General features: G+C 44.0%; 3 protein-coding genes, 1 long non-coding RNA gene and 4 other non-coding genes across 11 annotated transcripts; 3 read left to right on the forward strand and 5 right to left on the reverse strand.

Annotated features, from left to right (window-relative positions):
* The first annotated feature begins 3,068 nt into the window (after positions 1–3,068).
* Positions 3,069–5,044, forward strand: cited4b (Cbp/p300-interacting transactivator, with Glu/Asp-rich carboxy-terminal domain, 4b). Its single transcript, XM_073028353.1, has 2 exons — positions 3,069–3,229; positions 3,509–5,044. The coding sequence occupies exon 2, from the start codon at positions 3,518–3,520 to the stop codon at positions 4,163–4,165; it is 648 nt and encodes a 215-aa protein (XP_072884454.1). The 5' UTR covers positions 3,069–3,229; positions 3,509–3,517; the 3' UTR covers positions 4,166–5,044.
* Positions 5,045–34,143: 29,099 nt separating this feature from the next.
* LOC140715872 (uncharacterized) lies at positions 34,144–40,201 on the reverse strand. 2 transcript variants are annotated; one of them, XR_012096199.1, is made up of 6 exons: positions 40,053–40,201; positions 39,506–39,630; positions 38,074–38,125; positions 37,230–37,281; positions 35,502–35,553; positions 34,144–34,297 (listed from the first exon to the last, which is right to left on the reverse strand). It is a non-coding gene; the product is annotated as an uncharacterized lncRNA (long non-coding RNA). The 2 variants fall into 2 exon arrangements; XR_012096200.1 differs by lacking the exon at positions 40,053–40,201 and adding an exon at positions 39,751–40,002.
* On the reverse strand, positions 35,353–35,425 carry LOC140716107 (small nucleolar RNA SNORD99). Its single transcript, XR_012096250.1, has one exon. It is a non-coding gene; the product is annotated as a small nucleolar RNA SNORD99 (small nucleolar RNA).
* Positions 37,083–37,155, reverse strand: LOC140716105 (small nucleolar RNA SNORD99). The gene has a single exon (XR_012096249.1). It is a non-coding gene; the product is annotated as a small nucleolar RNA SNORD99 (small nucleolar RNA).
* On the reverse strand, positions 37,857–37,990 carry LOC140716102 (small nucleolar RNA SNORA44). The gene has a single exon (XR_012096246.1). It is a non-coding gene; the product is annotated as a small nucleolar RNA SNORA44 (small nucleolar RNA).
* On the reverse strand, positions 39,792–39,936 carry LOC140716101 (small nucleolar RNA SNORA16B/SNORA16A family). The gene has a single exon (XR_012096245.1). It is a non-coding gene; the product is annotated as a small nucleolar RNA SNORA16B/SNORA16A family (small nucleolar RNA).
* Positions 40,202–40,303: 102 nt separating the features above from the next.
* Positions 40,304–87,129, forward strand: LOC140715871 (synapse-associated protein 1-like). Of its 3 annotated transcripts, XM_073028356.1 has the most exons (10): positions 40,522–40,660; positions 43,558–43,756; positions 45,842–45,960; positions 51,831–51,897; positions 58,392–58,465; positions 63,509–63,648; positions 71,188–71,333; positions 71,547–71,599; positions 76,756–76,906; positions 83,784–87,129. In XM_073028356.1, the coding sequence occupies exons 2-10, from the start codon at positions 43,675–43,677 to the stop codon at positions 83,912–83,914; spliced, it is 963 nt and encodes a 320-aa protein (XP_072884457.1). In that variant the 5' UTR covers positions 40,522–40,660; positions 43,558–43,674; the 3' UTR covers positions 83,915–87,129. The 3 variants fall into 3 exon arrangements, with proteins under 3 accessions (XP_072884455.1, XP_072884456.1, XP_072884457.1); XM_073028354.1 differs by lacking the exon at positions 43,558–43,756 and having other exon boundaries at positions 40,304–40,660; XM_073028355.1 differs by lacking the exon at positions 43,558–43,756 and having other exon boundaries at positions 40,309–40,660; positions 83,787–87,129.
* Positions 87,130–89,965: 2,836 nt separating this feature from the next.
* Positions 89,966–112,708, forward strand: LOC140715873 (ras-related protein Rab-39B-like). Its single transcript, XM_073028357.1, has 2 exons — positions 89,966–90,315; positions 110,144–112,708. The coding sequence occupies exons 1-2, from the start codon at positions 90,101–90,103 to the stop codon at positions 110,562–110,564; spliced, it is 636 nt and encodes a 211-aa protein (XP_072884458.1). The 5' UTR covers positions 89,966–90,100; the 3' UTR covers positions 110,565–112,708.
* The last annotated feature ends 4,557 nt before the right edge of the window (positions 112,709–117,265 follow it).

Raw genomic sequence — 117,265 nt, forward strand, 5'->3', positions numbered from 1 at the left:
AAAGGGTGGATACGGCCCAGTCCATCGCAGATAAAGCCCTCACCGCCACTGAGTATATGTTAGCATTCGTTTTGAGAGGACTGGAATGTGAAAGCAAGGATGTAATGCTGAGGCTTTGGAAAGCACTGGAGTACATTCAGTAGAGCTAACTTTGTTGTTCTTTTGTGTATAAATCTGTAGCACTGTTGCCGCTATCCAGCCAGCGGGGTCGCGGCTTCAGCGCTGGACTTCGAGTCGTGTGACCCCAAGTTCGAATCCGGCCGGCTCCTCGCACGCTTCCCATCCGCGCGGGGTTGAGCGTCGTGCTAGCAACCCGGCTTCGTAAAAAAAAACAAGACAAATGCTAAGGAAATGGCAAAAATAAATAAATGCCCAAGGAAGAACGAGAGTTGCACTCTCGTGTGTCCTACTGGGGTTATGCACCAATAGCGGCCTCTCCCCATCCAGTAACAGAAGAACACTGTGCTGTGGTCCTTTGTGGCCAAGATTCTTGATGATATGACGATAGGTGGAGGGGAAAGTGCTGCTGAGGAAGCAGGGAGCCGGCAGAAGGACCTGGGCAGATTGGGAGAATGGGCAAAGAAACGGCAGACGGAACACAGTGTCGGGAAGCGCGTGGCTGTGCACTTCGGCAGAAGGAATAAAGGGACAGATGATTTTCTAAATGGGGAGTGAGCTTAGAAATGGAAGGTGTAACAGGGCTCGGGAGTCCCTAACGGTTAACTTGCTGGGTGAGTCTCACTGTGAAACGGGGACACCTCTTTTTCCCGTATTAGGGAGAGAGAGAGAGAGAGCCTGTGGTATGTCGAATACCGGGTGAACGAGTAGTCTTTGGGGTCCTGCAAGTCTGTGTCTTTGCTGCATGCTTGAGTGCTCGGTGGGGGAGGAGGGGGTTGTCGCTTTGCTGCTGCTTGTGCGTGGGAGGGGGGAGCTGGGGAGGGGGCTTTGGGGTTCTAACATTTAACTGTCATTCATTCTTCGGGGCACTCCTCTGTTTTCGCGGGTGTTTGCGAAGAAAAAGAATTTCAGGATGTATATTGTATACGTTTCTCTGACATTAAATGTACCTGTTGAAACCTGCTGTGTCGGTGGTAAGGAAGGCAATGTTAGCTTTCATTTCGAGGGGTTTGGGATGCGATGTCCAGACTTTCAAAGGCACTGGTCAAACCTTAATCGGATTATTGCGAGTAATTTTGGGCCCCGAATCTAAGAAAGGATGTGCTAGCATTGGGGTCCAGAGGAGGTTTACAAGAATGAGCCCAGGAATGAAAGGATTAATGTTTGATGGTAACAACAACAACACACACAAAATGCTGGTGGAACGCAGCAGGCTAGGCAGCATCTATAGGGAGAAGTGATGTCGACGTTTCGGGCCGAGACCCTTCGTCAGGACTAACCGAAAGGAAAGATAGTAAGAGATTTGACAGTAGTGTCCTTGCAGGAGATTAGAAGAATGAAGGGGTTGGTGTGGGGGAAGTGGATCTCCTCAAAGGCCTAGCTAGTTGGAGAGGCAAGGACCAGAGGGCACAGCCTCGGAACGGAAGAATGTCCCTTGATAACAGAGTGAACAGTGAATTTCTTTACCCAGAGGGTGGCGAATCTGTGGAATTGGTTGCCTGTCAGCTTTGGGAGCCAAGTCACTGGGTATTTTTAAAGCAGAGGTTGATAGATTCTTGATTAGTCAGGGCATCATGGGGTTCGAGGCGAATGCGGTTCAGAAGGAAATTAAATGAGCCATGATAGAACGGCGAAGGAGACTCGATGGGCCAAATGGCCTGATTCTGCTCCCGTGTCTGTCGTCAGTGTTCAGGTGGTTTTAATTTCCTTTGTGTTTGCATTAGTAATGAGATGCACAAGGCAAATACAGGCAGCCTCAACCCTGCCTGCCCTCCGGGTGTGCGGGTGCGATCTGGAGAGCGCAAACACAAAGATCGGCGCAGAATTCAAAGGAGCAACTTCCCGCAGGATCCCCGGCGTGGGAAGTCTCCGCCCTCCCCACCCAACTCACTGTCGGAGGTGTGATCATCCAAATTTGCACCCAGAACAGACTCTCTCACCAACAAGATTCATCACTAACAACTATGATCACACAGTAAGTGGCAGACCGGACAGCTCCGAGAAGCTTTTGGACGTGTTCCCCGGGAGAAGCATCATCGTGCATTCTAGAATTTCCATTACTGTCTCCGGCCGAGAACCGGACCATGTGCTGGCCTGCTATTCCCTCACCTTGACCTTAAAAGATGTTTCTTAAAAAACAAAAACAACAGCTTTGCAACCTTGCGCCGAATGAACAACAATACGCCCATTCAACGATACGCACTCACAATGCCGCATCCCCTTTGTAACAGTTACAACACCTCTCCGCTTTTTAAAAAAAAACTTGCAATGCCAATAAGCGAACAAAAATAAACCATTGGCTTAATCCATTGATGGAACGAATTTTTTTTTAAAAAACTGCGCTTATAACTAACTCCTTTATATTTGGAGATTGGTCTGTGATTGGACGACAGAGAGTCCAGCCAAATAAGGAATAATATTAGTTGTCAAATTAAGTGCCGAGTGGGTTAAAGTTGCGCGGGGACCTTAAAAAGTTACTGTTTATTTCCCCCCCAAAAAAACATTGCAGTGCACATCGCTTTAAAAAGCGAAAGCGCAATTTTCAAACGGGTTGCCATAGTTTGCAAGTCTTTTTTAAAACCACAACACAACGCCTCGATTCCTCGTTCCCCGTCGCTCCAGTAATCTGCCTGGGGGGGGGGGAGGAGGGCGTGTTATTACCATCCTTGCATCCGCCACATTGGTGGGTGGGGGGAGATTGGGAGCGAAAATAGGGCTTTAGAACCTCGGCGTTTCCTGCGAAGAAACTCTCTCTCTCTCTCTCTCCCCTTCTGCAATCCAGGCATTGAAAGAATGCTCGAGCAATACGGTCGGGAAACTCGGGAGGGAAATGATTGGCCCGTGAAAAGGTAAACAGGAGGCTCATTAATACAAGGAGCAGCCAATGGCGGGCCTGCACAGGACGTTCGGCGTTGGGGTAACCCCGCCCCCCCGTCCTCTATATAATCTGCCGTTGACCCATTAACAGGAGGCGCGTTTCAGCTGAAGGATATCGCAGTGTGTCAACAATTACTGTAATGTGCGAGCACAGAGGCTGAATTTTCGGAGGAGATCGTAGTTTGCAGGACACGGTTTCTGTGTGCAGTCTCTTCTTTTCTTTAACCGAGCTAAGGTAGATATTTTTTTTTTTAAAAAAGAATTGTCCTTGTACTTTTGGACCATCCTGAGTCCCTTAATGTGAATGTTTAACTGCGATCAGACCGGACTTGATCGTTAGGGAAACTGTATTTTTTTAAAAAAAAATCTTTATGCCGATTGATTTAAAATTAAGGAGGGGACGGCCGGCAGAAACAGAAAAAAAAGTTGGGTGTTGCTTTCGGAGCGTCTTGTAATGTTGCAGCAATATGTGGTTAGATGCGGGGTGACAGTGTTGTTTTTCTTTTAATCGCAGCTGCGAGAAATGGCAGATCATATAATGATGTCGGTGAATCCCGGGCGATTTCCCGACGGCACGAACGGACTTCAGAACTATCGCATGGGTATCAACGGACTGCAGAACTCTCAGCATGCGCAGCCCGGGTTGAGGCGAGATCACCCGGGCGCCCAGCTCCTGCACTACGGCGGGGCCAGCGTGGATACAAGCGGAGGCATGAGGTCCCGTCCCGGGCTGGGGAATATGACCGGGCAAATGAACCATCACCCCATGTCTAACGTGATGTACAACGGCCAGCAGCAGCAGCAACAGCAGTTCCTGGAAAATCTGAGTCCACAGCAGTTAATGGCCACGGTACATCTGCAGAAACTGAACAACCAGTACCACGGCCATCCGCTGATTGGCGTGAATAATGGGATGGTTCAGAGTAGCCAACAGTTTCGGGGCGCCCTGAACCAGGGTCAACTGCCCGGCATCCAACACGCAGCGGCCCCTTCCCTCTCTTTGAACGTTATGGACACCGATCTGATCGACGAGGAGGTGTTGACGTCGCTTGTACTCGAGCTGGGCTTGGATCGTATTCAAGAACTGCCCGAGCTCTGGCTGGGACAGAACGAGTTCGATTTCATATCAGATTTTGTCCATAAACAGCAGCCGAGTACAGTGAGCTGCTGAGAGAGAGAGAGAGAGAGAGAGAGCGAGAGAGGGGGAGGAAGAGCCTGACACGCTCGGACGGCAACGATCGTTTTGGATCGCCGGTTACAAGCATCGGAAATAATTGCACTGTAAAGGGTCGACGACTCTTTTTTATTTGGAGAGTGTTGGGACTTTGGCTCCAAATGCCCAGCAGCGTTGCTGTTTTAAAGAGACATCTGCCCCCTTTTTGTGTGTGTGTGCGTGTGTGTGTGTGTTCATTCAAAATCCGCACGTTTCACGAAGGAAAAAAATCTGCATAAAAAAAATTCCCACGATTGTTTAAAGCGATTTTAAACTGATTCATTAAACAAAAAAAAAAGGTTATAATCACGTCGACTCAATTCAACCCACCTTCAATTTATTTTTTTAATGCTCTGGTTTAGTGGCGCATGAGTTACCTTTTCCCGGATAAGACTATGAGGGGCCTTGTTTCTTTCAGAGTAACAGCCATCCAGCTCGCAAAGATATTGGAGACACCAGTCATAACTTTCCTCATTGTTTCGACGTAAATTGGAAACTCTGACTGCAGCAACAGGGGTATTCAGTGTATTGTGTTTTTTTTCCAAAAAAAAACAAACTTTAAACCAAGTAGTTGCAGATTGGCACCTCCGGAGCTGTTAATGACTGATGCAGTCGTGTATAATTTTAACTATTACGAACAAGACCAATATAAAATAGAATTGTACGTTATGTTTGCTGGATTTTTTTTGCTTTGGGAGTGCTTACATTGTCTATTGCCGGTTGCTACCGCCACCTGCTGTTATGGATAGCAAATTGCAGCTCCTCATTGTTGATCGATGAAGCGAGACTTTTAAAGCAGAACGAAAAAAAATAATAAAGACGTTTCATTTAAAGTTACTCGAACTTTTATTTTTTTTTCTCTCTCTCCTGAATATTTGTCATACCGCTCTGGGTCATGACCGACCAGTTAATGTAGTATTTTGCATTAAATAAGAATCAGGTTTAATATCACCTGCCTATGTTGTGAAATTGAGAAATGTGTACTGGCCGAACTTTTAGGATATTTTTGGGAAGTGATTTTAAAATGTTACTCTGTGGGAGTCTACTTAATTCTGGATTTTTTTTTAACAAATTGGAGCAAGTTTTCTATTAGTAATAAGTGACAATTTGGAGATTACTTTGATTTGTAACTGGAATGCCTCTGCCCAGAACCCTCAATCCAGCTATATCAGGAGAAGAATAATATTTCAGAAGGCTTCCTGCAAAACGGTTTCACCCCAGCCTCTTTATATTGGCCATATGTCCGTTCTCTTCCAGTCCCGATGAAGCATCGACTATCCATTTCCTTCCACAGATGCTGCCTGACCCACTGAGTTCTTCCACTTCTGGTGCTCTGCTAGATTACTAAACTGTATGCTGCTGGCCACAGGTGTAAAGTTAGTGTATAACTGATTAGATTGCTGGTGATAGTGGCGGTACGCTAACAACCGTTTGATATTGTTCTGTATTATCTGTTGTGTGTAAATTCCCCCCCCCCCCCCAAAAAAAAAATCACTTTTATTAAATGTGATTTGCATATTGATTGAATGTGAAAGTATGCAGAAAGTACTCCTTGGTGCCACAGGTAGCGAGGCACTATTGCAGCTCAGGATGTCGGAGTTCAATTCCGGCACCTTCTGCACGTCCTGTCCTCCCTGTGAACGCGTGGGTTTCCTCTGGGAGCTCGAGTTTCCACCCACAGTCCGAGGTCTATCGGCCAGTCAGTTGGTCACTGTAAATTGTCCTGTGATTAGGCGAAGGTTAAATTGGTGGGTTGTTGGGCCTGTGTCTCTAATTGAGGAGTGTGGTGGTGGTGGTGGGGAGCAACTGCAGAAATTTTGGGAATGAAAACCAGATACCAGAATACTCTGCTTGTCATGCAGCATCTGCAAGGAAAACAGTTAATATTTCAGGTCAATGCTACTTTGTCAGATCAAGTTTTTTAAATTATGAATTGAAGGGGTGAATCAGAAGGATATTGCGGGGAGGCAACCAGCAGAGAATGCATGCCACTGTTGATGCTGCCTCAGGGGGTAAAGGTTGGTTAGTTGTAGTTGATGTGAAGACACTTGGAGGGTTGGGGGGGGGGGGGAATGAAGCAGGACACCAAACGCTCTATGGTTGCTGCTTGGGGGTGGGGGGGTGGAATTGGATCACTTACTGTCTGTGAAGAGAAGAAAAGCTAAGATAATAATTACTGGTAGATGGTCTTTCACAGTGACTAGCCAGGTTACGGGGGGAGAAAGCGGGCGGATGAGGTTGAGAGGTAATAATTCAGCCATGATGGGATAGCAGAGCAGACTTGATGGGCTGAATGGCCTTATCCGGCGTCTTGTGCTGTAAGCTGTTCCTCGAGTCTTGTCTGAACCTTTGAGCTCCTGTATCATTGTTGTACGGCGCAGAAGAGGCCTCCTGTCCCCTCGAGCTGTGCCGCCCAGCAGTCCCCTGATTTAACTTTGCATAATCACAGGACAATTAGCAATGATCAATTAACTTGCCAACTTATGTCTTTACCGTGCCACCCCAAAGCTTGGAAGGTACAATACTATGCAAAAGCCAATGGCACTTTTATGTAGCTAGAGTGTCTTAAGACTTTTGCATAGTACAGAGACGAGGGGTGTAGATAATGGACCGTCTGAAACTCCCCCCAGTCAGAAACGGTTAATAATTTTAAGGTGATTGGAGGAAAGTATAGGGGGAGGAATGTCAGAGGATGGTTTTTTAACCCAAAGTAGGTAGGAGTGTGGTGTGATGGTGGAGGCAGATGTATTAATATTTAAGAGATTCTTGCATATGGATATTAGAAAAATGGAGAGAGCCTTCAGGGAGGATAGGGTTAGATTGATCTTGGAATTGGTTAAAAGGTCAGCACAACATTGTGGGCTGAAGGGCCTGTACTGTCCTATGTTCTAAACTGGAAGGGTTGGTTGTCTGAAACTGCATTTGGAGAGCCCTGAGATTTGTACTAACAGTAACAGGATGCTGCCTGGTTTAGAGGGGACGTGCTATCACGAGAGGCTGGACAAACTGGGGTTGTTTCGTCTGGAGCACCGGAGCCTGAGGGGAGATCTGATCGATGTTTGCAACATCATGTGAGGCAAAGAGTGGGCAGAGAGTATCTGTTTCCCAGGGTTGAAATGCCTAATACTAGAGGGGATGCTTTGAAGGTGAGAGGGGGATGTCAGGGGTACGTTTTTCCTCAAGAGTGGTGGATGCCTGGTATGGTGGTAGAGGCAAATACATTAAGAGGCTTTTAACAGGTGTTTGGAAAGGCACATGGATGCGAGAGGTGGAGGGATATGGACAAGGTGTAAGTAGGAGGAACTAGTTTTTGATTCACTTTTTTTTTTAGCTGGTTCAGCACAGCATTGTGGGCCGAAGGGCCTGTTCCTGTGCTGTACTGTTCTGTGTGCTAGTGGCAGGACGTGAGCTGTTGTTCCCCTGACTTCGTACAGAGCCAGGAAGGAAAGCCAGAAGTTCAAGGTCGACCTTTGCCATCTGAGCAGAAGCACTCGGCAAGGACGGACACCCCGTGTGCAGCAAGAAGCAATCTGCAGCGTAGCCCAGCTTCTGCTGTTCCTTCCTGAACTTCATTGGGTTTCTCTGACACAGGTTAACGCTGACTGTATAGCACCTAAATGGAAATATTTGGATGGTGGTATGGAACGGGACAGCTCCCTTTCATAGCTGTGGCTCCCATTTGGTTGTATTCTTTTGGGTTTGCCCACTCACTGGGCGTTACGCTGCTGGCGCCTAGGGCAGCAATGAAGGTCCTCCATCTCTGGCGGTGTTCAGGGCTTCCTTCATCGTGTCAGTAGCTTCCTCTTGGTTTTCACTACCGTCAGCCATGCAAGCCCTGGGTGGAGACTCAGGAGTACAGTCACACTCGGTTGTAGAAGGATTCTTCTTTGCTGTTTCCATAACAACTTTCTTTTAGCAGTCAGGGTTGTTAGCCCTGAGATGACCTTGCCTAAACCTGGAGGTCTGGTGGACCACTCTTAGTCTGAACTCTACCCTTTGACCTGTTTGGCCTGGGTGACCCTACCAAGAGCCAAAGCGTAAAGCCCTGACTCCAGCCAATGTAGCTCACTGGGTCACTGAGGCAGGCAAGCCTCCAAACCCAATGAGAAGGTTGCAGTCCTCCCCGGAGTTGTTTAAGGTTTGTAGGGATAGTTTTGGGGACAGTGCAGGGACTTGGGGGGGCCAGTTTGAGTTTAGAGACAGGGTTGGGGGGGGGGGGGGGGGCTCGGTCAGTTGTGGAAGGGTCTGGGTCAGAGTGCTCCGCAGTGGAAGGTCAGCGATCCTGGGGTTCGGTTCGGCAGTCGCTGAGGAGACCAGAGATCTCCAGCCCTGTCCTGGTGGTTGCTTCTGTTGTTCTGCTACATTGGCACCGGAGTATCTGCTGATACTTACGGGCTGGCCCCAGCACAGCAGTAACCGTGCTGGCTGTTAACACAAATGACACATTTCACTGTATGTTGTGGTGTACATGTGACAAATAAATCTCAATCTGCTTGACAAACAAGATGAGTCACGAATAATAACAAGGACTTTGTCAGACTCCGAATCAGCTTTAATATCACCGGCAGCTGTTGTGAAATTTGTTGTTATGTGGCAAGAGTACATGGCAATACATAATAAAAACTGAATTATGGTAAGTAGTGTGCGTGTGTGTTTGTATATGTGCCTATATTAAATAGTTAAGTCTGGTAATAAGAAGAGAAAAATGTAGTGAGCTAGTGTTCATGGGTTCAATGTCCATTCAGATGGCAGAGGGGAAGAAGCTGTTCCTGAATCATTGAGTGTGTGCCTTCAGGCTTCTGTACCTCCTCTGATGGTAACAGTGAGAAGAGGGCATGTCCTGGTGAATGGGGGTCCTTACTGATGGGCACTACTTTTATGAGTCATCGCTTCTTGACGATGTCCATGACACTATGAGTCTGGTACCCATGTGATGGAGCTGACTAAGTTTACAACTCTCTGCTGCTTATTTTGATCCTGTGCAGTAGCACACCCCCCCCCCCCCCCCCGTACCAGATGGTGATGCAGCCAGTTAGGATGCTCTCCATGGTACATCTATAGAAATCTGTGAGTGTTTTTGGTGACGTACCAAATCTCCTCAAACTCCTAATGAAATATACCCACTGTTGTGCCTGTACAGTGTTGTGGTGTTCTAACGTTCTATGATTGACCAGGCGAGTAGGGATTCTAGTTATACATAGAGTATGTGAGACAATGTCCGTTCATGACAAAACTTCCGATTCTAATTTGTAATACTGTAATTAATAAAAATAACAGCACAGAAAGAAACAATAAGCGGATCAAGTGCACTTAAAGCCTTTCAGCATGTATTAAAAACATTTTCCGAGCTAGCAGGAAAAGTGTGCATTTCCTAACCTTGAATTTAACCTTGCATTCCAGGGAGTTCACAGACCATTTTACTTTTGTATCACGGTGCTCCTCCTTACAGCAGCAATTGAGAATGTTAATCCAAATGTGGAATGTGTTGGCTCTGAATGGTCTTTTTAAGAAAAAACTATTTCTTACCATTTTGGGTGTCGGTCTCCTTTTGACCTTGTGTGCCTTGATTCACAATGGTGAATGGTGAATTCACCGGTATGGGAATGCTAACGCCCGGGAAAGGAAAAGCCCACAAAGAAATTTGTCCATCGCAGGTAAAAACCCTCCCCACCACTGGGTGGCGCTACAAGGAGTTCTGCCGCAAGAAAGCAGCGCCCCCTCAGCAAGGACCTCCGCCATCCAGGCCATGCTCCCTTCATCGGGAAGGAGGTACAGGAGCCTTGGGCCCACGCTGCCAAGTTCAGGGACAATCGTTACCCTTCAAGCATCGGGCTCCCGAACTAGCGTGGATAGCTTCGCTCACCCCAACTCCGCACTGATTCCACCACCAATGGACTCGTTTTCAAGGACTCAAGTCCTCAGTTTTATTCACTGACTTATTATTCGCAAGGTGTTGTCTTTTGCACCCTCGGCCATCTTCACTTCTGCGTAGTTTTTTTTTTCACCGATTCTGCTGCGTCTCTTTGTCCTACTGTGAATGCCTGCAAGAAGACGAATCTCGGGGTCGTAAACGGTGTCGTGTACTTTAGTGTTAAATTTCCTTTGACTTTGGTTTCAAAAATGGAAGAGGCTCTCTTTGTTTCTGGTGCCCTCTGGCTTCTCTGTTGGAGAGAGCCCGTTTCATCAAAGCAGCGATTTTACGCTGTTGTCAGGATCACCTGGGTACCTCACCTAAAGCGAAGCACTGAAGTTTAAGAATGCTGGAAGCAGTCAAACACCTGAAGGCAGCTACCGTTCCTATGTGCATTTAAAAACCTGGAAAATACTTCGTGGCGGGTGCACTCAATATTTGAAAGGTTCAAAGTACGTCTGTGTTTCCAAATACTACTCTGAGATCCGTTTTTTTTTTGCAGGCCTTACAGGAAAATAAAGAAATAGACAATAGGTGCAGGAGTAGGCCATTCAGCCCTTTGAGCCAGCACTGCCATCATGGCTGATCATCCACAATCAGTACCCCGTTCCTGCCTTCTCGGCATATCCCTTGACTCCACTATCTTTAAGAGCTCGATCTAACTCTTTCTTGAAAGCAGTCAGAGAATCGGCCTCCACTGCCTTCTGAGGCAGAGCATTCCATAGATCCACCACTCTCTGGGGGAGAAAGTTTTTCCTGAACTCCGTTCCAAATGGCCTACCCCTTATTCTTAAACTGTGGCCTCTGGTTCTGGACTCCCCCAACATCGGGAACATGTTTCCTGCCTCTAGCGTGTCCAATCCCTTAATAATCCGATATGTTTCAATCAGATCCCCTTTCATCCTTCTAAATTCCAGTGTATACAAGCCCAGTCACTCCAATCTTTGAACATATGACAGTCCCACTATCCCGGGAATCAACCTCGTGAACCTACGCTGCACTCCCTCAATAGCAAGAACGTCCTTCCTCAAATACAATAGAATTAGTGAAAAAATATACATAAACAAAGACTGACAAGCAACCAGTGTGCAAAAGAAGACAATCTGTGCAAATTAAAAGTAATACTGAGAATGCGAGTGGTGACAAGAGTCCTTGAAAGTGAGTCTGCAGGTTGTAGAATCAGTTCAGGGTGGTGGTGAGTGAAGTTACCCACACTGGTTCGGGAGCCTGATGCTTGTAGGGTGATAACTGCTCCTGAACCTGATGTTGTGGGACCTAAGATTTCTGTACCTCCTTCCCGATGGTGGTAGTGAGAAGAGAGCATAGCTTGGTAGACGGGGGTCCTTAATGATGGATGCCACTTTCCTGTGGTAGTTCTTGTAAGTAAACCGTAAGATATAGGAGCAGAATTAGGCCATTTGACTTGTCCAGTCCGCTCCGCAAATGTGCTCAATGGTAGGAAAGGTTTTGCCTGTGATGAACCGGGCTGTGTCCAACCTATGGCATGAACATCGATTTCTCAAACTTCCGGTAATTGCCCCCCTACCCCCCCCACCACCATGCTTCACCATTCCCCAGTTGTTTCCCTCTCTCACCTTATCCCATTACCTGCCCATCAGGTGCTTCTCCCCCTTTTTTCCATGGTCTTCTACCCTCTCCTCTCAGATTCCCCCTTCTCCAGCCCTTTACCTCTTTCACCAATCAACTTCCCAGCTCTTAGCTTCACCCCTCCCCCTTCTCCTGGATTCACCTATCACCTGCCACTTTGTATTTCTTCCTCCCCTCCAAACCATCTTCCTACTGAATTCTGTTTATTATAAATTGCACATTGTCCAATTGTACATTTAGATGAAGATATTTACTCCTCGTGTACATGAAGGATGTGAGTGATAACGTCAATATAATTCAATCTCAGTCCTGACAAAGGGTCTTGGCCCAAAACGTCGACTGTTTGCTCTTCTACATAGATGCTGCGTTCCTCCAGCATTCTGTGTGTGTTACTTGGATTTCCAGCATCTGCAGATTTTCTCTCGTTTGCACCACTCTCTGGAGCCGATTCCTTCCCTGGACGTTGGCGTTTCCGTACCGGACCGTGACGCCAACAGTTCGGATACTGTGCACCTACACAGGTTTGTCGAAGTTTTAGACGACGCGTTGAACCTGCGCAAGCTTCTAAGAATGGAGAGATGCAGCCGTGCTTTGTTTGCGACGCCGCAGTCGCAAAATCAGTCTACTTCCTCAACAGAGAACGGCTTTTGGTGATGTGGCAAACCTACTGAAACTTCTCCAAGCGGAGGGGCTGTCGTGCTCTCGTAGGGAAGGCACCAGTGCGCTGGATCCTCTGCTATCAAGGTTCAAATTTCAAAGGAAGTGTTTCTTCAAGGTGTGCATATGTCACCATAGGCAACAGTGAAATCCATTTTCTCACAGGCAGTTCAAATTGAACAAAGAAATACAATAGAATCATTGAAAAACTACACGTAAACAAAGACTAAAACGCAACCAATGTGCAAAAGAAGACAAAATGTGCAAAGTTTTTAAAAGACGCAAACACACCCCTTCCAGGATGTCGCGAACACCTTGTAACTAATGAGGTGCTTTGAAAAGCGTAGCCACTATTGAACCTGCAGTCTGACTTACAGAAGCTGAATGTGGCAGCGTGCCACATGGCCACTGATTCATCGCAATCTTTTAATAGCAGCATGGTAGCTTAGCAATTGTTGCAACGCTTTACAGCACCAGCATTCAGAAGGTTGGGGGTTCAGTTCCTGCCGCTGCCTGTAAGGAGTCTGTGCTTGGTTTCATCCGTGTGCTCCCACATTCCAAAGACGTGTGGGTTGGAGTTAGAAGGCTCCTGGCCTGCTACGTTAGTGCTGGCCCTTGAACAAAACAGGATAACCGCACTCATCTATTGAGATGTTCCCACAAGCACTTTAAGCACTCTTTATCTCGTCATCTCACGCTCTCATTATTTATTGCTATTTATTTATCTTTGCATTTGCACAGTCTTCTGCAATCTGGTTGATCTTTCACTGATCCTGTTATAGTTACTATTCTGTAGTATTCTGCAGGAAAATTAATCTCAGGGTTGTATGTGGTGATATAGAAGTACTCGGGTGATAAACTTTACCTTGAACTTTGACTTTGGAAGAATGGTGACACTCGTGGGCTCCCTGTACATCATTGGACTGTGTTAGCCATTGGCGCTGACGTTTCGATATTTCAGTGCAAGTGACAAATAAGACTAATCTTTAATAGTCCGACTTTTTGCTCGTTGCATATTGTGTGCCCCCTCAATCTCAAGGCAATTTCATTATATGCGAAGCAACACACACAAAACGCTGGGGGAGCTCAGCTGGGTGGGGCGTCAGGCTGCATCTATGGAGAGGAATAAACAGTTGATCTTTTTGGGCCAAGACCCTCGCTTAGGTCTGGAGGGGAACGGGGAAGAGGCCACAATGAAAAGGATGGGGGGGGGGGGCAAGAGAGGTCAGCTGGAAGATGATAGGTGAAGCCAGGTGGGTGAGAAAGGTAAAGGGCTGGAGAGGAAGGAATCTGATAGGAGAGAAGTGGGGACCATAGGGGCAAGGGAAGGGGTAAGGCCCCGAGGAGGGGTTGAGAAGAGGTAAGAGGCCAGAGTGAGGAATTGAAGAGGGGTGGGAGGAATTTTTGGACCATTAGGTAATCTTAATGTTGCTTAAGTCAATTCCATAATGTTGCCTTATGAAAATTAAGGGAGGATGATGTTCATAATTAATGTATTTTCATGAAGCCTCACTGATGACTAACGTTACTTGGGTGCAACAGAATGAAATGGATGAGGGAATTAGTGCAGGTGGTGTTTCCCTCAATAATTTGACTCTGACTTGTTTTCTATGCAAATATGCTAGTAGTGAAAAATAACTCTGTACTTTAACCCTTTTAAGTCCTTGTGGGAAACATTTTATTTCATATTTCTCCCGCATCTCACAAACAGCTACACGAAACCACTGCCTTCCTGTTTTGACCTGCACCGACAGGAAATATGAGCAACCTTAACATGGGGCCAAGATAAACTATTTCTTCAAATCTTGAAATGGAGATCTGTGTTTGAAAAGAAAGCCCTACAGAATATTGGCAGATATATTGTTTTTCTTTCATAAGGCTGCTGAAAAGTTTCATTAAACTTCGAGGAAGGAGGACACAATGATATACATTAACAGGACAAAATCGTCTGAGAGAAATTCCCTGAAATTGCTTAAGTGCTGTGTTCTTTATTTCTTATCATTATAAGCCATGCTGTGTGACATCATCATTATGAGTCATTATGTTGTATGATGTGGGTGATCATGGTCTATTGATCATGATTGTTCTTGACAAATTTTTCTACAGAAGTGGTTTGCCATTACCTTCTTCTGGGCAGGGTCTTTACAAGATGGGTGACCCCGGCCGTTATCAATACTCTTCAGACATTGTCTGCCTGACGTCAGTGGTTGCGTAACCAGGTCTTGTGATTTGCACCAGCTGCTCCCATGGTTTCACATGACCCTGATGGGGGGGTTAGGAGGGAGGTTCACCTACGTGTTAGCAGAGGGAAGGAGCTTCGCTTTCCACTGGGTCCCTTCTCCTCTACCAAAGGAGCTGTGAGGTGCTCCTTCCCTCCAACACAAACACACACACAGAATGCTGGAGGAACTCAGCAGGCCAGACAGCATCTATGGAGATGAATAAACAGTTAACATTTCGAGCCGAGACCCTTCATCAGGACCAGGAATGAAGGGGGAAGACACCAGATTGAAAGTGGGGAGGAGGGGAAGGAGGACAAGCTGGAAGGTGATAGGTGAAGCCAGGTGGGTGGGAAAGGTCGAGGGCTGGAGAGGAAGGAATCTGATTGGAGAGGAGAGTGGGCTATAGGAGAAAGGGAAGAAGGAGGGGACCCAGGGGGAGGTGATAAATGGTAAAAGATCAGAGTGGGGAATAGAGGAGGTGGAGAAAGGAAATATTTTTACTGGAACGAGATATTGATGTTCATGTCATCAGGTTGGAGTCTACCCAGATGGAATATAAGGTGTTACTCCTCCATCCTGAGGGTGGCCTCATCTTGGAACAAGAGGAGTCCGTGGTACGACATGCCGGAACAGGAATGGGAATGGGAATTAAAACGTTCGGCCACCAGGATGTCCCACTGCGGCGGAGGGCGAAGCAGTCCCCCAATTTACCTCGGGTCTCATCAACATAGAGGAGGCCACATCGGGAGCACCCACACGCGATAGACGATCCCAGCGATTTGGCGAAGTCGGTAAGGATTTCGTAGGTTCTCCCTGTGACCACATCAGCTCCTCCAGGTGCCCTGGTTTCCTCCCAACTTCCGGAGGCGTGCAGGTTAGGGTCAGTGAGTCGTGGGTGTGCTACGTTGGCGCGGGGAGTGTGGAGACCCTTGCGGGATGCCCCCAGCACACCCTCAGACTAAGTCGGTTGTTGACGCAAACAACGCGATTCACTGTGTGCTTTGATGTTTTGATGTACGTGACAAATAAAACCAACCGACATAGATAATGGATTTGTTTACATGATATTCTTATTGCTGCTGGAGGAAGATTATATTGCTTTACAGCCCTTCTCCGTACTAACCAGAGCAATGCAACACAGAATGCTGGAGGAACTCAGCAGGTCAGGCAGCATCTATGGGGAAGAATAAGCAGTCGGCATTTCGGGCCGAGACCCTTCATCAGGACTGGAAAGGAAGGGGGAAGGGAGACGAGTGTGTTGTCCTGGTTTTCCAGCATCTGCACAATCTCTTGTGCTTATCAGTAATAAACATTTGTGAACGCTCCTGAATGGTGAAAATCTCCATGCAGTCATAGAGTAATAAATAAAAACATAACAGGGCAATATGTTTGCAATGAAAAACAATTGATGTGAAGTTTTAAGTCACAAGCTCTGAGCAGAAGTAGGGCAACAGCGCCTCTCTTGGGCAGAGAGTGTATCGCACCAAGGTAGAGCTGCAAACGAGAGAGAATCTGCAGATGCTGGAAATCCAAGCAACACACACAAAATGCTGGAGGAACTCAACAGGCCAGGCAGCATCTGTGGAAAAGAGTGCATTCAACGTTTCCTTCAGCAGGACTGGAAAGGCAGAATTAAAAAGTGGGGTGGAGTGCAAGGAGGACAAGCTGGAAGGTGATGGGTGAAGCCGGGTGGGTGGGAGAGGTCAAGGGCTGGAGAGGAAGGAAGCTGATAGGAGAGGAGAGTGGACCACAGGAGAAAAGGAAGAAGGAGGGACCCTAGGGCAAGATGAGAGGCCGGTGAAGAGAAGGGTTGAGAGGCCAGAGTGGGGAATAGAAGAAGAGAGGAGGAGGAGGGTGAAAGGTTACCAGAAGGAGAAATCAACGTGCATGCCACTAGGTTGGAGGCCAGGTTGAAGGCTGCCTAGATGGAAAATGAGGTGTTGCTCTTCCTCACCGAGAGTGGCATCATCATAGCAGAGGAGGCCACGGACTGAAATGTCAAAATAGGAATGGAGTGAGGAATTAAAATGGTTGGCCACAATTTTGAAGAACACTCTGATTGGAGCGGCTTTTCGATTCCTCTCCTGAAATCTCCAGCTGTGACCTGTTTCTCTCATCTTTCTCGAGCATTTGTAATATTTTCCTTTAAAAATTGCTGAGTTGTACAGATGACAAGTGAAGCATTCAATAATGACTCTGCGTCTGTCCCTACAGATGCTGCCCGACCTGCTGAGAATTGCCTTCAGTTTTACTAATAAGTGAGGCTCTTTATTATTGTTATAAAATAAGGTAGGTGGCCATAGGCAACTGTTAACATTCATTGATGTTGTCTAAAATTAATCTTAATAGTTACCACATAAAATAAGAACAGATGGGAGAAGAGGAATATGACATAACAAGCAGGTCCATCAACCTCACCAGGCTGATGCGCACATCTATACTAATGATATTTACTCTTCTATTCTTTGATGAACAAAATACCTTTCTAGATGCCTCTTAAAAGTTGTGAGAGTATCAGGCAGATTCCAATTGGTCACTCAGTAACTTTTGAAACCTTTTTAGACATGCGTATCATAACTAAAAGAGGGAGGGAAAAAGGAGACTGAAGCAATCTAGCTCTTCTGGCCAGTAGCTACCGGCAAGCACTGACAAGGGAAAATCTGCAGATGCTGGAAATCTGAGCAACTCTCACAAAATTCTGGAGGAACTCAGCAGGCCAGGCAGCATCTGTGGAAAAGAGTGCAGTCTTTCCAGCAAGCATTAACAATCAGTATTGTCTGGCTACTCTTTCAAATAGAGAAGGAGAGTGTGAGAAAGATGTGGAATGATGGAACAGCAGTGTGAAGAGATTTATTACGCTGACAGTTCATTATTGCAGACACTGTTTAATTGCTCGCTGTCGCAGGTAAAACATATTTTACACTTCATATTAGTGTCAGAGACAACTTTGTTAAACATCAAAGGTTGAACAGTTTATTTTGGCCATTCATTCATTTCTAATTTTTCTGTTAAATACACAATTTATGAATTGTATATTGTGAAAATTGTAAAAATGTGCAAATATTGGAAGTTTAAAGCAAAAACAAAAATTGCTGGAAACGCTCAGCATTTTTAAAGAGAAACAGAGCTGATGAATCGGATTGAAGACTTTTTGCCAGAATATGTAGATATACTCTGACAAAAGTCTTCAACCTGGAAGTTTAATTTTATTTCTTTTCCACTGAGTGCTGTCTGACCTGATGTGTGCCCACAGCATTTCTGACTTGCTTCTTGTTTCAGACTTCCAGCATCAGAAGTAGAGCGGCAGCGCCTCTCCTGGTCAGCGAGTGTATCACATCAAGAGAGTGTATCACATCAGAAATAGAGCAACAGCGCCTCTCCTGGGCAGAGAATATATCACACCTCACAGTGGATTTAAAATGGAAATTGCCCAGTAAAACTGAAAGTTAATCATTGCCGCATTATAAGACTTACTGTTTGCTGAGCAATTTATCTAATTTACTATGAAAGTAATTAAATGAATTAACTCTGATAGAGAGAGCAGGTCAACATAAATTCCTCTGATTCTTTTAAAAGCTATGTCATCTTAAAGCAGTCACAAATGTTATTCTATGTGCACGGTTATGTAAACTGGATTAATACTGTCACAAGTCATTCCTAAATCCGTTTCAGAGTACGGCCAATGCTCCTTGCTGTCTGAAGGCAGATCTTGGAGCTCCATGATGAAATGCTGGAGCAGACTCAATGGGCCAAGTGGCCCAGTTCTGTTCCTTTATCTTTTGGTCTTAACTCGTCACCTAATCAGCTTGAAGTAAATAAGTTAGAGGGTAAGTGCCCAATAGCACTTACATGCACAGTGATGAAATATTTCAGAATCAGAATCAGGTTTATTATCACCAGCATGTGACATGAAATTTGTTAACTTAGCAGCAGCAGTTCAATGCCACACATAATCTAGCAGAGAGAGAGAAAATAATAATAATAAATAAAATAAAACATAATAATAAACAAGTAAATCAATGACGCATATTGAATAGATTATTTTAAAATGTGCAAAAATAGAAATGCTGTGTATTAAAAAAAAGTAAGGTAGTGTCCAAAGCTTCAAAGTCCATTTAGGAATCGGATGGCAGAGGGGAAGAAGCTGTTCCTGAATCGTTGAGTGTGTGCCTTCAGGCTTCTGTACCTCCTACCTGATGGTAACAGTGAGAAAAGGGCATGCCCTGGGTGCTGGAGGTCCTTAATAATGGACGCTGCCTTTCTGAGACACCGCTCCCTAAAGATGTCCTGGATACTTTGTGGGCAAGTACCCAAGATAGAGCTGACTAGATTTACAACCTTCTGCAGCTTCTTTCGGTCCTGTGCAGTAGCCCCTCCATACCAGATAGTGATGCAGCCTGCATCACTGACTTTTGAGAGGTTGGTGATGAAACGTATCAACTCCTGCCTGAGAAGTGACCTGGATCCACTCCAATTTGCCTGTCGGAGCAACAGGTCCACAGCAGACACCATCTCAACCCAGGAACACCTGGACAGCAAAAATCAGGATGCTCTTTATCGACTACAGCTCAGCAGTCAGTAACATCAACCCCTCAAAACAAATCAATAAGCTCCAAGACCTGGGCCTCAAAACCACCTTGTGCAATTGGATCCTGGATTTCCTCACTTGCAGACCCCAGTCAGTTCGGATTGGCAACAGCATCCCCTCCACAATCTCCCTCAGCACAGGAGCACCACAAAGCTGTGTGCTTATCCCCCTGCTCTACTCGTTTCACACCTATGACTGCGTGGCTAAGCACAGCTCCATTGCTATACTCCAGTTTGCTGACAACACCAGTGTCGTGGGCCAAAACAATGTGGTGAGAGGAATCAGTATGCAGGAGGGAGATTGAAAATCTGGCGGAGACGTGCCACAACGACAATGTCAACAAGACTAAGGAGCTGATTACTGACTTCAGGGGGAGCAAACCAGGGTCCTCGTCGGGGGAACAGAGGTGGAGAGGGGCAGCAAACTTAAATTCCTTGGTATTATTATTTCAGAGGATCTGTTCTGGGCTCGGCATGTAAGTGCACTTATGAAGAAAGCACAGCAGCAGCTCGACTTCCTTAGAAGTTTATGAAGTTTCAGCATGACATTTAAAACTATGACAAACTTCTGTAGATGTGTGGTGGAGAGTGTATTGACTGGTTGCATCTCATCCTGGTATGGAAACATCGACATCCTTGAATGGAAATCCCAGCAAAAACCATTATAGTCCATCATAGATTTTTTTAAAAATCCTCACCATTATTGAGAAGGTCTACACAGAGTACTGTTGAAGAAAAAAAGCATCTACCATCAAAGGCATCCCACCACCCAGGGCATCCTCTCTTCTCACTGCTGCCATCAGGAAGAAGGTACAGGAGCCTCAGGACTCACATCAGCAGGTTCAGGAACAGTTATTACCCCTCAACCATCAGGTTCTTGAACCAAAGGGGTAACTTCACTCACCCCATCACTGAAGTGTTCCCACAACTCATAGGCTCACTTTCGAAGATCCTCCATCTCATATTCTTGATATGTATTGCTTATTTATTTATCATTCATTCTCTTTTGTACTTGCTCAGTTTGTTGTCTTTTGCACGTTGATCGTTTGTCCATCCTGTTGGGTGCGGTCTTTCATTAATTCTATTATGTTTCTTGTATTTACTGTGCATGCCTGCAAGAAAACAAATCTCAGAGTTTTATATGGTGGCATATACACCACTGTGCAAAAGTCTTAGGCACCCTAACTGTATCTGTTTGCTTAATAGTTGCACAGTACTGTAGTGTTTTTATATATTGCACTGTACTGATGCTGCAAAGACACATTTCATGACCTCTGCGAGTGATGATAAAGCTGATTCTGATATGGGTCTCTATTGTGGGCTGAGAGTGGGAACGGGGCAGGAAGAGGGGAATTGTGGTTGGGAGAGGGGAGGGAGCAGGAAGCACCAGGGAGACACTCTGTGATAATCAATAAACCAATTGTTTGGGATCAAATGACCTTGCCCAGTATCTCAGGGCTGGGTGTGTCTGCACGCACACCACACCACCCCCCACCCCCCAGCCTCCAGCACTCCTTCTCTGCCAGCTGTCCCACACCCATCCCACCCTCACCATTCCCAACATCCTTTGATCCCAGCACATTTATCAACTCATTCTCTGCTTCATGTTGACAAATACAGTACCGTGCAAAAGTCTTAGGCACTCTAGATTAAAAAAATAGATACGTATGAGCCCAAGAGTCTTACACAGTACTATATATAGTTTGGTAATAAGTTTTGGTTGTACTTTGAAACAGTGCTTGTAAAGGAAGCCGTTACTCCTCACTGCTTTTGTTTTTTTAGATTTAGTCTGTTATAGTTTTAGCCACACACTACCATCATCTACTGTGTTTTTGAACCGGGTGTAAACTCCAAACAGGATACAGGTGGATATAAATTTTATAGATGCATCATTCTGAGAGTACAGAGTGTTGTCAATACAAAAGTCCTTCAAAGAACTATTGTGCTTAGCAAAATAACACAAAGCACTTTCTCACTCTAGAATTTGCATGTGTGATTTTCCTGGTGTCTACTGGAATTTTACAAAGATCTTGTGACTGGTCTTGTGTTCCTACACAAAGTGGAAAGCATGGTTTGCAAGGGGAGGGAAATAACTGGTCACGAACTGCAGTTTTTTCCGCTATGTTTCATAACCTAAATGCCCTTGAGACTCAGAATCTGAATCAAATCTGTTATCACTGATTCATTATTAATAGCAATTGTTAATTAAAATGAAAAATTCTAGCTATGTAAAATCCTTCAAAAGGTAGTGGATTCAGCCCAGTACATCACGGGTAAAACCCTCCCAACCAACTGAGCAAATCTACATGTGACATTGCCATAGGAAACCACATCCATCCTCAGAGATCCCCACCACCCAGGCCATGCTCTTTGCTCACTGCTGCCATCAGGTAGAAGGTACAGGAGCCTCAGGACTCACACCACCAGGTTCAAGAACAGTTACTACCCCTCAACCATCCAGCTCTTGAACGAGGTGGGATAACTACACTCATTTGAGGACTCTGTTATATTGTTATTCCATGCTCGTTGTTTACTGCTGTTTCTGCATCTGCACAGCTTATAGTTCCTGATGATCGCAGTTTACAGTTACGGCTCCATAGCTTTGCTGAGTATGCCCACAGAAAAAGAATCTCAGTGTTGTACGTGGTGACATGTATGCACTCTGGTAATACATTTTATTTTGAACTTTGGGAATTCATGGTATTTGTTTTTATATTTTATTTTGGAGACGCAGCGCGGACCGGCACTTCTGAGGCGCACTGCCCAACAATCACCTGCTTAACCCTAGACTAATCACTGAACAATTTACAATGACCGATTAACCTGCCAACCAGTAAGTCTCTGGGCACCATCATGGGTACTAGCCTCTATAGCGTCCAGGGCATCTTCAAGGACCGATGCCTCAAAGAGGTTGCATCCATCATGAAGGAGCCCCATCACACAGGACATGTCTTGTTCTCATTGCCACCATCAGGGAGAAGGTTCAGTAGCCTGAAGGCACAGAGTCATTGATTCAGAAACAGCTTCCTCCCCTCTTCCATCAGTCTCTGAGCCCTTGAACACTACCTCATGACTTTTTTTGCACTACTTATTTAATTTAACTTTTTAATATGCATTATATGTACTTCTTACAGTAAATTACAGTTTTTAATATTTCTATTACAATGTACTACTGCATAACATAACCACAAATTTCATGACGTGTGCCGGTGATATTAGATCTGATTCTGATTCTGAAACCGGATCACCCGGAGGTGTTACGAACCCCGTAACTGGGTGTCTTACCAGCAAAGATAGGAGTAGCCGTTGGAGTCTGGTGATACTATTTTTAACAGTATTTATTAGTAAAAATACATGAAAATAATATCAATGCAAATATACAGATAATATACGTCATCAATACTAAGCCTAAAAGTGCGGGTATAATAATAATCAATAAGAAATAAGCTCTATCATTGTCTAGGGGATAATGAATTGTCTGATGGGAATATACAGTTCAGTTCAGTTCATACAGGCTGCAGCCGTTGTTGATCGCTGTGTTGCAATTGTTGGAGGGAGAGAGAGAAAGAGAAAAACTTCCCGACTTTCCTTGTTCCGATCTTGATCCGTATCCGTCCTTTAGCTAGACCGTTCCGTGGAGGACTCGCCACCCAGGCAAGGATGGACACACACATAAGCCCCCCACCGGTCTCGTACATTTCTCCTGGTGTGTCTGAGGGGTGTTCCCCAGACCCGACTTTTATCCTCACTCACGGGGTCTCAGATGTCAATCAGGTTGGGATGATGCAATCCCTCAACCAGACCACTCTGGCTGTCCCCTGAGGGGTTTCAATGAATAGTACAGTACTCAATACACAATTCCTTCTCCAAGAGACAATAGCAGTAATCAGAGGTTCCGTTCCGCTTTTGTTAGGAGACATTCCACCTTGTTGTGTATTCTGCGTTGTCTATAACAACTGCCTTTGCTGTGATCCTGCGTCTCTCTCTCTCATTACTGACATGATGTGTATCTCTCTCATTTCCTGGGTATCAGACCCGAAATAATAGCGATTTTGCGATTCTCAAAAAGGTGGGAGCGACTTTGCACCCCTCGGCCCATCAGAGTTGCTCCACATTCGTAACAGAGGATACACACGCGTTCACGGGGAGGGCGTGCAAACTCCCTACAGAGGCCGCGGGAATTGAACCCCAAACTCTGACGGTACAAGCTAAAACAGCATTGCTACCGCAGCACTCTGTTATTACTTGTTATCAGAACTCACTCCAGAATGCGGCAGGAAACCAAGGCAGACGCGGGAAGGACGGACAAACTCCTTACGGAGTACCTCAGAACTGAACTCCGAGCTCCGCTGTCCCAAGCTGTGGAAGTGTCGCGTTAACTACTGCGCGATCATGGAGTTGACTCCTTCTGCGGAAGCACAGACGTAACTATGACTGACAAAAATAATTAACGGTGCAAAGGAAAGGAATCGTGTAGTAGAGTTCATGGATCGGGGAACGTTCAGAAATTTGATGGTGGAGGGGGGAGAAGTTGCTTCTGAGCTAATTAGTGTTGATCTGTGACACTGTACTATCAAGAACCTATCAATCTCTGCTTTAAATGTACCCGATGACTTAGCCTCCACAACTGTCTGTAGGAATGAATTGCGCAGGTACACCACCTCTGACTAAAGGAATTCCTCCTCACCTCTGCTTTAAAGAGACGACCTTCTATTCTGAGGCAGTGCCCTCTGGTCCGAGACAATCCCACTGTTGGAAACACCTTCTCCGCATCCACCCTACCTAGGGCTAGAGAGAGACTGTTGAACGGTTGGATGGACAATAGTTTTTGAGGGACTCTAGATCATGGTATCTTGGGGGGGGCTTTGCTGTTGCTTGCATGGTGGGTGGGTGGGGTTGATGTTTTGGCTGAGGCAGGTGGAGGAAGGGGAGGGGGGCTTTGGGGTTTTAATGCTTTCCTGTCATTCATTCTGTTTCGTGGATGTCTGCAGAGGATAAGAATAGATAGATAGATAGATAGATAGATACTTTATTCATCCCCATGGGGAAAATTCAACTTTTTTCCAATGTCCCATACACTTGTTGTAGCATAACTAATTACATACAATACTTAACTCAGTAAAAAAATATTATATGCGTCTAAATCACTATCTCAAAAAGCATTAATAATAGCTTTTAAAAATATTAGGTTGTATATTGTATATATTCTCTGATATTAAATAGAACGATTGAATCATTGAAATCCTGGTGAAGGGTCTCCCTCTAAAATGTTGAGTATTTCTCTTTCTCCATAGATGCTGCCTGACCTGCTGTGCTCCTCCAGCACCCAGAGGAAACGCACGTACACATGGGAAGAACGCGCAAACTCGCTCACTGAGGACACTGGAATTGAACTCCGATACTCTGAGCAGTAATGGCATCGCGCTAACCACTCCACTACCATGGCTGCAGATCTCCAGCATCTGCAGAATCTCTTGTTTTAAAAAGCGAGGAGATGACTTTGTGCTACAATATGTACATAAAGCGATTTGGTTGGCATAAACTTCTTGTCCCGGGAAAACCGTTGAACAAAGGCGTGAACCTGACGATTGTTGGCAGAAATTTAGATGGTGACAAGAGGGCGTACAGGAGCGTGACATATCAGCTAGTTGAGTGGTGTCACAGCAACAACCTTGCGTTCAACGTCAGTAAGACCAAAGAACTGATGGTGGACTTCAGAAAGGGTGAGATGAGGGACCACATACCAGTCCTCATAGGGGGATCAGAAGTGGAAAGAGTGAGCAATTCCAAGTTCTCGGGTGTCAAAATCTCTGAGGATCTAACCTGGACCCAATATGTTGATGCAGCAACAAAGAAGGCACGACAGGAGCTATATTTCATTAGGAGTTTGAGAAGATTAGTTATTGCACAAAAGACACTCGTAAATTTCCACAGGTGTACCGTGGAGAGCATTCTAACTGGCTGCATCACCGTCTGGTAAAGGGGAGGGGCGCTATTGCACAGGATTGAAATCAACTGGGGCGAGTGGTAAAATTAGTCAGCTATATCATGGCCACTGGGCTTCATAGTGTCCACATCATCTTCAAGGAGCAATGCCTCAAAAAGGCGGCATCCATCATTAAAGACCTCCACCACCCAGGTCAAGCCCTCTTCTCGTTGCTACCATCAGGGAGGAGGTACAGGAGCCTTGACGACACACATTCAACGATTCAGGAACAGCATCTTCCCCTCCGCCATCTGATTTCTGAATGGACTTTGAACCAATTAACACTACTTCGCTACTTTTTATTTATTCCTATTTTTGCACTACTTATTTAACATATATATATTTAATGTAATTCACAGTGTTTTTCTCTATTATCATGTATCATTTACATAACATTTACATTGTATTAGGTATTATAAGTAATCTAGAGATGATTTAAAGTATACAGGAGGCGGTGCGCAGGTTATATGCAAATACTATGCCATTTTATATAAGGGATTTGAGCATCCACATTTTTGGGTATCTGTGGGAGGTCCCGGAACCAATCCCTCGCGGATAAGGAGGGCTGACTGTATTGCATTGTACTGCTGCCGCAAAGACAACAAATTTCATGACATATTCTGGTGATACTAAACCTGATTCTGATTTGAACGTCAACTTTCAACAAACACGGGTGCCCTCTATTGACTATTCAGGGTAAACGTCCCCAGACAAAACAAACTTTCCCTTCAGATTCCTGGAACAGACTGACACATGCCGGGTAAAATATTTAATTCTCCGGCTTAGTCTTCAACAGTGAGTTCCACTGCAGAGCCATTATCAGATTCAGGTTTAATATCAATGGCATATATTGTCAAGTTTGTTGTTATGCAGCAGCAGTACAATGCAATACATAATAATAACAACAGTAAAATACAGTAAATACACACAATACCTATAAAAAGTATTCACCAGCTTGGAAGTTTTCATGTTTTATTGTTTTACACCATTGAATCACAGTGACTTTGATACTAATCAACAGAAAAAGACTCTTTCGTGTCAAAGTAAAAAACAGGTCTCTACAAAGTCCTGACGAAGGGTCTCGGCCCGAAACGTCGACAGCGCTTCTCCCTATAGATGCTGCCTGGCCTGCTGTGTTCCACCAGCATTTTGAGTGTGTTGTTTGAATTTCCAGCATCTGCAGATTTCCTTGTGTTAGCTCTCTACAAAGTGATCTAAATTAATTACAAATATAAAGCACAAAAATAATTTATTGCATAAGCATTCACCCTCTTCAAATCAGTATTTAGCAGATGCACCTTTGGCAGCAATTACAGCCTCGAGTCTGTGTGGATAGGTCTCCATCAGCTTTGCACATCTGGACACTGCAATGTTTTCCTATTCCTCTTAACAAAACTGCCCAAGCTCTGTCAGATTGCATGGGAATCATGAGTGAACAGCCCTTCTCAAATCCAGCCACAAATTCTCAATTGGATTGAGGTCTGGACTCTGACTACCCACTCCAGGGCATTAAATTTGTTGTTTATAAGCCATTCCTGTGTAGCTTTGGCTTTATGCTTGGGGTCATTGTCTTGCTGGAAAACAAATCTTCTCCAAGTTACAGTTCTCTTGCAGACTGCACCAGGTTTTCTTCCAGGATTTCCCTGTATTTTGCTGCATTCATTTTACCCTCTACCTTCACAAGCCTTCCAGGGCCTGCTGCAGTGAAGCATCCCCACAGCGTGATGCAGCCACCACCATGCTTCACGGTAGGGGTGGTGTGTTTTTGATGATATGTGGTGTTGGCTTATGCCAAACATAGCATTCAGTCTGATGGCCAAGAAGCTCAATTTTAGTTTCATCAGACCATAGAACCTTCTTCCAGCTGACTTCAGAGTCTCCCACATGCCTTCTGGCAAACTCTAGCCAAGCTTACATGTGAGTTCTTTCAACAGTGTCTTTCTCTTTGCCACTCTACCATCTCGGCCACTGAAGCTTGTGACTCCTCCAGAGCTGTCATCGGTCTCCTGGAGGCCTCCTTTCTTCCACAGTCACGCTGTTTTTGAGGACACCCTGCTCTAAGCAGATTTATAACTGTGCCATATTCTTTCCATTTCTTGATGATTGACTCAACTGTATTCAGTAACTTAGAAACTTCTTTTTCCTGTGTCCATCTCCTGACTTGTGCTTTTCAACAGCCTTTTTGTGGAGTTGGTTGGAGTGTTCTTTTGTCTTCGTGGTGTAGTTTTGGCCAGGATACTGACTCACCAGCAGTTGGACCTTCCAGATCCAGGTGTATTTTTACTACAATCAATTGAAACACCTTGATAGCACACAGGTCTCCAAAAACAGATCTCCATTTAACTAATTATGTGACTTCTAAAATCAATTGGCTGCACCAGTGATGATTTAGTGTGTCATATTAAAGGAGGTGAACACATTTTATAGGGGGGGGGGGGGGGGGGGGTGTGTGTGTGTGTGTGTGTGTGTGTGTGTGTGTGTGTGTGTGTGTGTGTGTGTGTGTGTGTGTGTGTGTGTGTGTGTGTATACATACATACACTGTACATATATACAGTGCCTATAAAAAGTATTCACCCCCTTTAATATATGTATGTCTGTCTAGGTATCATATTCAATGCAGACGTTGGTGACCATGGTTTTCCATACAGATGTATCCCTCGTGCTTTGGATGACTTCCATGTCCTCGATGTGTAGCCACTTAGCTCGGCTTTATGTACTTAAGCCGAGGTCTTCCTCTAGGTTTGCTCCCCTCGATCTTTCCAGAGAGTGTGAGTTTTTCTCGTTCATCTTTCTGCATGATGTGTCCTAGGAATCTGAATTGTCTTTCTCTTATTGTTGGTATGAGTGATCTAACAGCTTGGGCTCTTCTGAGAACTTCTTCATTTGATGTGTGTGTGGTCCATGGTATTTTTAACATTCTCCTGTAGAACCATAATTCAGCTGCTTCTCGTCTCTTTTCCATTGCTGGGGAAATGGTCCAGCATTCACTTCGACAAGTCAGGATAGAGTAAATGTGGCACTGCAGTATTCTGTTTTTAGTGTACATGCTCATCTTTCTGTCTGTTAATATGGTCTTCATTTTCTGGAAAGCTTCTTTCGCCATTGCTGTTCTATATTTGATATCTGTGTCACACCTGTCATCACTTGTTATTTTGGCTGCCAAGATATCTGAATTTGTTGACTTGTTTGATGTCTGTATTTCCGATCTTCATCACACATTGTGGGATGTTTATCTTTCTGGAGGTGACCATGCTTTCTGTCTTCTTGGCGTTGATTGAGAGGCCTCTGCGATTACTTTCTGCTGCCACTATAGTGAGTAGTTCTTGAAGTTTTGTTTCTGAGTCAGCTAGTAGTACAATGTCATCAGCATATCTGATGTTATTTATATTATTGCCTCCAATTGTGAGTCCTTTGACGTCTTTGATACTTCTCAAGATGTTTTCACTATACAGGTTGAATAAGTCGGGTGAAAAGACACAACCCTGCCTGACTCCTCTCAGGATATTCACATACTCACTCAATAGACAATAGACAATAGACAATAGGTGCAGAAGTAGACCATTCGGCCCTTCGAGCCTGCACCGCCATTCTGAGATCATGGCTGATCATCTACTATCAATACCACTCATTCTCCTTCTATTCTGATGGACGCTGTCTGGTCCCAGTATAAGTTTCTTGAGAAACGTTTATCTTTCCCATCTATGTCAAGATCTTGAAGCATTTCCGGGAGATCTTGGTCAAAAGCTTTTGTATAGTCGATGAAACCTAGGTAGATGTCTTTTTGTACCTGGATGGCTCATTCACAGATCCGTAGCATGAAAATTGCATTTCTGGTCCCAGTGTTTTCCACAAAGACGCATTGTTCTTTACTGATTTCTGGTTTTATACAGACTCCTGCTCTCATCATGATTACTCTGAGAAGAATTTTTGCCACGTGAACTCATGAACGTCAGGACTCGCACCACCAGGTTTAGGAACAATTACAACTCTGCTCCTGGGTATGAGGATAAATTACATCCAGCTGTGGAGCATTTGCTTTGGGTAATGAGGTGACCATTAGGTCACCCTTAGGCAAGGTGTGGCACCTGTTAGCCTCCCTACTTGGGTTACAGTGAAGCCACGGAACGGAGGTGGTGGATGAAGCAGAAGGAAAGTTGTGGGTAACGCAGTCGATGGTTCCTGCTTTTCGGGCGCTGAGCAGAAGATCCTTTTAATAGGACAATGGACAGGGTCACCCATCTTGTAAAGACACTGCATCGGAAGCAAGCAAGGGGAAGCTATTTCTTGTATTTCATCCCTAGTACAACCATGGTTAATACACACACAGATGTAAAAGACAACAGCGTAAATGGGGGCCCACTACCAAATTGTGCGGACACCTCGCCCGGTAAAGGATATCACGTAAACAAACGGGTGAGCCCGGATCGTCAAACCACTGCTGCCTGAGGCTGCAAATTGCTATTTGGAATGTATGAACCCTGCACCAAACTAGTAAGCTAGAAAACATAAAAATATATATAAATTAAATAAGTAGCGAGGTAATGTTCATGGGTTTAATGTCCATTTAGAAATCAGATAGCAGAGGGGAAGAAGCTGTTCCGGAATTGTTGAGTGTGTGCTTTCAGGCTCCTGCGCTACCCCTGATGGTGACAATGAGAACGGGGCATGACCTGGGTGATGGGGCTCCTTAGTGATAAAAGATTCCAGCAAACAAATAAAGCTGAACTTCAGAGGATGACCCATTCTCATCAAGATGGATGGATTAATAGATGTCGAAGAGCCATGTTGTTTATTCTTACTTTACTATGCAAAACTTTGACAAACTTCTATAGACGTGTGGTAGCCTGGTATGGAAACACCAATGCTTTTGAATGGAAAATCCAACAAATGGTAGTGGTTTCAGCCCAGTACAGCCCTCCCAACCATTGAGCACATCTACATGAAACACTGTCATAGGAAAGCGGCATCCATCATCCGAGATCCCCACCACCCAGGCTGCTGCCGTCAGTTAGAGGATTCAAGTGCATCAGGACTCACACCACCAGGTTTAAGAACAATTACAACTCTGCAGCCATCAGTGGATGACAGGGGATAACTATACTCACTTGCCCATCCATTGAGATGTTCCCACAGCCACTGATCTCAATCAGGGGCTCTTTATCCCATTATCTCATGTTCTTATTATTTATTGCTATTTATTTATACTTGCATTTGCACAGTTTGTTGTCTCCTGCACTCTGGTTGATCTTATAGTTACTATTCTATAGATTTGCTGAGTATGCCAGCAGGAAAATGAGTCTCAGGATTGTATGTACTTTGATAATAAGATTTACTTTGAACTTTGATCAGCTCATAAATGTTACAATACCGTACAATAATTATATTGTCCAGACAGCTGTGAATAAAGAGCAACACAAAGTGCTGGAGGAACTCAATGTCTTTGGCAGCATCTCTGGATGGAGACGGACACAGCTGTGAAAAAAGTCCATACACCTTCAGAATGGTTTATTGCTCCTGCAGATGTTCTGTACTTCAGAAAGATGAAAAGTAAGATCTCACGGTTGCTCTAGTTTTTTTTAAAACGTTTTCCATTCAGCCCAACACAGTAGTGTAATGGTTAGCACAATGGTTTGCTGTACCAACGACCGGGGTTCAATTCCCGTCACTGCCTGTAAGGAGTTTGTACGTCTCCCCGTGACTACGTGGGTTTCCTCAGGGTGCTCTGGTTTCCTCCCATGTTCTAAAGATCTACCAGTTAGTAGGTTAATAGGTCATTATAAATTGACCTATTGTAAACTAGGCTGGGGCCTAATCTAGGCAGCATGACTCGTATCTCAATAAATAAATACGATAATGTGGTTCTATTTACTTGCATTGTCTTCACTATTAATATTAAATACTCCCTACACAATAGGTAACTCCTGCAAATTGGTTAATTATTCTCCCATGTGCTTAAGTACATTTGGGGTGGTGGGGTGAAGGTGTAAGGCACTCATTCCCTCCACTAGCCTGCAAATGAGACCCTTCTTTGGGACATGTTTACTCTTTTCCATAGATGCTGTCTGGCCTGCTGAGTTCCTCCAGCATTTTGCATGCGCTGCAGAAGATATTGAAGACTGAAAGCAAGTACCACTAAGCTCGAGGATAAATTCTACCCCGCTGATATAATGCAAAAGGACAAAAGGTCAAGCAGTATCTGTGGGGGTAAAGGAATGGTTAGTCTTAAAGCAGGATCACAACCATGCTTTGGCCTCCACAGATGTTTCACCAGCAGCTTAAAATTTGATTTTTAAGAGCAGTCTTCAAAACGTCGAACAGCTCAAAAGTATATTTTATTATCAAAGTGCATATACAACCCTGAGATTCATTTTCCTGTGGAAAATATATAGAATAGCAACTGTAACAGCATCAATGAAAGATCAACCGAAGTACAGAAAACAAACTGTGCAAATACAAATATAAATGAACAGCAATAAATAAGAACATGAGATGAGATCATTGGTTGTGGGAACATCTCAATGGGTGGGCAACTAAATAGAGTTATCCAGCTTTGTCCTGATGGCTGCAGGATTCTGTTCTTGAACCTGGTGGTGCAAGTCCTGAGGCTCTTGTGACTTCTCCCTGATGGCAGCAACAAGGAAGGTCTGGGTGGTGGATGGTGCTTTCCTACAAGCTTCGTGTAGACGTGCTGGGAGGCCTTTACCAGTGATGTACCAGGATGAATCCACTACCCTTTGTAGGCTTCTCCAGTCAAGGGCATTGGGGTTACTACAGCAGGTCATGAAGCAGCCAGTCATACTCTCCATCATGCATCGATAGTTTTGTGTCATACCGAAGCTTTGAAACTTCGCAAAGCGGCGCTGCCGTGCTTCCATTCCAGAGGCTTGCAATTTCCCCTCAAGAACATAAGATTGGCCATCAAGCCTAACCCAGCATTAAATATAAACATGGCTGACCTCAATTTCTTCCCTGTCCCATTTCTTCAAATGGCAATGTAACATATTTCACTCACTTCTAGTAATTCAGCTTCCATCATTTCCAGGACAGAGAATTCCAGACTCTCGGTAAAAACCCTGGGCCAGTGTCCCCTTTGGCTCTATTAGGCTAGTTTGATGGTGCAAAACGGTAAACACTATTGGTGTAGAATCAAGTGAATTCAATGACAAAAATACCCCAGAAGTACCAGCTGGTGCTCCATAAGCAACAGCATATCCGCCCTTTGGTTGTCAAACAATTTTTATTAATAGAAAGCTGCAGGCTTCAGGTCTGTAGATTAACCTTTGTTCTGAATTTTGTTGCTTGCTTTTATTGTTTGCATGGCTTCCGCCTCCCAAACTCTACACATTGGGTGTTGCATTTTTTTAAATGAAGTTCTTTTCTGGGTGCCTATAAGCATACAGACCTTAAGGTTGTACAGATACATTAATGTACTGTGAACTGCTCAACCTGTGACTGCAAGAAACTACATTCTCCAATCCCTGGATGGTGTCTATACTAGAGTAGTCAGAGGCTTTTCCCCAGGGCTCAAATAGCTTGAACAGGAGGGCACAGGTTTAGGGTGCTTGGAAGTAGGTACAGAGATGTTGGGTAAGTGTTTTTTTTAAAGTAAGGCAGAGTGGTGATTGCATGATATGGGCTGCCAGCAACAGTGGTTGAGGCAGATATAATAGGGTCTTTTAAGAGCCTGCACTGGTATATAGAGCTTAGAAAAAGAGGGCTATGGGTAACCCTAGGTAATTTTAGTTAAGTACAGTTCAGCACAGCTTTGTGATCCAAAGGGCCTGTATTGTGCTGTAGATTGTTCATCTCTGCCTGAGTAATCAAAGACTGCTGCCAATCCCAATACCTCTTCTGCTCCCCAAAGATACAAATACTTTGTCACCAATTGATACTCCAGCGTACAATCATCACAGTGATATTTGTTTCTGTGCTTCACACTCAAGTACAAATTGAAATAAAAATTTGAATTACAAATCATAATTAGAAACTGTTCCTAAATCTGGCTGTATGTATCTTCATGCTCCTGAACCTTCTCCGGGAGGGAAGTGGGACAAAAAGTGTTTTGGCTGGGTAGGGCAGAAGATACAAAAGCCTGAAAGCATACAGTGGGCTGAGACCCTTTTGGTTTAATTGGGTGGCCTTATCTCAGAAATGTATTTTGCATTGTTAGCTTCCTTTGCACAGCAGGTTGGAGATGAAGATGCGTGGCATCCATCCCTCCACTAGCCAGCAGGTCACTCTTGGGCAAGATGTTCAATACACTCATCCCCCCTCAGATCAGGGTTGTGTGAAGCCATGGGAGGAAATGAATGGTGCAATGAGGAGCTGGTGCAGATCACAACTGCTTTATTTGACCACTGCAATCTCTGAATATTGATAAAGGCCAAGGTTACCCATCTTGTAGACACTGCCTAGAAGAAATATTTGCCAAGAATGATCGTGATATGGAAAGACTATGACCACCTGCATGTAACAATGAGCTACCTTAATACACTTATAATGAAAATTCTGTATTGATTGCACACAGAACACTCTGTAACACACACAATGCTGGCAGAACTCAGGTAAAGCAGCTCCCTTTCTTCTGGTATCTTCCCCTTCCCATGGACGCTGCCTGACTTGCTGAGTTCCTCCAGCATTGTGCGTGGCTTTGGATTTCCAGCACCTGCAGAATCTCATGCTTGTTGACTTTCTCACTGTACCTCAATGCATGTAACAGTAACCAATATACCAACTTGATCAAAATTCTTTCACACTTCTGTAACAAGTTCCAGTTTTTTTAAAAAAATACTCACTGGTATAAGTATTAAGTTCTTATTCAAAGTTTCAAAAAAAAAACAACAATAATTTCTACTGCCATGGTCTCAGCCTTTTAATGAGCTTGCTATACTGCTCTGGAAGCCAAGAGAATTAATGCAAGATTGTTACACGGTTCCAGTAGAACAGATTCTGAATTCCAAACAAGTTCAGTTTGCAATATTTATTAGCACATCACTCTTCAACAGATGTATCAATTGCAAAGCAAAAATTCAGGAAATTCAGCCACCATCCAGTCAGTGCTGCAGGTCAAAAGCAAGTTTCAAGTGTGAACACACTCCATCCTGGGAATTGCTGCGTACCTATAGAACCAAGAAAAACATGAACTGTGAATGCAAGGCCACCATTCAGACGCAGTTTGCCTTTCTCTCAGATTCAATTTGACTTTAAAATTCCTTCTGCAGAGGGCAGGAATGCTTAATACAGAACAAATGGCAACTGGGGATGACAGAACACAGGCACTGTCACTAACCACAGTTATAGGGTGAAGATGGGCAGGTGAGGACTTTTATCCTGTCCTTGGGGCATAAGAGACTAAGGAGTGACTTTAGAGGTTTATAAAGTCAGAATGCATTCATTGCCCTAACCACCCCAAGGAAAAGGGAACCAAAGACTAATGGATTTCAAATAAAGGGTGAGGGGAAAGATTTTAAACAGAGGGACAAAAGGGCAGTATGAATGTTAGTGTTAGCAACACATGCTCAATCATACCACTGTAAGGGGTGCTGGGGTCACCTATTGTCCCGTGCTCTCTACATTAGAGAGCCGTCGGGCCAGACTTTAGAGTACCTCTGCTCCATCCCATCAAGAGCAGAAATGGCCAAATATTTTGATTCTGATTCCCATTCCCATTCTGACATGTTGGCCCATGGCTCTCTTGTATGCCACTACGAAGCCATCCTCAGCGTACAGGAGCAACACCTTGTATTCCATTTGGGTAGCCCTAAACCTGATGACATTAACATCAATTTTTCCTCATTGAAATGTTTTCTCTCCCACCCCATTCCTGACTTTCTGCCTTACTTCTCACCTCGAGTTCCCTCCTCCTTCCCTTTCACCGATGGTCCACTCTCTTCTCCAGCCTTTTACCTTTCCCACACACCCAGCTTCAGCCATTATCATCTAGCTATCCTTCTGGGGTCCAGACTCCACCTTTAATAGTATTAGTCCATGGTTGTAAAAAGGTTGGGAACCTCTGCTCAAACCTTTCCCATCCCCATACCTACTGACTTGAACGACTTCATCTGGCAGGTTAGAGGAATGCAGACCAAATGGGACTAGGTCAGTTGGACAACAAATTGGGTGAAAGGGCCTGTGCCTACCCTGTAACCGTTATGAGCAGATCACACTGCATCTCTGCTGATCTCAGTCCCATATCCGCAGCTCTCATCCAGCAGTCCAGAATACATGGATTTTCATCAGTGATCAGCCACCCTCTTTTCTACAATATGGAACAAACTACTACAGACATCGAGTTATATCATTGAAACTCTGAAATGTCCTCACCATTGAAGACTTGCACCCAACATCTGGTCATCTCTTCCTTAGATTCAAATACCTATAAAAAAAGGTAGAGTTAGTTGTAAACACATGGCAACTAGTGTGGAACAACCACTCCTCAGGATTGGGAAAGACTGCTGAAAGTTGTAAACACAGCCAGTTCCGTCATTTGCACTAGCCTCCCCAGCACTGAAGACACCTTCAAAAGACCAAGTCTCAAAAAGGCAGGCTCTCAGGGTTGATAATAAATGTAAACTTTGAATCACGTGGATCCCCAAACACCCTCTTTTCATTATTACCATCAAGGTGGTGGTATAGGAGCCTTAAGCAGCACACTTAATAATTCAGGCAACGCTCCAGCATCTGCAGATTTTCTCTTGTTTCTCAATGTTTCAGGGATAGTTTCTTCCCCTCCGCCACCAGATTTTCAGAATGGATGATTAACCCATGCACAGTACCTATCTTTTGCATTGGATATTTAATATTTCTTATAGTAATTTATAGTTTTATGATGTATTGCACTGTACTGCTGCCACAGAACAAATTTCATGACATGATATTAAACCTGATTCACTGTTGCTCAGTCACGGACAAGAAATACCAACTAGCAGCTATGCCCAATGGACAAGGAGTTTTCTAAACATGCAGGTGACGGGGTTGAGGTATGTCTACACCAAATGATGTGCAGGATGCTCCTTCCCTTCGCTGGCCTGCAGGTCACCCTTGGGCAAGGTGTAGCACCTGCTTAGCACCCCCCCCAAAAGATCATGGTCACGTGAAGCCATGGGAGCAGGTGGTGGATGGTCATATGAGCAACTGGTGCACATCACAAGTCCTGGTTATGCGACCACTGACGCCAGGCAGACAATCTCTGAAGAGTATTGATAATGGCTGCAGTCACCCGTCTTGTAAAGACACTGCCCAGAAGGAGGCAATAGCAAACCACTTCTGTAGAAAAACTTGCCAAGAACAAAGACCACAATCGCCCATATCGTACATGATAATGTCTGTTGTAATGAAAATTCTGCATGCAAAACACTCACTAAACTTCAGTACTCGTAACAATAACCAATATACCAACTTGATCAAGTCATGCAAGTAAATACCAATGAGCAGCTATGCCCAGTGGACAAAGATTTCTAAATATGCATATTTAGAAGCAAAAAGTACAAAACCAATGAATCCAAGAACTGGCTTAATCTACAGAAATCTTAAGGAAACTGAAAAAAAAAAGTAAACAGGGGAATTATAGCAGGTAAATGCAAGCTGTGAGATTACCCCGCTCAAATACGAGTTTAATTGGGCTCAGTGGGCCATCTTGCTGAATAAAATTAAAAAAATGAATACTTCATGGGAAGGACAGTGAAAAATAAGCTGGCAGAGGAAGCAGTTCAGATAGTTGGGTAAATATGAGGATAGGAAAGGTTAGAGGCAGGGGTCCACAGGCATTGGTCCGTGGCATAATGAGGCTGGGAATCCCTGGGTTAGAGGAATGCAGACCAAATGGAACTGCTCAGCAGGGACAAGTTGGGTGAAAGGGACCTGACCCTACCCTGTAATCTCTATGAGCAGATCACACTGCATCTCTGCTGATCTCAGTCCCATATCCGCAACTCTCATCCAGCAGTCCACAATACATGGGTTTTCATCAGTGATCAGCCATCCTCTTCTACAATATGGAACAGACCACTAGACATTATGAGTTATATCATTGAAACTCTGAAATGTCCTCACCATTGAAGTCTTGCACCAGCATTCAGTCACCACTTCCTCAGCTTCAAATACCCTACAAAACAGAAGGCAGAGTTAGGGGCTGATGTGGTTACGTTGGCCTCACATATGGCATCCAAACAGAAGGGCCACTGTACAGAATTGCAAAAGGCTGCAGAAAGTTGTAAACTCAGCCAGCAGCCTCCCCAGCATCTCCTTCAAAAGGTGGTGCCTCAAAAAGGCAGCAACTCAGGGTTGTATACTGAACAAAGAATTTGATAAAAGCACTTTGTATCTTGAATCATTAAGAAACCCCACCAGCCAGAACAAAGCCCTCCTCAATGAACCTTTAAGACACAATGCTTCAGGAACAGCTGCTGCCCCTCCATCAGATTTCTGACTGGACAATGAACCCATGCACACTACCTCACTATTTTTTGCTCTTCTTGCACTACTTACGTGACACAGCACTTATCGAACGAAATGTAGAAAAGGCTGAAAACCAATGGATTCAAGACCCAGCTTAGCCTACAGAAATCTTGAAGGAACTGAAAAGCTGTGAGAGATGGGGAATTGTACCCAGGTAAATGGCAGGCTACACGATTAACCCCGTCAAACAAGATGGATTCCAACACAGACCACCACTCCAAAGAATGTAGGAGAGTTGAGTGGCAACAGAGGATAAACAAGATCCAAAGTTGTCAAAGCCTCTCCAACTCTATAGCATGTAGTTGGAGAGTCCACAACTACCAACTGTGAAGATGTGGCCCTTGGTAGACATGCACAAGGTGATGCCCAACACCCACAAAGTTATGCACTGCTATAAAATGCACTATGTGCACATGGCTGGGTTTCCAGATGAACTCACCAGTAAGGATCTTTGGTTTTGAGTCGTAAAACATTCGCCCATCGAGGACCTACTGTAAAAAGGAGATGCAAAGTCAAAGCCCGGTTTACTGTCATATGCACAAAAGCAGTCATAGAAAAGTATAGATTCAGGCCCTTCAGCCCATCTCGCTTGTGCTGAGCCATTTAAACTGCCTACTCCCTTTGACCTGCACCCAGACTGTTGACCTCCATACCCCTAACACCTATCCAAACTCACTGTTAAATGTTGAAATTGAGCTTGTATGCACCACACATACTGGCAGCTCGTTTCCAAACCCATGACCCTCTGAATGAAGACATTTCCCCTCATATTCCCCTTGGACTTTTCACCCTTAACCTCTAGTTGTAGTCCCACCCAACCTCAGTGGAAAAAGCCCGTTTGCATTTACTCTAGCTATACCCTTCAACTTTGTATACCTCTATCAAATCTCCCTCCAATTTTCTACATTCTAAAGAAGTCTTAAACTGTTCAATCTTCCCTTACAACTCAGGTCCCTCAATCCCAGCCACATCCTTGTAAATTTTCTCTGCAATCACTCAACCTTATTTACATCTTTCCTGTAGCTAGGTGACCAAAATGACACGCCAATACTCTAAATTAGGCCTCACCAATGTCTTATGGAACTTCAACATAACATCCCACCTCCTGTACTTGGATTTATGAAGGCCAATGTGCCAAAAGCTTTAACAAACCCATCTACCCCAGACCCATGTATTGAAAACACACAGCAACCTCACAACCAAATAACATCAGATAAGCAGCATTCATAATAAAATCAAACAATTTGTCATAAACACAGTGGTTGAACAATAAAGTCTACTTTAGTGAAAAGTGATTGAAGTGGCTAAATTGTAAAACCACAAGACACAGGGAAAACTATTTTAAGCTATTCAGTCTGCATCACCATTCAACCATAACCATCTTCCCTCTCAAGCCCATTCTCCTGCCTTTCATCGTAACCAAGTGACTTAATGTTTTATTAGCTAGCCTAAGAAAAAGTTTGCTTCACTCTACTAACTCAAGGTGGTGCAGCATCCATCGGAGATCCCCACCACCCAGACCACACTCTTCTCACTGCTGCCATCAGGTAGAAGGTACAAGATCCTCAGGACTCACACCAGCAAGTTCAGCAACCGTTACTACAGTTACTCAGGCTAAACTGTACTCACTTGCTCATCCATTGAGATGTTTCCACACCCAATGATCTCACTTTAAGGACTCCTACCTCGTTATTTATTACTATTTATATTTGGATTTGCAGTTTGTTGTCTTCTGCACTGTTTGACCTCCTATTGATCCTGTCATAATTGCTACTGTGAAGATTTACTAAGTATGCCCACAAGAAAATTAATCTCAAGGTCGTACATGACAACATACACATACTTAAAACTTTACTGTAAACTGTGCTAACCTTGACAAAAATGGATTTACAAGCTTCCAAGATCGCAGCCGGCATCTTAATTCTCTGCGGAAAGGAATCAATGTCTAACCAGCATCGAAGTCCTCTCGGAAATGGGATATGCCAAAACAATTCATCTGTAAACAGGGGAAGGAAAAAAAAGTCTATTGAAAATTGCAGTTAGCAAATTGTAATGGCTTGCTCAGGAGCATCTCAAATACACTGAGTAATGCACTAATGCAATAAAAAGATCTTACATGCCCTGTTCCGAATACACTTTAGCAAAGATGACTTACAGCATTGTCTTCCATATCAATGTTGCTAGTCAAGACACAATTGAAGACTGGCCAGCGACCGTCTATGGAAGAGAATTCACTCTGGGCACCTGTTTTGACCACATAAGCTACCTGTTTCAGCTGAACATGGCTTCGATCAGGGCCTCCTTGGGCAAATACACTCCAAAAGAGACGTCTAGAGCAGGAAAGGAAGGTCCTATCACCCCAAGACAAAAATAACACAATAGTTAAGAAAATAACCTCGAAATACAGAAGATAACTACCTTGGGAAGAGTATTACGACAATTTTAAGAGGGCAAAGGCAGCAGAAAGCAATAGATGGATTCCGATTGCATTTCAGCCAGCAGTGACGAGCGAGAGAGGACGGGAAGGTGGAGCGGCCGTCTTTTATATAGTGACCAGTCTTCGCTCTGATTGGCTTATTTAAATCACGTGTCTAATCACGCAACTGCGTCTGCACACGTCTGTGTCTTTACATTCAAAGTAATGGAGTCCCCTAGCGCAAATAAAGACTTTTTGAAGCATGCTCAGATCCGATGACATTTAACAGAATCAAAAAGTTATTATAGATGACAATTCCAACTCATTGACAGGCTATTTTAACTGTTCAGTATATTGGACTACAGATCCCAGAATGCTATGCGGCTCCGGCGGGTTCCACCGGCAGTCACGTGAGTGGGCCTGCTCTCCGGGCCTCGGGAGCCGGTGGCAATGTTACGGGAATTGGGAGGTGACGACTCTGCCTGGTGGCAAGAGGCCACGTTGCTGTTGCCGAAGGAGGAGCCGGACGAGTTGCTTCCCGGGCAAGGGGCGTCGACGGCACAGGAGCCTGGAACTGGGCCCGTCCTGGAGCAGGCCAGAGGCGTGGGCAGTGAGTGCACGGTGGACGCCCGGAAGCAAACACACCCTGGCTCCGATATACCCTCTCCATTCACCGTCCTATTGCGTCACCCAGCTCCTCCTTCTTCCCTTTAACACCCCCTCCTCAAAACGCCCAAATCCTGTTGCCCCTTAACACCCCAGCTGACCGCTCCTTTGCCCATAGCACCTACCCTCCTCCTCCAAAGCCTAACCCAGCCCCTCCACCCTTAACATCTCTCCCTTTCAACACACCAAAACATCCCACCTTCTCTCCCTGCGCTTTTAAAACCCCAATTAGCCCCTCCACCCTTAACATCTCTCCCTCCCTCCCCTTCAACACACCAAAACATCCCAGCTTCTCTCCCTGCGCTTTTAAAACCCCAATTAGCCCCTCCTTTGCTCATAGCACCCCACCCTCCTCCAAATCCCTAACCCAGCTCCTCCATCCTTTAACATCCCACACTTCTCCAACAATCTTCTTTCAACACCCGAACCCAGTCCATCCTTCGCCCCATTACACCCCCCACTTCCTCCCTCTTCTCTTCCCCCCCACCCCCATGTCCCAACCTGGCTCTGCCTTTGCCCCCTTAACACTGCACCCTCCCTGTCTACCATGCCCCAACACAGTCCCTCCCTGTCCCTCTCGCCCATCCTGCTTCCTACATCCTCACCCCAACCCACTTGGGCATCCAGAGGCCCCTCACCCCCAGGGAACACAGCTCTTGCTGAAGTGATGGAAGAAATGGGGGGAGGGAGGGTGAGGTGGTATAATTGGCACACATTAAGATCTCTTCTTCTTCTTCTGTTGTTTTATGGCGGTTGGCAAACCAGCTTTAAGGTGCATTACCACCACCTACTAGACTTGGAGTGTGGATCGTTTAATAAACAGGAGGAATGAAAAGAATTGCATTTCCTAAATTCTATATAATAAACCAGAGTCTTTCAAATACTTCATGATATAGGTCCGTGTCAGAAACGAGCCACGCTCCCGAATAATGGCTTCAAGACAAATTCAAGGAAACAAAGTTTATTAACAGTTCTGCAGAGCTGGGCCCCCTCAGAGAAGGGAACCCTGAACCTTCCAGGGCAGCAGGTTTTATCCTTCTTCCTTACCCTTCCCCTCCCTAACTCGGGAGGTACACAGTGTTTTCCCATTCCATATTTGGAGTTGTTTTTTTACACATTTCTGTAAAACAATAGTCCATATCTCAGGACTTCAATGATTCCACAAACAGTTAATCTTGTCAGGACTTCTGCATTCATAATTAAATCACATTTGTTTTCTGACTTTAACCCAGACATAATTAAATCACATTTGTCCTCTGACTTTAACCCGGACATAATTAAATCACATTTGTCCTCTGACTTTAACCCAGACATAATTAAATCACATTTGTCCTCTGACTTTAACCCAGACCTCTTTCAGAAACGCACATCTTAATTTTGAATCTCACAGTCCGTATTTCTCTTGAACTCCCACCTAAAGTGTCTTCTATACCCACAGCAGTGTTTTTGTTTATCTGAAGCGCTCCTATCATCTTCACTCTTTCTCTTTCATAGTTCTTACATTTTATCAATGTATGTTCAACTGTTTCTGGTTGATTACAGTATTCACACAACCCAGTTGGATGTTTCCTTTTTTTTCTCTATTTCCTTATTTTTCCGTATTAAGATCTCATGGACATACATAACCTGTGGGTGAAGTTGGACGCGGTCATAAACTTGCGGTGGTACGAGATGAGGCCATTCAGTCCTTTCAAAATCCCCGGCTCCTTGCTCAGAAATCCATTCTGACCTTTCCCTCCCATTAATCATTTCTCATCAAGTGACTGTCCACTTCTTGTTAGATGTTTCCATTTGGTATGGGATCTATCTTCAGCCCATGAAATCTATGGTGGCTCCATTTCCCAACTTAGTTCAAGAGTCAGAAACAGTCCCTTTGCCTCAACTGACCAGTGTATTTTTCTTAACTAGTCTAATTTGCCTGTACACTGCCCACATCCCACTGAGCCCTTCCTAGCTGTTGTAAGTGTACCTGCCTCTGGCAGTCTGGACTAGGTTTCTATCACCCTACACTCGTGTCAGATTTACCTCTTTAATCCCCTTTAAATTTTCCCTAGCTTCAGTTGCTACAGGAAGAATAGTCCTGTCCTGTGCAGTCTCCTTTGAACTCAAGTTCCAGGCAACATCCTTGTGAATCTTTTCTGCAGTCTCATAAATAAATTCTCGCTTACTAGAGTAACCCAAACTATATGCAGTTTTGTAAATGCAGTGTGTCACCATCATTATGTGCCGTGTCGTATGACGAGGGTGACCGTGGTGTTCCCATGACCGTGATTGTTCTTGGCAAATTTTTCCACCTTCTGGGCAGTGTCTTTACAAGACGGGTGACCCCAGCTATTATCAACACTCTTCAGAGATTGTCTGCCTGGTGTCAGTGGTCACATAACCAGGACTTGTGATGTGCACCAGCTGCTCACATGGCTTCATGCTGAAAGTGAGAGCAACAAGCACTACCTACTACACTACCACACTAGGTGCATTTCAGCAACCATTTTGACACCATATTTATCTCAAAATCAGGTTTAATATCACCAGTATTTGTTAAGTTTGCAGCAGCAGTACAATACATGATAAATATGGATAGAGAAAAACTGAATTACAGTAAGTATAGTTAAAATAAGTAGTCCCTCTGTACTATCATCCTATTCCTCTTCTGCCTCTTTCGTAACTCCCTTTACTCAGTGCACAGCACATCTTCACGTTTTTACCCCTGTCTTTGGTGTCAATGTGCACACTGACCTCTGGCTGCTCACCCTCCCTCTAAACGATCTACTGCAGCTGCTCTGTGACATCCTGGACCCCAACAACTGGGAGGCAACACACAATCTGGTGTCTCTTTTGCAGCCACGGAATCTCCTCTCCGTCCCCCTATCGCTCTGCCTGACTTTACCCTGCTGAGCCTGTGGTGGGAGAGTCTAAGGACACAGCCTGAGAATAGAGGAGCGGCCTTTTAGAACGGAGATGAGGAGGAATTTCTTCAGTCAGAGGGTCGTCAATCTATGGAATTTGTCGCCACAGGCGGCTGTGAAGGCCAAGTCATTGGGTATGTTTAAGGCAGAGGTTGACAGATTCTTGATTAGTCAGGGCATGAAGGGATACGGGGAGAAAACAGGAGATTGGAATTGAGAAGGAAAATGGATCAGCCATGATGAAATGGCGGATCAGAGTCGATGGGCCAAATGGCCTGATTCTGCTTCAATATCTTATGGTCTTACAGATGTTGCCTGGAGGGTGTTAGTTGTGAGGAGAGACTGGACAACACTGGATTGTTTTCCCTGAAGTATCGGCACCAGGGGGTACGTAAAATTATGAGAGACCTAGATAGGGTGCACAGTCAGAATCTCTTCCACATGGTGGAAATATCACATACCAAAGGCAAAGGTTTAAGCTGAGCGGACAAGCTTGCAAAAGGTGTGTGAGGTTAGCTTGACTTCACGCAGGAAGTGGTAGTGTCTGGAATGCACTGTTAGGGGAGGTGATAATAGCAGATCCCACGGCAGTGTTTAAAAAGCATTTAGACAGGCACACGAGCCAGCAGGGAATAGTTGGGATTTGTTAAACTGCATTGAAGTTGGCACAGATATTGGTCCATAGGGCCTGTACCTGTGCTGTGATACTCTTTTTCAAAGTACACTCAGTGACCACTTTGTTAGGTACCTGTAGTCTTCAGCTGCTGTAGCCCATCCACTTTTTGAAGGTTTGACGTGTTGTGTGTTCAGAGATGCTTTTCAACACACTACTGTTATAACACGTGGTTTTACATGAGTCACTGTCACCTTCCTGTCAGCTTGAACCAGTCTGGCCATTCCGTGACCCCTCTGATTAACAAAGCGTTTTCACCCACAGAACTGTTGCTCGCTGGATGAGTTTTGTTTTTCGCACCGTTCTCTGTGAACTCCAGAAAGTGCCAGATCAGCGGTTTCTGAGAAGCTCAAACCACCCCGTTTGGCACCGACAGTCAAAGTCACTTCGATCCATTTCTTCCCCATTCTGATGTTTGGTCTGAACCTCTTGACCATGTCTACCTGCTTTTATGCATTGAGTTGCTGCCACGTGATTGGTTGATTTGGTATTTGCATTAATGAGCAGGTATACCTGATAAAGCAGCCACTGGGTGTACATTGCTCCCTAGTGACAGGTGCATAATGTTTGTATTATCTATGATTGCGGTCCTTGCTTTCCTTTGTATCTTAACCCATTTACTATTAATTTCATGTGGGGGAAAATGAAAACTGTGCACATAAACTTATCAGAGCAGTATCACATTTACCTGCTGCTGGTGTGGAAACTCACTGTGAGGAAGTGGGAAGTAAGAACCTGTGCAGAGTGGGAGGTAAGAATCACCTCCCAGCCTCTTACTTTATCCCCTACCCACCCGGTATCGCCTATCACCATCTACGCCTTTCCCTTCTCCCGCCAACCCTCACCTTATTCTGGCATCTTCGTCCTTGCAGTCCTGATGAAGAGTCTCGGCCCAATGCATCGGTAGTTTTTTCATTTCCATAGATTCCAGCATCTGCAGATTTTCTCTTGTTTGAAGCTGTCTGACCTGCTGAGTTCCTCCAGCGTTTTGTGTGTGTTGCTCTGGATTTCCAGCATCTGCAGAATCTCTTGTATTTAAAGGAAATGTTGTAACTGTGGTTTAATAATAAAGAATATTTACAAGCACAAAATTTGCATGGACTTGATTGCTGTTTGTTGGACTAATAGTGTCCAACAACTTGACCTTTCTCCATTTGTCCCTCTTCACTAATCACCCTCCTAGCACTTACAGTGCCTATGAAAAGTATTCACCCTACCCCCCCCCCCCCCCCACCGCGGGAAGTTTTCAGATTTTATTGTTTTACAACATTGAATCACAGTGGATTTAATTCGGCTTTTTTGACACTGATCAACAGAAAAAGATTGTTCCTCCTGTCCCTCACCTTCTTAGTCTAAATTCTTCCCCCTTCCTTTCCAATCCTGAAGAAGTGTCTCGGATCGAAATGTCGATGGTTTACTCTTTTCCGTAGGTGCTGTGTTTCTCCAGTATTTTGTGTGTGTGGCTTTATATATAAGTTAACCGTCTGAAACTAAATACATTGAGTAAAACCAAGTACGGTTAATGTTTGTGTATTTTTAATTACAGATTACCTGCGTAAAGTGGCTACGTCTGCTACAAAGAAAGTTTCCGACTCAATGCGAGAAACTGCCCAAACAATCAAGAAATCCGTTGAGGAGCATAAAATAGGCAGTCTCCTTGATATGGTTTGAACAACTACAATATTGCCAGACAATATCTGTTAGAACAAGGTTATGAGCTTTAAGTTGGATTTTCCACTGAGAGATAAAGCCCGTTATGTTAGTTCCCAGTGTATTTTACCTGGTGAGAAGTGTTCACTTGGTAAAAATCATTTTTCAAAGTAGTGGTAATGTCATTATTAATACCGGGATTGAGTTACTTTGCAGACAGTAGTCCACTTGTTTCAAGTCAGAATTGGATACCAAGTGTATTAAATAGTGGACATAAATGCACAGGAAAGATTATTGACTGATTTTCTTTTAATGACAGAAGTTTAAAAAGAATCTAAAAATGAGATGGATAGCAAGATTAATATATTGATAGTTAAATGTTAAGAGCGTTGAAATGAGTTGATCAGGGTTCTAATGTGTGCACTCACTTTACATGAGGGAGGTGTAGTTAAAACATAAAACAGTATAGCACTGGACAGACCCTTCAGCCCACTTTTAACCTATCCTGAGATAAATCTAACCTGTCCTTCTCTCACAGTGTGCCTATCTAAGAATCCCTAGCATACCTGTAGAACATTTGAACCTCACAGCACAGTACAGGCCTCTCAGCCCATGATGTTGTGCTGAACTTTAAGCACTGGCTGATCAATCTAACCCTTCCCTCCCGCACGGCCTTCCATTTACCTTTCTAAGAGTCTCTTAAATGTCCTTAATATCTGCCTGTACAGCCACCCCTGGCAGCACTTTCCACGCACCCACCACTCTCTCTGTAAAAAAAAACCTACCTCCAACACCCACCCCCTATACTTTCCACCTATCACCTTAAAATGATCAGAATCAGGTTTAATATCATCGGCATATGTCATGAAATTTGTTGTCACTGCGGAAGCAGTACAATGCAGTACATAATAATAGAGAAACAAATTGTTAATTACAGTAAATATATGTATTAAATGAGTTAAATAAGTAGTTCACAAAATAGAAATAAAAAGTAGGGAGGCAGTGTTCATGGGTTCATCGTCTATTCAGAAATCAGATGGCATAGGGGAAGAAGCTGTTCCTGGATCATTGAGTGTGTGTCTTCAGGCTTCTGTACCTCCTTCATAGAATAACTGAACAGTACAGCACAGGAACAGGCCATTCGGCCCACAATGTTGTGCCAAAAGGCAAATCAAAACCACCCAAATACTAATCCCTCCTAACTATGCAATGTCCATATCCCTCCATCTTCCTTACCTCCAGGTGCCTATCCAAATACCTCTTAAAAGCCTCTAATGTATTTGCTCCTACCACCATTCCAGGTAGCACTTTCCTAGCATCCATGACTGAATGAAAAACATCCCCCTCACATCCCCCTTGAACCTACTCCCTCTCACCTTCAGTGCATGCGGTCTGGTGTTAGACTTTTCAACCCTGGGAAACAGATGCTCCCTGTTTACTCTACCTAAGCCTCTCATCATCTTGTAAACCTCTTATCAGATCTCCCCTCAGCCTCTGGCACTCCAGAGAAAACAACCCAAGTGTACTTAGCCTCTCATGATAGCACGTGCCCTCTAAACGAGGCAGCATCCCGATGAACCTCTTCCGCACCCTCTCCATAGCCTCATCATCTTTCCCTATAGTGGGGCGACCAGAACTGTATGCAATACTCCAAATGAGGCCTAGCCAGAGTTTTATAAAGATGCATCATAACCTCCTGACCTTTGAACTCAATGCCTTGACCAATGTTCTTAACCATCTTATTGACCTGTGTAGCCAATTTGAAGGAGTTATGATCTTGGATTTCTAATGGCAGCAGTGAGAACAAGGTATGACTTGGGTGATGGCAGTCCTTGATGATGGACACTGCAATTTTGAGGCAATTTTAAACTCCTTTTATTATGCCCCTTTTATGGTGTGTTAATTTTGCTGAATTGACACAAGCCACAGATCTGTTATAGGGTTTCTTGCACCTAATTTCCACCATCCAGGCTACTGCCATCGGGCAGGATGTTCAGGAGCCTTGGTTCTAAACCACCGGGTTCAGGAACAGTTATCCTTCAGCCATCAGGGTCCTGAACCGGCAAGGATTACTTCACTCACTGAACTGATTTCACAAACTTTCAAGGCCTATTTAAAACTTACATTCTCAGTATTATTTTCTTTATTTGTGCAATTTGTCTTCTTTGCTCATTGTTTATCAGCCTTTATGTATATAGACTTCCATAAATTCTATTGTATATCTTTACTTACTTGGACCTTTAGCATAGGCCATTGACGACCTCCTGTCTCCATTGTCCTTTGAGGTCGGTGGTACGGTTGGAGTTCATCAATGCTTCTGCAATCTATTGAGTCCACTGTGCAGGGGACTGGCCTATGCAGCTTCAGTAGAGCCCTGTTAGCCGGCCTTACCCGTTCCCTCCTCTCACGACAGGGATGTAGGGTTGGACTTCGAGACTTTATTTTTCTGAAAATGCCCACAAGAAAATGAATCTCAAAGTACTATATAGGAGCATATGCATAATTTGATAAATTTATTTTGAACTTTGACTTCAAACAGCTGCAACACTTGATGCATTTATGAATAGTCACTTGTTCTAATTAATGTGTTTTTATAGTAAAAAAAAAATGCTCAGATCGTTGGAAACCTAATTGGTCATTGACATTATTCATGTTGGATCGGGGTTTTCAATTGTCTCTGTCTGCGTGTCATAGAAACTATTTTCCCAACATTCAGGTTCAAAATTGTTGTCATCTGGCTGTATACATACAAACAAATTAAACAATTCACCTCTGGACCACAGGCCACGCACAATTCTCCTTGGAGCGACGGAGGGTGAGGGGTGACCTGACAGAGGTGTATAAGATGATGAGAGGCATTGATCGTGTGGATATTCAGAGGCTTTTTCCCAGGGCTGAAATGGCTAACATGAAGGACATAGTTTTGAGGTGCTTGGAAGTAGGCACAGAGGGGATGTCAGGGGTAAGTTTTCCACACAGAGAGTGGTGGGTGCGTGGAATGCACTGCCGGCAATGGTGGTGGAGGCGGATACAATAGGGTCCCTTACTCTTAGATAGGTACATGGAGCTTAGGAAAATAGAGGGTTATGTGGTAGGGAAATTCTAGGCAGTTTCTAGAGTAGGTTACATGTTTGGTACAACATTCTGGGCCGACATTACAACATTAATGTGCTGTAGATTTTTATGTTAGATGTAAGACATATATCACACACAGCATATAAAACAAAGTATAACCACAAATAAGGTCTTTATTGAGATACGTGCGGAATAGGTCTTTCTGGCCCTTTGAGCCATACTGCCTAGCAACTCCCGATTTGACCCTAGCCTAATCACCGGGAAATTTACATTGGCATCCAGTATTCCCTTAGATTGTGGGAGAGAAACCAGGGCGCCCAGGTGAAACCCACACAGTCACGGGGAGAACATACAAGTTCTTTACAGTCAGTGATGGGAATAAAATATAGTTTAAAATGCATGTATAGCGCGCAACGTATGTAAACAGCCTGTTGTCCTAGAGACGAGACCTTGATGGCGGCAGGGTATTATCTATTTACTTATTGAGGTACAGCACGGAACCCTTTGAGCTGTGCCGTCCAGCAAACCCCAATTTAACCCTAGCCTAATCACAGGACAACTTACAATGACCAACTGATATGTCTTTAGACTGTGGGAGGAAACCGGAGCACCACACATTCCAGGGAGAGGATTTTGGTCATTGGAATTTATCTCCGAACCCCAATGCCCCGTGCTGTGATAGTGTTGTGCCACAAGGAACAATAACAGCAACTGTGTATATAATGTGGTAATTCCCTGGTATTGGTATTTTGGATATGTAGTCATCAATGAATATGCTGGGCTGGATCGCCATTAGGAGAGACACTCTTGCCAAGTCAGTTTTTTTCAGTTTGAAGTTCTTGTTTGTTTAAGAATGACAAATTAACTCAGTACAAATGAGTCACTAAACCTGCCTTAATGGCTCACTATTTCTTTTATCACTCAGTGCTTCACCCAACTGAGCTGTTGGGTTGGTTTTCATAGGGCCTGTTGCAGGTAGATGGGTGTGTAAGTGGAGAGAAATCCTCTCTCTCTCTCTCAGCGGCAGATCTTTCAATAAGATCAGCATTATTCCATCCTCTTCTCAAAGTTCAAAGTAAATTTTATTATTAAATTACATTTATGTCACTATATACAACCCGGAGATTCATTTTTTTCATGGGCATACTCAACAAATCTATAGAATAGTAACTACAACAGAATCAATGAAAGACTGCCCAACTAGAGCTTTCAACCAGAGGGCAGAAGACAACAAACTGCAAATGCAAAAAGAAGAAACAATAATATAAATAAATAAGTAATAAATATAGTGAACATGAGATGAAGAGTATTGGAAAGTGAGTCTAGAGGTTATTGGAACGTTTCAAAGATGTGGCAAGTGAAGTTGAACATTTGGTTCAAGAGCCTGATGGTTGAGGGGTAGTAACTGTTCCTAAACATTGTGGGGCGAGGACCTTCTTCCGAATGGTGGCATCTTCTGCTCACTCCATTACCTAAACTGGTTCAGCCATCAAGGGCTGGCTTCTTTTGGACCTCCCAAAATCTGAACTTCAAATATCGTTAGAAATGCTAATAAGTAGCTGCCTTCTAGATTGAAATATCCAACTGCAGGCCCCATGCATTGGGATCCTCAGTGGGTGTCAGACTAAGTGGTCTCCATTAGTGCCTTAATGTGAATGGAACAATGATGGACAGACATGACTCCCCATCTGTTGAGTAGCTTTAAAATTTGTCTGGACGGTAATAAATACCATAATATTACACTGGACAACAAATTTTTTGTAAGTGTTGCTTCCTCAGTTTTTTTTTGTTTACTTGAAGCTGAACACAAATATAATTTCAGACTACTTTTATCATGTTGGAATTTGGAGAGGCAAGCAATTAACTTTTATTGAATAGAATGTGTTTGATTGCATAATGGTTCTGATGCTTTGCAGTAGTTCAAATCAGCTAAAAACATTTTGTTGATGATTTTATACTCAAAATCTGAGGCTTCCCACGTAATTGTCCAACAATAATCAGCCAGCATTAATGGATTCCAATTCCCATGATACTTTTTCCTCCATGACCGCAATGTCTTGGTGAAACCTTTTGTCAATGACAGCACCAAGATTGGCAGGGAAGAAGTCTAAATGGGAATGCGGAAATGAATCTTTAGTGACATGTTGCACTTCATGGTTTTATGTGCTTGAAGCATGTTGTCAACCAGATGGACCTAGATTGGTGCTCTGTAGTTGCCAAGAAAATTTTCAACAACATCCTTGAATGCCTTCCATGTGATTTTCTCCGGTCCCACCAGAAGATCTGAAATTCTCTGATATTTGATTTGTGGACCAATACAAATGGCTTTCTTAATCTTGGCAAAAGTTATTCAGTCTTGAAATATGAATTGAAATCACTTATATAGCCGATTCCCAAAAAATGGTGCACGATAGGGAAATTTCATGGCAATTTTCATGGTCAGCCGCTCAAAATCAGTAAGATGCACCAACAGTATTCAGTAAGCAAAATCTTTGCTGCCCAGTGTAAGTTGCCGCCTTCTAGGTTGAAATATCCCACTGCCGGCTCCATGCATTGGGAGCCTTAGTAGATGTCTGAAGATGTGTGTACATTAGTGTTTTAATTTGGATGAGGCAATATGATGGGCAGACATTACTCCCTACCAGATGAGTGGCTTTAAAATTTGTCAGTGGAACAATAAACAATGTTATCGGTCAAATCCATTTATAATTCAATTTTATGGATTTTAATTAAGATCATAATGCATTTGGTTCTTGAAGGTCCGGTTATTTTAATGAGTTTAATACTTCTCATTTCTTTGCTACTTGCAGACAATCATTGGAAACTTCAATAAGGAGCAAGAAAAATTTATGAAAGAGCAAAAATCAAAGAAATCAGGTACTTAATTTAACATAACATTCATGCATGCTTTTGAATATAATTCTAACCAATGGTTCAATTTAATATCAGAGAACGTATACAGTATACAACCTGAAATTCTTACCCTTCGCAGACATCCACAAAACAGTAAATAAAACCTAAAGAATGAATGACAGAAAACAATAGATCCCCAAAGACCTCTCCCAACTCACAAGCAGCAGCAAAATCATCAAACCACCCCTTCCCCCTCCCCCACTCAGGGAGACGAGGCTGAGTACAGGGCTACAGTGGGAAACTTTGTCACATGGTGCGAGCAGAATCATCTGCAGCTTAATGTCAAAAAGACTAAGGAGCTGGTGGTGGACCTGAGGAGGGCTAAGGCACCGGTGACCCCTGTTTCCATCCAAGGGGTCAGTGTGGACATAGTGGAGGATTACAAATACCTGGGGATACGAATGGACAATAAACTGGACTGGTCAAAGAACACTGAGGCTGTCTACAAGAAGGGTCAGAGCTGTCTCTATTTCCTGAGGAGACTGAGGTCCTTTAACATCTGCCGGACGATGCTGAGGATGTTCTACGAGTCTGTGGTGGCCAGTGCTATCATGTTTGCTGTTGTGTGCTGGGGCAGCAGGCTGAGGGTAGCAGACACCAACAGAATCAACAAACTCATTCGTAAGGCCAGTGATGTTGTGGGGGTGGAACTGGACTCTCTGACGGTGGTGTCTGAAAAGAGGATGCTGTCCAAGTTGCATGCCATCTTGGACAATGACTTCTATCCACTCCATAATGTACTGGTTAGGCACAGGAGTACATTCAGCCAGAGACTCATTCCACCGAGATGTAACACTGAGCGTCATAGGAAGTCATTCCTACCTGCGGCCATCAAACTTTACAACTCCTCCCTCGGAGTGTCAGACACCCTGAGCCAATAGGCTGGTCCTGGACTTATTCCCACTTGGCATGATTAACTTATTTATTTAATTATTTGTGGTTTTATTTATTGCTATATTTCTTCACTATTCTTGATTGGTGTGGCTGTAACAAAACCCAATTTCCCTTGGGATCAATAAAGTCTGTCTGTCTGTCACTTGCTCCAGCAAATGCATCGACCCCCCCCCCCCCCATTACCCTCCATGCAAGCAATAGCAAAGCCCCATAGAGACCGTGATCTAGAGCCCATCAAAAACTACTGTCCATCCCATCACTTTGACATCTCAGACAGGCTCTCGCTAGCGAGGGAGAGACTTTCCAATAGCTGTATATACCATCTGCTGTCCTGATGTTTGTCTCCCATTTCGCTTCAGTCAGTGACATCCCTTCTAATTTTGGCTCTGTTACAGTTTCAGAATCAGAAAAAAGGCTAACATTCCATCTGTTTCTCAAATTTAAATTGAGAATATTATTTTGAGAGTGGTCTCATTTATGTCCTTTGTTATATAAATTTCATAAACATTGTGCTGGAAATTTTGAGCAACATGCGCATAACATGCTGGAGGAACTCGGAAGTCAGTTAACCTCTGTGGAGGCATTTTGAGCCAAGACCCTTCAGGACTGGAAAGGAAGGGGACAGAAGCCAGAGCAAGAAGGTGGGGGAAGGGGAGGAGTACAAGCTGGTAGGTGATAGGTGAGACCAGATGAGGGAGAAGGCAGGTGGTTGGCTGGGGGAGTGGGATGATGAAGCTGGGAGGTGATAGGTGGAAGAGGTAAAGGGCTGAAGAAGAAGGAATCTGATTGGAAAGAACAGTGGACTGTGATATAAGTGGACAATGGACTATGGAGGAGGCAAATCAGAGGGAGGTGATGGGCAGCTGAAGAAAAAAGTGAGAGGGTATCCAAAATGGGGAATAGAAAAAGGGAGAAGGAGGGAGTTGGGAGAAATTACCGGAAATTGAAATAATCGATGTTCATCGGGTTGTAGCTACCTAGAAGGAATATGAGGTGTTGCTCTTCAACCTGAGATTGGCCTCATAAGAGAATTTTTAAAATAAGGCTGGATACTAGACTTGACATGGCAAACCTTTTATTTTAGCATGATGTCATGGAGAGTCCACGTGTGGAACGCTGAATTACAAAGAAATCAGCTTGTGTTTACACCCAGTAGTGGACAAGTGGGAAAAACCAGCACCCTCTTCCTTAGATGTCAAAGGCTTGACAGCCCATAGAGTCTCTTCATGATTTGTGTCACCTTCAACTGTGCTTATCTTGTTTATGCAGCTATCTTATTGCTCCAAGTATTAGTGCCTAGCACCGTAATCTTAGTCATGTAGATTTGCAACTTAATTAAAAGAAAATGCAGGATATCCACAAAGTCATTTTAGCAACGCACTGATCTTTTAACCCTATATTCATCCACACCTCATCATGGCAGTGGAGGAGGCCATGGTCAGACAGTCATGTCAGAATGGGAATGGGAAGTTAAACTGAATCTTCATTTTCTTTTGAGAGTTCTTGTGTGTTTGGATACCACTTTCACACGAGGCATGCGTGCTCCTCAATATATGATATTGTAAGCTTAGAAACAAGAATTCTGCACTTTATTTTAGCAAGGCTCTGAAGAATTTGGAGGCGTGAGGAAATTTTGATTTATGGAGCTATTTTATGCTTCTGAAGAAATTAAAATGTCAGAAGTAGTTTGGCAGTGACGTTGCCAAACCAATTTGTGAATTGCTTTTCTGTCAAAACTATTATGCGAAAATTATTATTGTTTTACTGATATCTGTTGAAGCGGAACTGTTAGCCGGATCACAGAGATAACACCTCTGCTTTCCTTTGACATATTTATTATAGATGGCCTTGGTTTAAAATAGGTTGGCATGGTAGCATAGTGGTTAGCACAACGCTTTACCGTACAGGCAAACCTTGGTTCAATCCCTGCTGCTGCCTGTAAGGGTTTTTATGTTCTCCCCATGATCATGTGAGTTTCTTTCAGGTGCTCCAGTTTACTCCCACAATCCAAAGATGTACTGGTTGATAGGTTAATTGGTAATTTAAATCATCCCCTGGACAATGCATTAGGCTGTTGTGCTTATCTGACCTCAGGCAGTTAATCCTACAACCATCTTTACCAATGTTTTAAACTTGTCATGTGTGTAAATATTTATTATTCACTATTGACTTGGGATGAACTCTGACAGCCATTTTGCATACAGTGAAGTCCCAGGCCAGACTGAGTCATATTAAGCAACAGATAAATATTAACTAGTGTACTGCCCTCGCTGAAGTGTCGTAACATCAACTAGGCAATCAGTAGACTGACATGAGAGTCAGGGTGTAACCTCCGGGTTCCTTGGATTTATTACAGACTCAATGGTGAGACGTGGTGATTGAAAAACAACAAAATACAGTGTAATTACTGCATTGTTCTATTCGTACAAGTAAATACGCACAGATAAGTAAGAATTTAGTTAACTTTTCTCCATGTAAATATTATAAGATTCTGGCAAGTAATTACAGTAATTAAGTAATAATTAAGTAATTATTACAGGTAAATAATATGTGTAAACCATTAGCATCTAGGTTAGTTCCAATAGACTCAAAAATAACATTCTATTTGAGCCTCACCAACCGTATTTATTTCATTATCACCAACCTAATTGACTCTGGGGATCTGCCATCCCTCATAGTTCCCACGCCCTGCACCTCCCGCTTCTACCTCCTACCCAAGATCCACAAACCTGCTTGTGCAGGTAGACCCATTGTCAAGTCACTTTTTATTGTCATTTCGACCATAACTGCTGGTACAGTACACAGTAAAAATGAGACAACGTTTTTCAGGACCATGGTGATACATGATACAAAAACTACACTGAACTACGTAAAAACAACACAGAAGAAAACTACACTAGACTACAGACCTACCCAGGACTGTATAAAGTACACAAAACAGTGCAGGCATTACAATAAATAATAAACAAGACAATAGACACAGTAGAGGGCAGTAAGTTGGTGTCAGTCCAGGCTCTGGGTATTGAGGAGTCTGATGGCTTGTTTCTGCCCCACTGAACTCTTCTGCATACCTCAACTCTGTTTCATCCCCCTCCTAGTTTAGTCCTTTCCTACCTACATCCATGACACTTCACACGCTCTGGATCTTTTCTTCAACGATTTCAAGTTCCCTGGCCCCCATCATCTTATTTTTGCTATTGATCTCCAGTCCCTATACATCTCCATCTCCACCAGGAAGGCCTCAAAGCTCTCCGGTTTCTTTCTTGACACCAGATCTCACCAGTACCCTTCCACCACCTCCCTTCTCCGCCTAGCAGAACTTGTCATCACTCTAAAAAATTTCTCCTTTTGGTCCTCCCACTTCCTTCAAACAAAAGGTGTAGCCATGGGCACTTGCATGGGTCCCAGCTATGCCCGCCTGTTTGTCGGCTACATGGAACAATCTATGTTCTAAGACTACACTGGTGACCGTCCCACACTTTCCTACGCTACTTCCTGCACCCATGCTAAACCCATCAACTTTGTGCACTTTGCTTCCAACTTCCACCCTGCCCTCAAATTTACCTGCTCCATTTCGAACGCCACACTCCCCTTGCTCGATCTCACTGTCTCTATCTCTGGAGACAGCTTATCCACTGATTCCACTGATGTCTGTTATAAACTCACTGACTCTCACAGCTACCTGGGCTCTACAGCTTCCTGTTATTTGTAAAAACGCCATGCCCTTCTCTCAGTTCCTCTGTTTCCACTGCTTCTGCACTCGGGATGAGGTTTTTCATTCTAGAATGAAGAAGATGTCCTCCTTTTTCAAAGAAAGGGGCTTCCCTTCCTTCACCATCTACACTGCCCTCAGCTGCATCTCTTTCATTTCATGCACATCTGCTCATACCCCATCCTCCCACCACGCTACCAGGGATATGGTTCCTCTTGTCCTCGCTTACCATCCCACCAGCCTCCGCGTCCAGCACATAATTCTGCAAAACGTCCACCATCTCCAACGGGATTCCACCACCAAGCACATCTTTCCCTCCCTCCCACTTCCTGCTTTCCATAGCGATTGCTCCCTACACGACTCTTTTGTCCATTTGTCCCGCCCCACATCTCACTCCTAGGACTTATCCTTATAAACAGAACAAGTGCTAACCTGCCCCTACACCTCCTCCCTCACTACCATTCAGGGCCCTAAACAGTCCTTCCAGGTGAGGCGACACTTCACCTGTGTGTCTCCTGGGGTCATATACTGTGTCCGGTGCTCCCAGTGTGGCTTCTTGTACATCAGTGAGACCTGACGTAGATTGGGAGACCACGTCACTGAGCACCTGCACTCTGTCCGCCAGAAAATGCGGGATTTCCCAGTAGCCATCCATTTTAATTCCACTTCCCATTCCCATTCCGATATGGCTACCCATGGCCTCCTCCACTGTGGTGATGGGGCCACGCTTAGGTTGGAGGAACTTCCGTTTGGGTAACCTCCAACCCGATGACATGAACATCGACTTCTCGAACTTTGGGTAATGCCCCCCCCCCAACTCTCCTTCACCATTTCCTATCTCCTTTCCCCTCTCTCACCTTATCTCCTTGCCCGCTCATTACCTCCCTCTGGTGCTCCTCCCCTCTTTCTTCCATGGTCTTTCACGAATCAACTACCCAGATCTCTACTGCATCCCTCCCCCTTAAGGTTTCACCTATCACCTTGTGTTTCTCTCTCCCCTCCCCCCACCTTTTAAATGTACAATGTACATGTACCCCAGCTTTTTTACTCCAGTCCTGTAGAAGGGTTTTGGCCTGAAACATTGACTGTACTCTTTTCCATAGATGCTGCCTGGCCTGCTGAGTTCCTCCAGCATTTTGTGTGTTGCTTCTATTTCAGCAAAATCTCATTGATACCTTTAGATTAATTTCTAAACAATATAACATCAACTTGCAAGCAATGTTCTGCTGGGGAAACTAAAGGATGGCTTTAGATAGAAACTTCTTTTGCTCCTAACATAAACCTCTGGCCTTCTACCAGCCAATATGCTCTCTTTTTTCCAATTTCTAATTTAATTTAATACAGATCTGAAACTGCTCATTTCAAAATAAAAGCTGAATATGCTGAATCACATAGGAAAAAAACGTTTGATATTGTCATTTAAAGTAAAATTGGATAGGTATATGGACAGGAAGGGAATGGAGGGTTATGGGCTGAGTGCAGGTGGTGAGAGTAATCGTTCGGCACAGACTGGAAGGACAGAGATGGTCTGTTTCCGTGCTGTAATTGTTATATGGTTATTAATTAATTACCTGAAAGGCAGAACAGCTAGGATTGGGAAACAGTTCGATCAGTTAGACATCCATGTATCATTTTGGCAAAATGGCTTCTCCTTTTTAATGGGTTGCGTGATGAATGTTGTTGGGTTATTTTAATAGTAATACTAATAGGTCCAGGATTAATAGGATTTTGTGTGTGTTGCTCAAGTTTTCCAGCATCTACAGAATCTCGTGTCACTAAGTGAACCAGTAAAAAAAAAATCAGCTGAAAAGGTATAAAGCTGTTTACTGATTACTAATGATTTTATTTCCAGGATCAGCCCTTCCACCATGGGCTGGATATACTGAGGAGGAAACTGTGAAGAAGCAAGTTCTCTCTCTGTCCTCAGTAAGTAGCAGGGTTATCCTCTGGGTATACATTGATAGATTTCTAGTTATTAAGAATATAAACACAAGGAAATCTGCAGATGCTGGAAATGGGTCCTGAAGAAGGGTCTTGACCCAAAACATTGACTATTTATTCGTTTCCATAGAAGCAGCCTGAAGACAATTGAATGATGTGGGATTAGCACAGGAAAGTAGCAATGGCACAGGCCACGGTCTTCTTGAAAAATGGAGCAGCTACAAGAAGCTAAATAACCTCTGCCTGCCTCTGTTCCTAATGACATGTACCATACTTTGCATAGTAGTTATCTTATTTCTTGCACGTTATGTCGCTGGCATATCATTTATACAACTCTGTAATTCTTCAATTCCCTTGGGTAGCCATGAAGCGAAGAAAAGAAAAGAAAGGCAGCACAGTCATCAACCCTGAAATGCCCCCTCCCCGCACAAAAAAATGAACAAAACAGATCAGGCACGTTGACCCCCAAATCTCTCTTCCCTGTTCAAACAGATGAACAAAACTGAACAGGCACATCAACGCCCAGATTCATCCTCTCTCACAAAGAAGTGAACAAGAAGCAACAGGCACATCAGCCCCCAAATCCCCCCTCCTGCACAAAGAAATTAACAAAATGGGACAGGCACATCGACGCACTAATTCCCCTCCCCATGAAAGAATAAGAGAAAGATTGGGTGAAAAACACAGAATACAAAAAAACTATAACACTGCTTAAGACAGCAGTGAAGCTCCTCCATCTCTGGTGGTGTTCAGGGCTTCCTTCATCGTGTCAGTAGCTTCCTCTCGGTTTTCACTACCGTCAGTCACAGAAGTCCTGGGTGGAGACTCAGGAATACCAGCACACTCAGATGTAGAAGGATTCTTCATTGCTGTTTCCATATTAATTTAGTTTTACCAGTCGGGGTTGAGCTGAACCACCGAAACTGGAGGACCTGTGAAGCACTCTTAGTCTGGTCTCTACCCTTTGACCTGTTTGGCATGGGTGACTCGACCAACAGCCAAAGCACGAGACCCTGACTCCAGCCAACATAGATTATTGAAGCACGCAAGCCTCCAAACCCAACGACAAGTGTTGGTAGTCCTCTTGGAGGAGTCATTATCTAGTTCTCTCAGATTTATAATAGGCTGGGTTGATCAGACGCTAAAGACCCAAACCAATTTGTTTGTCTTGGAGATGTGGTAACAGCGTATAAGCACAGCAGAACCTAATTTGTTGTAAAACAGAAAGCACAAATAAACCACACTAAATACTACATCACAAACAAGAGAAAATTTGCAGATGCTGGAAATCCAAGCAACACACACAAAGTGCAGAGTTCCTTCGGCATTTTGTGTGTGTTGCATAAATACTACATTGTAGAATCAGGATCAGGTTGAATATCACCAGCATATGTTGAGAAATTTGCTGTCTGCAATACATAGTAATAGAAAAAACTAAATTACAGTAAAGATATATAAATTAGTTACATTAAGTATGTATTGCAAAATAGGAACAGAGTAGGCAATTTAGCCCCTGGAACTTGCCCCACCATTTAAAAAGATCATGCTGATCTGACTGAAATCTCAGTTTTGACATCCTTGTCTACTCGGGTTAACGCTTCAACCTTGTCTTATCCACCTCTGCCTCGAAAAGATTAAATAACTCTGCTTCCACCTTTCTTTGAAGAATGGTTCCTAAGATTCTCAACTCTTAGGGACTTTGAAAAAATTATATAGATGTTTAGTGGAGAGTGTATTGACTAGCTGCATCTCAGCCTGGTATAGAAAACCTGACGCCTTTGAACGAAAAATCTGACAAAAGATAGCGGATTCGACCCAGTGTATTACCGGTAAAGCTTTCCCAACAATTGAGCACAACTACATGAGAAGCTGTTGTAGGAAAGCAGCATCCATCATCAGAGATCCCCACCACTCAGGTCGTGATTCTTTCTTTCTGCAAGAAGGTCCAAGAGCTGAGTACTTGAAGAATTATTTGCTTTTAGTTCAGATCTCCAGCATTTTCAGGTATTTTACTCTTTGATTTCACTAAACTAAGTTCACTGATACTGGCGGCATAGTAGTGTAGGGGTTAGCATATGAAATGAATGAAGTTAGGAAATGAATTAATTCGGAAATACTAATATTGGTTGATAAAATTAAAGCAATTGATAAGATTTATTCAGTGACCCTTAGCAAAGAACTTTATAAAGAAAGAGTTGAACTTCAAATGGAGCATAGTTTGTTATTATCCTCTTCGATTGAAAATCAGTTAATTAAATCTAGAACCCAGTTTTATGTACATGGAGATAAATCTGGCAAATTATTGGCTAATCAATTGAAAACTGCTTCAGTTAAATGACAAATTACTAAGATTCGTAAACGAGATGGTGCTTTGACGATTGATCATAAAGAGATAAATAAAGCCTTTTAAGTTTTTTATAATTCTTTATATCAATCAGAATTTGTTGAGGATTCTTCTATAATGGATGAATTTTTAAGAAAATTGAATATCCTAAAATTAACTACAGAAGATAGTGTACTTCTAAACGCACCTATTACGGAAACCGAAATAAAAGAGGCAATTTTTTCAATAAATTCAGGTAAAGCCCCTGGTCTGGATGGTTATACTGCAGAATTTTTTAAATCCTTTTCCTCTATACTCTCTCCTTGGCTTTATAAAATTTTTAAAGATGTATTAACTGTAGGTAAATTGCCACAATCTTTTTATGATGCCTCTATTTCTCTAATTATTAAAAAAGATAAAGACCCCACTGAATGTGCATCCTATCGGCCTATATCTTTGCTGAATATGGATTTTAAGATTTTTACCAAAATTTTGGCCACTAGATTAGAAACTATATTACCTCGAATTATCTCTAAAGATCAGACTGGATTTATTGAAAATCGTTATTCATCTTTTAACATCAGAAAATTGATTAATATTATTTATACTCCTTCATCCAAAATACCAGAATGTGTCATTTCTTTAGATGCTGAAAAAGCATTTGATAGAGTTGAATGGCCATATTTATTTAATACATTGCAGTATTTTAATTTTAGTTCGAAATTTATATCATGGATTAAGTTAATATATTACAAACCTTTGGCTTTGGTTTTCACCAATAATCAAAGATCTTTTTCTCAGTTATTCTGAGGTACGAGGCAAGGCTGTCCTTTAAGTCCTTTACTATTTGACATTGTTTTGGAACCTTTAGCTATCGCCATTCGTGAATCACCTAATATTTTGGGTATTACCCGAAGGGAAGGGATTTATAAGTTATCATTATATGCTGATGATTTGTTACTACATATATTTGACCCTGAGAGATCTATTCCTGCTATTTTATCCTTGCTTGCTCAGTTTAGTAGCTTTTCTGGTTACAAACTGAATTTTAATAAGAGTGAATTATTTCCATTAAATAATTTATTAATTATAAACACTTTCCTTTTAAAGTTGTCACAGATCATTTACTTATTTGGGTATTAAAATTACCAAGAAACATAAGGATTTATTTAAAGTTAATTTTTTACCTTTAATTGACCAAATTAAGCAACTTGTTACCAGGTGGTTTCCATTATCTTTGTCATTGGTTGGTCGAATTAATGCTATTAAGATGATAGTGTTACCCAAAATTTTATATTTATTCCAAGCACTACCAATTTTTATTCCTAAGTCTTTTTTTATATCAAAAACTCATTTACCTAAAACTCATTTTTTTAGATATTTGCAAGTTAGAAATTTCTTGAATAATATGTTACAGTCTTTTCCGAAATTATGTCCAATGGACATTACGGAAATTTTTTTAGCTCTGAATCCTTGCCAGAAGGGTTTAGTAGCCACCATTTATAATATGATCATGAAAATACAGCCGGAAGTATCAGAAAAAATTGAGAAGAAATGAGAAAAAGAACTTCATTGCCTTATACCCACTGAGCAGTGGGAGAAAATTTTACAATTAGTCAATTCCTCTTCTATTTGTGCTAAACATGCCCTAATACAACTTAAGGTTGTACATAGGGCTCACATGTCCAAGGATAAACTTGCTCGATTTTACTCTCATGTTAATCCAACCTGTGACAGATGTCATTCTGAAGTAGCTTCATTGACCCACATGTTTTGGTCTTGCCCTTGTTTGCAAAATTATTGGAAAGATATTTTTGGTACTATTTCAACAGTTCTGAATATCAAATTGCAACCGCATCCTATTACTGTAATTTTCGGTTTACCAATGGTGGATAATATTTGTTTATCCCCCTCAGCTTGACGGATGATTGCATTTGTTACATTAATGGCTAGAAGATCTATCCTATTGAATTGGAAAGAAATCCTCCAACTATATTTCAGTGGTTTTCTCAAACTATCTCTTGTTTGAGTTTAGAAAAAATTAGAAGTATTGTCTTTGATTCTTCAGTTAAATTTGAAGAAACTTGGAGACCATTTATCCAACATTTTCATATCAGTTAAACTGACTTTTCCTAAACCCTGCTTCTATTATCCTTAATTATTTGGATGGAGGTGCGGAGTTATTGACGCTACTGTGTATATTTGACATAATGCAATGGCCCATGTTGGTTAGGTTTTTTTTGGGGAATTTTTTTTCTCTTCTTATTTACTCCCTTTTTTCGTAATTACTATGAGTTTGGGAGGTTATATATGGATTATCATCTATATGAATGTATACTTAACCTATTAATTATGTACTTTCAAACTCTCTGTATTCATGTTTCATTTATGTTTGTTTAAAAGTAATAAAAAGATTTAAAAAGAAAAGAGACCAAGATCACCCTTGTCATATGACACGGCACATAATGAAGATGATGAATCTAATCTGATAACTGAAAGCCAATAGCTATTTAAACTCTTTCATTGACCTATAGATTATGTTGTGTGTGTGTGGATAGAACAGGTGCGATTGAGTAAGAAAAGGCAGCTAATTTTTGTAAATTTTTCCTTAATACTTAGTCCAAGCTCCCAGAGAGGTAAATTATCTACTTAATCAAGAAGCTTCTGGGCTTGTAAGAAACTGAGTGCTTCCTTTGCTTTCCTAGGATCGCCGGAACTTTCTGCAGGACCCTCCTGTAGGTGTACGATTTAATTTTGATTTCAACGCCGTGGCGCCTGTTGCCATGGTGATGCTCCGGGAGGACGAGCTGCTGAGCAAAATGCGTTTTGAGCTTGTCCCTAAACTGTAAGTGAACAGGAATGTTTACGCTTTCCCCATTGTAGACCACAAGACATAGGAGCAGAATTGGACCGTTCAGTCTGCTGTTCCATCATGGCTGATTTATTATTCCTTTCAACCCCATTCTCCTTCCTTCTCTCCATAACCTTTGACGTCCTTACTAATCTGGAACCTACCAACCTCCGCTTTAGATATGCCCAGTTACTTGGCCTCCACAGCAGTCTGTGGCAATGAATTCCACAGATTCACCACCCACTGGCTGAAGAAATTCCTCCTCATCTCTGTTCTAAAGGGACATTCTTCTATTCTGAGGTAGTTTGCCATGGTTCGAGATTCTCCCACAAATGGAAACATCCTTTCTACATGCACGCTATTTAGGCCTTTTAATATTCTATAGGTTTCAGTAAGATCCCTCCCCTCATTCTTCTAAACTCCAGTGAGTACAGGTCCAGAGCCATCAAATGCTGCTTGTACATTAACCCTTTCATTGCCAGGATCATTCTCATGAATTTCCTCTAGACCCTTTCACCAATGCCAGCATATCCTTTCGTAGATAAGGTGCACCATTTTCCAAGTGCAGTCTGACCTATACCCTGGGACCGCAGCTATTTACAATATACATTAATGATTTAGATGAAAGGATTAAAAGTAACATTAGCAAATTTGCAGATGACACAAAGCTGGGTGGCAGTGTGAAATATGAAGAGGATGTTAGGAGAGTGCAGGGTGACTTGGACAGGTTGGGTGAGTGTGCAGATGCATGGCAGTTGCAGTTTAATGTGGGTAAATGTGAGGGTTATCCATTTTGGTGGCAAGAACAGGAAGGCAAATTACTATCTGAATGGTGTCAAGTTAGAAAAAAGGGAAGTACAACAAGATCTAGGTGTCCTTGTTCATCAGTCACTGAAAGTAAGCATGCAAGCACAGCAGGCAGTGAAGAAAGCTAATGGCATGTTGGCCTTCATAACAAGGGGAGTTGAGCATAGGAGCAAAGAGGTCCTTCTGCAGTTGTACAGGGCCCTGGTGAGACCACGCCTGGAGTATTGTGTTCAGTTCTGGTCTCCAAATTTGAAGAAGGACATTCTTGCTATTGAGGGAGTGCAGCATAGGTTCACGAGGTTGATTCTCGGGATGGCGGGACTGTCATATGTTGAAAGATTGGAGTGACTGGGCTTGTATACACTGGAATTTAGAAGGATGAGAGGGGATCTGATTGAAACATATAAGATTAGTAAGGGATTGGACACGCTAGAGGCAGGAAACATGTTCCCAATGTTGGGGGAGTCCAGAACCAGAGGCCACAGTTTAAGAATAAGGGGTAGGTCATTTAGAACAGAGTTCAGGAAAAACTTTTTCACCCAGAGAGTTGTGGATCTGTGGAATGCTCTGCCTCAGAAGGCAGTGGAGGCCGATTCTCTGGATGCTTTCAAGAAAGAGTTAGATAGAGCTCTTAAAGATGGTGGAGTCAAGGGATATGGGGAGAAGGCAGGAACAGGGTACTGATTGTGGATGATCAGCCATGATCACCACCATGATTAGTGGTGCTGGCTCAAAGGGCCGAATGGCCTACTCCTGCACCTATTGTGTATTGTCTGTAAAGCCTCAGCATTACATGCTTGCTTTTATATTTAGTCCATTTGAAATGAATGATAACATTGCATTTGTCTTTCTTACCACCAACTCAACTTGCAAGTTAACCTTTAGGGAATCCTGCACCAGGACTCCCAAGTCCCTTTGCATCTCTGATTTCTGACTTTGCACCCTGTTTAGAAATTAGCTACATCTTTATTTCTTCTGCAAAACTGCATGACCATACACTTCCTTTCATGGTATTCCTTGTCCCTCCTCTTTGCCCTTTCTTCTAATCTATCCAAGTCCTTCTGAAAGCTCCCTGCTTCTTCTACACTGCTTGCGCTTCCACTTATCTTTGTATTGTCTGTAAACTTGGCCAAAATGCTGTCAACTTTGTCATCTAAATCACTAATACATAACATGAAAGGAAGCTGTCCCAGCACTGACCCCTGAGGAACACCAGTAGTCGAGTCGCTGGCAACCAACCAGATAAGACCCCCTTTATTCCCACTCTTTGCCTGCTGCCAGTCACCCGATCTTCTGTCTATGCTAATATCTTTCTTGTAATATCACGCACTCTTATCTTACTCAGCAGCTGCGTGTGCGGCTCCTTATCAAAGACTTTTATCCACAAATATTACTATTTGTGTCTCCTGCTTGCATTTGCTCCAGACATGAGTAACCACTCTTAATCGCTCTCTAAGTCAGCACCACAATTTCTTGTGTTGGGTAGCACAACTAGTTCCAACTGCAGACACAAGACTGCAGATGAGACAACAGGCAGCAACATGGGAAAGCAGGAGGAAAGATCTTGACCTGAAACGTCGATTATCCATTTCGTTCAAACAGCAGAGGTGCAGAGGGACTTAGGAGTCCTCGTGCAAGAGTTGCAGGAGGTTAATTTACAGGTTGAATCTGGTAAAGAAGGCAATTGCAATGTTGGCATTTATTTCAAGGGGAATAGAAAAGTAGGTTTCAAGGAGATAATGCTAAGCCTTTATCAGATACTAGTCAGGCCATACTTGGGAGTGTTGTCAACAGTTTTGGGCCCAGTGTCTCAGAAAGGATGTGTTGTCGTTGGAGAAAGTCCAGAGGACATTCACGAGGATGATTCCAGGAATGCGGCTGTTAACATATGAGGAGCGTTTGGCAGCTTTGGGCTTGTACTCATTGGAATTTAGGAGAATGCATGGGGATCTCATTGAAACCTACCAAATGTTGAAAGGATTAGATAGGTTGGAGAGGATGTTTCCTATGGTGGGGGTATCCAGAACTAGAGGGCACAACCTCAAAATTGAGTGGTGAGTCTTTAGTACAGAGGTAAGGAGGAATTTTTTAGCCAGAGAGTAGTGAACCTGTGGAATGCCCTGCCACAGACTGTAGTAGAGGCCAAGTCTGTGTGTATATTTAAGGTAGAAGTTGATCGTTTTTCTGATCAGTCAGGTCATCAACTGTTAGGAGAGAAGGCAGTGTATGGGGTTGAGTGGGATCTGGGATCAGCCAAGATGGAATGGCGGAGCAGACACGATGGGCTGAATGGTCTAATTCTGCTCCTATGTCTTATGGTCTTCCATAGGGTGACATGATAGTGTAGTGTTAGTGATTGGCATAATAATATTACAGCACCAGTAACCAAGGTACAATTCCTGTAAAGATTTTGTACATTCTCCCTGTGACTGTCAATGCTTAAACAACAAAGACAAGATTTTCGTTCTTTTTAACAACTTTACTTTCTCCATTCACATTCAGTACTCAAGGGCTGCCATTTTCTTACCCTCAATCCCCTTCATATCATCATACACTTGCCCATAACAGGGAAAGTGCGCATCCCAACTAAATGGTTATGTAGCCCAGGTGAACAGAACTTAACAGTGCCTGAGTGGGTATTTTCCCATGGTCCGAAAATGTACGGTTTAGTGGTGTCCGTGCTTGGTTGGGGGCTGGCCTCCCTGTTGGACATTGATAATGTAAGATGCCACAGGCCTGTTTCCTATATATATATAGTTTGTTTTTTGCGAGACTTTTTTTCTCTGCCTGCTATTTTGAATACGCTCTGAATGTTTTGCACCTTAGCATCAGAGGAACGCTATTTTCTTTCAGTTGTATTCATGTATGATTGAATGATAAGAAACTTGATTTGATTTGACAATTAGTTACATGGGTGTAATTGGCCGGCATGGGCTTTTGGGCCAGTAGGGTCTATTACTGTGCTGTATCTTTAAAATGAAAAAGATAGTGCATGACCTGCTGAGTTCCTCCAGCTTTTTATGCATTGCAAATACTCGAACAATAGCCTCGTGATCTCAGTAACCTGGGTTCAATCCTGGCTCCAGTTCTATTGTCGTGTATCTTTTGCTAGGTCTTATTGCAAGGCTCAAAAACAAAACAGAGTAGATGGGTTCAAAGATATGTTTATTGCTGACAATGATAAGAGATGCCTCTACTGCTCATGGATGGAGGCTGCTTCTGATTTACAGCTGACAAAGTTCATCTTTTTGTACAAGTTTTCAGGCTATGCTTTGGCTGTTATCTGTTTTGCGAGGTCAGCTCTACCACTTCAGTACAGCAGCACTTCTCAAGGCCAGCAGTATATCAACCTCCCCTTAGTTACACAATGAACAATGATTAAGGACAGTGCTTGCCTCTGGACACGTACACACTTAGCTTATAGCAAAGCACTATGGGATTATACAGGTTCCATTTTTGTCACATTACAAAATTGAATACATTAAAAATCTCAAAAGTTTTGAATATATTTCACACCATCTTGAGTTAAGTTTGCATGCTCTCACTGTGACTGGATGGATTCCTTCCAGGTTCTCTGGTTCGTCCCACATCTCAGAAGTGTAAGGATTAGTACGTTAATGTAGATTGTAATCCTAGTGTGTAACCCTGAGATAGGGAGACGTTGATGAGAACGTGGGGTGTATAAAATAGCCTAGGGTGGGTTCTAAACACAAGATCCTGAAGATGCTGGAGATCCAGAGCAACACATGCATAACGCTGGAGGAACTCAGCAGGTCAAGCAGCATCTATGGTCAAGAATAAATGTCGTGGTTTTTCGTGCCTCACAAATGACCAGGAGACGCAGAAGATTCCTCAAGAAGGGTTAAACTTTAATTTGCAAATCAAAGCTGAGACAGTCATTGAGCTAGTCGCTGATTGCCTTCCCCCCCCCCCCCCCCCCCCCCCCCCCGATCCCCGGACACTGCAGCTTTTATAGCAATCTCTAGTTGCATACATCATGTCCCTTTTGTTCCTATCAATTGGCTTAATCATGTTTTAATCTACATCTCTTAGCTACCTCTCATTAACACACCATTGTCTTCTACATTTTTAAGACTTCGGTCTCCTACCAAATTGGATACATGCATAGCAAATAATAGTCCTAGGATTATGTGACTTAATTATGTTCTAATCTACATCTCTTAGCTACCTCTCATTAACACACCATTGTCTTCTACATTTTTAAGACTTCGGTCTCCTACCAAATTGGATACATGCATAGCAAATAATAGTCCTAGGATTATGTGACTTAATTATGTTCTAATCTACATCTCTTAGCTACCTCTCATTAACACACCATTGTCTTCTACATTTTTAAGACTTCGGTCTCCTACCAAATTGGATACATGCATAGCAAATAATAGTCCTAGGATTATGTGACTTAATTATGTTCTAATCTACATCTCTTAGCTACCTCTCATTAACACACCATTGTCTTCTACATTTTTAAGACTTCGGTCTCCTACCAAATTGGATACATGCATAGCAAATAATAGTCCTAGGATTTTGTGACTTAATTATGTTCTAATCTACATCTCTTAGCTACCTTTCTTTAACACACCATTGTCTTCTACATTTTTAAGACTTTGGTCTCCTACCAAATTGGATACATGCATAGAAAATAATAAACTCAGAACTGAGCAATGTTCTAATCTACATTTCTTTAGTTCTTTAGCTACCTCTCATTAACACACCATTGTCTTCTACATTCCTAAGATTTCATTCTACTAAATTGAGTGCATGCATAGCAAATAACTGACTTCATAGTTAAAGTTTATACTTTTATACTCCAATATAAACAGTCGGCGTTTTGGCCTGAAACCCTTCAGGACTAGGATAGGTCCACTGCTTTAACAAAAAACAGGAGGGGCTGAATTGTCTCCATCTTTTTATGGCATGGTTTGCACCCTGCCCTGGGCATTTCTTTTGTTATATCTATTTTGTTGAAGAAAATATGTGCTCCAATTAAGACTTTTCAAGGACCAGATTTGCAGCTCAGATCTGTTTATCTTGGTTGTATAACTAAGGTTAGTTGTTCCTTTGTTTAGCATTGGCAAGAGTATTTTCGCATTGTCATTGGTAAATGCAGCAAACTTGCCAGGATAAATCCATATGTGCCAACAGTCTTTGGCCTAGATTCACAAGTTGTTCATTTCAGTGAGACAGTTCAATCAGCCGGTCGGTGGTGTAGTGGCATTAGCACAGGACTTTGAGGCTAATGGTCCCAGGATCGAATCCGGCATGCTTTCCATCTCTGCTGGTTTGAGCATTGATCTCGTAAAAACCAGGAGACGGCAAAAAAATAGCTGCCTGATGCACCACAAAGCATGAAAAGGAATAACAAAACAACAAACAAAAATAGTCGTGGACAGAGTCCTTACCCATTTATTTAGGCATAATTGTGTTTTGTAAGTTGTATAAGACATTGGTAAGTATTGTGTCCAGTTTTGGTCACCTGCCTACGGGAAAGAGTACAGAGGAAATTTACAAGGATGTTGCTGGGTCTGGAGGACCTGAGTTACATGCAAAGATTGAATAGCTTAGGACTTTAATCCTTGCAACCTAGAAGACTGAGGGGAGATTTGATAGAGGTATACCAAGTTATGAGGGGTATTGATAGAGTATGTGCATGCAGGCTTTTTCCACTGAGCTCGGGTGGGACTAAAACTAGAGGTCATGGTTTAAGGGTGAAAGGTGAGAAGTTTAGGGGGACATGAGGGGAAACTTCGTCACTCAGAGCGTGGTGAAAGTGTGGAATGAGCTTTCTAGCGCAAGTGGTACATACAAGCTCGAGTTTAACGATTAAGAGAAGTTTTTATAGGTACATGGATGGAAGGGCATTGTTCCGGTACAGGTTGATGGGAGTAGGCAGTTTAAGTGCTTCAGCATGGACTAGATGGGCTGAAGGGCTGCTTCTGTGCTGTACTTTTCTACGACTATGACACATCGATGGGAATATACATGCTGAAATACACAATCTTGTGTGGCAGAGAAGAAGTAAGTTCTCGGCTATTACTGGAAAGGGAAATAATATTTTTATTTAAGAAAAAAGTTTAAAGTAAGCTTATTATCAAAATTCATATGTGTTATCGTATACCACTGTGAGATTTATTTTACAGAATCATAGGAAAGTACAGCACCAAAACTGACCCACTGGATGATAAACCTGATTCTGATACAGCTCTCTATTGTGGATTGAGAGGTCCGGAAGAGGGGAATCGTGATTGGGAAAAGGGGAAGAGAGCGCGGAGAGAAATGTTCTGTAATAAACCAATTGTTTGAAATCAAATGACCTTTCCTGGTGTCTCAGGGCTGGGTGTATCTGCATTCGTGCCAACCCCACCCTAGCATCCTTCTCTACCACCACCCCTCCCACAGCGCTCCACCCTCACCGTTCCCAGCATCTTTTGCTCTTGCCAGATTTACAAACTCACCTTCCGCTCCACAATAACAAATACAGTGCTGTGCAAAAGTCTTAGGCACCCTAACTATATAATACACGTTTGTATATATGTGTGTGTGTGTGTGTGTGTATGTATGTGTGTATATATATATACACACACACACACACCCCTAAGACTTTTGCACAGTACTGTATGTTTGGGAAATTATGAAATTCTACAAACTGAATTTTTATTTCTATAACTGGAAGTATGTTTTGAACTAACTCCATTTCTTTCTTTGCAGTATAAAGGAAGAGCAGTTCTGGAGAAATTACTTTTACCGAATCTCTCTCATTAAACGATCAGCACAGCTCTTGTCTTTAGCTGCCGGGCAACCTGTAGGCTCCAGAGAGGAACCAAATCATTTGGAAAGCAACTTTCCCACTACAGGTGCTCCATTCTTGAATCAGTATAACAAAATGGATAACTTTTCTCTGTATGTTTCAATATTGCAAGTGAGATTTCATGATCTCTCGCTGTACACAAACCAACTGCAGTCTGTCCTTGAATGAGAAATAAATTGATCAATTTGCACTTTTAAGATACTTCACACTTCAGTCAGTTTTGTATACTAACAATCTGCTTTCCTTCTCTTACATTCAGTGCTTTCGAAGACGTCCCCGGTGCCAATGAGAAAATCCGAGGAATCTGTAGGGGTAAGTTTTATGAGATTGTCTACCCTTCTCACGCATCTTAGAATTTGTTTTAATCAATTTTCATGACAAAATCAAAGAGTATAATGAATTTATTTGGGGTGTAGTGATAAACACAATGCTTTACCGTACCAGTGATCTTGGTTCAATTCCCGCTGCTGACTCAAGAGTTTGCATACTCCCCCTGTGACGGTATGGGTTTCCTCCCAGTCCTTCAGTTTCCACCCACGGTCCAAAGACACACCAGTCAGTAGGTTAATTGGTCATTGTAAATTGTCCCATGATCACTGCTTGGTATAGAAACGCCAAATGCCTTTGAATGGAAAATCCTACAAAAGTTAGTGGGTTCAGCCCAGTCCATCACGGGTAAAGCCCTCCCAACCATTGAGCACATCTACATGGAACACTTTTGTAGGAAAGCAGCATCCATCATCAGAGATCCCCACCACCCTGGACATGCTCTCTTGCTGCTGCCATCAGGTGGAGGGTACAAGAGCCTCAGGACCCTCACCACCAGGTTCAAGAACAGTTAGTACCCCTTATAGTGTTCCCGTGCAGGGAGTAGAAACTCTGAACCAACACCAAGTTAAACCGAAGTCATTGAGGACAGGATCGCAGTAAGATTAACCGTTTACTGTTCACTCTTCCACATTAACATATGGTGAAAACTGTTGATAAAACAATACAAAATGTATACAGTATTTGTTTCCTTCTTGGCATCACATTTACATCATAAGTCCTTGTAAAAGTAAAACTACAACAAACTATATTACATTAAAGTCTCATTAAAGTACAACATACAGTCAGAATTTACCTACGCCATCAACAGCTTTAAATACACTTCAACACAAACTTTTCCAGCAACGCTTTCAATAGCACAAGAAAATAAACTTTATCAACCGTCAACACGAGGAAATCTGCAGATGCTGGACATTCAAACAACGCACACAAAATGCTGGTGGAACACAGCAGGCCAGGCAGCATCTATAAGGAGAAGCACTGTCGACGTTTCGGGCCAAGACCCTTCGTCAGGACTAACTGAAAGGAAAGATACTAAGAGATTTGAAAGTAGTGGGGGGAGGGGGAAATGCGAAATGATAGGAGAAGACCGGAGGGGGTGGGATGAAGGTAAGAGCTGGAAAGGTGATTGGCGAAAGTGATACAGAGCTGGATAAGGGAAAGGATCACGGGACAGCAGACCTCAGGCGAAAGGCGGGGGGGAGCACCAGAGGGAGATGGAGAACAGGCAAACAACTAAATATTAGTTAACAGGCAAACTCAGGTTGGAGGAACAACACCTTATATACCGGCTGGGTAGCCTCCAACCTGATGGCATGAACGTTGACTTCTCTAACTTCCGTTAATGCCCTTCCTCCCCTTCTTACCCCATCCCTGACATATTTAGTTGTTTGCCTGTTCTCCATCTCCCTCTGGTGCTCCCCTCCCCTTTCCAGCTCTTAGCTTCATCCCACCCCCTCCGGTCTTCTCCTATCATTTCGCATTTCCCCCTCCCCCCCACTACTTACAAATCTCTTACTATCTTTCCTTTCAGTTAGTCCTGACAAAGGGTCTCGGCCCGAAATGTCGACAGTGCTTCTCCTTATAGATGCTGCCTGGCCTGCTGTGTTCCACCAGCATTTTGTGTGTGTTGTTTATCTATCGTCATTACTTTTAACAGAATCAGCATTAACGTTTTTACTTCAACATATCAACTGTCATATGAACTTACGGCGTTGCTTCTGTGATGTTTCTTAGTGCATAGAAATGGAACTTTCTTCACGTTGATCCGACACACACAAGCCCCCGCCTTCCCGTTTCTCCAAACCGGTATTTACCCGCAAGACGCGGCAAAACCAGGTGCGACGTCATCACATGCCGCGATACATCACAGACAATGAATTTACCTTCAACAACTGCAATGTAGTTATCAACCTTAACTTTAACCAGAAAATAGTTACAAACGAGGTACGAAAGCAAAAATGTAATAAAGCTAAATAAATGCCTTAAGGGCAACACACCCCTCAACCATCAGGTTCTTGAGTAAAGGGGGATAACTACACTCATTTACCCCATCACTGTAATGTTCCCACAAACAATGATCTCTGAGGATTTTTTATCTCGTTCTCTCATGTTCTCGTTATTTATTGCTATTTATTTATATTTGCATTTGCACAGCTTGTTGTCTTCTGCACTCTGGTTGATCTTTCATTGATCCCGTTGTAGTTACTATTCTAAAGATTTGCTGAGTATGCCCGCAGGAAAATGAATCTTGAGGTTGTATATGCTGGCATATATGTACCTCGATAATAAAATTTACTTTGAACTCTGATTAGGCTAGGAGTAAATTGGGGGATTGCTGGGTGGTGCAGCTGGAAGGGCCTATACCTCACTGTATCTCAATCAATCAACAGATAAATAAATAAATAAATTCTGTTAACCAAGCAAATGGGTCATTTGAACGATACTGCCTTGCAACTCTGATTCCAAATTTGCCGGAGATGAATACATCTGATCCAGCTGTAGAGAAGATTCTGCACAAGAGTTCCCACATCATGTCAAGATTGAGCCCAGCTCCTATTACTAGTTTGTCCCATCTGGACAGCAAGGACAGGATTCAGCTATGCATACACACCCTGTCAAAGGAAGGCACTTGCTGTGAAATATTTATAAATTCAGTTATAACTAGTTTTACTAGTGATCATCGTCATTATGCACCATGTGGTATGACGTGGGCAATCATGGTCTATTACCGTGATTGTTCGTGGCAAATTTACCTCTTCTGTGGTTCCTTAAGGTTGTTATAGTTGGGGGCGGTAATGGAGACGAGCTCTCACTACCTATTAAATGCTCCCAATGGCGTGCAACTCAGATAGCCTCTGACAACCAAGTCCAGCTCCTGGCCTTCACATGTGGCTTAGCTACTAAGCCTGGCAGATCTGTTTCTACCTACAGGAGAAGTGGCAAAGGCGGGTTACTGTCACCTTAAAACCGGTTGTTTTTGCAGCTGGGGCCCGTAGGCTGTGGTTGGCAGCTCATCTAGGAGAAGGAAAACTCTGATCTCAAACCCCCACTACCCACTCATGGGGAAAGCTTCAGGAGTAAACCCTGAGGGAAAATTCTGGAGTTGGAATTCCTACGGCAGTCCTACGTTGAGTTCAACACTGACTGGCAACTCGTGCGATGCTGCTGGTGCCAAACTGCTTCTGTTCTTTTGGGTTTATCAGATGAGTGGAGTGGGGGAGCTTTCCAAATTGCTCTCCATATTGTAATGCCCTGGCTTGCATGTCTAGACAGCTGGGACGCAACATCCATGGTCAACCCTGACGGATGAAGGTCTCGTCATTACGCTTCTGCCCATCTGCCTATCACCTCTCCCTGGTGCCTCTCTTCCTTTCCATTCTCCCATGGTCTACTCTACTCTCCAACCAAATTCCTTCTTCTCCTGCCTTTTTAATTTTTCATCTATCACCTCCCAGCTTGTTTCATTGGAAAGGGGTTCAGAGGAGATTTACCAGGATGCTGCCTGGTTTAGAGAGTATGCATTATGATCAGAGATTAAGGGAGCTAGTACTTTACTCTCTGGAGAGAAGGAGGATGAGAGGAGACATGATAGAGGTAAACAAGATACTAAGAGGAATAGATAGAGTGGACAGCCAGCACCTCTTCCCCAGGGCACCACTGCTCAGTACAAGAGGACATGACTTTGAGGTAAGGGGAAGAAAGTTCAAGGGGGATATTCGAGGAAGGTTTTTCACTCAGAGAGTGGTTGGTGCGTGGAATTCACTGCCTGAGTCAGATACACTAGTGAAATTTAAGAGACTACTAGACAGGTATATGGAGGAATTTAAGGTGGAGGGTTATATGGGAGGCAGGGTTTAACAGTCGGCACAACATTGTGGGCCGAATGGCCTGTACTGTGCTGTATTGTTCTTTGTTCATCGCCCTCCTCCCTCCCACTTACTTATTCTGTCGTCTTCTGCCTTCCTTTCCAGTCCTGATGTAACGTCGACTGTTTATTCCCCTCTGCAGATGCTTCCTGACCTACTGAGCTCCCCTAGCATTTTGTGTGCATGTTCCTCCAGATTCCCAGTATCTCTTGTGCATTAATTGGTCATTGTGCGTTGTCCCGTGATTTGGCCAGGGTTAAATCGGGGGTTTCGAGCAGTGCAGCTTGAAGGGCCAGGAGGTCCTATTCCGCACTGTATTTCAATAAATAAATAAAATAAAGACTGACAAACTGTGTAACAAATAAGACTGCGATCAAGAGTTGTAAAACAATCCATGAAGGTTACTCTTTAGGCCATAGTATCAGTTGAGAGTGGTGGTGATTGAGTTTTTCGTGCTAGGTGGTCGTAGGGTAATAATTGTTCCTGAACCTGATGTGTGGGTCTTAAGGCTGCTGTAGAGGTGAGTAGAGGGCATGGGCTGGATGCTGGAGTTTGATAGTGGGTGCTGCTCTCTTGTGGATGTGCTAAATGGTGGGGAGGCATTTGTCTGTGATGGACTGGGCTGTGTCCACCTCTTTCTGTAGCCATTCCATTCCTGGGCATCCGTCATCCCATATCAAGCCTTGATGCAACTAGTTAGGACACTACTCTCCACTGTACATCTGCAGTCCATGCCAACCCCATCTTATACCTAATCTCATCTACCTGCACCTATACATAAGAAACAGGAGCAGGAGTCGGCCATCTGGCCCATCGAGCCTACTCCGCCATTCAATAAGATCATGGCTGATCTGGCCGTGGACTCATCTCCACCTACCTGCCTTTTCCCCATAACCTTTAATTCTCCTACTACGCAAACATCTATCCAACCTTGCCTTAAATTTATTTACTAAGGTAGCCTCCATTAGGCAGAGAATTCCACAGATTCACCACTCTCTGGGAAAAGCAGTTCCTCCACATCTCCGTCCTAAATCTACTCCCCTGAACCCTGAGGTTACATCTCCTGGTTCTAGTCTCACCTACCTGTGGAAACAGCTTTCCTGCCTCTATCTTATCTATTCCTTTCATAGTTTTATATGTTTCTATAAGATCTCATCTCTCCTGGACCCTATCTCTCCAGTCCCTTCCCATCCATGTACCTATCCAAACTTCCCATATACCATTCTATATGTTCTATCTGCATGCTGCAAATAAACTTGTTTTCCTTTATAGGTCCACCCTTCAGAAGAGTTTTCAATAATCCCAACCGCTAATGAGTTTGTGAGTGACGCGTATGGCACGTTGTCGCTGAATCAAGAAGACGTCTCGAGGGAGATGGAACAACTGGGCATGAGTGCTGGTCAGCCAGCGCCTGTTGACAACGGTACGTAGAGCACAAATACAAATCGCACCTGTTTTGTTTTAGCTGTATTTGCCACACGAGTACCAAAACATGAAGTGAAATACATCATTTGCATCGATGGCCTGTCCAGTCCAAGGCTGGGGGCAGCCCGCAAATGCCGTCATGCTTCCGGTGCCAACTTGCTAACCCTAACCAGTATGGCTTTGGAATGTGGGAGGAAACCAGAGCACCTGGAGGAAACCCACGTGGTCATGGAGTTACGCTAACCACACCCTGCGGCCCTATGAGAGGCACAGTAGTATGGCTGCCAGTGGTATTGACTCACAGCTCCAGCCACCTCGTGTCATTCTTGACCTCAGATGCTGTCTATGTGGAGTTCACACGTTAAATTTTGATTTTATTGAGATGCAGCGCAGAGTAGGTTGAGCCACACCGCCAGCAATCCCTGATTTAATCCTAGCCAAATTATGGGATAATTTATAATGACCAATTAACCTACCAACCAGTAAGTCTTTGGACTATGGGAGGAAAGCCATGGAGAACATACAAACTCCTTATAGGCAGCGGTGGGAATTGAACCAGGTCACTGGTAGTGTAAAGCGTTGTGCTAACCACTACGCCACCCTGTTCTCTCTATGGCCATGATGGTGCCCTCTGAGTGCCTCAGTTTCTTCCCATTATCAGGCACTGTAAGTTGCCCCTTGTTAATGCTCCTTCTGGCTATATTTCATTAAGAGTTTTGGAATGTCGCCTCAAGCACTCGGAAATTTGAGAACCATGGAGGGCATTCTGACTGGCTGCATCACCGTTTGGTTTGGGGTGGGGGGGTACTACACAGGATCAAAATAAGCTGCAGAGAGTTGTAAAGTTAGTCATCTCCATCATGGACTTTAGCCTCCAAAGAATCCAAGGAGCGACACCTCAAAAAGGCGAAGCACATCACATCAGTAAGAATTCCCATCACCCAGGACTTGTCCTCTTCTCATTGCTACCATCAGGAAGGAGGAACAGAAGTCTGATGGCACACACTCAACAATTCAGGAACAGCTTCTTCCCCTCTGCCATCCGATTTCTGAATGGACATTGATCCCGTGAACACTACCTCACTACTTTTTTATTTCTGTTTTCAAGGATCCATTGAGTGAAACAGATGACACAGATTTTAAAATGGGTACATTAACTACATAAATATTTAAACATCAACAGTGGAACACTAAACTGGGCTTCTAGCTAACCAAGTGTCCATCTAAACTACACAAAACCAGAATACTGGACGTTCAGTTACCCTTTACTCTAGGCTTGGGTCCCAGAGCGAGGAATGAACTGATGTTTGGATGATTTAAACACCGGGCCAGATAGATTGAAAAAGCAGGGCATTGGGGCCAGAGACGAGGGTCAGGCCATTTCTGCTCACTACTCTGCTGTGTGCTAAACTGAAGCAGAGGCTGTGGCCTGCTTCTGAAGGCTCATTGTTCAAAATGCTATTTGCTTACTTTTATTGTTTTCATGCTCTGTTTTTCATTCTCTCTCTGCACATTGGGTATTTGTTTTTTTTAATTGTTCTTTTGTGTTCCTGTGGTTTGTGGCTGCCTGGAAGGAGACAAATCTCAAGGTTGTATAATGTGTACATACTTTGATAATCAGTGTTCTTTGAACTCTGAACGTGTCAGTGTCAATCTTATTGGAAGATAAAAGACTTTTCTCTTCCGGTGGCATAATATTTTGCATACAACTCCTTAAACAATTACTTAGTTTCATTAAAGCTGTGGACATATCATTATTTCTCTGTCAGGATATGTGTTATTTATGTTTTCCAAGTATATAATGTCATTCCTTAGTTTTTTTCATAGTTTAAAAATGCAAGTGCAAACTTTCTCGTTTTCTATTTACAACCATTGTTGCATTTTGTTTAGCAGGAGTCCTGTTCGGTTGCTTTCAGCATGGTTCTGGGGTTGAATTACATTTTAAAATAGACAATTTGAAAAAAAAAACAGGTTTACAACAAGATAAGACCGTAAGATATAGGAGCAGAATTAGGCCATTTGGCCCATCGAGTCTGCTCCATCATTTCATCGTGGATGATCCATTTCCCTCTCAATTCCAATCTCCTGTCTTCGCCCCATATCCCTTCATGCCCTGACTAATCAAGAATCTATCTACTTCTGCCTTAAATGTACATTAAAACTTGGCTGCCACAGGTGTCTATGGCAACGAATCCCACAGATTCACCACTCTCTGGCTAAAGAAATTTTTCCTCATCTCCATTCTATTCTGAGGCTTAGTCCTCTGGTCTTAGACTCCCCCACAGTAGGAAACATCCTCTCCACATCCACTCTATTGAGGCTTTTCAACATTTGATAGATTTCAATGATGTCACCCTTCATTCTTCTGAATTCCAGTGAGTAGAGGCCCAGAGCTGTCAAACGCTCTTCATATGATAAGCCTTTCAATCCCAGAATCATTTTCATAAACCTCCTTTGAACCCTCTCCAATGTGAGCACATCCATTCTAAGGATGTGCTGTTTATAGTCTGAACTATCTTAATGGAAACTGTTCTCTTGTATAACTCAAATTACCAACAAAACAAGTTTGAAGTATGTATATTATATACAACCCTGAGATTCATCTCCTTATAGGAACCCAATAGAACCCATTAACAAAAATAAGACAATCAAACACCCTATGTGCAGGGAGAAAGAACAAATTGTGCAAACAATAAAAGTAAGCAAATAACATTCAGAACTGAAGTTCACAATAGGAAGTCCACAGACCTGAAGCCAGCAGCCAATTCAGGAGCTCATTAGTTGCAGGCCACAGCCTCAGATCAGCGTAGAGGCAAGTATACCTCACAAAGCGGCGACCTGAATGAGCCAGTCCCTCGCCTCCAGCCTCAACACCCAACGTTTCGATCTGGCCTGCGCTGAAGTTGACCAAATCTTGGATCAGTCATTCCTTGCTCCCGGACCTGGGCCCTGTGGCTTCAATACTACCTGAGGCCCAGGCCTTGTCACTTCAATTTGGCTGACCTTTCCAGTTCGATCAGTGCTTAAATTGATCAGTGTTCCCTCGCTCCCAGGACCAGGCTCTGCCTCGACTCTGCTCACCTCACCTCGATTCTTCCACATCAAATTGTCTCCGTGTCCGCCTGAGCAATGGCCAAACATTAGCTCATTCCCCGCCCTTGTGCTCGGGCCAAGCCGCCTGGATTTGACCTGTACCGCCACGCTACAGCCATTCTGCACCTTCGAGCTGCAGTTCCCACCGCAATGCCAGGTCATACAGCGGTTCCAACGCTCAGCTCTGAAAGGGGAGTTACGAGCTATTGATTACAGTGATGGTTTACCAGAAAAAGTGTGATTAATAAGGTAGGTAGTAGTTACCACTAGGTTAGTAGTTAGTAACCTAAATATTAGTAGCAATTATTTACAAGCTAAATATGCTTATAAATTGTATGGCATTTTTAATACCTCAGTAATCTTTTTGCAGTTCCACCCTTTTTACTCAAATGGGCTGTTTCTCTAAGCTTAGTACACAGTTTTCCAGTTGAATCATTCAGTGACTTTTGTTGAGTCCACCCTTGCCTGAAGACAGTTCAACAAACTGGAAGAACTTGGCGAGTCATGGTGAATCCGTCAGAGTTTCGGGGCGAAACCCTGATTCAGAATTCAGTGTGGAGATGGAGGAGGAGGGGAGTGGAGAGGCAGTTGGCTGAGCTGTCGGCCATCTTCCCTCTCTGGTTGACCTGCTGTGTCCCTCCAGGAGATTGATTGTCGCTCCAGATTTCAGCATCTGTAGTCTCTTGTGTCTCTGATAAAGAGTACTTCAATAAAGTTGCATTACAGGACATCTTCATGTAATGTCAAGGTGTTTTAACTTGATAAACTGTTCTTCCAAATGCTGGAGTGAAGTATTGATGAGTCTCTTTATCAATCAAAATCAAATTTGTTAACTATATGTATATTAAATAGTTAAGTAAATAGTGCAAAATTGAAATAAAAAAATAGTGAGGTAGTGTTCATGGGTTCAATGTCCATTCAGAAAGGAAGCATGTGTTCCTGACTCATTGAGTGTGTGCTTCAGGCTCCTGTACCTCCTCCCTGATGGTAGCAATGAGAACAAGGCATGACCTGGGTGGTGGGGGTCCTTAATGATGGACACCACCTTTCTGAGCATCGCTCCCTGAAGATGTCCTGGATACTATGGAGGCTAGTGCCCATGATGGAGCTGACTGAGTTTACAACTCTCTGCAGCTTATTTTGAACCTGTGCAGTAGCCCCCTTCCCCCCCCCCCCACCAGATGGTGATGCAGACAGTTAGAATGCTCTCCACAGTACAACTGTAGACATTTACAAGTGTTTTAGATGACAAACCAAATCTCCTCAAACTCCTAATTAAATATAGCTGTTGTTGTGCCTTCTTTTTAGCTGCAGCAATATGTTGGGCCCAGGATAGACCCTCAGAGATATTGACACCCAGGAACTTGAAATTGCTCACTCTCTCCACTTCTGAACAATGTGCAAGACAAGCTTTTCACTGTATGGGACTGACAATGATAAACCAGTTCCAATTCCAATATTGGTCAGGATATTGTCTGGACTTTATTTATGAAGTAATAATATGGGGTATTTTATGTAGAGCGGACAGGGCCTTGCTTAATCAAAAGACCAAAGTTTATCAATCTACAAGAGATACGTGTATATTTTTATACTCATTTCCTGCTCTGTCAGATCTTAATGGAATGGTCTTCTGTAAATTTTCTAATGAGCTGTTGGTACCGGGTGGCAGGAAACATTCTTCATCCACAGAATAGATAGACTGAATTTACAGATTGAAGTCACAGCTGTTGTAAAATTAGTCCACATTCAACAACAGTTTATCAATGCAGATCAAAAACTTTGACATAATTTTGGCTCCAAATGAATATGTGCAGAAATTATCCGTGAACTATGGCCCCATGGCTTGAACAAGTCAGACCAGTCTGGTCATTTTCTTTGGATGCCCTGGTTAGATAGAGTCTTAGAGCACTAAAGCACAGACGCAGGCCCTTCTGCCCATCTAGTCTATCCCAAACCTAACCCCATTGATCTGCACCTGGACCATAGCCCTCCATACCCCTCCCATCCATGTACTTATCCAAACTTAGACCATAAGATATAGAAGCAGAATTAGGCCATTTGGCCCATCAAGTCCACTATACCATTTCATCATGGCTGATCAGCCCCGGTGTCCTGCCTTCTCTCCATATCCCCTATTGCCTTGATCCATCAAGAATCTATCAATCTCTGCCTTAAATATACATAGACCTGGCCTCCACAGTTGCCTGTGGCAAAGAATTCCACAATTCATGACTCTGGCTAAGGAAATTTCTCCTCATCTCCATTCTAAAAGGATGCCCATCTATTCTGAGACTGTGTCCTCTGGTCTTAGACTCTCCCACCATATGAAACATCCTCTGCACATCCACTCTGTCAAGGCCTCTTGAAGTTTGAGAGGTTTCATTCTTCTGAATTCCAGTGAGTAGAGGCCTAGAAACATCAAAGTCTCCGCATATGACAAGCCTTTCAATCCCAGAATCATTTTCGTGAACCTCCTTTGAACCCTCTCCAGTTTCAGCACATTTCTTAAGCTTCTCGTAAATGTTTCAATCAAAACTGCCTTCACCACTTCTGCTGACAGCTCGTTCCACACTCTCCGCACCCTCCGTGTGAAGAGAGTTGTTTTCCAATTATTTAGGATTTTTAAATTCTCAAGTGCAGAGATGATTCCATCATGACTCTTAGAACCGGGTAATGTCAACATAGGGATTGTTTAGACAGACTGAGGAATTCTAAGAAATCAAGGTGTAAGGAATGTTTCTTTGAAAATATTCGGTATTTACAGTCAGAACAATAAGCCGTGTGGACCTGTGCCCTACCCCATAACCTGACCTTGTCCTCAGCTGGAATGCACAAATGCATTAATTTTATGTGCAGTTACCGGATAATAATTGAAAATGGGAAATTAACTCTGTGGAGCCTGATTATCGGCTTGCTGCGGCGCTCTTTGACTCTATATTAGTTCATCCATTATGTGCTGTGTTGTATGACGTGGGTGATCATGGTCTTTCCATGACCGTGATTGCTCTTGGCAAATTTTTCTACAGAAGTGCTTTGCCACTGTCTTCTTCTGGGCAGTGTCTTTACGAGACGGGTGACCCCAGCCGTTATCAATACTCTTCGGAGATTGTCAGCCTGGCTTCAGTGGTCGCATAACCAGGACTTGTGATGTGCACCAGCTGCTCGTACGACCATCCACCACCTGCTCCATGGCTTCACGTGACCCCGATTGGGGGCTAAGCAGGTGCTACACCTTGTCCAAGGGTGACCTGCAGGCTAGCGGAGGGAAGGAGCACCTTACACTTCTTTGGTGGAGACCAGCTTCTGCCTTCAATGTAGAAGATTGAGAGGCGATTTGATAGAGTTATACAAAATTATGAGGGGTATTGTTAGGGTAAATGCAGGCTTTTTCCACAGAAGTTGGGTGGGAACTACAACCAGAGGTCATGGGTTAAGGGTGAAAGGTTAGAAGTTTAAGGGGAACACGAGGGGAAACTTCTTCGCTCAGAGCATGGTGTGTGTGTGTGGAACGAGCTTCCAGCACAAGTCACACAGGCGAGCTCTATTGCCATGTTTAAGAGAAGTTTGGACAGGTACATGGATAGTAGGAATATGGAGGGCTATGGTTCTGGTGCAGGCTACTGGAAGGAGGCAGTTCAAATGGTTTAGGCATGGACTAGATGGGCCAAAGGGCCTGTTTCTGTGCTGTTCCTCTCTATGACTCCACTCTGACTCTCTGTTGATGGTTATATTTAATGTTTATCTGTACATGTTCACAATTTATTCTTGTTTTCCTCTCCCAGCAGATGACATTCCCGAGTGGGAGAAAGAGCTGCAGAGAGAACTACAGGAATTTGAAATTGTTCATGAAACAGTAAACGTTAGTGAAGCCTGGGAGAAAGAAATAGAGGCGTTGCTTCGAGAAGAGGACTAAAGGGCTTGCAGGAGGAACCTTGATCTGTTCCATTGACCCAAGGAAGCAGTATTTGATGAACTAATTTTCTCAAACTATTTCCAATGAGATAAAGAATACATATTTGGTTCATAGTAAGATTTAAGCTTTAAATATCTCAACACCACCAGCTTAATAATAATAATCTTATTTATCGAGCACTTTCCATACAGCTGATATAGTTCAAAGTGTTTTACAACAGGATAAAGTGTAAACATGAAAATAAAAGACAGGATAATTAAATAGGTGGCACTTAAAAGAGCATAAGATATAGGAACAGAATTAGGCCATTTGGCCTATCGAATCTTCTCCGCCATTTCATCATGGCCGATCCATTTTCTCTCTCAGCCACAATCTCTTGCCTTCTCTCCATATCTCTTCATACCCTGACTAATCAAGAATTTACCAACCTCTGCCTTAAAAGTCACAATTAAGTCTGCATTCCTTATAGTCTAAGGTGTTGAATTCCACGGTTTAGGAGCATAGTTCAAAAAAGCTGACCTGCCAATTATCATTTGAAGGAGGTTGTTTAAATTTAAGAGACCAGCGGTAGACAAAGCTCGAGCAGCATTATTTAAAATGAAAGCAATTCTGTGATGTCCTTCACTCCCAGATCATAAAGAGCTTTAGAAACAAGTGAGAGAACTTTATAATCAATTCTCAAAGGTACAGGAAGCCAATGTAGTGTTCCGATATGAACAGAGTCACCAGAGAGACACTGATTCTAGTGGATATAGAATTGTTTCATTCATCAAAAGTGAGCAATAGGCATCATATTGAGACACTCTTGGAAGAAGAGGCCTCCTCGGCCCAATATTACACAACATTTTAAAATGCTAAAGATCAAAGTTAACAGCATGGCAATTCTATAGTTAGGTATCTATAATGCTTCCTTTGAATTACATGTAGTTTCCAAACACCACTTCCTTTGCACCCACACTCTAGACACCCAAAATGAATGTTAATCTCCACTGACTTCATGCATATGCAGGCTTCTGGGGTTAAATGGAAAGCCATTGTTCAGAACTGCATTTCAATTCAATCTGCAGTCCTGTTAAAATTAATATTTGACATAGACCATAACTCTAGAATGTACCCTAACAGCAGAGAGGCTAGGACAGCAGTGATATGTTCCCTCATCCTGGTTTTAGTTTAAAGCTTAATTAGCTCAATTTTTGCTGAATTACTAATATTCTCAATGCATTATCTGCTCTTTATGATTTTTTATTGTTAATATGATATTCTGTATAATATGAGAAAGAGAAGGATCCATATGTGCTTTAGTTTATCTGTGGTTATCAACTGCAACCAAAAGGCAGATAATTTCTTTCGCTGCAGTATTTCACCTCCCTCTGCAGAAAAGGGTGTGAAACCTGCCTCTTTCCTCTTCACGGCCGACACTCAGGCTGGCCAAAAAGGGCCACGATAGGCTGCAGTCTTTGTAGTGTGGTAGGTCACCAAAGTAAGGCATAGGGGAATCCCACAGTTCCTTGCAGGCCAAGCTGCAGACACCCAGAGAGCTAGTTAGTCAGAAGGGCCTTTCTGTGGGTGTGTAAACCTTCAGGAGAAGATGCTGGTTGGTTCACTTCATCTCCTCAACAAATACAATGTGTCAGAAGGAGAGCAAAGAAAAATTTGCCTAAAGGCAGAAAATTAGGTAAATATTTTTCAGATAGTCTAATTGTGAACCATTTAATTGAAACACATGGTAGAGTCTTCAGAACTGGCCTTTTATAAGAGTCTATTTCCCCCTCAGATATTCAATCATTACTTCTACAAATAAGGATTGAAACATGCTCAGAAACAGTACTTCAAAGTATAAAAGTAAGTTTTATCAAAGTACACATATGTCACCACATACAGCCCTGAGATCCATTTTCCTGTGGGCATACTCAGCAAATCTATAGAATAATTACTATAACAGGATCAATGAAAGATCAACCAGAGTGCAGAAGACAACAAACTATGCAAATGAAAATATAAATAAATTGCAATAAATAGCAAGAACATGAGATAAAGTGTCCTTGAAGTGAGATCCTTGGTTGTGGGAACATCTCAATGGATGGGGCAAGTGGGTGTAGCCCTTTTGTTCAAGAGCCTGATGGCTGAGGGGTAGTAACTGTTCTTGAACCTGGTGGTGCGACTCCTGAGCCTCTTGTACCTTCTACCTAATGGCAGCAGTGAGAAGAGGTCATGGGTGGTGGGGATTGCTGATGACGAATGTTGCTTTCCTACGAAAGCATTTCATGTAGGAGTGCTCAGTGGTTGAGAGGGCTTTACCCGTGATGTGCTCGGCCAACTCCATAATCTTTTGTAGAACTTTCTGTTCAAAGGTATGGACAGGATTCTTCCAGATTTACCTGTACCCTGCCATTTTATTAAGAAAGGAATCCTAGAATGCTGAGAGATCAAGTTATTTAATAGTGTTGTTATATTCTGTTTATTTGAGGGGGACTGTTGTGAAAGCGTAATATACTTTGAGTGTAACGGTCTCAAAGCTTCAAAGATAGACTTAATAGTACAAGAGTGAACTAAATGTATTTAATTGATTTTTAAAAATTCTATTAATGCCTTACATAAATTGTATTATATAAATTGTATTATGGTTGGGTTGATTTGTACTCCAGTCTTGGCGATTTACTTGCAAGTGTTCCGTCACCACGCGAGGAGACATCGTCGGTGCGCCGTTGATTGTGGTGTGTCCTCCGAATGGCCGGCCTTCGCATACTTTTCAATCAACTGACTGGACGTTATCGTGATGTGGGGAGGAAATCCCTTCGCTGAGTGGTTGTGTGGCGACCTTCATTCGCTGTGGTCTGGACTTTTGCCCGCATCGGCTCATAAACAGGATCAAGGTCCATGTATTTGTTTATTCCCGGAAAACCACGCTTCTAGGAATTCCCTTTCATGCCGCGTGTTCGCTTGCATTCGTGACTTTCACTGCTGCTCAGTATTATGTCTATGGTTACATTTGAAACTTTGTTTTATAAATTGCATTTGTATATATGCTTTCACCCAAATGCTCTCAGTGAAGATTACAACAAACAGCAAGCAGAAATGGAAAGGTAATTGATAAGAGAAATTGCTAATTAATGAATGTATCTGCACTCACAAAGTTTTGATATCAGACTGACTGAGTGAGTGGGCTATATGGTGTCAAGATGAATAAAGTATTTTTTTAGAGATGAAAAATCACATGACTGCTGCACTTTGAAACTTCTTTTAAATCACTTTTTTGTTTAACCTGGAGTATCTTTGAATTGTTACAGGACAGAGATGCTCAAAGTTCTAAGTATGTACAGAGTATACAGCCTTAAGATTTGTCCCCTTCCAGGCAGCCGCAAAACAAGAAACCGGAAAGAACCCATTGTGCAAATAATAAAAGCAAGCAACAGTGTTAAGGATGAAAGTGAGTCCACTGACCTGGAGCAGGCCCTCAGCATCAGTTTATCACACAGTGGGACAAATTGTCCCGAAGCCCTCAGACCCGAAACCTGGGGCAAACCACAGCCTCAGCCTATCCCACAATGGGACAAATTGTCCCGAAGCCCTCAGTCCCAAAGCCCGGGGCAAACCACAGCCTCAGCCTATCCCACAATGGGACAAATTGTCCCGAAGCCCGGGGCAAACCACAGCCTCAGCCTATCCCACAATGGGACAAATTGTCCCGAAGCCCTCAGACCCAAAGCCCGGGGCAAACCACAGCCTCAGCCTATCCCACAATGGGACAAATGGTCACGAAGCCCTCAGACCCGAAGCCCGGGGCAGACCACAGCCTCAGCCTATCCCACAATGGGACAAATGGTCCCGAAGCCCGGGGCAAACCACAGCCTCAGCCTATCCCACAATGGGACAAATTGTCCCGAAGCCCTCAGACCCGAAGCCGGGGCAAACCACAGCCTCAGCCTATCCCACAATGGGACAAATTGTCCCGAAGCCCGGGGCAAACCACAGCCTCAGCCTATCCCACAATGGGACAAATTGTCCCGAAGCCCGGGGCAAACCACAGCCTCAGCCTATCCCACAATGGGACAAATGGTCACGAAGCCCTCAGACCCGAAGCCCAGGGCAAACCACAGCCTCAGCCCCAGTGCTGTGTTTATTATTCCAATTAATAAACATATGCTCTAAGGCTTGGTCATTGTAGAATGCAAGTAATGGACTGGGGAGAAGAGCCGTAATTAAAATCAAAAATGTATTAAATTTGTTATCCTCCTAGAAGAGCACAACCTCATTGTAGTTTGGAGGCTTGCGTGCCTCAATGACCCAGAGAGCTGTGTTGGCTGGAGTCAGGGCTTTAGCTTTGGCTCTTGGAAGGGTCACCCATGCCAAACAGGTCAAAGGGTAGAGGTCAGACTAAGAGTGGTCCACCGGTCCTCCAGGTTCGGGGGTTCAGCTCAGGGCTAGCAACCCTGACTGGTCAAACAAAACTGTTGCGGAAACAGCAATGAAGAATCCTTCTACATCTGAGTGTGACGGTATTCCTGAATCTCCACCCGGGACTTGCATGACTGACAGTAGTGAAAACCGAGAGGAAGCTACTGACACGATGGAGGAAGCCCTGAACCCCACCAGAGATGGAGGACCTTCATTGCTGCCCTAAACGCCAGCGGTGTAGTGGACAGTAAATACATTTATTATTAACATACCATTTGCTACCCTGAGATTTTCTTGCCGGCATTCACAGTAGAACAAAGAAATAAAACCATATCCATGAGAAACTACACACAAAGACTGACAAACACCAAAATACAAAAAAAAAACACAGTAATAAATAAACAAATAAATACTGAGGACGTGAGTTATTGAGTCCTCGAAAGTGAGTCCAGAGGTAGTGGAATCAGTTAAATGTAAGTTGAGGTGAGTGAAGTTAACACGCTGGTTAAGGGGTAATTCAGTCATTATGTGCCATGTGTTCGACATGCGCCTTCATGGCTATGATCGCTCTTGGCAAATTTTTCTACCAAATTGGTTTGCCATTCTGCCTTATGGGCAGTGCCTCTATAAGATGGGTGACCCCAGCTATTATCAATACTCTTCAGAGATGCCTGTTACCAGAATCAACAAACTCATTCGTAAGGTCAGTGACGTTGTGCGGGTGGAACTGGACTCTCTGACGGTGGTGTCTGAAAAGAGGATGCTGTCCAAGTTGCATGCCATCTTGGACAATGACTCCCATCCACACCATAATGTACTGGTTAGGCACAGGAGTACATTCAGCCAGAGACTCATTCCACCGAGATGTAACACTGAACGTCATAGGAAGTCATTCCTGCCTGTGGCCGTCAAACTTTACAACTCCTCCCTCGGAGTGTCAGACACCCTGAGCCAACAGGCTGGTCCTGGGCTTATTTCCACTTGGCATAATTTACTTATTATTATTTACTTATTTATGGTTTATATTTCTATATTCCTTCACTATTCTTGGTTGGTGCGACTGTAACAAAACCCAATTTCCCTCGGGATCAATAAAGTATGTCTGTCTGTCTTATCAGCGGTCACATAACCAGGACTTGTGATACCTGTGCATATCCCCTGCAAGCGGCCTTAGTGCTACACATGCCCATACAGCTTCTCCCTTATCTCCATTCAGGGCCACAAACAGCCCTTCCAGGTGAGCCAACACTTCACCTGCGAATCTGCTGAGGTCGTCTATGGTGTCCGGTGCAGCCTCCTCTACACTGGCTGCACGGCCGCAAAACAACGAAGTCCACGATATACGCCAGCGAGATTTAACCCGACTCGGACTCTGAATCAAGGAAGGCGGGGGCAACTCCTTCAGAAATGATTCAACTCGTTCACCGAAAACTGCAAGCTTTTAAATTACAACAAGCTCCCTGGGGGCTGGCGCTTCTTCCAGACCTGATGCCGGCCTCGGGAATGTGCAGGGCTGCAGAAATTTTTTTTAAAAAAGTGTCCCTGAGCGAGACACAGGAAAGCCATCCTGAACTTGGGTTACCAGCACCGGGGGCTGAACCGGTCCGACACACGTGGTTCTGAGTCGCCGGCGGCCGTCACATGATCCCGAGAAAACTCTGAACCAATGCGAGGGCAAACTTGTGAAAACTCTTCACTTCCGTCAATGGGAGGAATCTTTTCGGCAACTTTTTGGAACGCAAACTTGTGTAGCTCGGAGTGTGTGGCCCTCCCTGTGGAGGGGGGTGCGCAATGGATGAGGTCTGGCAGTATCAGTTTCGCATTATTTTGCTGGGCGACTCCACGGTGGGGAAATCTTCGCTGCTGAAGCGCTTCACGGATGGGAGTTTCAGCGAGGTGCAGGACCCCACGGTGGGAGTGGATTTCTACGCCCGTGTGCTGGAAGTGGAGCCGGGCTGCAGGATCAAGCTTCAGCTGTGGGACACCGCTGGCCAGGAACGGTTCAGGTCAGTGAAGCTGGTCGCCGTCTCGGGGTTTCAGACGCTCGCCCCTTCTTTTCACGCGGCGCAGCCCTTCCCAGACCTGCCGTGGTTTCGGGAATGACTTCCATGAATGCTGTCCCGAGGGCTGGGTCGCCCTCGACTTCCCGCTCCCCTGTAACACACGCAAAACGCCGGAGAGACTCGGCGCCAGTGGAAAGGAATAAACAGCCGATGTCTCGGCCCGAGACCCTTCAGAGGGTGGCATTTGCCCTGTGTTTATCCTGCCCGTCTCTCTCTCTCCCCGCCCTTCTGTCAAATACTTAACGCCAAAAACCTCATACATTAACATATAAAGGGTAAGTCTCTCTATGAGTCTCTCGAGTTCCTCGGGATCCCGCCACCACCCCCCGAAATGCCTCCCACCGACACTAACACACGGCGGCTGCATCCCAAATCTGGGATGTGATACAGGTGTCACAATGAAGGATCTCGGCCCGACTGTTAAGCCCCCTCTCCGTGGATGCTGCCTGACTTGCTGAGTTCCTCCCGCATTTTTAGCATCTGCGGAACATCTTGCGTTACAGATGCGATCCCTTTGAGAAGGGCATCGGGACAGTGGGGGGGGGGGGGGAGAGGGTATCTCCGCTGTTTGGTGAACACTTATCCAGAGTTCAAGTTTAATTATCGTGAAAACCCATGGATGCAGCCAAATGAAACGCTGTTTCTCTGGGGCCAAGGTGCAAAACACGGAGCCAACACACAGGACAAGGCTCGTATAAGATAATCAGTAAAATACAGTCACACAAAAAAGAATTAGGCCAAGTCCCTCAGCCCATGAACATTGCAGCAGTCTGCAGTTGAAAACAATACAGCTTGTCTGCTGCTGAGTGAACAGTAGGGGGCAGCACTGACTCCAGTTTGCACCGCCTCCAGTGGCGTGTTCCGACTCCGACACCTCTCTCCTGGATGGCTGTAGACGGGCAACACCGCGGCCTGAGGCCTAGTCATCGCTATGACAGGGACCATGCAGCTCGCAGCAGTGGCATCTAAATGGTTACCTGTTCAAGCATAATCTGCTCCCATGGACAGCACTAGGTAATCTGATCTCCCGGTATCAGAGATATTCCCTGAAATCTACTCCTCCCACATCACCCTTCCCTGCAACTGAACACTAACCAGCGCTCCCTCTAATTTTTTTTTGCAGCTATGCAGACCAACCTTTACTCGGAACAGGAAATTGTTACGCAGCCTGAAATACCTGCAGCTTTTTAGTAATGTTTTTTTTAAATTCTAAATATTCATAATTAATTACAGGGTATTTCACAATTATTTTAACAGATTTCAAAATTATATTAACAATATATAAATTAAATGTGAAGAACCAGAGGCTATGTGTGCGGGAGCATTCCAGTTACTGCAGGGCTATACATCTGCTCAGCTTCGAGGGAACTGAGACTAATTCTCTTTCTAGGTTCCGGCAAAGGTTCTCATTGCTGAAACATTTGACTGTTTCACGTTCCATAGTTGCTTCCTGATCTCTAGAGTGTTTCCGACATTTCTTCGGGATTTCCAGAGTCTCTGCTTTTTGCCTTTTTTGCCCCACTGGCATGTTCTAGAATTTGTGCTCAAATTTCTAGAGTGGGCCTTGAACTGACAACTCCTGATTCAGAGGTAGCTGTGCTGCCCACAGAGCCACAACTGCCACCTTCAGATAAATGTAGCAGCACTCCTGTGTTAGGTGTTTGGGATTGCAGAAAGCTCTACCACCAAGAAACACACAGCACTGTTGTAAAGTGTGGTTATTTGAGATGCTGTTGCCTTCCTGTCAACTTGACCAGTCCAGATATTCTCCTCTCAACTTGCTCACTAACAAGGTGTTTTCACACCCAGAACTGTCGCTCACTGGATTTCTTTTGTTTGTTTTTCACACCATTCTCTGTAAACTCTCGAGACTGCTGTACATGAAAATCCCAGGAGATCAGCAATTTCTGAGATACTCTAACCACCCCATCTGGCACCAACAATCATTCCACAGTCAAAGTCACTTAGATCACATTTCATCCCCATTCTGACATTTGGCCTGAACAACATCTGAACCTCTTGACCATGTCTGCATGCTTTTATGCATTGAGATGCTGCCACATGATTGGCTGATTAGATATTCCAGGTCCAATCTAAGGTGTAGTTATTCAGCCATACATACTTTTTACGATTACAAAACAGCTGTTTACGAAGAACATCAAGTACTGCAGGACCATCCCATCAGCAAGTTAATGGTAGCGATGAAGCTGGACTTGTGTACCGTTGTTGTGTTGTCGCCTGGACTTACCGTGTACCGTTGAGTGGTGTACAGTGCCAGCGATCGTATTGGATGTTTTTATTGTGATCGCCATACCCTGTTGGATATTAGTAATGTAGGATACTGCGAGTCCAGTTCACTGGTTCAACGGTGAGTCAGACGGTGGGGGAGCTGTGTTGCCTTGGCAGTGGCGATGACTAGAACCTCATGCCACAGGGTCACCTGTTGGAGCCACTCAGGAGAGAGTACGGCATGGGAGAGAGCGGAGGCCAGTGCGGACGCGCGGGAACCCATACTGGGGTGTGGGCTGGCCCTTTCTGTCAGTACTCCCCTCTGGTGTTTGCTCGGTGCTGCCCTCCAGTGTTCGCTCAGCAGAAGAACAAGCTGGGCCAAGCCAACTCACCATCTACAGTCATGCCACTCAGGAAACTTGGGCTAAGTGATTGTTTTCTTTTTCACTGTATACTTCTCTGCTGAAGTAAATATTATGTGCTATTTGTGCTATGCATTGTGTGCTGGTAATGTGCCTTGCACTTTGGCCCTGGAGGAATGCCGTTTTTGTTTGATGTATTCATAGCAGGGTGGAGATGCATCTCGACCAAAGAAGGCGTAAGACCCTCCTTCCCTTCGCTAGCCCGCAGGTCACCCTTCGGCAAGGTGTAGCACTTGCTTAGCCCCCACCCCGGATCAGGGTCACATGAAGCATGGGAGCAGTCGGTGGATGGTGGTATGAGCAGCTGGTGCACATCACAAGTCCTGGTTATGCGACCACTGACACCAGGCAGACAATCTCTGAAGAGAGTATTGATAATATACTCTTATATATTATAAGACACTCTAAAGACACTGCCCCCAAGAAGACAATGGCAAATTACTTCTGTAGAAAAATTTGCATGGTCATACAAACATGATTACTTCTGTTATATGACACGGCCCATAACAATATAATGATATTGATGTATGGTTGAGCGATAGTTAAATTTGAACTTAACACGCAGGTGTACCTAATAAAATGGCCACTGAGTGCATGTTCTGTGAGAATCTGTTGTTTTACTAAAGCTGGCATAAGACCAGCAGAATGCTTAACACTAAGGTGATCTGAGTTGTATTTAAGGTGGAGGTTGGTAGGTTCTTGACTATTCAGGGTGTGAAGGCAGGAGAATGGGGTTGAGAGGGAGATTTGGCATGACATCGAAAACTTTGACAAACTTCTACAGATGTGTGGTGTAGAGTATATTGACTGGCTGCATCATTAGCCTGGTAAGGAAACATTAATGCCCTTGAACGGAAAATCGGACGAAATGTCGTGGATACGGACTGGTAAAGCCCTCCCAACCACTGAGCACATCTATGTGAAACGCTGTAGCGGGAAAGCAGCATCCATCATCAGGGGCCCCCACGACCCAGGACCTGCTCTCTTCTCACTGCGGCCCTCAAGAAAGAGAAACCTGCTCGACCAGGTTCAGGAACAGTTACCACCCCTCAACCATCAGGCTCTTGAACCAAAGTGGATAACTTCACTTGCCCCATCACTGAAATGTTCCCACAACCCATGGGCCCACTTTCAAGGACTCTTCATCTCATGCTCTCGATATTGATTGCTTATTTATTTATTATTATTTCTTTCTTTTTGTATTTCCATAGTTTGTTATCTCCTGCGCTCGTTGATTCTGTTATGGTTATTATTCAATAGATTTATTGAGTATGCTCACAAGAAAATGTCTCAGGATTGAAAATGGTGAAATATATGTACTTTGATAATAAATTTTCTTTGAACTTTGAAATGGTTCAGCCATGATGAAATGGTGGAGCAGACGTGATTGTTCAAATGACCCAGATCTGCTCCTACATCTTACGGGTTGCAAGAGAATATGGTATGAGTAGAATCGCTTTGTTGTATGGCCCCTTTAAGAAGCTCGTTTGTTTTGTGTATGCCCTTTCCTCATTCTGTCTGCATTAAGTCACTAAACCACAATTCATCTGTCGGCTGGTGACGTGCCTGGCGTACGCCTGCCCTGTGTGCGTTCACCCGACCGTAATCCCCACTGGAATAAAAGTGCCCTTTTCACTAACTTCCAAACTATATAATAAGTGACTTTATTTTGATTGTAGGCTGGGTGAAGCCATTTCTGTTCATAAATATGAACAAGAAAAGAGTGTCGCTTGGATTTCCTGCATCTGCAGATTTACTGTAGTTTGAGAGAAGAGCTGAGCCTGTTTTTTTTGGAGCGGTGAGAGGAAGATTAGGGGGTGACAGTTGGGCTGCTTATTTCTTTTAGCACTGTACAGATAAAGGTGTTTTTGGAATAGAGGGTCCAACAGCAATGATACAGGCCCTTCTGCCCATCTAATCCATGCTGATCATGATGTCCAGCCAGCCAATACTGATTTCAGATGTTTGGTATATATCCCTCTAAATCAGGGGTTCCTTATCTGGTGTCCACAGACCCCTTGGTTAATGCTGGGGGGCCATGGCATAAAAAGGTTGGGAACCCCTGGACTAAACCCTGCCCCTTCATGTATTTCTTGAATTGCTTCCTAAACTTCTGAAAGGACCTGCCTCTAACACTTCTTATGCCTGCTCATTCCACACTCTCTACGTGAACGAATTCAAAGATTCAAAGAATATTTATTATCAAAGTGTGTATGCAGAAAACAATCCTGAAATTTGTCTTCATCACAGACAGCCACAAAACGACGAAAACCATGGAACCCGTTCAGAGAAAAAAAACACTCAAACCCTCCCCACCCAATGCAAAAGAAAAGCAAATTGCGCAAGTGGTAATGGAAGAAAGAGCTAAAAACATGGGATGTAAGCGCAAAATCCAAAGGCATATTTCAGTTCAGCTCGGTTGTTCCTCATCAGCGGTCTGCCCCGATTCAAGATCGCCAAAACGAGCAACAAAAAAAAAAGTGACCGGTAAAACTAGAAACTCATCGTACATGAGTTAGAGAGCAAAATAGAGGAACCGCGTCGATTAAACGTTGCTCCGGCGCTATCCTCGGACGGCATCGGGGGTGGGGGGGGGGATCGATCATTCGAATGCAAGGACCTTCCCTTGGGAGCAGAAAACAATAGGGAGGGGGAGACAGTCACACGCAGACCCCTTCCTCCAGCAGCAGCGAGCGAGAGGCTGGTAGACGGCACTGAACACTCACATGCCCTCTGCATCCACCTCGATGATTTTGATCTTCCTAGACGCCTTAATCAGCAAGATCGGTGAGATGTAGAGTCGGTCATGGGCTCGCAACCTGTCTCCTGGCTTGCAGGCCTCTATGCCACACGCAGTGGCCGCAGTTTCGTTGAACCCTCTTGGAGACAGCAAAGTCCCAGATCCCTCAATCGGCCCAAAATCACACTGCCAGAAAGCAGATCACCGGCTCCCACGGCAGCAGAACCACTTTTGAGAGGAAAGGCTGATGCAGAAGAATTGAAAGGAGTAACTTCATAAACCATCTTGAGAAACCAGCGAGAAAGGAGCCTGGCCTGGGTGGTGAGGATCTCTGATGATGGATGCTGCTTTCCTACAACAGCATTTCATGTAGATGTGCTCAATGGTTGGGAGGGTTTTACCGGTGATGGACTGGGCCAAATCCACTGCCTTTTCTAGGATATTTTGTTCAAAGGCATTGGCGTTTCCATACCAGGCCGTGATGCAGCCAGCCCATACACTCTCACTGCACATCTATAGAAGTTTGTCAAGGTTTTTGATGTCTTGCCAAATGTCTGCAAACTCTTGAGGAAGTAGAGGCACTGTTATGCTTTCTTCACAATTATATCTATATGATGGAACCAGGACAGGTTCTCTGAGATGGTGACGCCCAGGAATTAAAAGTTACTGACCCTCTCCATCTCTGATCCTTTGATGAAAACTAGCTTATGGACCATTAGTTTCCCTCTCCTAAGGTCTACAATCAGCTCCTTGGTCTTGCTGACATTGAGTGAGGTGTTGTTGTTATGACACCGCTCAGCAAAATTTTAAATCTCCCTCCTGTATGCTGACTTATTACCAATTTTGATGCGGCCCACAACAGTGGTGTCATCAGCAAATTTGTGTGTGGTGTTGGAGCTGTACTTAACCACACAGTCATTGGTGTTAAGTGAGTAGAACAAGGGGCTAAGCACACATCGCTGTGGTGCTCCTGTGCTGATGGTGATCGTTGAGGAGATGACTTTACCAATCCAAACTGACTTGGGTCTGCAAGTGAGGAAACCTTTGCTGTTCACATGTTCCAATGTTGTGTGAAGAGCCCGTGAGATGGCATCTGCTGTGGACCTGTTGCTTTGGTAGGCGAATTGGGAATGGATCCAAGTTGCCACGTGGCACCAGCCTCTCAAAACACTCCACTACTGTGGATGGAAGTGCCACTCTTCAGTAGTCATTAAGGCAGGTTACCACGCTGTTCTTGGGCACTGGTGCGATTGAAGCCCGCTTGAAGTAGCTGGGCTCCACACGCTACCAGAGCGAGAGGTTTGAAGAGATCCGTGAACACACCCGCCAGCTGGTCAGCACAGTTCATCAGTACTTGGCCAGGTACCCGTCCGGTCCGGATGCTGTCCTTGGATTCACCCTCCTGACGGCAGCCCGCCTGTTCCTCCCTGTCCTGGTGGTCAAAGCGAGAAGGCATTGAGCTCATCTGGAAGCGAGTCCCTGCTGCCCCCATGTCACTTGATTTAACTTTGTAGGAGGTTAGAGCATTCAAACCCTGCCACAGTTGTTGAGCATCCCTCGTTGATTCCAGTTTGGTCTGGAATCTCCACTTCGCCCGTGAGATGGCTTTCCGCAGATCATACCTGCACCTCTTGTAGCGTTCTTCATCTCCAGACTTGAATGCCTCTGATCTGGGTCTCAGCAGGTTCCAGATTTCATTGTTCATCCAGGCCTTCTGACTGGGGAAGATCCCGAATGATTTTGTGGGGACACACTCATCCACAGCTGTTTTAATAAAGTCTGTAATGACCCTGGTGTAGTCATTCAGGTCCTCAGACGTGTTCTCGAACACGGCCCTGTCTCTTCCGATACAAAGTAGTCCTTTAACCATTCCTCAGCCTCCTGTGACCACCTCTTAGTTGTCTTGATCTCTGGAGCCTTGCTCTTCAGGCTCTGTCTGAATGTAGGTATCAGGAGTACAGCCAAATGATCCGACTTGTCAAAATGCGGTCTTGGGAAGGAACGATAGACATTCCTTATCGTAGTGCTGCAGTGGTCTAGTGTGTTGGGCCCTCTGGTGCAACAGGTTATGTTGGTGATAATTCGGCAGGATTCTCTTCAAACAGGCCAGGTTATCCGACTAAAATTTCAAACGCATCAGGATGGGCTGTTTCTTGTCTATAGACGACGCTGAGCAGTGTTGTGATGTACTTTGATAATACATTTACTCTGAGCTTTGTTGTGGAGTGTTGAGCGCAAACAGACTTTGTCAACCGGTGTAAACCTCTTGCCGATACTGCATAGCGGCAGACTTGCGTATCGCTTACCGTCTCTCGCTCCACCCATTCCCTTCCTCCTGCCGCCTTTCCTCAATCTCTCAGTGTTACTACAGTAAGTAACGGCGGAGGGTTGAGGACAGGTAGGGCGTGCAAGTGAGCCAACGCATTATGAAGGCTGAGGGCCGAGGTTCTGGAAATGGAAGAGGCTACCCAAGTTCAAATCGAATTGCCATTCAACCATACACCTCAAGACAGCCAAGTGAAACGGCATTCGTCTGGGTCAAGGTACAAAACACTTCAGCAAGAGTCACTCACAGTACACAGCAGTAACACGGAAGCAGGTTTGGCGAGTGAGACAGGAAACACTGACTATGAATAAGCATATTAATCATTTATTTACAAAGAGTAAAAGATTCGATAAAGACATCTCAGTCCCTGAGTTGCACAAGCTACAAAACTAAATATTCAACAATCGCTTGGCTGCGAGTGCGAATCTGGAGCAAACTTTCCCGTCGGTTCTTCAGCACTGCTCATGACCTCATTGTGAAGGGGAGCCCCGGAAAGAGGCCAAGCCCTCTGCCCGTGCTATTCTTATACCCCTGAGGCGCCCAGAACGGGACACCGCTGCCGCGGCCCACAGGGCAACCAATGCGAAAGAGCTGCTGCATCCTCCAAATGGGCCAATCGATGCCTGGCACGTTGAAAAGCGGCTTTCGACCAGCAAGTGAACTAAACACGTGACTCGCTGATGGGGTAGGCTTGCAGTACTTCAAGTCCTTAATGTTTGGAAGGATCTTGTGATCAGAAAGAAATACGTTTAAAAAGGACAGCAGCAACTTTTGTTGATCTCGTAGAAGCTTCTCTGATTGAAGGCACTGCCATCTTACCAGAACTGGAAGGAACAGAGAGGAAATTTGTAATAAAAGAGAAGGACTAGAAGCAGGGATTAATTCAGCATGATCTAACTCAATCTTGAAGATTTACCCGAGATCTGACTTATGTCATCACAAAGAGGGAAAACCAGCACGAGGAAATCTGCAGATGCTGGAAATCCGAGTAAAACACACAAAATGCTGGTGGAACGCAGCAGGCCAGGCAGCATCTATAGGAAGAAGTACAGTCAACATTTCGGGCTGGGACCCTTCGTCAGGACTAACTGAAAGAAAAGATCTTTTACTATCTTCAGTTACTATCTTTTCTTTCAGTTAGTCCTGCCGAAGGGTCTCGGCCCGAAACGTCGACTGTGCTTCTTCCTATAGATGCTGCCTGGCCAAGGAAAACCAGCAGCTGTTATTTGTTTGGGAGCTTGAGGAAACTTAGAATGTCACCAAAGGTTCTAGCAAATTTCTACAGATGTACCGTGGAGAGCATTCTAACTGGTTGCCTCACCGTCTGGTATGGAGGGGCCACTGCACTGGATGGGGAAAAAGCTGCAGAAAGTTGCAACCTCGGAGGCCATCTTCAAAACATGGTATCTCAAAAGGGCAGCATCTGTCATTAAGGACCCCCATCACCCAGGACATGTCCTCTTCTCATTGCTACCATCAGGGAGGAGATGCAGGAGCCTAAAGTCACACACTCAATGTTTCAGAAACAGTTTTTCCCCTCCACCATCAGTAGAGAGGTCATGTTGCAACTCTACAAATCTCTGGTGAGACCGCACTTATAGAGTATTGTGTTCAATTCTGGTCACCTCATTATAGGAAGGATGTGGAAGCTATGGAGAGGGTACAGAGGAGATTTACCAGGATGTTGCCTGGATTGGAAAACAAGTCATATGAAGCAAGGTTAGCAGAGCTGGGACTTTTCTCTTTGGAGCGTAGAAGAATGAGAGGGGACTTGATAGAGGTTTACAAGATTATGAGAGGTATAGATGGGGTGGTTAGTCAGTACCTATTTCCCAGGGCACCAATAGCAAATACCAGAGGGCATAGGTACAAAATTAAGGGAGGGAAGTTTAGGAGAGTCCGGACTGTCTTACACAGAGAGGTTAGAGAGACTGGGCTTGTACACGCTGGAATTAAGGAGATTGAGAGGGGATCTGATTGCAACATATAAGATTATTAAGGGATTGGACAAGATAGAGGCAGGAAATAAGTTCCAGATGCTGGGAGAGTCCAGTACCAGAGGGTATGGTTTAAGAATAAGGGGTAGGTCATTTAAGACAGAGTTAAGGAAAAACTTCTCCCAGAGAGTTGTGGGGGTCTGGAATGCACTGCCTCGGAAGGTAGTGGAGGCCAATTCTCTGGATGCTTTCAAGAAGGAGCTAGATAGGTATCTAATGGATAGGGGAATCAAGGGATATGGGGACAAGGCAGGAACCGGGTATTGATAGTAATTGATCAGCCATGATCTCAAAATGGCGGTGCAGGCTCAAAGGGCTGAATGGTCTACTTCTGCACCTATTGTCTATTGAGAGACATCAGGGGTAAGTTTTTTACACAGAGGGTTGTGAGTGCCTGGAATGACTTGCCAGGGATGGTGGTGGAGGCTAAAACATTAGGGGTACTTAAGAGCCTCTTGGATAGGCACATGGATGAAAGAAAAATGGTTATGGGGTAGTGTGGGTTTAGTACTTTTTTTTAAGGGTTATATGGGTTGGCACAACATGGAGGGCTGAAGGGCCTGTACTGTGCTGTTGTGTTCTATGGTTCTGTTTCTGAACAATGAACCCATGAACACTACCTCACTATTTTTCTCTTCTTGCACTTCTTTATTTAACTTTTAAAATATATTTCTTATTGTAATTTAAAATTGTTTTTCTTTCTTTCTTTTTCAATCTTTTTATTGATATCAACATATTAAAAATAACAAACATTGATACATAATTATTGGGATTACATTGTTAAAAGTTAATATAGATGGATTAAAAACATTAAGTACAAATGAATTAGTCTCCCAAAATCATACATGGTACAAATATAATAAGAAAAAGAAAACAGAAAAAGAAAAAAAAATTATATACCCCCAACAAAAAAAAGAACTTAAAAAAACTAATCTATCCAGAGCTAACCACTAACTAAAAATAAGAAAAAGAAACATGAGCTGTTTATAATATCTAAGAAAAGAAAAAGAATCATGTGTCCTCAACCCCGATCCACTCTACATGTATATAATCAGAAAAAAAAGAAATAGGTTTGGGAAAAGGTCAAATTTATGTTTTTATGTATAGCACTCTATTTTTTAATGTAAGGCTCTGCCCAGAAGAAGGCAATGGAAAACCACTTCTGTAGAAAAATTTGCAAGAACTATCACGGTCACGGAAAGGCCGTGATCGCCCACGTCATACGACACAACACATAATGAACGAACTCCACTGCTGCCACGAAGACAACAAACCTCACGACATATGTCAGTGATATTAAATCTGATTCTGAATAGCTTTGCTATACTGAGTAGTCACCCAGCCCCACCCACCTGCTTTACCAGCAGCTTGAGCGCTAATGAATGTGCGATTTGGGGAGATCTTACAGTCAAAGCTCCCTGGAGAAATTGATTAAATTACCTGTGAGAACTTGAGGTCCATTACCAAGCGAGAGGTGCTCTCTTAGAGGAGATAGTGCATTGTCAGACAAGATAAAAAATGTACAAATCAGCGAGAGTACCTCATTAACACAAGAGATTCTGCAGGTGCTGGAAATCCAGAGGAACTCGCACCAAATGCCGGAGGAACTCAGCAGGTCGGGCAGCATTTATGGAAATGAATAAACAGCCGATGTTTAAGGCCGAGACCCTTCTTCAGGACTGGAAAGGATGGGGGAAGACGTCAGAATAAGAAGGTGGGGGAGGGGGAGGGAGGACAAGCTGGAAGGTACATTGGAGGATGTGAGGGGGAATGTTCTTTTAGACAAATTGTGACGATGAGCTGGAGCCCACAGGGCCTTCAAAAGGGAATTGAATAGTCACTTGAGAAAATGAGAACTAAGCAACACACACAAAATACATATAACTATATAACAATTACAGCACAGAAACAGGCCATCTCGGCCCTTCTAGTCCGTGCCGAACGCTTACTTTCACCTAGTCCCACCGACCTGCACTCAGCCCATAACCCTCCTTTCCTTTCCTGTCCATATACCTAGCCAATTTTACTTTAAATGACAATATCGAACCTGCCTCTACCACTTCTTCTGGAAGCTCGTTCCACACAGCTACCACTCTCTGAGTAAAGAAATTCCCCCTCATGTTACCCCTAAACTTTTGCCCCCTAACTCTCAACTCATGTCCTCTTGTTTGAATCTCCCCTACTCTCAATGGAAAAAGCCTATCCACATCAACTTTATCGATCTGCCTCTTAATTTTAAATACCTCTATCAAGTCCCCCCTCAACCTTCTATGCTCCAAAGAATAAAGACCTAACTTGTTCAACCTTTCTCTGTAACCTAGGTGCTGAAACCCAGGTAACATTCTAGTAAATCTCCTCTGTACTCTCTCTATTTTGTTGACATCTTTCCTATAATTCGGTGACCAGAACTGTACACAATACTCCAAATTTGGCCTCACCAATGCCTTGTACAATTTTAACATTACATCCCAACTCCTACACTCAATGCTCTTATTTATGAAGGCCAGCATACCAAAAGCTTCAAGACGTACAAAAAAGCTGGATGAACTCAGCAGGTCAGGCAGCATCCGTTGAAAGAAGCAGTCAACGTTTCAGGTGGAGACCCTTCGTCAGGACTCTCCCGAAACGTTGACTGCTTCCTTCAACGGATGTTGCCCGGCCTGCTGAGTTCATCCAGCTTTTTTGTACGTCTTGATTTGACCATAGCATCTGCAGTGTACTTTGTGTTTACCAAAAGCTTTCTTCACCACCCTATCCACATGAGATTCCACCTTCAGGGGAATCTGGAGGATACTGGAGGAACTCAGCAGGTCAGGCAGCATCTATGGAAAAGAGTAAACAACTGACGTTTCTGGCTGAGACCCTTCTTCAGGACTGGAAAGGAAGGGGAGAAATCAGAGACAGAAGGTGGGGGAAGGGAAGGTAGGTGATAGGTGAATCCAGGAGAGGGAGAGGGGTGAAGTTAAAGACCTGGGAAGTTGATGAAAGAGATACAGGGCTGGAGAAGGGGGAATCTGATAGGAGAGGACAGAAGACGATGGAAGAAAGGGAAGGGGGAGGGGCACCAGAGGGAGATGATGGGCAGGGAGTGAGATCAGGCGAGAGAGGGAAGCTGGAATGGGGAACGGTGAAGGAGAGAGGTGGGGGGAGGGATTGCCGCAAGTTTGAGAAAGGCTGTAGGGAAAGAGTGGGAGAAATGGGATTGTAAACACGAGATTCCGCAGCCGCTGGAAATTCAGAGCAACACACAGAAAATGAGGGAGGAACTCAGCAGTCAGGCAGCAACCATGGAAACGAACAAGCCAATGTCATTTTGGGCTTAGACCCTTCTTCGGTAGCTCTCTATTTTTGTTGGGCGCTGTGCGCGATGGGACGAAGGGCCGGTTTCTGTTCTGTAGTAGCAGTAGTGCGATCACTCGAGTCGAGGATGATGACCCCCCCCCCCCGAGGGGTTGTCTGTTGGTGGGTCTGCAGGAGGCTGTAGAGGTCGATCCAGGATCCACATATTCTGGTGCAGTGTGGACTTGGCTACGTGTGCTGGCTGTGATTGGTGGTCGGGTCTTTTGGTTGTGAAGTCTCTGCAGCACAGTGGAGATGGTTCTCATGTAGTACAGCTCCCTCTCAAATACATTTCCTGCAAGTGTATCTATTGAGTGCAATGCCTTCCCAGATTTTAGATGTACAGTCTGCCCTCCTTATCCGTGGGGGATTGGTTCTGGGGACCCCCCCCCCCCCCCCCCCCCCGTGGATACCAAAAAACACGGATGCTCAAGACGGTGGACTTTAAGACCCGGTGGAGCTCTGGACCTTATTTAACCTGTCTCAGTGTGGTGGACTTTAGGACCCGGTGGAGCTCTGGACCTTATTTAACCCGTCTCAGTGTGGTGGACTTTAGGACCCGGTGGAGCTCTGGACCTTATTTAACCTGTCTCAGTGTGGTGGACTTTAGGACCTGGTGGAGCTCAGGACCCGCCGCCCGCAGTGTTTCTGATCCGGAAAACAATCACGATTGAAAATAAAGTGGAAATAATAAAGCAATCGTAAAGAGGTGAAACATCATCGGTCATTAGAAAAGAGGCTACAGTCAGTCAACGATCGGAACAATTTTAAAGGATAAAATGAGAATAATGGAGGATGTGAAGGCCCTGCCCCGATGAAAGCTTCAATTATTACTAAGCAACATAGTGATTTAATTATTGAAATACATACGTTTCTTAAGTGTTTTATATGCATAGAAAGGTAAAATATATACTATATACTAAGAAAAATGTTTGACTAACTGATGCTAAGCAATACCGGATGTACCTGTTCCGACTTAGAGAACTTCCATTTCTTTTTCGATTCCTGATCCGCGGTAACTTATGCACATCCTCCTGTATACTTTGAATCATCTCTAGATTACTTATAATACCTAATACTATGTAAATGCTATGTAATTAGCTGTTATATTGTATTGTTTAGGGAATAATGACAAGAAAAAAAAAGTCTGCACATGCTCAAACAACAAGTGCTGGAGAGAGCACTTCCGGGTCTTCCTGATCCGCGGTTGGTTGAATCCGCGCATGCGGAACCCGCGCAGAAGGAGGGCCGACTGTAATGTTGAATTTCTTCAGGGTGATTTTGATGTTTTCTTTGAAGTGCTTCTTTTGTCCACCAGGGGGCTCACTCACCTTCCTTCAACTGGGAGGAAAGGAAGGTCATGACTGCGGTACCTCTAGATCAGGGGGGTCAAACTCATTTTAGGTCACGGGCCAGATTGAGCAAAATGCAGCTTCATGCGGGCCGGATCAGTCGGACGCGTGCGAACGCAGCTTTCGTTGCCTCCGTTTTTTCAGCCTGCTCTCATGTGTCTCAGTCTCTGCTATAACTACAAAGTGTTTCACTTTACAAATTCTGTTTCTTATGAAGAAGACTGCCGAGCAAGACTGCCGAATAAACACTAAAAACCCTGAAAACCTGGTACCTGAATAAACTCAGCATTAGCCATATTATACGCCATAGGCGCTTCGATTACTGGGGCCAGCTTTAATAGTAATTAGATATTATCTCGCGGGCCAAAGATTATTCTACTGCGGGCCGGATTTGGCCCGTGGGCCTTGAATTTGACATATATGCTCTAGATGTTTGGCAAACATACTGCGGTTCAAGGAGTGCCTCTTCAGATAGTAGAAGGAGGTGGTTGTCCAGGATACTGTAAAATATTGGAGCAGAATCGGGCCATTCGGCCCATCGATTCTGCTCCACCGTTTCATCATAAAGGACTCCTCCCATCCTGCGCACGGACTGTTTGATCTGCTTCCGTCTGGTAGGCGCTTCAGATCCCTCCAGACTAAGACTAATAGGCACTGGAGAAGTTTTTTCCCTACTGCGGTCACTTTGCTGAACAGTTAACTGCCGGTTAACTGTCGGCTAACTATTACTTGGATTGCACTACCTGTATGTATAATCTATATTTTCATTTATATTTATCATTATTATTGTTATGAGCAGAGAGACAACATCTGCCGGAAGTAAATTCCTTGTATGTGCACAGGTACTTGGTGATTAAAGTCTGATTCTGATTCTGATTCTGCTCCACCGTTTCATCATGGCTGATCCATTTTCCCTCTCAGCCCCAGTCTCCGGCCTTCTCCCCATGTCCCTCATGCCCTGACTAATCAAGAACCTATCAGCCTCTGCCTTAAATACACCCACCGACATGGCATCCACAGCCGCCTGTGGCAACGAATTCCACAGATTAACAACCCTATAGCTAAAGAAAATCCTCCTCATCTCCGTTCTAAAAGGACGCCCCTCTATTCTGAGGCTGTGTCCTCTGGTCTTAGACTCCCCCACATCCACTCTATTGAGGCCTTTCGACATTCGATAGGTTTCAATGAGAAATCCCCCACCCCCACCCCTATTCTTCTAAGTTCCAGTGAGTTCAGGCCCAGAGCCATCACACGTACAAACAACACACACAAAATGCTGGTGGAATGCAGCAGGCCAGGCAGCATCTATAAGGAGAAGAACTGTTGACATTTCGGGCCGAGACCCTTCGTCAGGACTAACTGAAGAGACAGATACTAAGAGATTTGAAAGTAGTGGGGGGAGGGGGAAATGTGAAATGATTGGAGAAGACCGGAGGGGGTGGGATGAAGCTAAGAGCTGGAAAGGTGATTGGCGAAAGTGATACAGAGCTGGAGAAGAGAAAGGATCATGGGATGGGAGGCCTCGGGAGAAAGAAAGTGAGAGGGGAGCACCAGAGGGAGATGGAGAACAGGCAGAGTGATGGGCAGAGAGAGAGAAAAAAACAAACAACTAAATATGTCAGGGATGGGGTAAGAAGGGGAGGAGAGGCATTAACGGAAGTTAGAGAAGTCAATGTTCATGCCATCAGGTTGGAGGCTACCCAGACGGTATATAAGGTGTTGTTCCTCCAACCTGAGTGTGGCTTCATCTTGATAGTAGAGGAGGCATCTTCATCTTGATAGATAAAGAATGGGAATGGGACGTGGAATTAAAATGTGCGGCCACTGGGAGATCCTGCTTTTTCTGGCGGACCGAGCGTAGGTGTTCAGCAAAACGGTCTCCCAGTCTGCGTCGGGTCTCACCAATATATAAAAGACCACACCGGGAGCACCGGACGCAGTATACCACACCAGCCGTGTCGTTGAGAGGAGGGTGTATATCGGTGACAGTGTGCTACATATCATTATGAAAGGTCTCAGCCTGTCACGTTCCCTCTATAGAATGACCATTCATCTCACCCTACCTGACCTGAGTGTCTCTGACTTTTGTTGTGTGTTGTTGTGATGTGGCCGACATGTGCAGTCAGAATCAGGTTTAATATCACTGGCGTATGACCTGAAATTTGTTCTTATGCAGTAGCAGTATGTGATAACAAAACTATAAATTGCTGTAAGTAGATACATGTATAGTAAAAAGTTAAATAAGTAGTGCAAAATGTGAGGAAAGAAATCAGAAATCGGATGGCAGAGGGGAAGAAGCTGTTCCTGATTCATTAGTGTCTGCCATAGGACTTTCGTACCTCCTCCCTGATGGTAGCAACGAGAAGAGGGCATGACCCGGGTGGTGGGGGTCCTTAATTATGGGAGACCGCCTTTCTGAGGCATCGCTCCTACAAGATGTTCTGGACACAATGGAGGCTAGTCCCCCTGATGGAGCTGACTGAGTTCACAACATTCTGCAGCTTATTTCAATCCCCCCCCCCCCCATACAAGTCGGTGTTGCAGTCAGTTAGAATGCTCCCCAGAGTACATCTACAGAAACCTGTGAGCGTTTTCACTGTAGTACCAAATCTCCTCAAACTTCTCGTAAATCATAGCCGCTGCCGTCGTGCCTTCTTTGCGGCCGCATCGATATGTTGGGCCCAGGATAGATCCTCAGAGATATTGACCCCCAGGAACTTGAAATTGCTCACTCTCTCCACTTCTGATCCCTCTGTGAGGACTGGTGTGTGTCCCCTCACCTTCCCCTTCTGAAGTCCACAATCAACCCTTTGACGTTGAGTGTGAGGTTGTTGCTGGAGGCACAGGAGGCAGTGTGCGCCTGCTGACTCTCAGCACCTTTCGGTTTTGGTGACAAGGAGTGACTACGTTCCTCTGTGTACATGTTGGTTCTTGCCCCTGGTTCAGACTCGGGCCTCATCAAGGCTGCAAAGTGGAATGAAGACAGACTGATGCCGTACTTCAAGCATGAACGAATTTGGAGAGTTTCCAGACGTTCTGTGTCCAACTCTGCACCATCCTCGATAACATATGTGAAACGACGATTTCTACAGTCTACAGCCCGGTTTATTACCACTGACAGATGTTGTGAAATGTTGAACGGAAGATTCTTCAGCTCAACGCACACAAAATGCTGGAGGAGCTCAGCAGGTCAGGCAGCATCTATGGAAAAAAAAGTGCAGTTGACATTTCAGGCTGAGGCGTCGACTGTTTATCTCTTTTCCATAGGTGCTGCCTGGCCTGCTCAGTTCCTCCAGCATTTTGTGCGTGTGTCGCTCGGATTTCCAGCATCTGCAGACTTTTCTCTTTTTTGAGCCTCTTCAGATGATGGAAATTCAGAGCAACACACACACACACACACACACACACACACACACACACACACACACACACACACACACACACACACACACACACACTCACACACACACACACACACACACACTCACACACACACACTCACACACACACACACACACACACACACACACACACACACACACACCTCCCTCCCTCCCTCCCTCCCTACCTACCTACCTACCTACCTACCTACCTACCTACCTACCTACCTACCCACCCACCCACCCACCTACCTGCAGGAACTCAGCAGGTCAGGCAGCATCTAAACCAGGGGTTCCCAACCTTTTTTTTGGCTGTGGAGCCTTACCGATAACCGTGTGGAATTCAGACTCAAGATATCAGGTCAAGACCGTTCAGTAAATGGTGAAAATTCGTCGTTTTGTGGCGGTACACCAGTGCAGTGCAATACATTAAAAAAGTTAAAAGTTAACAATAAGAATTATTTAAAAAATGAGCAAGTAGCACAAAACGAGAGCAAAATAGTGAGATGGTGGTCATTCACTTTGGTAGTAGAAATAAATGTGCAGACTATTTTCTGAACAGGGAGAAGATACAAAAATCTGAGATGCAGAAGGATTTGGGAGTCCTTGTGCAGAACACTCTAAAGGTTAACTTGCAAGATGAGTTGGTGGTGAGGGAGGCAAATGCAATGTCAGCTTTCATTTCAAGAGGTGTAGAATACAAGAGCAAGGATGTGATGCTGAGGCTTTATAAGGTACTGGTGAGGCCTCACCTTGAGTTTTGGGCTTCTCTTTGGCAAGGGTTCAGAGGCGGTTCACAAGGATGATTCCAGGAATGAAAGGGTTATCATATGAGGAATATTTGCTGGTTCTGGGTCTGTACTCGCTGGAATTCAGAAGGAATGGGGGGGGGCGGGGATCTTACTGAAATATTTCGAATGTTGAAAGGCCAAGACAGAGCAGATGTGGAAAGGATGTTTCTCATGGTGGGGGAGTCTAGGACAAGAGGGGACAGCCTCAGGATAGAGGGGCATCCATTTAAAACAGAGATGTGGAGAAATTTCTTTAGCCAGAGTGAATTTGTGGAATTTGTTACCACAAGCAGCTGTGGAGGCTAGGTCATTGGGTGTATTTAAGGCAGAGATTGGTAAGTTCTTGATTAGACATAGCATCAAAGGTTACGGGGAGAAGGCCAGGGAGTGGACTGAGGTGGGCAGAAAGGAATCAGCCATGATTGAATGGCAGAGCAGAGTCAATGGACCAAAACATCTAATTCTGCTCCTGTGTCTTGTGGTCTTGTGTCAACAGTCACAAGATTCACAGGTAGGGTTGTAAAGAAGGTTTTTGGCACACTGTCTTTCATAAATAAAAGTATTGAGTACAGGAGATGGGATGTTATATTCAATTTGTATAAGATACTAGTGGGGCCTACTTTGGAGTATTGTGTGCAGTTTTGGTCACCTACCGACAGGAAAGATGTCAATAAGGTTGGAAGAGCGCAGAGAAAATTTACAAGGATGTTGCCGGGTCTGGAGGACCTGAGTTATAAGGAAAGTTAGGACTTTATTCCTTGGAATGTAGGAGATTGAGGGGAGATTCGATAGAGGTGTACAAAATTGAGGGGTATAAGTAGGGTAAATGCAAGCAGGCTTTTTCCGCTGAGGTTGGGTAGGCCTACAATCAGAGGTCATGGGTTAAGGGTGAAAAGTGAAAAGTTTAAGGGAACTGGGGGGGGAAGCTTCTTCACTGAGAGGATAGTGAGAGTGTGGAATGAGCTGCTGGTGCAAGTGGTGGATGCGAGCTCGATTTCAACATTTAAGAGAAGTTTGGATCAGTACATGGATGGTAGGGGTGTGGAGGGCTATGGTCCCGGTGCAGGATGGTGGGAGTAGGCCATTTAGATGGTGCAGCACAGACCAAATGGGCCGAAGGGCCTGTTCCTGAGCTGTACTTTTCTATGACTCCATGAATTTTGTTTCCCTGAACACTGGATGATTTGTGTTTCAGATCAATTACCCGGTCCTACTATCGCAACTCTGTCGGGGGGCTTCTGGTGTTCGACGTGACCAATCGGAGGTCGTATGAGAACATCAAGGAATGGCTGAAGGAAGTCAACAGCCACGTGTATCCCCAGAGGACCATCTTCGTCCTGGTCGGTCACAAGAGCGACCTGACTGACGAGCGGGAAGTGTCCCGCGAGGAGGCCAAGGAGCTGGCAGACTCACTGGGCCTGAACTACCTGGAGACTTCAGCCAAAAGTAACAGCAACGTGGAGGAGGCGTTTGTGCAGCTGACGGCATGCATTTATGAGTCGATGAAAGGGGGCGACATTGCACTGGAGGATGGCTGGGATGGAGTCAAGCGAGGATTTAATCCGAAGGCACTGGATCGAGGGAAGGAAGAAAAACAAAGCGATTGTAATTGCTAACTGGTTCAAGTTAATATCAGAGAATGTATACAGTATACAACCTGAAATTTTTACTCTTCACAGACATCCACAAAACAAGAAATCCCTAAGAATGAATGATAGTAACACGGTTTCATGGATAAATAACTTATTGCAATGGAATTATTTGTTCTAGACCTATTGTATCATATTCATCAGAGTTACTTCCCATAATAAGCTGTATATCGGGCTTCATCTAAGGAGTTTCTGACCACTGAACTCACTGTCTTTGGGTATTGAGCTTCAGTAATTTAGAGCATCAGACATAAGAGCAGAATTAGGCCATTCAGCCCATTAAGTCTGCTCCACCATTCTATAATGGCTGATTTTTCTATTATCCCTCCCAATTCCATTCTCCTGCCACCTTCCCGTAACCTTTCACACTCCCAACGGCCCATCAACTCCAGCTTTTGACCAGATGACACAGCCTCCGAACAGAGGGGTGTTCTTTAAGAATGGAGCTGAGGGGGGGCTTTCTTGTGCCAGAGATCGGTGAATCCGTGGAATTTGTGGCCACAGCCGGGTGTGGAGGCCAAGTTATTGGGTATTCCCGCCGCTGCCTGGAAGGAGTTTGTACGTTCTCCCTGGGACCGCTTGAATTCCCTCCCACATCCCAAAGATGTACGGGTTGGTTAGTTGGTTAATTGGTCATTGTAACTTTTCCCCTGACTAGGCTATGATTAAGTTGGGTGGTGTGGCTCGAGTGGCCAGAGTGGCCTATTCCATCCTGTATATCAATAACCAAATAGTTAAGGCAGAGGTTGATAGATTCTTGATTGGTCAGGGCATGAAGGGATACGGGGAGAAAGCAGGAGCTTGAGGCTGAGAGGGAAAATGGATCAGCGTGATGAAATTGACTCAACGAGCCAAATGGCCCAATTCTGCTCCTATATCTCATAATCCTAAAAATACCAAATGACTTGTCCTCCACAGGCACCTGTGACGATGAACTCTACAGATTCACCACCCTCTGCTTAGAGATTTGTTAGACGATCACTTCACACAACTTGCTGTGTTTGGTTACGTTTTAGACATTGCAATACCTGATCATGAGTTTAATGGCAGGAGACGGTTTCTTTTTTTTAAAAAAAAACTCTTAAGTTACAGAACCACTGAGGAAATCCACCGGAATTGGATTTTCAAATGCCTTGCTTCTCTAGATATTGCAGGCCAGTCATTCCTGGGTTAATATATGTTACAGTTTTGCGTAATCATGATTTATTCTCAGTGTTGTTTCTGCTGTTGCCCTTTGGACTCGTGCCACAAGATGCTTTTTATAATTGCATCCAGCCAGCCCGGTAGTGTGGCGGCTAGCGCAACGCTTTACAGTACTGGTGACCTGGGTTCAATTCCTGCTGCTGCCTGTAAGGAGTTTGCACGTTCTCCCCGTGACCGCGTGGGTTTCCTCCGGGTGCTCCGGTTTCATCAGACAGTCCAAAGACGCACTGGTCAGTAGGTTAATTGGTCATTGTAAATTGTCCCGTGATTAGAGTAGGATTAAATCGGGGCACTGCTGGGCGGTGTGGCTGAAGGCTTCCACGCCGTATCGCAATAAAAAAGAATTTAAATTCCTCTTTGTTAAAGGCACAACACTTAGCACTCGGTAATAGCTGGCCAAGTCTCCGTACGAACACTATTTAAAAACGCCATCGGTAACAAAGCAAGACAGGCATCTCCTCTGAACCCAGGGCACTACAATAAAAGCAGGGATGTGACTCTGAGGCTTTGCGCCAGGGCAGAGGGCAAGGAAGGGCTGAGGTACCAAGGAGCCACACTCGAACCGAGAGGACTCCATGTTAAATAGAGTACGTTCACCACGTTAACTGGTGGCCATAGGCATAATGAACCAAATGTTTCAACAAATGAAAATGTCACTCTTCTGTTTTGTATTAACTGGATGAATTAAAACAATGTCGTGTTTCAGATCAAGTCAAATCAAATCACTTTTATTGTCATTTCGACCATAACTGCTAGTACAGTACATAGTAAAAATGAGACAATGTTTTTCAGGACCATGGTCTTACATGATTATCCAGTCTTACTACTGCATGTAAAGCACAGGAAATGAAATCTGATATAGTATCAGATATGTTAATCCTGCTACCATTAAATCATAACGATTAGTTTTTCCTGCTTTCTTTGTCTTGCGTCCGCCATAGGTCAGTTTTATGTGGTCAAGAGGTCCAGTTGTTAATTAGACCGAACGGCTGAATGGGGAAGAAAGGTGGTCAAGCTTTCGCCGAGCCTTTCGGTTCTAGATGCTCCACTGTCCAATGATCTGACCTTCTCTCTCACAGTTTGCTTTCGTTTCCTTCTGCACCTTCTGGTACATTGGGCAGCAACCGTCCTGTTTCTGAAGCATTTTCCCGAGGCCGAGTTGCTCGCTCGACGCTCAACCCAGCACGGGTGGAAAGTGCGCAAGGAACTGGCCGGATTCGAACCCGGGACCACATGCCTCAAAGTCCGGTGCTGATGCCACTACACCACCAGCCGATTTAGATAATATGATCAGACATTTAATAATGAGGAAGGAGTTGACTTGTCATTTACTCATAAATATGTTGATTCATTTATTTATTGAGATACAACACACTTCGGCCCTTTTGGCCCTTTGAGCCACACTGCCCAGCAATCTCCCGAATCATGGGTCTTGAACAATCAAGACAATTTACAATGACCAATTAACGTACCCAACCAGTATGTAACTGGACCACATGGAGAACATACAAACTCTTTACAGGTAGCGGCAGGAATTGTACTGCAAAGCATTGTGCTAACCACTACACTACCGTGCCGCCCTGGTATATAGCTAAACGAAACTGTGTTCTTCCAGGGCCAAGGTGCAAAGTACAGTACATATAATACAAAATAATATTAGCACAAGTGATGGGATGGTTGGGAAGTGCTTCTGCTGGATTGATTTCTTGGACACAACAGCCTGTCTGCCAGTTGGAGCAGGTCTTCAGGTATGAAATGGACCAATGCTTCATCCCCACCCAGAAAGAGACCATTTGGCCCATCAAGTCCACACCAGCTCTCCAGTAGAGCAATCCTTCCAGGCCCAATCCCCCTCTCATGTTCATGCACCATGTTCTGCCATTTCTCTCCATCATTTCCCATGGTTGTTCTGTCACAGTACAGTGGACGATGCCCCCTTCAAAGTAAGTTTATTTTCAAAGTCCGTATGTATCACCATATACTACCCTGTGATTAATTTTCTTGCATTGGAACAAAGGAATAAAATGGAATCAATGAAAAACTACAAAGACTGGCAACCAATGTGCACAAGACAATCTGTGCTGTGCAAATAAAAAATAAAACTAATAATAATAAAAAACAGATAAATAAATAAATAAATAATACAGCAAACGTGTAGTAGAGCCCTTGAAAGTGAGTCCACAGGTTGTGGCAACACGCACAAAATGCTGGAGGAACTCCGCAGGCCAGGCAAAGAGTACAGTCTTAGTATCTCTCCTTTCAGTTAGTCCTGATGAAGGGTCTCGGCCCGAAACGTCGACAGTGCTTCTCCTTATAGATGCTGCCTGGCTTGCTGTGTTCCACCAGCATTTTGTGTGTGTTGAAAGAGTACAGTCGATGTTTTGGGCCGAGACCCTTCATCGGAACTGGAGAAACAAAGATGAGAAGTCAGAGTAAGGAGGTGTTGCTTGGATTTCCTGCAGATTTTTTCTTGTTTTGCCATAGGTTGTGGAATCATTCAGTGTTGAGGTGAGTGAAGTTATCCACGCTGGTTCAGCAATTCTAAATCCAAATTCAGCAGTGACCTGGAGGTCTTCTGGTTCCAGTATTTTACAGTTTTATTTCAGACTGCCAGCATTTGCAATTAGATTGATTTACATGTGCAGGGAGCCGAGGGACTTTGCTGCTGAAGGTTTGGGTGGTGAAAGAGCTGGCCAGAATCAAACGGGTCAGCAGAATAGAGACGGGAAGGGAAAAAGAATGAGTTTGAAAATAAGCATGGAGTTTTGAAGTTGGGTCAAATGTTGGAAAACTGCCTTCGAGTTTATGATTCCCTTTTTTTTAATTAGTTTTTTCTATACATTTTACAAATTAAAAAACCCCAAATCTCAATAAGGAACATTAATACAGTGCAAAATTAAGCATACAATGACAATATGCTACAAAGGAAGAGAATTTAACAAAAAAGCACCTAAATTAAAGACAAGTAAACTTAGTATCCTCCCCAAGCCCCACAACACAAAAAAAAACAACTCCAGACCAGCCACAACACAATATAGAGAATATAAATTAGGACAATCAAACTCCCAAACTGTGAATACACTTAGCAACAGAGGATAATAATGCCTACTACCAGAAAAAAAAGGGAGCTGAAAGCAAGGGACCGAAAAGAAAAAAAACCCTAGTCAAGAGGAAGGTTATGAAAGTACTCGATAAAAGGTCCCCAGACCTCATGGAACTTTAGATCCGTATGATTCCCTTTCTCTTGGGGAAAAGGCTGTGCAGTCACTTCATCATAATTCAAGATAATTTATTGTCATTCTTCAGTATACAAGTGTAAAAGAGAATGAACTGATTGTTAAAAGACACAATAAACAAAGAATGCAGTAAAAATCAAAAAAGAAACACAACAAATATAAATATGAAAGCAATCTCAAAATATACAAGTGACTTACACACTCTGGCCACTTTATTAGGTACACCCCATTAATGCAAATATCTAATCAGCCAATCATGTGGCAGCAACTCAACACATAAAAGCATGCTGACATGTTCAAGAGGTTCAGTTATTGTTCAGATCAAACATCAGAATGGGGAAGAAATTTGTCTAAGTGACTTTCGCCATGCAATGATTGCTGGTGCCAGATGGGGTGGTTTGAGTATCTCAGAACCTGCTGATCTCCTGGGATTCCCAACCTCTTGTATGACACGGATCAGTACCATTAACCGAGGGGTCTGTAGACTTAAGGTTGGGAACCTCTGCTTTAGAGTTTACAGAGAATAATGCAAAAAAACCCAAAAATAATCCAGTGAGTAGCAGTTCTGTGGGTGAAGATTCCTTGTTAATGAGAGGGGTCAGAGGAGAATGGACAGACTGGTTGAAGCTGACAGGAAGGTGACAGTAACTCAAATAACTGCGCGTTAGAGCAGAAGAGCATCTTTGAACACACATGTCGAACCTTGATGTGGATGGGCCGCAACAGCAGAAGACCATGAACATGTAGAGGAGGTGCTGAATCAATTGACCACTAAGTGTATGCGGACTGATTTTATGTACATAAAGTGGCACGAGGTGATACGGGTAGGGGGAGAAAAGCAATAGGCATTGCAATGCATTGTATTGAATATCCAAGTACACATTAACCCTTTATATGAAGTTACCCACTCTCTTGTCTCTTCCACAACATTGCTAGCCTCCAAAATTATAATCTCATTACCTTCCCTTTGACAACTCCATTTGGTGGGATTTGTTTCCTTCTGTGTGCCAGAGGCATAAACTTGGGGACTAAATTCTGTTTGCCTCGTACATCGTTTATCCTCCCTCGGATATTCTCGAACCCTGAGTTCTCACACAGCAACACACGCAAAACTCTGGAGGGACTCAGCAGGTCGGGCAGCATCTATGGAGAGGAATGAGGAGCTGGTGTTTTGGACTGAGGCCCTTCTTCAGGATGGAGAGGAAGGGGGAAGAAGCCAGAATAAGGAGGTATGGGGAGAGGGAGGAGTACAAGCTAGAAGGTGATAGCTGAGACCTGCTTGGGAGAGGGATGAGAAACTGGCACCTCTCTCTGGTTCCGCTTCTCCTACCCGTTCTTTGATGGTCATAGGGTCATAGAGAAGTACAGCACCAAAACAGGCCCTTCAGCCCATCTAGTCCATGCAGAATCATTTAAACTACCTACTCCGATCAACCTGCACCCTGGGATTACAGCCCTCCATATCCTTACCATCCATGTACCGATCCAAACTTCTCCCCAATGTTAAAATCAAACTTGTACGCCCCACTTTCCACCTTCTCACCATCCTCATAGTGATGAAGTCTCCTCTCCTATCAGATTCCTTCTTTTTCAACGCTGTACCTCTTCCACCTACCCTCCTCCCAGCTACTCATCTCATTCCCCCCCCCCCTCCTCCACCCACCTACCTTCCCCCTCAGCTGGTCTCACCTATCACCCGCCAACGCGCTCCTTCCCCTGCCCCTCACTATCTGGCTTCGTCCCCCTTCCATTCCAGTCCTATAGACGTCAACTAATCATTTAATTCCACAGATGCTGCCTGACCTGCTGAGTTCCTGCAGCACTTTGTGTGTGCGTTACTCTGGATTTCCAGCGTCTGCAGAAACTCATGCGCTTCAAAGTTCTCGCAAGCTCTTTTCCTTCCCAGCTGAATGGCAGTGTGGATATCCCAGGTCACTGGAGGACGTTTTCTTTTGATAATATCACAAAACAGGAAACATTTTCCCCTTTGAAAGCTCACTAAACTGGAGAGTTTCTTACTGTTAATCTGAGAGCTAAAATGGCAAATGATTCTGGCTCTGCATACAAAAGCTAAACTCTCATCTAATTAATCCAAGGCGTCACCTTTGCTGGCAGGATTACTCACAGTTGAACTTCTTTGACTTGGTGGAGATTGAGAGAGTTAATGACAGTTGACAATCATGATGATTATATTAATTATGGGTTTTCAGATTATTAAGGACTACACGT

This window comes from Hemitrygon akajei, chromosome 24 (genome assembly GCF_048418815.1).
Source record: "Hemitrygon akajei chromosome 24, sHemAka1.3, whole genome shotgun sequence".
NCBI classification, from domain to species: domain Eukaryota; kingdom Metazoa; phylum Chordata; class Chondrichthyes; order Myliobatiformes; family Dasyatidae; genus Hemitrygon; species Hemitrygon akajei.

Bases quoted from the DNA above. Each gene is read 5' to 3' on its own strand.
- cited4b (XM_073028353.1), top strand. From the start codon at position 3,518: ATGGCAGATCATATAATGATGTCGGTGAATCCCGGGCGATTTCCCGAC.
- LOC140715871 (XM_073028354.1), top strand. From the start codon at position 40,501: ATGTTACGGGAATTGGGAGGTGACGACTCTGCCTGGTGGCAAGAGGCC. The intron at 45,961-51,830 runs GTTTGAACAACT...TGCTACTTGCAG, and splicing joins TAGGCAGTCTCCTTGATATG to ACAATCATTGGAAACTTCAA. The intron at 63,649-71,187 runs GTAAGTGAACAG...CTTTCTTTGCAG, and splicing joins TTTGAGCTTGTCCCTAAACT to TATAAAGGAAGAGCAGTTCT.
- LOC140715873 (XM_073028357.1), top strand. From the start codon at position 90,101: ATGGATGAGGTCTGGCAGTATCAGTTTCGCATTATTTTGCTGGGCGAC. The intron at 90,316-110,143 runs GTCAGTGAAGCT...TTTGTGTTTCAG, and splicing joins GCTGGCCAGGAACGGTTCAG to ATCAATTACCCGGTCCTACT.